This window comes from Falco cherrug, chromosome 13 (genome assembly GCF_023634085.1).
Source record: "Falco cherrug isolate bFalChe1 chromosome 13, bFalChe1.pri, whole genome shotgun sequence".
In the NCBI taxonomy this organism is placed as follows: Eukaryota; Metazoa; Chordata; class Aves; order Falconiformes; family Falconidae; genus Falco; species Falco cherrug.
Genome location: NC_073709.1, coordinates 987,864 through 1,126,973, shown reverse-complemented (window position 1 = coordinate 1,126,973; position 139,110 = coordinate 987,864). Strand labels below are relative to the sequence as shown.

Below are 139,110 nucleotides of genomic sequence, written 5' to 3'. Positions count from 1 at the left end.
GGTGTGCTTTTTTCTACACATAGCTTCAGTCCGCTTGGAAGAAAACTGGATTGGTTCAACAAGTCTTTATGTAAGGTACAAAGAGAGCCTATTTGTAGCCTAACATGAGTGTCAAATAATCAGTACCTGTTAAACAGACTGACAACCTGGCTGAAGACAATGCTACCAAAGAGGATAAGGTACAGGCTATGATGGTACAGTCTTGCTGTGAATACAACCCAGTCAAGGAAGTGTCAGGTATGTTCCTTGAAGGTTATGGGAACATTGTAGAGATGTTTGTTTTAAGAAGAGAGATGCATGCATACCTTTTCCTTTTTTTTTTTTTCTTTTTCAAAAAACTTCTAGTTACATGAAAGACCCCTGGGATCCACCTCCACCATAGTACATTTGCTTTCGTTTTGGAAAACCTGGCCACCATAAGGTTAAGTCTTAGGTTGAAGTCTCATTGTTGAGACCTAGGCATAAGTCTTGGAGCTAAGTCTTAATGTTAGAGTCTTAGGGTTAAGTCCTAAGTTTAAGTCTCAGGGTTAATTCTTAAGTTTAAGCCTTACGGATTGAGTCCTAGGGTTAAGTCTTAAGTTTAAGTCTTAAGTTTAGGTCTAAGGGTTAAGCCTTAGGGTCGAGTCTTGGGGATAAGTCTCAGGGTTATGTCTTAGAGTTAAGTCTCAGTGTTAAGTCTTATGGATAAGACTTAGGGTTAATTTGTAGGGTTAAGTTTTAGTGTTAAGCCTTAGGGTTAGATCTTATTGTTAAGCCTTAAGGTTAATTCTTAGGGTTAAGTCTCAGGGTTAAGATTTAGGGTTAAGTCTTAAAGGTTAAATCTCACGGTTAAGTCTCAAGGTTAATTCTTAAGGTTAAATCTTATGGTTAAGTCTTAGGGTTAAGTATTAAGGTTAAAACTTAAGGTTAAATCTTAGGGTTAAGTCTTAGGGATAACTGTTAGGGTTAAGTCTTAGGGCTAAGTCTTAGGGTTAACTATTAGGGTTAAGACACAGGGTTAAGTCCCATGGTTATATCTTAGTGTTAAGTCTTAGGGTTAAATCTTACCTTTAAGTCTCAGGGTTAAGTCTTAAGGTTAAATCTTAATTTAAGTCTTAGTGTAAAGTCTCAGGGTTGAGTCTTAAGGTTAAGTCATAAGGTTAAATCTTAAGGTTAAGTCTTTGGTTTAAGTTTTACGGTTAAGTCATAGGGTTAAGTCTTATACTTTAAATCTCACGGTTAATTCTCAAGGTTAACTTATAAGGTTAAGTCTTAGGGTTAATTCTTGTAGTTAAGTCTGGGGATAAGTCTAAGGGTTAAGTCTCAAGGTTAAGTCAGGTTTAAGTCTCAGTGTTAAGTCTTAGGTTTAAGTTTTAGGGTTAAATATTAAGGTGAAGTCTTAAATGTAAGTGTTAGTGTTAAGTCTAAGGGTTAAGTCTTAAGGTTAAGTTTTAAATTTAACTCTTAAGGTTAAGTCTTAAGGTTAAATCTTAAGGTTAAGTCTTAGGGTTAAGTCTCAGGGTTAAGTCTTAAGGTTAAATCTTTAAGGTTAACTATTCAGGTTAATACTTACGGTTAAATCTTAAGGTAAAATCTTAAGGACAAGTTTTAGGGTTAAATCTTAGGGTTAACTCTCAGAGTTAAGACTTAACATTAAGTCTTAAGTTTGAGCCTTATGAATAAGTCTTAGGGCTAAGTCTGAACGGTGAGCCTTAGGGTTAAGTCTTAGGGTTCAGTATTAAGATTAAGTCTGAAGGTTAAGTCTTAGGGTTCACTCTTATGGTTCAGTCTTAGGGTTAAGTCTGAAGGCAAAATCTTAAAGGTTAAATCTCAGGGTTAAGTTTTGCGGTTAAGTCATAGGATTACATCTTATGGTAAAGTCTCACGGTTAAGTCTCATGGTTAACTCTTAAGGTTAAGTTTTAGGATTAAGTCTTAGGGATAAGTCTTAGGGTTAAGTCTCAGAGTTAAGTCTCAAGGATAAGTTCCAGGGTTATGTCTTAGGGTTAAGTCTCAGGGTTAAGTCTTAAGATTAAGTCCTAGGCTTAAGTCTTAAGTTTATGTCTTAAGGTTAAGTCTTGGGTTAAGTCATAGGGTTCAGACGTAGGGTTGAGTCTTAAGTTTCATCCTTTAAGGTTAACCCTTCACCTTAATTCTTAAGGTTAAATCTTAAGGTTAAGTTTTAGGGTTAAGTCTTAGGGTTAATTCTCAGGCTTAAGTCTTAAAGTTAAGTCTTAAGGTTGAGCCATAAGTATAAATCATAGGGTTAAGTCTTAAGGTTAAGTCTATAGGGTTAAGTCTTTAGTGTATATCTTATGGATTGAGACTCAGGGTTAAGTCTTTAGGTTAAGTCTTAAGTTTAAGTCTTATGGATGAGTCTTAGGGTTAAGTCAAAAGTTTAATTCTTAAGTTTAAGTGTTAGGGTTAACTCTTAGAGTTAAGTCTTGGGGATAAGTCTTAGGGTTAAGTCTTAAAGTTAAGTCTTAAGGTTGAGTCCTAGGGTTAAAACTTAATGTTAAGTCTTGGGTTCAGTATTAGGGTTAAGTTTTATGGTTAAGTCTTAGGGTTAAGTAGTCTTAAAGGTTATATCTCAGGGTTAAGTCTTAGGGTTAAGTTTTAAGGTTAGATCTTAGGGTTAAATCTTAGGATAGAGCCTTAAGGTTGAGTCTTAAGGTTAAATCTTAAAGATAAGTCTTAGGGTTAATTCTCAGGGTTAAGTCTAAACGTTATATCTTTAAGTTTGAGCCTTAAGGTTAGGTCTTAGGGTTAAATCTTAGGTTTAAGTCTTAAAGGTTGAGTCTTAGGGTTAAGTCTTAGGCATATAGTCTTAGGTCTCAGTCTTAAGGTTAAGTCTTAAATTAAAGTCTTAAGGTTACGTCCTAGGGTTAAGTCTTAGTGTTAAGTCTTAGGGTAAAGTCTTAACATTAAGTTTTAAATTTAAGTCTTAAGGTTAAGTCTCAGGGTTAAGTCATAGGTTAATACTTAGTGGTAAGTCTTAGGGTTATGTTTTAAGGTTAAGTCTTAGGGTGAAGTCTCGGTGTTGAGTCTTAGGGTTAAGTCCTAAATTTAAGTCTTAGGGTTAAGACTTAGGGTTAAGTCTTAAGGTTGAGTCTTAGGGTTAAGTCTTAGGGTTACTATTATTACCGGGAACAGAGGTGTATTTCTCAAGTTCTTGCAACTTAGTCTTCTGCAAGATTGATCGATAGATAGTCAGACGGACAGAAAAATTACGCAAGAGCTGCCGTAAATGGTTCAGAGATTTGTTTCCATCAGGGTAGGGCGCAGAACTTCCTACAGTGGTTATCTACTTCCTCATGCGGCCAAGAACTCCATCGTGTTTGCCATCACTGCTACCAGTTGCTCTGTTCCTTGCTTCTTTGGGCAACTTTGGAGCCTTTGCTGTGGAAACAGGCTGGTGTGATGAAATTTAGCACATAGGAATACTTCATGGTTTGCTGGCTCTTCAGCAGGGGTTTCCTTCCTCCACTCCCTGCCCAGCTCCACCCCTGTTCTCTTCATTCCTCTGTCCCTCTCCTGTCCCTCTCCTGCCACCACACCGCCCCATCTCACCCCCCTCTGCTGCTCGAAATATTAAGGGAACTAGACCTGTATTGAAAAAAGTGGGGTTTCTCTTTCCTCTCCTGAGGATTTACCACCCAGAGCAGGCTCAGGTTCTGATCCTGCCAACTGCTCCCCAGCGCCTGGATGCTTGCTCTGGGAAACAAGGACAGCTGCTCTAATTCTTTTGCAGGCACAATCTTTGTTTAAATTCTAGTTGAAATGAAATAAAGAGCTGTCATCAGTCCCACCTGTGGCACAGAGAGACACCTGTGTTTCATGCACATGTCTGCACAGAAACACACACACAGGGAAAAAAGCCCAGAACCGCTTTGTGCAAGGAAGTACGTAAACTCTCCCTATCAGCATTGCTGCTTTGAGCAATTGAATTGTTCTACAGTCAACTGACAAGCCGACACGCTGCCCATCAAATGAGAACCAGAATGTATGCCATTTGCAAGATGGGGCAGCAATAAGCCTTCGACCACTTTCCAGCAAGATCATGTCAAGCAAGGCGGTGTATTCATGGATTTTCTCCTCTGCAAAGCCATGAAGAAAACATGAACCGCACTCCCCAAAGGCAAAGGAGCAAACTGAGGGAGAGCAGCTCATCGGCGCCTTTCAGAGCTTCAGCAGTCTGGGGAAATGGGAAAAAACCCCATACAAAGAGAAACAGCAGCCAAGAAGCACTTTTATAAAATGCATGCTGGGGCCTGTTCCAGACCTCAGAATGACTTTCAGTGTTGCTTTGCATGACTATTAGACCAAGGCCTAAAGTGGAGAGTGATAGCTTCTGCTTGCCGGGGCATGAGAAGATCCCTCAAATGAGCGACACAGTAACAAGTAAACACCAAAGGCAACAGCGGAGCTTACCATTTCCCTCCACTGGCGACCAGCTGTGCAGTAAACCAGCTTAACCAGCCTCCCTAAGGATGGCTCTAAAGTCACTGAAAAGGAAAAAAAGAAGGTAAGTTCCTAGCCTGGAATGCAAAGGCACCATCTTGGCTCCCAGGCAGGTGGCACTGATGGCCCAGCAGGGTCATGTCCCCACGTTCCAGGAAAGATAAAAAAAGTGCAGTGTTGCCTTCACAGGCACACGGTGACCTGGGTCAGGAACGGCACGGCGGCCGACCCCTGGCCGCGCGGTCCATTAGCTCACAGACACCAATGTGGTGGATGGCAAATGCCGTTTATTGCTGAACGGCGTGACACTATGTAGCCTAGGTTTACACTGTCACTTCCGTTTGCTTACATCATAAACTAAAGCTGTTGGCTACATGGAGGGGGGCCCTGTGTTTCCGTACAGCGCGAGATCTTCCGGTCGCCAGGCCCTACCTAGCAACAGTGCAGGACGTGTTTGTGCGGTGGGTTTGATGCATCCTTTCCGTTTGGTGAAAGCCTGAGGAAGGATGTACCCCACGGTGGGACCGGTGGCACTTTAGACCTGAGGTTAAAAAAGTGCTGCACATCAGTGACACTGCCCAAGCTGCTTTCACCACCAAACAATAAAAGATTTGCTTTCTCCAGTATGGTGGGAATGATGCCATAAAGTCGGTCATGGAGAGAAACCCTCTAAGCCTTGCTTGCAAGTTTCAGAAGGCAGGCATTCTTTATGGCAGTGCTGGGAGCACGGGGGAATGTTTCCTCTGAGCGTGCTCACCCAGTTACTCGAGGGCACGCACTATGGACAGCAGAGCACTTGCACACTCATAGCGCATTACACATGCATTTTCAGTCAGGCACAGGATGGGTTACAAGTTTCTTGCTTTAATACAAATGAGCACACACCCTCAGACAGCACTGCTGAGGTTTTTTACTAGCTCCCCATGCTCCCCAAGCGGGGCCTTGCCCTCTCTCGGGGGGCTATCTGAGTCAGAGGTCGCGATCTCCCCCCACAACAATTACCTCTGCCCGACTTCCAACCAACATTCTGCGGATCGCAGCACTCTATCGGCTTGTCTCCTCCTGTGGCCACAACGTCCTCACCCAGAGGCTCTTTCTGCATCACTGAAGAGAACGGAGATCTTTTCCCCATCCATTCTTTGTTCCCCATCCTTCCCAAGGCTGACTCCCTGGATGAGAGGTCCCTTAATTTGTCACTTCTAACAGCTTTAGAGAGTCAGCTTGGCCTAACCTTTGTGCGCAGGTGTGTTTAACGTAGAGCTAAACACCAAATCAGTGTGGTAACTGGGGAGCTCAGACATCTTGTCCCTTTGCCGAGCCAGCAGCCTTCCCTTAACAGAATCCCTGGACATAAACGTATATACAGTGGAATCTATACGGTGGCATCAAACGTCCGCCCAGACACCACATCCGTCCCTAAAATCCTTCCCCCCAAACAACCCTGAAAGACTTCCCTTGACCCCCTCCTCCACCCTGGCTGTTCCTGAAGTCATCCCCCACCTCCACCTCCCCGCCCTGTCCCTAAAACCTTTTCCCCCAGACCCTGGTCCAGCCCTCCCCCACCCTCGGTCCGTCCCTAAAATCCTTCCCCCAACCCCCCGGTTCTTCCCTAAAGGCCTCCATTAACCCCCCGTCCGTCCCTAAAACCCTTCCCCCAGGCCCCCCAATCTGTTCTCTAAATAACACACACCCTCAACCCCCCCCACGCCCCCACCCCCGGTTTATCAATACACACACACCCACCTCCCCCCACCCCCCACCCCCCCCACACCCACTCCCACAAACACACATCCTTGCCCCACCCCCACACACCCCGCTCCATCCCTAAACACCTTCATCCATTCCCACCCGTCCGTCCCTAAACCCCTTCCCCCCGCCCCCTCCCCTGCCCCCGTCCCTCTGTCCCTGGCACGGCCCAACTGCCCAGCACCACCAGACCACTCTGGCCCAAACACCATAAGGCAATGGTTCCCACCTGCCAATAGCAAGTCGAGGAACATTTTTTCTTCTTAAATAGAGTTTTACTTCATACGATGCCGACTACGCCAAATTATGTTTTGCTGACTGACTGGATACACAGCAAAGCTGAACTCTACATCAAATATAATCAAATCTATCAAATATATCAAATGATGGAATATATCAAACGCAGTTTCTTATATTACAATAAAAGAAAATAGCATGCAATATGATAAAAGGAACCAGTAGCAGTTACTGTGAGCAATATGAGAAAAGAGCAACAGAAGCGAAGCATCCAATTGTTATTCCAAAGTGTTAACATGCCTAAGGAAAGGAGACATCACCAATTCCCACCCCAATTCCCTTCGGCTGGGAGCCCCCTTGCAGCTGGTGCCAGGAGTCTCTCGGGAACTGGGAAATTCCCCTGGAGAAGGTGCCAGGAAGGAATTCTCTTGCTGCTTCCCACCGTGCATGGTAGCCATGTGAGACACAGCGCAAGGGTACTGCTCCCTGCTTTCTGTGGTGAGAAAATTGACACAGCACTTTAGAACTCATACAGAAGCAAAAAACATGGCTTGGGAAAGTGCAGGGCTGCTCCCCTGGAGAGGGTTCCAGGCAGGAATTCTCTTGCTGCTTCTCACCCTGCCCTGGCAGCCATTGAGGCACAGCACAAATGTGCTGCTCCCTGCTTTCTGTGCTGAGAAAACTGACCTCTTTTCAGTGGCAATAATGCACAGCCCAAAAAACTCACCTTGACAAAGTGCAGCAGTGCTCCCTGGAGAAGGTGCCAGGCAGGAATTCTCTTGCTGCTTCTCACCGTGCCCGGGCAGCCATGTGAGGCACAAAAGAAAATTTCTGCTCCCTGCTTTCTGTGGTCAGAAAACAGAACCATCACTTTTGAAATGGTGCAGAACCAAAAAAAAGTCACCTTGTCCAAGTGCAGCACAGCTCCCCTGGAGAAGGTGTGAGGAAGGAATTCTCTTGCTGCTTCTCACCCTGCCCTGGCAGCCATGTGAGGCACAGCACAAGAGTTCTGCTCCCTGCTTCCTGTGGTGAGAAAATCGACCAAAACCTTGTGCACTCATGCAGAACCAGAGCTCACCCTGTCAAAGTGCAGCACTGCTCCCCTGGAGAAGGTGCCATGAAGGAATTCTCTTGCTGTTTCTCACCGTGCCCGGGCAGCCATGTGAGGCGAAACACAAAAGTTTTGCTCCCTGCGTTCTGTGGTGAGAAAATGGACCTCTCACATTTGCAATCATGAAGAGCCAAAAAAACCCTCACTATGGGTAAGTGCAGCACGGCTCCCCTGGAGAAGGTGCCAGGAAGGAATTCTCTTGCTGCTTCTCGCCCTGCCCTGGCAGCCATGTGAGGCACAGCACAAATGTTCTGCTCCCTAATTTCTGTGGTGAGAAAATTAACCCCTCACCTTTTCAATCATATAGAGCCAAAAAACCCTCACCTTGACAAGTGCAGCACGGCTCCCCTGGAGAAGTGACAGGAAGGAATTCTCTTGCTGCTTCTCACCCTGCCCTGGCAGCCATGTGAGGCACAGCATAAAAGTGCTGCTCCCTAATTTCTAAAGTTAGCAAAATTGACCGTTCACAGTTGTACTCATGTTGAGACAAGACTTTCTTACTCAAAAGCAAAACCCAAGAAGCCACGTAGCCTTGGGAACCCCCTTGTCCTTTCGTGTGGCTGGTGACTTCCCATGGCTCTTCCACAAGGCAGGACAGGTAACCACGAATTTGGAAGCCCACGTAAATTCAAGTACACTTAGTCCTCTGACAGTCACTACTTATGGGCCAGCGGTCCTCTCACCCCTCCACAGATCTGCCTGTTAGTCCTCTAGCAGTGATTCTCCATGGAGGGACCACAAGTCCTCCACACCTACCCACCAGCTCACCAGAAATGAGTCAGACCACGCCAGAAGTGACACTGCCTGACCTGCAGGAGATCTATTAGACCACTAACGATGGTTTCAAGACAGAAAAAACACCACCATCCACCAGCACAGCAGAAAAACCACCAGAAGAAACTTCGTACACAAACCAAAGGCACCCATCCGTACTGTACAAAGGAAAAAAAAGCTGAAAAAGGCACTCTCCACAAAAAAAAAACCACCACACAGATCACAAGATAAGATAAAAATGCCATAACCCCAGGAACACAGGGCCAACAAACACAGATTCTGTCCATAACAGTAACACACTTTGACACTAACTCGCTTGACCTCTGACATACTTGACCTTGTTGCCCCCAAACCACAGCACATCGTACCCCTAAGGCAAGACAAAACGGAGCACAAAGTCCCTGAAGATCTCCGCCAGGGCAAAAGCAAAGCACAGAGCCACACAGGAGGGGGGGGTTGGAAGGGACCCGTGGAGGTCCTCTGGGCCAAGCCCTCTGCTCCAGCACGCTCGCCTCGAGCAGGTTGCTGAGAACTGTGTGCCCTTGGCCTTTGAAGATCCCCAAGGACAGAGACTGCACAACCTCCTTGGGCAACCTCTGCCAGCATTTGATCGCCCCGAGGGGGAAAATTTGCCATTTCAGTCTCTCCTTTCACTGTACCACATTCCAGAACAGCCATGAGATGACAAGCTCAGGCTTGAAAGCCAGTGCTGTGGCTGGCCTGAAATTCTGTCCCCCTTTTTTTCATCCACTAGTAGCTAAAGGAGGACAAAGAAGGATTTCTTTCAAAGGAGAACTTCTCTTTTCCTCTGTCCTTCTTCTCTACCAGTGATCTGGATTCTGAGTGCTGTGCCACTGTCCTAATGGCTGGGATGGGGATACTTCTTGTAGGACAGGGAGGAGGTGACAGTGGAGATGATCAGGCTGGGGAAGCTGAAGGAAAACGCAAGCAACTGGAGTTGCCTGGAGCAAGAGTGGCCAGCTTCCGAGCTAGATCACCTCGTGTCCTCAGCTCCCATGCAGGAGCTGAACCACACACATGGACTGCAAAGCAGTGTGACCCATAGAAAAAAGTTTGCTTGGCTCGGGATCGCCCAGGGGCATTTAACTGCAATTCCGCCCTTGTCAGCAGGAAGGAAACATGCCCTGCAAGCACACACTGAGGCACGACACCTTGCCCGGGGCTAAAGGGTACCTCAGGAGACCTACATGGGACCCCCCAGCACCTGGATTGCTGGCTGGAGGATGGGTAGGTCAAAGGACCCTGATGGGAGCCCTGCAGGCTCTCGTACATTGGACCAACGGGCACCTTCCCTTGTCATACAGAGCATCCTCTCGGATGCTCTGGACAGTTTCTGGTAGATCTCTGGAGAAGAGCTTCTCCCCAGGCCTCTCCCATGGGCTTGCTCACCCCCGGAGCCCTTCCCAAGCACAGCCCCAGCAGGTGGATGCAACCGGCGTTGCAGGGAAGAACAAGCAGCAGGCACCACAGTCAGCACTGCGGGAAAGCTGGGACCCCAGACACCCACCCAGGCTCTCCAATCCCAGCCTGGCCCACAAGAGTGCCTTTATCTCCCTTTCCCAGAAGTGCTGAATTCCCCTTCCAGCATTAGCCACTGGACCCACGCTGCTTCTTGCTGCAGTGTACAACAGCCACAAGAGAATTTGCTAGATGTCTCTGATTTCCTGCATTTTTCCTGAACAGGGCGGGTGTGTAACTCTCTGAATCACTTCTATTTGAAGCAAGGCATTGCTTAGGGTCAACAGTGAAACGAGACACGGGCCATCAAAAGCTGACTACTTTTCCCCTTCTTTGCCATGGTCACGGCCTACCCCACAGACTCGCCCCTGGCCGTGTCGGCCACCGGCTGGGTGAAGGTCATGGCTAACAGGGCAGGGGCTCCTGTGTGGCGCTCATCCAGCCCTGATTGCCAAGGGTGAAGCCTTAGCACCCAGGTGGAATAAAGCCTTCCCAAGCAAGGGTGGTGCTCCAGGGGCACCACAATTCCTGCCGAAGCTCACCACACATTTCATTTCCCTGTGGCGCCTGGCAGGACACGAGCGGCTCTTGACTGCTGCTAGTCCCCCCGTCTTTTGGTAAAAATGGAAGTTTTTCCTCCTGCTGGGCCTGCTCCAGTTCCAGCGCCTTGGGGCCTGAGGCCTGGCACGGCCTGTGTGCCAGAGGCCTTCCGACCGCTAGGCCGGCCTCCACCAAGAGGAGTCTGCCTCAGGCCACAACGGTCATCTCTAGGAAAAACGGCTTCTTTTATCGAGCAGGACCCTGTCCAAACCCCAGGGCAAAGCGCTGGCCGCAGGCGCAGGGAGGTGGCCCTTGCCCCCTGCCCTGTCCTGCGCGGGGCTCCCCGGGGCGAGGCAGGCCCGGCCATACTGGAGAGGGCCCCAGCCCCGCCCCGCAGGCCCCGCCCACTTTCCGTTGGGCTCAGACCGTTGGTCACGGGGAGCCCACGGCCACCACAGGCAGCAGGGCAGAGCCGTGCTGGCACGCAGCGGCGCTGGCAGGAGGCAGCCTCTGGCCCAGCAGCGCTGCCACAGCACCAGCACCCCGCTTCCCAGCCTCGCCGTCGCCGGCTGGGCCCCCTCCTCGCTGCACGGCCAGGGCCCTCCTCTCCCGGGCAGGATGGGCCAGGCCAGCTGCTGCTGCGGCTCCAGGTGGGCTCCCCCCGGGCTCGGGGACACGCGGGCACAGCTGGGCCACGCAGCACTGGCGTTGCTCACGCCCGCCGCTCTCTGCTCTGCAGGGAGGCTCTCAGCGACGCCGAGCCGGTGCTGAGCGCGGACGTGCGGCTGACGCGGGGCCGCAAGAGGAGCGAGAGGCGCCTTCTGCTCCTCCACGAGGAACTGGTGGTCGCCAAGTTGCGGTAAGACCCTCAGAGCCCAGATCCTTGCCCCCAGCCCCGGCCCAGGGACACCCTGGCACCAGCCCCAGGCCCCGGCCCCTCGGTGCTGGAGGCACCAACGTCCGTCCCAAGGGCAGGTGGGGGACAGGGCTCTGCGCGTGGGGACCCAGCCCAAGGAGCCCCCCTCCAGCTCAGTGCCCGCCTCTGCTCTCTGCAGACACGGCACCAGCCTGCGCCCACAGCTCCGCCTGGCGCTGGACCAGCTGTGGGTGCTCAGCAGCGGGAAGGAGGCTGCGGGGCAGGATGGACAGGAGGAGGAGGAAGGCACCGATGAGGACAGCACCTCTGTCATCCTCGCCTGGCCCACCGGCTCCTGCATCGCCACTTTTGGGTGAGTCGTGGTCGGGCAGCAGAGGTTCCCAGCCGTGCCCACGCCATCCCATGAACACAGGCCTCTGCCTTGCGTGCAGAGCTGGGCAGGCAGCAGGCAGCCCGGTGGCAGGGAGGGAGGGATGGGGGATGTTTCCCCATCCTGCATCCCCTGGTCACCTTTTGGTCCCCAGAAGGGAAGGGCAAATGCAGCCGCTCAGGCAGGACAGAGCGACCCAGGGCTTGGACAGCACCTCTATCCTGCCCCACAGCACAGGGCTGTGCAGGCACCCACCTTTGCCCAGGGCTGGGGGCAGCAGGGCCTGACGCTCTCTCTCCTCTCTATCTGCAGATCCCAGGCACTGAAGGAGCTGTGGGTGGCCACGCTGCTGGGGTAAGCCGGGGGGATGCTCCAGGAGAAGCTGGATGGACGGGGGAACACAGCCCCCAGCTGGGGAAGGTGCCCCCGTGGCTGCGAGCAGCTCTCGGGCACAGCTGCCTGACAAGAGACAAGAGACGGCTTGGGGCTCACCCAGCTCTCTCCCTCTCCCTTCCCGGTGCACAGGACACCAGAAGGACGCACGGGAGCCCGCGTCACCCATCTGACATCCATCAAGCTCCTGGAGAGGGAGCTGAGCCGCCGCCACGCCGTGAGTGTCTCTCTGCTCTGGGCCCTGTCCCCAAGCACTGCTCCTGCAGCCGAGCAGCAGAGCCATGGCTGCTCACCTTCTTCCCCTCCTTCTCTCCTGCCCAGTGGAGGACACTGCGCACCAGGAGCCTGGAGAGGCTGATGGAGGCACAGGCAGAGGTGAGAATGGCTGCCTTGCACCTGCCTCTGGCTGCGCCGGGGTGCGCAGGGACTGGGGTGAGCTTGTGCGGGAGGGACAGAGGGTCTGATGGTGCCACTCAGGGAGCAGAGAGTTTTGGGAAGCCAGCAGCACGCCAGCACGTTCTGACTGGTGACACTGGGAGGAACCCTGCCACATGGGGAAGAGAGCCCGGGAGGGCAGAGGGTCCCAGCTCTGCCGCGCTCAGGCTGCTGGTGGCCCTTTCTGCTGCGGGGCTGCTCTCCAAGCACAGCCCGATTCTTGGTTCTTGCAGGCTCATCCCAAGCAAGGGCCTGCGACGGCCCCATCTGCAAACGCAGGGGGACTTTGCCCCGCACCAGGTGAGTTTGGGAAAGCAAGGCAACCTCCTGCAATGCTGTGCTCACTTGTCCCGAGTGTCGCCATGCAGGTTGGGCAGCCCACGGAAGGATGTCACCTGGACGGACAAGGACAACTGCTGGGCAGTGCCTGCTGGATATGCTTCTGCGGGGACACGGAGCCTCTGCTGCTGCCCGCAGCTTGCAGGAGGGCAGGGCGAAGGCTGGCACAGGCTGACCCCATGGCACGATGGCTCTCAAGAGCCTCTAAGTCAACACCTCCGAGCCACAGCCGCGGTTCCAGCTGCTGCCTCCCTGCCCATCCTGCCGCACCACACAGCACCGTGCTGCCGGCAGGGCAGCGCAGGGCAGGGCAGGCGCTGGGACCGCTGGCCTGGGGTCTCCATTGGTGGTGTCTTACTCTGTTTTCCTCTGCAGCAGGAGGGAGCAGCAGCGGGAGCAGCACCAGCAGGAGGAGGATGGGGCTGCCCTGGCCCTTCGCCCTGCGGCGCACCCCGGCCGCTGCCCAGGCGCCAGGGCAGGCGGGCTCCAGCTGCAGCAGGGCGCTCTTTGGGCAGCCCCTGGCAGCCCTCTGTGGGGAGGACAACACGCTGCCCCGGCCCATCCAGGTAAGCCAGCCTGGACAGACGGGGTCCCCAGCCCTCCCTCCGGCTGCTCTGGAGAGGGCCTGCGTGTCCCCAGCAGCTGCGGGGACAGGGCACTGGGCTCTGCACCCCCAGAACCTGCTTCTGGTCCCAGACCCTTTGTGGCGCTTAGGCAACCACGTCTGGGGCAGAGCTCTGGTCCTTGCCACCGCTTGGTTCTTCAGCCAAGCAAGTGGCCTCCTGCCTCTCCTGCAGGAGCTGCTGGCTGTCCTGCGCCAGCAAGGACCAGCAACGGAGGGGATATTCCGCAGAGCTGCCGGTGGGACAGAACTTCGGCAGCTGCGCGAGGCCCTGGACCGCGGCAAGGACATCGACGTAGGAAGCCAGCCTGCGCTGCTGCTGGCCGTCATCTTGAAGGTGAGCACTTCTGACGTGCAGCTGGAGGAGCTCCTGGCTGGCCTGCAGCGTTCAAAGGCTCACCTGCAGCCCTTGGCATTGCAGGACTTCCTGCGAAGCATCCCCACCAAGCTCCTCGTCGTCGACCTCTACGAGGACTGGATGGCAGCCATGGAGAGGGCCAGCAAGCAGGCCAAGGTGGAGGAGCTGAAAGCGTAAGTGTGGGCAGCAGCCTGCCTGGTGAGCAGGGACCGGGAGAGTTCTGGGACCTGCCTGCAAAGGCACGGGCTCCTCAGAAAGCTGTCTTTTCGGGCAGCTGCAAAGCTGTGCAACACGGCCGCTGGCTCCCACCCGCCTGGGGCCAGCTGCGGGGACGGCTGTGGGCACCCTCTGCTTCATCAGCCTTGTCTTCCTCTTCCCTCAGGGTGGCCAACAAGTTGCCTGCGGCCAACCTCCTCCTCCTGAAGCGGCTGATGGCCCTGCTGCAGCACATCGGCCACAACGCAGCCACCAGCAGAATGAGCTGCAGCAACCTGGCCATCTGCGTCGGGCCCAACCTGCTGAGCCCACCCAACGAGGACCTGCTCCCGCTGCAGGCCATGCTGGCGGTGACCGAGAAGGTACGCCCTACCCAGCAGCCAGTGCTGCCTTCCCGGCCCATTGGAGCTTGGCTGTTGCGAGGTCCCTGGCTGCCTCCTCCCTTGGGCCAGTGCTGGTGGGCTGGGTGCCTGGAAGAGCAACCCCCAGCCGCAGCCGCCTGCGCAGGCGAAGGGTCAGCAGTGGGAAAGGCTGCTTGACACGTCTGCAGGCACCTGGCTTGAGACCAAGGCTTTGATGTCTGCAGGTGAACGTGCTGGTGGAGTTCCTCATTGAAAACTGCGGGGACATCTTTGGGGAGGAGGTGGCCGGCCTCTCCCCTCCATCAGCCGAGGAGGTGCCAGCACCCATGGACAGGGGCACAGGTAGGAGGCGGGACTGAGGCTTGTCACAGACACTGGGGCTTGGGATGCCAGAAACCTCAACGCTGACGAGACAAGTGGTGTAGGGCTCGGCTGGGCTTTGCTTAGGTGTTCTTGACTTCCAAGAAGTCGCGCTGCTGCACGTGCTTTTGCTTTCCAGAGCTGCAGTGTGAAGAGCAAAGTGGCCCTGCAGGCACAGCAGAGACCCAGCGTCCGGCAAAAGCCTTTCTGGATGCAGCCGCCTCTCTGCTGGGCATCGACAGCGGAGCTGGGGGAGACACAGGGGCAGGGCCCAAAGCGGCAGAGGTACGGCAGCTCCACAGACGCTGGGGCAACATGTCTCAGGTGGGACAGTAATTTCCCAGGAGGCCAAGCAGCCGCTGGGCCTCCTCCTGGCAGCCGCTCTCTTGTGCCTTTGGGGTCCCTCCTCTCCCCCCAGAGTGGTGCGTGCTAAGGAAAACTGGAAAGGCTGTTTCTGGAATGCACTTCATTAAGTGTGATCTGCTTCATCAAACAAAACATACCTACAAAACACCCACAAAAGGACAGAAAGGAGTAGCTGCCACCTTGAGAGGGCTTTTGCTCAAATCCTACTCCGTCGCAGCTTCATCATCTAGGCTGCGTTGGCTGGACTGTGCAAAATGTGCACGATGCAAACCAGCATCTCCTCTGTAGAGCTCATACAGCAATTTGGCAGTCAGGCCCTCACTACCCCAGGCTGTCACTTGCCACCCGTTACCTCCCAAGTTTCTGGTTTAGGCACCTCCAGATTTGCCTCCAGGCACCCCCGAGGGCACGGCAGAGTCCCTGGCACGCCTGCCACAACTGACCAGCCTGCCCCAGGAAACCAGGTAGGAAGAGCTCCCCTTGCCTGACCTGAGAGCTCGCTGCAGGGGCTTGGGGCTTTCCCCATCTCATCACGCTGTGGGATGGAAAGGTTTGCAGGCTCCCAGCAGGAGAAGGAAAAGTCAAGGAAAAGGAAGAGAAAAGAAGCCTGGGCAGAGGAGAGGGACAGCCAAGCACAAATAAAAAGGAGAAGAGAGGAAGTGATTTTGTGGACCCAAACCTGAGAAAATGCAGGAAGCTGCAGCACGTCAGGAAGGCCAGGTGCGTACCACGCGCTGCTGCCCATCTTTCCCAGCCCTGAACACGGCCCTAAGTCAGCCCAGCTGGCTGGCAAGGGCCGGCGAGGGCTGGTGCTGAGCAGGGTTTGGGATGAGCCCCACGGCAGCTCCCCGGGGGCTCCCCGTCGAGCCCCGCTGCGCGGCACAGGGGCACTGTCAGCATCCCTGCGCACGCACAGCTCCCTAGGGACATCACCCCTGGGGAGAAGGCACCGGAGCCGGCCTCGAGTGGAGGCCAGCAAGAGCTGTCCCTTCTGGGCCATGAGGAATTCCTCGGAAACAGCGTCCCCCAAAGAGGGGGGAACCAAATCCTGCCTCTTCCTGCCTCTGGGGGCTTATCAGAGCTTTCTGACTCTGTCGTTGCAGGTGCCGACTGATTTTCACCGGCTGAACAGCTGTGACTCCTGGGCCCCTGCAGCTGCTGTTGACAATAAAAGAATCTTTTCCCTCTCCTGACTGTGTCTGCCATAGGGTCTTGTGGAGTGGGGAGCGCTTGTGCTGGGGTGGACCCTCGGGGAGGAGATTGGGATGGTCCCTTGCCCCAGCACCCTTTCCAGCGGGCATTGGGGCTGAGCTGAGGGGCTTTAGGAGGAAAAGCAAAGCACAGAGCCACACAGGAGGGGGGGTTGGAAGGGACCCGTGGAGGTCCTCTGGGCCAAGCCCTCTGCTCCAGCACGCTCGCCTCGAGCAGGTTGCTGAGAACTGTGTGCCCTTGGCCTTTGAAGATCCCCAAGGACAGAGACTGCACAACCTCCTTGGGCAACCTCTGCCAGCATTTGATCGCCCCGAGGGGGAAAATTTGCCATTTCAGTCTCTCCTTTCACTGTACCACATTCCAGAACAGCCACGACATGACCAGCTCAGGCTTGAAACCAAGTGCTGTGGCCAGCCTTCAGGGCCAGCAGGGACCGGGGGCGAGGGGAAGTGTTTTAGGGACGGACCGTGGGGGCCGGAGGGAGGGATTTGAGGGACGGACGCCGAGGAAGGCCTCATCCCTGCAGCGATGGCTCAGGCCCAGGGCAGGGCTCTTCTCTGGGTGCCACGGGGTCGATTGCAAAGGACCAGGCCGCCCCACGCAGGGAGCAGGTGCGTGCCGGGGTGCAAGGGGCCCTGCCTGGCTGTTCCCAGCCCAGCCCCGGCTGGGGCCAGCCCTGCGCTGCAGCCCTGGGGCCGAGGCGCAAGGAGCCGGGCATTGCTGAGGGTGCTGCACCCTGCCGGGCCCCGCCGCCGGCTGCCGGCTGCCCTGGGCTGCCCCTCGCTCTCCCCAGCTCTGCCTGCTGCCAGCGCCGGGGGCACCGCCACGGGGCTTGCCCCCTGCCCACAGCTGCCCTGACCCACAGCTGCAGCTGTACGTGGTGCCCACATCGCACAGCTGGGGCGGGGGTGGCAGGTCTCTCTGGTGGCAGCCTGGGACTGGGGGCAAAGCCAAGCCCATCCCTCGCTTGTGATCTTTGTCCCCAGGGAGAGCCAGTGCAGACGTGTGCTGCGCTGGGGAGTGTCCCGCGGGGAGGTGACGGCCGACTGCAGAGCAGCACTGAGACCCGCGCGACAGCAACGGCAGCCGGTGGCCGCAGAGCAGCCCAGGGGAGCTGGTTCCCTCGACGGGCCCCAAAGCAGCCTTCCTCAGCCCCTGCTTTTGGTGACGTGTGGAGCAGCGCAGGGATGTCTCTCAGGCTTCCAGGCCTGAGGAGGCTTTCCTCCTCAGGGGCACTGTCAGAAATCCTGCTCCCAGGATTAAAGCACCCCTCCCCCCACGGATCCGAGGCTGTGTGTCCAGCCCCCTGGAGCTGGGTACAGGTGCCCTGAGCGGTCTCTCAGGGAGGATGGGGCCACCTGCCTGGTGGCTCTGACACAGAAATGATGAGCTGAAGCCCTGTGGTGGTGGAGGGCTGGCTCAAAGCCTCCGAGTGCCTCAGCCTCTCTGCCCAGGAGCGTTTATCTCAGGCCCTTTTCCAGGGTGTGAAGACGCATGGCGGTGTTGTCCTGGTGCCTCCATCTTGTTCTCTCTTGAAGGTTGTGATACTTGAGGTCAGGGAGCACCTGAAAGCCCTGGCGGAGATCTCCAGGGACTTTGTGTTCCATTTTGTGTTGCCTTAGGGCTACAGTGTGCTGGGGTTTGGTGGCAACAAGGTTATGGTATGCCAGAGGTCAAGCGAGTTAGTGTCAAAGTGTGTTATTGTTATGGACAGAACCTGTGTTTGTTGGCCCTGTGTTCCTGGGGTTATGGCATTTTTATCTTATCTTGTGATCTGTGTGGTGGGTTTTTTTGTGGAGAGTGCCTTTTTCAGCTTTTTTTTCCTTTGTACAGTACGGATGGGTGCCTTTGGTTTGTGTACGAAGTTTCTTCTGGTGGTTTTTCTGCTGTGCTGGTGGATGGTGGTGTTTTTTCTGTCTTGAAACCATCGTTAGTGGTCTAATAGATCTCCTGCAGGTCAGGCAGTGTCACTTCTGGCGTGGTCTGACTCATTTCTGGTGAGCTGGTGGGTAGGTGTGGAGGACTTGTGGTCCCTCCATGGGGAATGACTGCTAGAGGACTAACAGGCAGATCTGTGGAGGGGTGAGAGGACCGCTGGCCCATAAGTAGTGACTGTCAGAGGACTAAGTGTACTTGAACTAACGTGGGCTTCCAAATTCGTGGTTATCTGTCCTGCCTTGTGGAAGAGCCATGGGAAGTCACCAGCCACACGGAAGGACAAGGGGGTTCCCAGGGGTACGTGGTTTCTTGGGTTTTGCTTTTGAGTAAGAAAGTCTTATCTCTACATCAGTGCAACTGTGGACAGTCAATTTTGCTGACTTTAGAAAGCAGGGAGTAGCACTTTTGTGCTGTGCCTCACATGGCTGCCAGGGCAGGGTGAGAAGCAGCAAGAGAATTCCTGCCTGGCACCTTCTCCAGGGGAGCAGCGCTGCACTTTGCTGAGGTGAGCCCTGGTTCTGCATGAGTGCAGAAGGTTTTGGTCAATGTTCTCACCACAGAAAGCAGGGAGCAGAACTTTAGTGCTGACTCACATGGCTGCCCGGGCAGGGTGAGAAGCAGCAAGAGAATTCCTTTCTGGCATGTTCTCCAGGGGGGCAGGGCTGCACTTTCCCAAGATGATTTTTATTGGCTCTTAACGACTGCAACTCTGAAGGGTCAATGTTCTCACCACAGAAAGCAGGGAGCAGCACTTTTCTGCTGTGCCTCACATGGCTGCCCGGGCAGGGTGAGAAGCAGCAAGAGAATTCCTGCCTGACACCTTCTCCAGGGGAGCAGCGCTGCACTTTGCTGAGGTGAGCTCTGGTTCTGCATGAGTGCAAAATGCTTGGGTCAAATTTCTTACCACTGAAAGCGGGGAGCAGAACTTTTGTGCTGTGCCTCACATGGCTGCCCGGGCAGGGTGAGAAGAGCAAGAGAATTCCTGCCTGGCACCTTCTCCAGGGGAGCTGTGCTGCACTTTCCCAAGATATATTTTTTCTTTTGGCTCTGCATGAGTGCAAAAACTTTGGGTCCATTTTCTCATCACAGAAAGCAGGGAGAAGAACTTTTGTGCTGTTCCTCACATGGCTGCAAGTGCAGGGTAGAGAACAGCAAGAGAATTTTTTCCTGGTACCTTCTTTATGGGAGGAGTGCTGTACTTTCCCAAGGTGATTTTTTGGGCTTTTAACCATTGCAACTCTGAAGGATCAATTTTATCACCACAGAAAGCAGAGATCAGAACTTTTGTGCTGTGCCTCACATGGCTGCCAGGGCAGGGTGAGAAGCAGCAAGAGAATTCCTGCCTGGCATCTTCTCCAGGTAAGCAGCGCTGCGCTTTAAGGTGATTATTTTTTTTCTGTGCATGATTGCCACTGAAAAGAGGTCAGTTTTCTCACCACAGGAAGCAGGGAGCAGCACATTTGTGCTGTGCCTCACATGGCTGCCAGGGCAGGGCGAGAAGCAGCAAGAGAATTCCTGCCTGGCACCTTCTCCAGGGGGACAGTGCTGCACTTTCCCAAGATATATTTTTTTCTTTTGGCTCTACAGGAGTGCACAAACTTTGGTTCCATTTTCTCACCACAGAAAGCAGGGAGCAGAACTTTTGTGCTGTGCCTCGCATGGCTGCCAGGGCAGGGTGAGAACAGCAAGAAAATTTTGTCCTGGTACCTTCTTTATGGGAGGAGTGCTGCACTTTCCCAAGGTGCCTTTTTTGGGCTCTTAACGGTTGCAGCTTTGAAGGGTCAGTTTTGCTCACCACAGGAAGCAGGGAGCAGAACTTTTGTGCTGTGCCTCACATGGCTGCCAGGGCAGGGTGAGAAGCAGCAAAAGAATTCTTTCCCGGCACCTTCTCCAGGGGGGAACAGTGCTGCACTTACGTCAAGGTCAGCTTTGGTTCTGCATGAGTGCAAAATTTTTGGGTCAATTTTATCACCACGCAAAGCAGGGAGCAGAACTTTAGTGCTGTGCCTCACATGGCTGCCAGGGCAGGGTGAGAAGCAGCAAGAGAATTCCTGCCTGGCACCTTCTCCAGGGGGACAGTGCAGCACTTTGCCAAGGTGACTCTTTGGGGCTCTGCATGATTGCCAATGTAAAGGCGTCCAATTTCTCACCACAGAGAGAAGGGTGCCGAACTTTTCTGCTGTGCCTGACGTGGCTGCAAGGACATGGTGAGAAGATCCCAGGTAGGAATTCTCTTGCTGTTTCCCACCGTGCCCTGGCAGCCATGAGAGGAACAGCACAAAAGTTCTGCTCCATGCATTCTGTTCTGAGAAATTTGACCTCTCATACTTGGAATCATTCACAGAACAAAAAAATCACCTTGGGAAAGCGCAGCGCTGCTCCCCTGGAGAAGATGCTAGGAAGGAATTGTTTTGCTGTTTCTCACCGTGCCCTGGCAGCCATGTGAGGTACAGCACAAAAGTTCTGCTCCCTGCTTTCTGTGGTGAGAAAACAGACCCCTCACATTTGAAATCATGCAGAGCCAAAAAACCTCACCTTGGCAAAGTGCAGCGCTGCTCCCCTGGAGAAGGTGCCAGGCAGGAATTCTCTTGCTGCTTCTCACCCTGCCCTGGCAGCCATGTGAGGCACAGCACAAAAGCAGAGCAGTACATAGTAGTAGGTACTGGAGTAAAGGGAGCGTGGGGGAGGGGGCTGGAGCTTGGCACCCTGCTCTGGCACATGTGGGTTTCCTGAGACACGTCAGGAATTGTACCCCAGCCCTGGGTATATTTCCTCATTGCTTTTCTGAGGTGATGGTAGCTGTTGTGTCCTGGCGCAGCTGGTTCCCCTGCCCAGGCTTGGGGCGTTCATGCTCTGAACCCACAGTCGAGGTGCCCGAGCCGTCTGTGCCCTGAGCCTGGAGCAGAGGGGCAGTTGCAGTCTGTCCTTAATTTCTGGGGGGGGTGAAGGGCTCTCTGAGGTGGGGAAGATGGAGCTCCCCGTGCAGCAGCCAGGGGTGGTGGCTGGAGGTGGGCTGTGTTGCGGTTGCTGTTTTGTCCTGCCCCCGCAGGAGAATGTGGCTGCTTTCTTAGTTCTGCTGCTTTCCTCCTAATGCAGGAGGCTGGTCCCTGCAGGCTCCAGGGAAGTGGGGCTGTGGAAGTGCCTAACTCTGGGGCTAGAGGGTAGGGGAAGCTGCTGGACTGGTATGGGGGCATGCAGACTGGAAGCCCTCTGGAAATAACTGGTGTGGGCATGATGAGCAGGATTAGTTTCAAGTGAAGTGAAATTACAGTTAGAAAATTGAAACAAATAATCCAGTTACTCTCAAGACCCAGTAATAAAGCACTGATACCCAGATTAGTGTTGTATCATCCCCATTAGATTTCTCTCTTAACGAATAGTTATTTCTGGCTTTCAATCCGAGCTCCAGCTGCAGCATGCCCTTGTGTCCGTAGGACCGTGCTGTTCTTTCATGTTCCCGGCAAGGACAAAAGGAAATGGCAACCCTGTTGTTCCCTGAAACTATGAAGGGCCTGGTACCGTGAACATGCGCAATGCTGTAGCTGTTTCGGGAGTAATGAGCTGAAAGTATTGCCTCGTTTGCAGGATGTGGGTCAAACTTGAGGGGAAGGGAATGGTGGTCTTTGCATAGAATGGTGTCTAGCTGTGTACAGCAAGTCCACATGAAGAAAAATGATGTGGAACAGGAGGAAGCAGGAGGGGGTAGGATCTGTGATTTTTTACTTATTGTCAGGATGTAAAATAATTTTAGGGTAGAGCTGGGTTTGAGGCCACTGGTCTTTCAAGTCCCAGAAAAAAAAAGAGGCGGGGACATCCATCTGTTCCTTGGTCCAGTTAGCCAGAAAGGGAGGGGAAACGATTTCTCGTCCAAAGTAGTGCTTAGTAAATGCTGTACATACTCACCTTTGACTTTTGTCGGTGCTTGAGACCCACTTTCTGGGGGTGTTTTCTTTCCCTTTCTTGCACACCCACTTTTTGAGAGACAGATGGGGAGGTTGTCAGCAGGCTGGTGATAGAAGAAGGATGGCCCATGGACCTGTCAAGCCATGCTGCCTGCAGGATAAGGATGCTTGAGAGGAACTGCCATTAGGATAGCCTGAAGTGGCCAAGCTGTCACATCTGTTGTATTTCTATTTGAGCTAATTGCTCATGCGACTTTAATGGTTTCATGCTTTTATTTCTGCTGCTACAGCTTTTCATGCCTGTAGGGAGCCTAGAGTTTGGGTGTTAGTAAGTGAAAAAAATAAGGCCCTCATTCTCCATGGAGAAAGGCTCTTGGGCATGGTAATTTCATGCCTGGAAGGAGTCGTATTTGCTGGATAAGTTTTGTAACCTAACCAAATTAGCTTTGAGAAACCATAGTTGTTAATCAGAGTATTGAACTCTATGGTCCCTTAGTTAAAAACATCACCAACCTCCTTGCACAAAGGATGGGCGTTTGGTTTGCAAAGTAGGAGAGCAGTCTGATTTTGATGCTTGGGGCAGCAGCGATCCCTGGGTTTAAGGTTGTTCATAATAGTCTGAGCACTTAGTAGGGTCAGGCACAAAGTCACATCGGGTCAGCTGTTTTTGCAAAATGAAGCAGTGAAGTGACATTGTTCCCACCAAAAAACTTTTAAAGAGTAATAAAGGACAGTTTGGGTATTAATAGAGATTTGGATAATAATTCCAGCAAATAGTTCCAAAATACATGGAAGAGGGGGAGAAGATGAGAAGTGGCCGCAGTCTTTGATGTGTGTTTGTGGCTTGTGGGACTGCGCCCACAGCAAAAGGCTGTTTTGGAGTGTTTGTTCTGGGCTTTTACTTCTATCAGTCTTAACTCTGCCACTGAAATATGGTCTAGTTATGAAACAGGGTGGGGATGCCGGCTGCTCTCCAGTTATGAAGGAGCCACAGCCCGGAGACACAGCTGTCTCCTTTGGGTCTGCCATGGAAGGGGATGCTGGGTTTTCCAAGTCCCGTTGCTGTTCCTTGCAGGTCAACTGAGGCATGGCCACTGGAAAGCCCCGCTGGTTCACGGGGTCCTCCAGGATGGCTGGTAGATTCCCGAGCCAAGTGGTAGTGCCTCGTAAGCCGAAGCTAGCCAGAGGGACAGAGAAGCCTGCAACTGTAAGTACCTGCTGCGGCCAGGTAGGAGCTGTGTAAGGCTGGAAACTGCCCCCGCGTCCTTCCTCTACCTGCCCCTCCTGTTGTCTGGCAGCACTGTGAAGCTGGACACCACCTCCCCGTCTCTCTGCTGCCATGCTTCTGTCGGAGGTGGTGACCATGGTGCGGTAGGGGATGGACTGTGTGCTGCTTCAGGGGAAGTCCAGAGTTGTGTCTGGATGTGCCACTGGAGCCATTTAAATGAACGTACCGGGCATTGCACCGGAATAGCTGAAGCGTGAGCGTGTGCTTCTCTCCGCCCCCTTTGTGTGGGCAGTAACGTTTTGTCACCTCGGGATGCTTGCCAGCGCTGCTCTGACCATACCTGCCCTCCAGGCAGCTGGGCACGTGGTGGGCTGCTCAAACTCTGCTTGAAGGTTTCGAGAGGTATGGCTGGTCCCAGATGGAACAGGTTCCAAAACAGTTGTTCTGTCCCGTATCCCGTGTGGAGCACAGATCCAGCGCTGCAGACAGCAGCGGAGTCAGGGCAATTCCTCCTCCCCATCCTCAGACAGCCCTTCGCTGACCAGAGCTCACTTGGCTGAAGATGACCTGGTGCTGAAGCTCTGTCGAGGAGATACCTTTGCATACTTCTGTGGAGGGGTCTCGGAGGCCCAAACAGAGAAAACAAGTGCTAATTCAAAAGAGATAACTAAAACTTGGAGCCATTCCTCTCCACCTCAGTCTTGGCACAACACTGATTTTCTGCTTTCCTGACTCACCCAGCAGTGACATCTCCACATGTGTGGTGGTTGTGAGCGTTGTGCAAGGGTGGAGTTAAGGGATTTCTGGTAACTCCTCCCAACCTTTTTCAAAGGTCACTGGCTCACTCCGGCCAAACTGGAAAGGAAACAAATGCCCGAAGAGCAAAACCCCCAACATGTCACATCAAATCACGAAGGAGAAGCTAACGGGACAAAGCTACTTGTTTGGAGCATGTGTATTGCGCTCTCTATCATTAATTTACTAATGGTAAATATTTCAACAGGTAGTTATGGGACTTCCAGGACTATCCTAGCGGCTATGATCACAAATTATTCATCGGTGGCTCTTGAAGAAGAAAAGCCTTTCTGAATAAAGGCAGTTCTGTAGCTCTTGCTGGTGTTTTGCATTTCAGCTGACTCCCTCTGCCCTCCTGAAGGAGATGTCTCTTACCACCAAGCAGAGGCTGGCCAGCACTCGGGAGATGCGGCGACCCCAGATTATCCAGATTCTAGACATGAGCGAAGCCTCCCATCGTAAGGTAGCCTTTTCTTGCCCTTTTCCTTGCTGTTTGATGTGACGTTTGAAGAGAGCGCGTGCTTGTGACAGGCTTGCCTCCAGCTTATCTAAATGCCTTGGTGACTAAGTCCTGTTGTTGTTTCAGACTGCTGCTGGTGTGGAGTTCCTTCTGCTGGGGGAAAGGTAAAACATTTTTCCCCAGTGAGATGTTGAAGTCCTGACCTGCGCTAAGCCCATATAAACAACCTCTGTTGAAGTTGGTGGCTTTTGCTGGAGATGAGCTACTGCGGCTAAAGCATGATACTGGGGGAAGGCTGGGGCGGGCCACAAGGATGCAAGCTTGCAATTTCCCACCTTCCTGCTGAAATAGCCAGCCCTTGGTTTGGTGTAGTCTCTGTCGAACACTTGGGGTCATAGGATGCCCTCAGTGGTGGCAGCGTTGGCCTTTGAGGGCTGAGGGCCTACGGTAACTACTCAAGGTGTAGCTAAAGCAATTGCATGAATGCTTTGGGTTGGAACAACGAGTGGGACCCGTACAGGGTGTTAGATTTTTCAGGCTGCCAGGTACACAGGGGAATGGCCCTGGGCAGAGGGGAGTGGGTGTGCTTTATCTGGATCAATGTTTATTTACACGTGTGTTTAAAGCTGCTTTTCTTACAGATCTGCTTAGTATAACACACGTTCCAAAGGGGTAGATGACTGAGGTAGGCTGTTGAGTGGAAAACTGCCAGCGAGAGACCTGTAGCAAATTGGTTAAGGATTGCCCTAGACAGCGCGTGAGGTTGGGAACGCCTCGGACGAGTGCACACAGAACTGGCCGTGTGCTGTGGCCGCTGGCTTCAGCACGACCCTGACTCCTGTGGAGAAGCAGGAGACGTGCCTGTGTCTTGTGAGTGTGAAGAGTTCAGCTGGAAGGGGGGAGGCAGAGCAGGGAGGAGTTTTCTCAAAGTAACGCCTCGGCGCTGTAAGCATTTGCTGTTTCTGTATGTTTTCAGACCTGCTTCTGTAGTGGTATTAAAGAAAATGGCAATAATAGAATATAATGAAGCATCCATTTAAAGCTCGTGGGAAAAGGAGATGCCAAGTCCAGCTTTACTCAGATTGCCCAGTGATGCTGGGAAAGTACCTGGAACTTACCACCTCATCTGTCGCTTTCTTAACGGCGGTGTTCCTTTCTGGCCTGTCTTCTCTTCTTCCTGGTTTCTGGGCTGTGTGTCAAAAAAGAGATTTGAGGATGTGTTGGGCTCGGTCTCTGTGTCTCAATGTAAAGATGATCCCCAAATTGTTTCCCATGGGGTCTCCTGTAAATTCTTGGCTTTCCCTTGCTCCACGAGTGCTTACAGCTCTTGCAGTGAGTGCTCTGGAGCTGTGTGACCGTGTTAGCCCAGGGCTCTGCCGGAGGTAAGTGCTGCCTTGCCTGTTGGAGAAGGAGACCTGGAGAAACACCTGCCAAAAGAGCTGCTCGCTTGAGCCTGCTCTAGTGTGGCCCAGAAACTTTTGATCTGCTCAGAACACAGGTGGGTGAGCTTCTGTTCCCCTAGCGTGAGCTGGGCAGGCGTACTCACCAAGGGACTGTCCTTCGCTGGAGGCCAGTGTTGTATTCTCTCACCGATGAGTCTTTCTCCCCGCGGCTGAAACTCTCTGCTCTCTTTTGCATCTCCAGTTCTCGGCAGTTGCCCTGGAACAGAGCTTGTTCCGGCCTTTCCCATCAGAGGTGGTATTTCAGAGCTACGTCCCCGATGAGGTCTATGAAGTGCCACTGATTCTGAGGAACGTGGACAAGGTAAGTGCTGGGATGTGGAAGTTTAACCCTGTGCTGGAACTGGAGAGCAGTGTCATCCGCGCGGTGCACAGCACAGCCAGTCGCCTGCTGCAGCACAGCGCATCCAGAATAAAACGTCTCACCGCCTTTATTTTGCAAGACGGTGGAAATCTTGCCATGCTGAGGTTTCTCCCCCTGGTTTTGGCTGTGTGTTGGTGGTACCTAGCTGAAAGGAGCTTTTCTGGTCAGCACCTTTCCCCGTGGCAGCCCTGCACGGGTGGGAATGTTGGGGGCTGTACAGTTCTTCCCTGCCCTCGTGCTTTCCCTCGAGTGTGCACCGCGTCCTGGTGGCTCCGTGGTTAATCTCAGTTTCCACAGGGCACCTCTGCCTCTGGGTGAGCTGCACAGAGAGCTGAACGGGCTGTCAGAGCTCGGGGTGGGGTCTTCTCCACTTTATGCTGGAGTAAGTTATAATTAGTGGTAACAGCGCTTCAGGAAAGGTGTTTTGAAACAGCAGTGGAAGCAGGCTGATTTAGCAGCAGCAGCGGGAGGCCTTTAGGTGCCCCTTCAGGCTCCTGCTAAGCTTAATTGGGTTCTGCTCAGGTTTTCCTGAGACAACGTGATGCTCTGCTTCCCCTTTGGAGAGCCACGGCCTGTTTGGAGTAAAGTGCCCTCAAAGGTCTCCACCTTTACTTGAAAAAAACGATCATTTTGAGACTTCCCAAGAAAGTTGAGAATGGAAAAGTTGAAAAATGTCAGCAGTTTTGTTCCACTGTCAGGAGGGAAATTGGGACCTTTTGAACTTCAGCTGGGGAAACGTTTGCTGGAATGAGGCATGTGCCAAGGGCAAGCTGGTGGGAAAAGGCAGGAGGGAGGAAAGGAGCTGAGCTTGGTGTTCTCTCCCTGCGCACTTTCATACACGCAGGGGTTTCTCTTGATACATAGCAGTAAGTGCACGGGCAGTAGAGACAGGTCAGAAAGAGGGGTGTAATTAAGGATACTCTTCTGTAATGAAGAGGAAGGGGTATGCGTGAGGGCAGGGTGGGATGGGAAGATGGAAGTGTGCACAAGAGACGGTGAATTCGCCTCCTTTCCAAATTTCCCTGTTGGGGAGGGCAAACAGGTGGACAACAAAAAAAAGCTGTCGAGGCATATTGCAGGTGGAAGAACAGCAAGTCCAAGTATCTCCTGAGATAACAGGTTGTGACAGGGATATGGGTGAAAATGGAAGACCCTTTGGCAAGGAAGGATGCGGGTGTGCTCCCTCAGTTATTCCGGGAGAGTACTGCACCATTCCTGGTCTGGCATTTAACTTGGGAACATTGATAAGATGCAGCATGTGTGCCTGCACCCGGGGGATGCCACTGGTGTGATCTGCGCTGAATTTTGGGCAGTCTTTGCTGTAGGTATCCTCGTCCCTGATTAAAATGTGCCTCAGTCCTCACTTTCTCTCTTCCTACTCTCTGCTTCATTCCCACTGAGTCTTTGGCTTCACCTGCTCCATTATCCATGCAGCACTTCAAAATGTTTATCTTTGCCAAGTACCAGCCAACAGGCAAACAGTTAATTTGCTCTATTCATGCTTCCTCAAGTGGAAAAGATCATCTGCATTAACATTTCTGCCATTCCCAGTAAACGATAATAAACTTGTACTGTGTAAAGCTGCACCTTGGGATTTACGTGCCCTGTGAAGGGGGAGGCAATGTGTGAACTGTGGTTTTTTTCCCAAAACAATGTCGTTTTGAAGCTAGTTAGAGCTCAACCACTGGAGAGCATGGGTGTAAAAGTAAGATAAGCTCCAGGAAAATCTTTGGTATGTTTTAAATACAGAAAGACAGAGAGGATAATCCTGCGAGGGTGTTATATTCTAAATTGGTTGGCTTTTGGCGATGTCCTGGAGAAAAGCAACGTTGTGCTCCGTCTCAAGTTTTTCGTGCCAGTTTCCCACATTCCTCTGAATCATACTGAGTTACACTGCATGGTAGCCTGAAGTTGTCTGCCCCATAAAAATCCAGCTGACAGCAAAATATGTTCCGCATAGAGGCTCTGTAATCATGCAACTACAGAAGTGCTGTACTATATACTTCCTGCTCTTACCTGTGTTGTAAAATTGCTTTTCTATTTTCAGGCTGTTCCTCAGCACCCTCAGATGTTCTGGGTGGCTTTTGCTGAGGGTCTGAGCCACACGTGCTCCCCTTCTAAGGGACATGGTGACCAAAATGCTTGTCTGCACTGTGAAGTTGGCTCCTGGAACTCGCCGCCCCAGGACATTGCTGGGTTCCAAGGGCGTTTGGAGAGTTCAGGACTGCCTTGGCCACGGGTTACCAGGCTCGGGTGGGTGGCGCAGAATGAGCCTCCATTTTTTCCAAGCCTCATGTGGGGTTGTTGTTGATCCGTGAAGCTGCCCACCAGTCCAAATCACCTGCTTCAGACTTTGAGATTTGGCGCTCAGGGGTTGCTCTCTATGTGCTAGGAAAATGCCTGTGTGCTGTCTGTGTGCTGGTGGTGCCCCAGAGGGCAGAACCGTGCAGCAGGGTGCCTGCAGGGCCTGCTGGGGGTGGGCAGGGGTCCCCAGGGATCTGGCTTGCCCGCGCTGGCAGCTGCCTGGCTACAGTCACAGGCAGCAGGAGCCTCCGGAGAGCAGAGGTTGGCTTTTAATAATGAAACCACCACCAGGCAGTGCCAGTCATGTATCTCGGGGCAGAAAATGCCTTTGAAGCCCCTAGTTGATAGGCACAGCCTGGGGGGTCGCCTGGCTTTCCATCACTTGGCCAGGTTGCTGGCTCTCATCCTCTGCATCAGCCTCTCCTTGTAGCATATTGTGCTTCTCCCTTGCTTCTTTCCAGCTCCCTTTGGTTTTTCCCAGCCATCTCTCTGTTTCTGGGGTTGTCTCTTTGTCTTCCTGTGTTTCCTCCTTTTGCTCTTCATTTGCTGCTTTTATTCCCAGTAAGGCCACAGTATCTGTGGTCCCCTCTTGCTGGTCTGCCTACATGGCTGTAGCACTGCAGCTTGACTGCCCCGCTCAAACCCAGCACGTTAAAGTGAATTTCTTCCTTCCGCCAGGATTAACACGTACTGTTTGGCGTTCAGATAATACATGCCCCTTCTAGGGGCATGTCTGCCTGGATGTGTACGGGCAGAAGCCAGCAGATTCTCTGGGCTTATTGAATACACGGGTGACTTGATTCAGATATTATACCGCCGTGCTGCTGGTGTCTTCCCTGCTTGGCCCTTCCTTCATCGCCCTGCTGCCTCTGGCCTCGAGCTGTTTTGCCCAGGCAGAAGGGATTAATGTTCACTCTTATGTGTTACGTGTATGTACCTCCAGAGCTAAAAGTGCTTTGTGAAGGTGGTATCACCAGGCCTCTTCTCCTCCTGTTTCCACAAGCTGCAAGATCATACTTTCCTCTCTTTTCTGCAGGTTCCTGGGCTGGTGAAGGTCATCTTGGAGAGCTCACCTTATTTCAAGCTGATCAGCCACCACGCTGTGTGCCGCAAGGTACTGCCTGGCATGCTTGCGACTTTCCGCATCGTTTTCTCCCCTGATGAGAACAAGGTGAGACTGGAGGTCCCGAGAGGTGTGTGCCTTCAGTGGGAGGTGAACCTGCGGGGCTGGGTTCAGAACAGGGCATCTGCTGTGGGTTTTGAGGCACTGTCCTGGTTTCGGTGGCATTGCACTGGATCTGCAGCTGGGGGAAACTTTTCCTGTGGTGAAGATGATGCTGTCATAGGCTGGAGGCTCTTCTATGCTTCAGACTGTGATTATCCTTTGGTGCTGGAACGTTTAATGCCATGTCTGTTGGCTTCAGGGATAAGAGTGCACTGTGTGGTGGGGTGGCCTCTCATGGTGTTGGTTTCTAGTATCTGACTATTGCTGCATAATTACGGGTTTGCTCTGATAATTATAAATACAAAAGCCTGTTTGCATAAATACAAACCTGTTGTTTGGAGGACCCAAAGCTGAGCCTGATCAGAGTGAGGACCACCACCTTTGAAAACTGGAGTTGCTTCTTGAATGCATATCGTGTTGGCTGCAGTAGTGAGACGGCGGAACGTTCTGTCTGAAGCCAGCACTTTTCTTGCACACCGGTCATAGCCCATGCCGTGCTGCGAGGTTTGCTCTAGGCTGTGGTCAGGCAGCCTGCAGCTGGTCACATCCTGGCTGGCAGCACCATGCGATGCCACCGCAGCAGGGACTGACGAGCTGTGCGTTCCCTCCCTGTGCTTTCCTGGGCGTTTTCAGGGGAAGGCGCACGTGGGACAGTAGGGAAATGGCAGGGAGGGGTGCTGATAAGGTGTTTAGCCATCGCACCTCTCTACTCGATGTTAGGGGCTTAATTATGATGGAAAACGCTAGGGGAATGGCTAGATCCAGAGAGCTTTCCCCTTTCCCGTCTGGCAACCAGTTCCCTGCCTCACCCTGGGCTGGAGCGAAGGTGATGCTTTTTCATACCCTCTGTGTTCCAGCCTTGCCGCTGTGCTGCCCCTGAGGATACTTGCCCACCTGTGCTCCAGCTGTGATTCTAGGGGAGAAGATGCGCTGTGCTCGTGGCAGGGAGCCAGCCTGGCCCAGACACGCTGAGCTCCAGATGTCTTTAACCAGCAGGAGGCTGGTGTGCTGCAGAGGACTGAGGCATCTGGAGCGCACACAGGAGTGAAGGGGCAGGTAGCATCTGCAGGCAGCGTGTTAGCCTGGAGCCTTTGGGCAGTCACGCTGGTGTGGCTGTGCCTGCGTGCATGGGGCTGTGGTTGCTGTGTCAGCTGGCACCTATTCCCTGCCCCGTGTGCCATGCTTTTGCTCGGAGGTTGGAACATCGGTGCTGTGGCCCTGGCAAGTCTGGCACTGTGCCGTGATGTGAAGGGGCGGCGGTGTTACCTGGAGGCTTGTTAACGCAAAAGGGTTTAGTACCTGGCATGGAAGGGAGGAAGCCCTGCAGGGGAACACAGACAGACAGGCTGACTCTTTACACCAGCACTCTGCTGCCTCTTGGCACAGTTCTTTGCGTGACTTTGTGGGTGATGCAAGGTGAGGGGGTTGCTCTGAGCCAGCTGGTGTTTCTGTGCCAGGCCAGAGGTGCAGGCTCTCTTTGGGCACAGCTGTTCTCTCATCTTCTGTTTGCTGCTTAGATGTAGTTGAACACCCTGTCCTATCCTCAAACAGCATGGCTGTAGCAAACTAGAGAGGAAATGCCCTGTGGTGCCTGGCTCCCCATGCTTGTGAAATGATCTGTTGCTTTGCGGAGGGACTGAGAAATTGTTTTACGTCATTCGTATGGAAGGTTAAAATGATGTTGGCTTAGGGCAGTTCTCCATACTGCCCAAGTGACATAAGAGCTTAATCTCACCGAGGTAGGCTTTGCAGGGGACACTGCTTCCTTTAAAATGTGATTGACTAGTATTCATGAGCATTCATTTTTGGGATGGAAGTAAATCGGTTCCCATGAAGGGCAAAGAGCTGCTCTTCAACTACAGAGAAGCAGCAGAGCAACACATGAACATCACCCCAAATAGAAGTAGGGTGAGGTAACTCCCAGGAACACTCATGTCCAGTACTTTGTCCCTTGTCTTGCCCTTGAACTGGTGAGTGTGTGGCATTAGGGAGCTGTGCCAGCGAGGTCCTCTGCACAGCTTGAGCGACACCCTGGCGGTTTCTGCCGACCTGGGTTTTGTGCTCCTTGCAGGGCATTGGGAGAGGGATGTGGGCTGCTTGGTGAGGAGCACATGGGGACTCTACAGCAGAACCAGAATGTTGTATAAATCGAACTTTTTGTCTCGTACTTGATGGAGTGTGAGTCAGGAAAGTGCCGGAGTGCTGTCGCTCAGCTAGAAATGCATCAGTAGCATGGTCAGGATGTGCAGAGCACCTTGAAAAGCCCTTAGCCAAGAGGCAGGCTTTGGGAGATGGTTCTGTAAAGCCACCTGTGTTGGGCTTGCAGTTGCTTGCCTGCAGAGTATCTGTGTGTTAGTTGTGGAAGGCTCAGGAGTGCTGCCTTTGAATAACTCCTACATCTCTGATACTGCATGATCCACAGGGACTGTGGGTAACCCAGTGAAGTGGGGTCTGGGTCTTCCTGATGAGGAGCTGGTTTGTGTCATTCTCTTGCTTTGAATCTGTTCTTCCCTGGAGTAAGTCTGACTTCAGTGAAGTCACTCCTGATTGAAAGGAGTAAAATTGTGCCTCAGCCCTAAGTAATAGGGCCATGTGAGTTGTTAGTGGCTGAAATGCCACGTAGCCCTTTCTTGGAAAATGAGCAGTTTCCTACTGTCTCGCAGTCATTTGGGAATGTGCCACGTGGTCAGACTGTCAGAAAAGGAATAGCTGACGCGCCTCTTGGTTTATTGGCACTCGTGTTATAAATGAACTGCTAATTTTTCTGCTGGGCAACATTTCCAGTTTGTTACTCTTGCTGCTTCTGATTTGCACGTTTCTGTTTTATGGCTCCATTGTACAGCGTGGGTGTTCTCGTGCCAGCCCCTGTTCCCGTGTGTTCTTGCGTTATGGTCTGACGGCCTCTGCTGAACTGGAAACCATTGTGGCACTGACCGGCAGATAAACAACAGACAGAAATACTTCCATTTGTGCGTCCTTCAGGCTTATTAGTAGTTTATTGTAAAGGAAGAAGGAAGCAAGAAGCACATAAAAACATAGCAGAGCTTATTCTGTGTTGTCCTCTTGCTCTTTTCACTGTAGCAGTGCACTGTTTTCAGGCAGTGCAAGTTCAGTCTGTGAGGTTTGTGAAATTCATTGCTGATGCTCAGTGGAGACTGAATTAATGCACATTGATTACTCTGAAATATGACAGGACGGTGAGTTATTGCATGACTGAAATGAAGTCCTTTAAAATTCAGCCCAGCCCTGCTAGATGTTTTGTTGTGCACAGAAGCTATTCCAAGAATACTTTTAAGATGACTCTTGTGAGGAGGAAAGGGGCAGAAGACCAAGGCAAATGGCGCGGCGCCACAGGAACCTGAAGCCAAGTGACTCATTTCAAAGACTCCTGCGAACCGGCGGCTGAGGGGGGCAGGCGCAGGGGCACCCCCTCTGCTGCGAACGGATCTTCATCCTCTGGTCTCTCCTCTGTTGTCACGGCCCTTATTTTCCAGCCTTTTTTTATATCAGGGTTTCAGCAGGAGCTTTCCCTGCTTGGCTTGCTGTGTTACCTCATGCTACAAGGATCTTTTCTTTGCAAGTTGGCTGCTGCAAGGAATTCAGTGAAGCATTTGGGATAGGTTATGCAGGGAAACTGACATCTGAGTTTGGGGTTCTGGGCAGTTAGGCTTGATATTGCTGCGACAGTAATTACTGTTAGCCTGAGTTTACAAAGAGCCTGAAACAACACCCAAGACGAGCAGCTGCTTCAGTCTCAGTGGGTGCCAGTTCAGACGCCAGTGGTGATACCTGGAAGGCCAGAGCTTGTAATTTACTGCTTGTCACAGGGGAGCACGAGAAGGGGAGCCATCGTACAACTGTCTGTATCTTCCGTGAAACTGAGAGGGGAGTTGTATGCAGGATGAAGTCGTATTTTCATGAAAACCTATAGCCTGAAGCTGTGTCTAAACACAGCAAACTTTAAAGCATAGATGGGATGCAACCCCTCTGTCATCCAGGCACGTTTATTTAGAAACCTGGTCTTAAACAGTCTGCTAAGGGTTTGCAGTTGCGAAGCAGAACAACATTTTGAACTGGTCTCAACTGTGCCCCTAGGCTGCAAGCAAGTGCGTAGCAGGGTTAGTGCCCTGGTAACACGAGGCAGTGCTGAAGTAGAGACTTTGCAACCTGTTGCCCCCAAGGGAGGGCAATTCAGCTTTCAAAAGCTTAAGGGACCATGGGTTCACAGTGGCACAAACAGCCAGCTTCTGCCTAGCACCCCTCTTGCCTTGGGTTTCCCCCTGTTTGGGCTGGCGCTGCATTCAGCCTGGTGCAAGGTCCCACGTTGGTGGGGTGGTAGAGCGTGGCTGAAGGGTCAGCCCGCTCTGAAGTGCTGAGTCAAGCCTTGCACGGGATGCCATGTCCCACGGTGTCCCTGGAGAGGGGGCTTGGAGCATAATGTGCATCTGCATGAATGGCGAGAGGCATCTTTCTCTCTCAAGGTCGTGGTTGTCTCTGTGAAACCAAATCCTTGTTGCTTTAGCCTTGCCCTCAGGTCCCTGGAGAAATCCCTTGTGCATTGCTGTGCAGGTGGTCCCAGCGCCCCTCACCAGCAACGGAGCTGGGAAGGCTGCCTGTGCTTGCTTTTGGGGGGGGATTTATTTCTTGGGCTCTTAATTGCATTGCTGTTGATCCATTTGCTCCTTAGCAATGACAACACCTTGACAATTACTTCCTTTTACTTGCTCCAAGTAGCTCCAGTTGTTGAAGTTCCTTTTTTCTTTATCCTCCTGCTGATCTGAACTTGCATCCTCCTCTGCCTACCTGGCACCTGGAAGAGGGAGCTAAGTAAATATGGCATGCCAAGACTTAATAAGGCAGGTAGCTTTCAATTGGCTTTGCAATGCCTTTGTTACAGTAGTGTGGCCAAAAGAACAACAACAACAAAAGCAAATAACATTCTTCATTTGCTAATGAGTTTCTGAGGATCGAAACAGTGCAGGACGTGAAGTAGCCAGATAATAGGTGCTTTAAATTCATATGGGCTGCCCATAGCTTTTATTTTAGAGGGCTTAGGCTGCAAGATTGAGTACAAAATTGCTAACTCAGAACGACTTGCTGAAGATGAAACGCTTTCCTGAAATGCGGTATTAAATCATGCAGGTTGCTTGCTGCAGTTCCCTTCCTAGTATTTTACCTTCCAAATAGGAAAAGCAAAAGCCCTTCTGCAGTTTCTAGGGTGAATATTTGAGATGTCTAGAAAAGGAGATTATTCTTTTTGTCTTGGATGGGGCAGCATCTGTATTGACAAGCTTAAACCCCAGCTGAGCAGGTGGTAGGCGAGGTGCTGGGTGGTGGGTGAGGCGCTGGCTGTCAGCGCTTGCGTTAGAGCAATAGGTGCGTGTCTGTGCCTGGGCTGGCTGCCTTAGGGCCCTTCCAGGAGGGGATGGGGACAGGAGCAGGAAATCCCAGCTGTGGGGGAGTCTGGATCGGTTCTGCTGAAGGGAGTTTGCTGCTGTATGCAATTCCTAAATCATTAAAATCCTAAAGCGCTTGCTGCTTCAACAGTGATAAAAATATCAAATTAATTAAAAGCACTGAGGAAAAAATCAGGGCAGCCAGTGAGTGACGAGAAGCAGAGTTTTTATCAGCTCATCCATAAGAGCGCTGCTGGGGGTAATGGCTCCTGGCCCTATGGCAGCAGATTTACCACTGATTTCAGTGGGGGCAAGGTGATAGTTCCAGCGCAGCGATGCCACGCCATACATCTGGAGACTGCTCTGCTCATCTCTACAGTAACATGATTTTGGTAATTTGATTTGCCTTCCTGCTGCTAAACGCCAGACAGCCGGGGCGCGGGGGGGATTGCCTGGCTCTGTTCTGCAGAAGGCAGTGGCTGGGACTGCACAGCCGGCTTTGCTCTGGTGGGGTGTCTGAGTGTCCCCCGTGTGCAGCTCCCGATGCCGCCTGCCTGGGGTGGGTGTGCTAACCAGGCACGCCGTCACTTACTCCTCTAGAACAGACCTTACAGAGGGGTGTGATTACGGCATCAGCCAGAGCTGTCTCCTGTGCCCCCTGAGGCTGGGTGAGATGTAAAGGGAAACGGAGTTCAGACACAGGAAGAACTAACACCCTTTAATTCTAGCGCAGAGGTGGCATAGGCTGCTGAGGGCAGGGGTGGAACTGTTAGCGCTTTTAGGTACTTGTGAAACCTCTCGCAAAAACAGTTTGGGTCTGGAGCTGAGCCAGCTCTGGTGTGGGGAGATGGATCAGGTGGCTTTTGAAGGGTGCGTGTCCCCAGCCTTGGCCCTATAACGCTGTGAGAAGGGGCAGGAAATACAGCCGTACCCTGCACTGCCCTGACGCTGCCGCAATTACCGTGTCCAGCTTGTGAAGTATTTCACCGAAGACTGACCATTGACTATGCATGTGGTGAAGTCCTTTTGAAAGTGTACCTGAGCATCCCCTGCCAAGCTTCAACGAGGTCGCCGCGTTGCTGGCACTGGAGTTAGTGCTGTGGCACAGCTGGGTTCTCAGTGGTGCTTCCAATAGTCTGCAGTGGCGATCGAAGCAGGTTGCGTTAGTGCTGTGATCCCTTGCATGAAGAGACTGTTCTGGTGTCTCGGAATCAAAGCATCAGATAATTGTGGTGCTGCCAGCTTGCTGCAAAAGCAGGTGAATCAATGGGGTTGTTTCTCCTTTGCAAGTTAACGACCCTGTGCAAGTCATGCTACTGGAATGAAAGCTCATGAAGGTAAAAAGTACTGTTGCGTTACTGAGTGATACTGCTACAGCCATAGAAAACAGCAGTTTTCCTTCTGCCGTGGGGAAAGTACTAAAAGCATTGTGCTGAGGTTGTTTCTTTCCCCGCAGGATTATTTCCACGAGCTCATCTGCATCACAGAAAGGGGAGAAGTTTGTTGTGCCTCTCCGAGCTATAGGTGCCCGAGCTATCCTGGACTTCCCCGACCAGGTGAACTTCTCAGCCTGTCCAGTCAAGTACAGCACCCAGAAAACACTGCTGGTTCGCAACATCGGTAACGGGGCGGCCCGCTACTGCATCAGCCCTCAGAGGTAGGGAGCTCATCTCTTTTTGTGCAAAACACTGTTGTGTGATAATACAGTTGGTAAACAGCGACAAAAAGGAGCCAGAGCGTGTGAGCTGCTGTACTGCTGCCGTGGCTGGAAATGGGCAGGGCACGTGGGGTTTGCTGTTGATTATAGTGTTTGAAGCATGGCGCAGCCTCTGCTAAAACTCTGCAAGCTGCAGAGTGGAGTTTTATAGTGCAACGGTGTCTTCAGTGCACAGTCGTGCAAGACTGATTCTGTTAGATTGAACGAGCAAATGTAGGAAGGCAGCTGGACTGCCCTCGGGCTGTGTAAGATCCTGCGTGGCAGACGACAGCTCTAGGAGCTCAGTTCCTGAGGACCAAAGGCAGTGTTAAGAAATGGGCAAGCTCTGAGCTGGTGGAAGAGACATTTAAGAATTTATCATCAGCTTTACCAGCAGTTTGTCTATAGTAGCAAGTGCAATCAGAGATGATAGATCAAAGCAACTGGTATTGAGACCCTGACAAAAACCCTGTGGGGTCCAGAACCTGGTTTTCCAGTAGGTTTGATCTGGTCCCTGGGATCCACTGTTCTTCATTAGAATGAGCTCTTAAGTGGAGATGAGCTGGCAGCGGCTTCAAACCTGCACTTTAGCCCCAAAGCAGAATGCCGATGGGCGCACAGGCAAAAGGTGCAGCAAATGCCTGGTGCGTGGGTTGGGAGCCTTTTCTAGAGCTTTGTCTCTCTCAGATCTCCTGGAAAGTGCTCTAGCATGCTGTAGTAGCTACCAGCAACCCCCTTGATCTTCAGTACCTTCTGAAATGGTTGTGTGGCCCTATTGGCCAAATATACCCATTCCCTGGGAGGCCACAAGCACGTGGCATTTCGGCAGTCTCCTGGTCAAGCGCCTGATGTGTGCTGTGTCGTGGACAGCCTGTACTGTTCCTCTTGGTCTGAGAAGACAGTCACTGGTTTTCCAGTTTGCTGAACTGGAGAGGGTAATGCGTTTTGGAAACTGCACCTGCAAGGAAACCACTTCAGCTGGCTGGTAGTTAGCTCCGTGTTGCTTGGTCCCAGAGGTTTTGGTGTAGGAGCTGAGGTCCAGAATGCAGCAAAGACGTGCCATCTGCCTTAGTGCACCTGAGTTGCTTCGGTTTCTTCCCCAGGAAAACAGGGGTCAAGAGAAGGCTCTTTGCTCTTTCTCCTGGGAAATGCGAAGGTCCAAGAGGCTTCTACCAAAGCCTGGCAAGGCTGTTGAAGCAGGCTTCCAGGATGCTGTTCAAGCAGGCTGCTTCTTTTCACTGTGGAAATACGTAGGCAGGAACTTGTAAATCCCTGTACAGCTTCCCTCTGGGATTTCCAGATCTACTTGTCACCACCAAAACAAGTACCCAGTCGTGTGTAGCATCTCTTGGCAATGTCCTTGCCAACTGTTCTATCGCGTGATACGGCGTACGTTGAATCCTGCTTGATATGGATTTTATGCTGAACTTCACCAATTGAATGTTTCAGTCCTGACTTGCAACAAAGGGATGGGAAGCGTTACGAAAGCTTTATTTCAAACTACACAAGAAAGTACAATTCTGAATAACTGGATTGCGTGTGCGCAGAGATCAAAAGCTGGTAAGATTTCCCATGTCAGCCAAAGGCATCAGTCATCTCTTCCATTTCGTTATGAACTTTTGAAAGCCAGTCTGAAATTTCAAACTGATGATCTTTGAATATAAGCAGCGTTTTATTCTAATTAGGTCGCCCCCACTTTCATTCAGATTTCTTTTTTAAATACTCTGAGGTTCCTGTCTTTCTGCTCTTTTATTTTTTTTTGCTTTAAGTGTTCAGCGAAATGTCATAATGAATTCCTCATTGGGAACTTTCTTAAAGGTTGAGTTCCTCTAATGCCTGTGTGTCTACCATCTGCCTATATATATGCACAGATGTATAAGAAATAATATGAGAAATTTGGGGAACACGTGAAATGGAATTGGGCTGCTGGAGAAGATAAAATCCTAGAATAACTTTGGAAGAGACCTCTGGAGATCATGTGAGCAAACACAGTGCTCAAAGCAAGACCAGTGTCAAAGTTTGATCAGGTGTGCACTCAACACGAAAAGTAAGACCAAGTGATACCAGCCTTCGTCTTTCCTTCTCAAGGCTGTGCAAAGCCATTTATCCCAGCATCTCCCTGTATGTGCTGTGCTCCAGCCCCTAAGCTCCTCTTCTGTAGAAAGGCTTTCGTGCCCACCAGCCTGCACTGCCAGGGATTCTTCCATCCCAAATACAGGTTTTTGCATTTTCCATCCCTCGGCTGCATGCGGTTCTGCTGTGTCCCCTGAATAGCAGCCCAGCCCTCCAGTATCTCGACTGTACTCCCCCAAGCTTGTATCCTCCACTCAAAATCCGAGTGCTCCCCACTCTTGACCAGGTCACCACGTCCCCTTGCAGCCTGGGAGCAGAACAACCACGTTCTCCCTGTGCGATGAGGCCATGGTGTGCCAGGAGTGGTTTCTCCAGCCAGTGCTGGGGACTGCGCTGGGTGACAGTGGGTTCCCTGCTGCTTGTGCTGTGAGAAGTTGCTCAGGTGCCTGCCCCAAGGTCCCAGGTGAGCTCAGTGGCTCCAGCAGCCCCAGCAGAAAAGAACTGGCCTCCCAGCTGGCATGACAAGTTGGCTGGAGAGTCTCACCAATACACTGCTCCACAGGCGAGTAGGTCATTAGCTGTTAATTGTCTTTGAACAACTCTACTTACAGAGGCTTTCGCGGGAGAGACCGTTTTCCTCCTCATGTCAGGGGATTAATTTCCCTGCGTTAGAGGCTGTGACCAAGGCTGCATCATTATTAACGACAGGGGAAGTTTTTAGTTTAATGTCATTGCATTCTTTTGAATGACTCCCGTAATGATTGTTCAGCATCACAAACACTTAAACCTGTGCTTTGGACATTAATGCGTGATGTTTCCTGTCCTGGAGAGCTTAATGTGTAGATATGAGACGCAGTATTTAAGAGTTATGGCATAGGTGGTAGGAGTGCCAGCCTTACAGACTTACATTCAGGACTGTTTTAGTCTCTTCCTATTTAGTGGAGAACTGAAGCAGCTTTAGTGTGTGCTTAACTTTTGCTGAGTACGGATGTAGTGTTGTGTTAAAGCCAACATCAATATCACGTAATAGTTTTGTGTGCCGCTATGTGTAAGCATGCGTGCACGTGAGAGGGGGAGGAGGCTTAGTGGGGTAGAAGGGAATGAGAGATCAAAGTTTGCGGACCATCAGCTGGCCTCTGTGTCCTTCATTCTCTCTCTGCACAACTGAGACTTCTTAGTTGCTGCAACTTCTGTCTTCTGGCCTGGGCGAATTCAGGCTCTTGCCCCTTTGCAAGGCAGCTGCAGGCGCCACAGTTTCCTAGTCCAATGCGCCGCTCGTATCACTTCTCTCTGCCTCCTTTCTCAAAATTCCCTTGGCATCAAGCGTAACCTACCAGCTTTCACCTTCAGTGCATTTTTCAGCCCATCTCCAATGCTAACCTTTCCTCTCGGTCAGTACTGCGAGCTCTGCTCTTGCAGCGGGTCACTTCATAAGGACATTCCTTGCCTCTTACAACTTTATCTAAGGACTTGTATGGTGTATTTTACTCCACGGCAGAGCTCTCAAATGAATCCACGGGGCCAGTTCAGCATCCTTCTGCTGTTGCTTGTTCAGAACTCTCCCTTGCCGTGGTATCTACCAGAAAACATGGACACATTTTGACTCCTCTTTCGTAAAGGGTGTGTGTGTGTGTGTGTGTGTGGGAACCCTGACACCAAAGCACTCCCCATTATGCAGCTTGGCTCTGTGCCTGTCCTCCCCCTGCATGCCCATACCCAGCTGTTCACTGCATAGTGTAGTAATAAAAAAAAATAACAATAGTATAAATATAAAAAGTCTTTTCCTGCCGTTCTCATTGTTAAGGCTGGTTAGTGAGTTTCTTCTCCACGGCATTCACGGAGATAAATGTCATTCCAGTACATTTCAGTTGAAAATGGTGCCTGGAAGCAGATCTCAGTGCAGCACTGCCTTTTCCTGACGTTACACTGTGCTGTGCTGTGCTATGGGTTAGAGAGGATCTGTCTGAGAAGGTCCATTTAGGAATGTCCCACCAAGCTCTGGAAGCTCAGGAAATGATCCTACATGGCACAGTGCCAGGAGCCGCCTTGCATCCCTCCCTGCAGTACCCATTATACTACATGGAGGTGTGGGGCTGGAGAGTTACCATGGGATGTACAGGGATGTGACAACAGAGCCTACGTGCAGGGAAAGAGGGAAAGAGAGAGCTTGTGAGATGCTGGCTCTGTGCAGGATTTTTTCAGTATGGAGATGGAGTCTTGGATGCTTTGACCTAACAGACTGTGTTTACTGGAGTGGTTACAGTGCTCGACTTTGGCTTTTATACCATTACCAAAAAATTACGTATGCCAAGATTAAGTGATCTTTGGGTTTTTTTCCTGCGATAGGTCTTAGTTGACAGAGGGGGCAATTCAATCACCAGTAATTTTACTGTCGGTCTTGCGGTTGGAGGCAGCTTTTAATGAAATCAATTCTCACAAACTCAGATGATTTTATAATGCAAATTAAGGCACCAGAGGAGTAAAGGGGTTTTGGTTGTAGAAGAGAAACATATCATGGGACGAAGTATGTTGCAGCCTCGTTGCACGCTGCACTGACTAAACGTATGGTTCCAGGAGGAAAGGCAGCGCGGTAGTCGGGAAAGCCTGAGCCACAGAACTGTCAGCGTTGTTCACTTGTCAGTTGGTTGCTAAATTGTCAGGAGTATTTTGCCCGTGGTATCCTCATGGGATTTAACTTTTGCCCAGCTTGGGGAGCTGATGCCTGGTGAAAGCAAGCAAGATGTAAACGCCAAGGCAGATCACAATGCAATTGCTTACTAATCTGGTGTTGTTCCCTTTCTGAAGGGCAATTACGGGCAAGATCTCAGCAGGTTCTGCTGGGAAGGTCTCCCTCAGACTGGTGCGGCTAGATGAGTTTATACAAGCTGGGGATTGCAAGGCACCGTTGGGAGATCTGGACCTGTGAAAGCTTAGATGTTGTACAACAAAGCAAACGTACAAATGGACGTAGTTGAAAAGCATGTCAGAAGAAGAGCTATTAATAAACCTCCAAACCTTATCTTTCCTGTTTTGTCAGGAGCAGTAGTTATTCATTACAAGGGTAGATCTAACAGGACAAGAATTACCGTAAAGAACAGCTCACAATTAATGGCTAAAAGGCCAAAGTTGAGCCTGCCAGCTTCATCTGTTGGCAGTGGTTTTCATGTGGCTATTAGTGTGTCAGGGACGTTTCCTTAGCATCTCTTATCTGTAGGCTGCAGGGAACAGCTTAGTGATGTGGACTGAAGTTCAGAGTTCAGGTGAAGCACGGACCTTACATCCCTCTGGGTCTTGGAGAAGCAGGTCTACGTGAGGGATACCAAGCTCCTGCTACATCAGGAACCAAGTTGTCCTGTGGGTACAGCGTGGGGTGGGAGGCAGGAGGTGCGGTGTCTGACTTGTGCTCTGTTTCTCCGTCCTGAGAATGAGTCCTGACCTCGGTGGGATCCTCCTCTCTGGTAATTTGAAGATGTGAAGGTATCTACTTTCTCGGGCATCCCCTGAAGTCATCCTCAGGAGTGTCATTCCCATCCCAGCTATCTGAGGGCAGGGGTATGCAGACATGGGGATGGAGTAGGAAGGGCATGGGATGGGAGGTAGTGCTGAAGTGTGGCCCTTAACCGGCAGCTTTTCTGTTCTGGCAATGTTTCTGGTAAAAACAACAAACTAAAAGAGGTGGGGGGGAATTTTTCTGTGCCTTTCCCACAGCAGGCAGTGATCCCCGCCAAGCACCAGCAGAGCCCTGCCCAGTATAACCAGGCACAACCCCCAGCGCAGGTGCAGGGCCATGTAGAGCAGCCCGGTTCTGAGGCTGGCGGCGCCTTGGCTTTCCTCCTCCCTCTCAAAAGCCTCAGGTCCAGCACGTGAACATTGCGGGCCCAATGCTTCCCCATTAGTCACTGGCGATGTTCTTGCTAGTCGTGATGGGAGCAGGTCAGGCCTCCAATTGCATCAGTGTCTCCTTAACGAGCAGGAACTCCAGCAATTTCATCAGCTGTCACTGCTTCCATGAGCGAAGCGAAGCTTGCGCATGGCTCCATTTTTTCTCATTATTTCTGTGGGCTGCACTCCCCAATCACTGTAAAACTCTGCAGAAAATATTTTTAAGGTGACAAATTGACCACCAGCAAAGCACTAAATCCAATAACTTTTGCTTTCTAAGTGAGGCTGTACAAGAGCCGCAAAGCCCAGCTGCTGTTGTGCAGAAACATGTTGCATCTGACTTTTCCCTGAGCATTAAAGGACTGAATTATGTGTCTGTCAGCTGAGAGCTGTTTACCTGGCGACAAATCATAATTGCTCTTGTTAAATCTAAAGTACACCGACACATTTTCATACTATTTCCCACACATTGCACAGAATTTCTCTAGTAGGCCAAGCAAACAGTTACCAAGCCTGGATTACAACCCAGAGCCCCAGACTGCATTGCTTGTGAATACGCAGAAAACCTCCTGTTGAAGGTGCCTTGATATGCTCCTGCTAGCGGTGCTTCATTTAGCTAGAGATTTAATTGTTCAGGCTGTAAATGGGATACTCCTTTTGTGTCTTGTTTTCTTGTTTCTGTATCACTCTAATCTGCCTTTGCACTTGTACAGATTTTTCTTTGCTTAGAACAGCTTTCATTGAAATGCTGATAAAATGTGCCCTTTCTGAGGCAAACCCAGGATGCTTTCAAGGTAAAAAAAAAAAAAAAAGAAAGATAGATTAATTCTGCCATTAAAGTCTAATTATTCTCCGGTCATTCAAGAATAAACTTCTGTTCTCCCTGTCTGATTTCCAGGCTGTAATCTCACTGGGACAGGTATTGCCTTGACATTTGCATCTCTTGAGGTTTATAGGTGGCAGGAAAAGACGGATTCCTGAGGAACTCAGTGTCAAGTTGTGCATGCAAATAACTCTTGCCATCTCCGTGCCCTTCAAAAACCCTCCTCCGATCGTATCGCTAGCAGTCAGACTCTTGAGCCTTGCTGCAGAAAACTGGATGCAGGGTATGGGGGAGACGAGGTCATTTTATCGCTTAGGATCTTCTGAGGGCTGGAGCTCTTCAGGAGTTGGGTCGGTGGCTCAGTTCCTGGCCCTGTATGTTCTCTTTTTCTGCTGCTGACTGTGGTTTCTTGGCCCCTTGCTAATACAGGTGAGCTGGAGTGAGCTGGACGGCAGAAGGAACGTAGTCCCCAAAGGTCCCACAATAATCCTGATGTGCCTCTCCGTGTTGCAGCCCTTTCTCTGTTGATGCCTCTGCTGGGACTCTTGGGATTGGCGATGCCATGCAAGTAACGGTGGACTTCCACCCAGAGAAGACTGGTGATTATTCCAGGCCCCTGACAGTTCACTATGACACAGGTAAGGTCTGGGCACTGCATGGTGCCCAGTCTCTGCGTCCTTCAAAACAGAGACCTTTCAAAGCAGAAAAATGTTAAGCTTGCTTTGCAGACTACTTCTAAAACCTTTTCTTTCAAAACCTCTGTATGTTTCGGTGCTTAAGTGAGCAGGTAAGGGGCAAAGGCTGCGTGTGCCCTCGTTCTGTGTGGCTGTGTGCCGGTCTCTCCCTGGGGGATGCTGGTGTCGGCTGGGTGCTCTCCACCCAGCACCCCCCATGACTGCCATCTGCCATCATTCCCTGTTGTCCCGGTCACCTTAATTGCCTCTCCAGGTGTATCTCCCCTGTCCCGGCTTTGCCTCAAAGAAAAGTGACAAATAGTTGGTGTTTAGGGGGCTTTTAAAGTGCATCCCCTCAAGCAGGAATGAGGTTTTTTGGAATCGGGTTTTGCTGGGAGTTGCTGAGTCGGAGGCGGGAGGAACCTTGATTCTCCGTTACGGTGTGCATATGCACGTGTGAAGCTTCATTCCTTGGCGGTGCTCTGTTTGAAGCGCGACGTGGGAATGCGTGCCTCTGTCAGACTCGCTCCAATGCCGCTGTCTCTTACACATCTGTCCCCTGCACTGCTTCTACGTTGTTTTGCCGCAGAGCCTTGTTCTTTCTGTTTGCCTTCTCCCACAGCTCACGACATCAGGACTAATGCAGCCAGGACTTGAGGGCTCTTGGGATTTGGCAGGAAGAGCTCGCTGCCTCCCGAGATAGGTGTAACATTTATATTAGGCTAGGAGAAGCTGAGGTCAGGCCACAGAAACACCATCAGCTTTACGCTTCACTGAAGAGTAAGCGGGGAATATCTTTAGGAAAAGGCGCCATGTTAGAATGCTTCTGTCGGCCTTGGCTCAGCAGGGGTATGTTGTGGTGCCGAACGAGGCGCTTCCTCAGTTGCGTGAAGGCACTTGGCGTGTGTTTCCTCTCGCCTGAGAGGGAGGTTTGGTTTGTCCCTGTCCCTCAGCGTTGGTCCTTGGAAGTGTGGTGTCCTAACCGAGGGGATACTGTGTGCTGCTTTAGCCCGGCAAAGAGCATTTTAGTTGTCTTGGGTTTGTGGAAGTTACAAATGCTCCTGTATCTTCCAAACACTTATGTAGCCTCACGACTTATTTCAGCTTTGTCTAATGTTTTCCAGTTATTGACATATTCACGGAGAATGGTTGATGCTCACTCAGAGGAGCTTATTGTTTTGGGTAACAGTTTCTAGGACGGGTGACTGAAATATCAGCTAGGGAAGCACAAAAACGTGCCTTATTTGTATGCCTATACAGAATCTATAGGATAAAATTCAGAGGGCTAGAATTTCTCTGGGGCAGATGAGCAGTGACAGTGGAGATTAGGGCCGTAGGGTTTATACTTTGTGACGGAACAGAGTGAGCGAATAATTAGGGCCAGGATCTTCGTGGCTCGCTTTGAAAAACCTGAGAGTCTTGTTCTTACTGAAACAGCTGGTTCCCCCATAGTCAATCTTTGCAAAAGTGATTTGTGTGGGTAGGCCACGGGGATAAACTCTCTGCTGGCTCTGAGATGGGTGTTTTCCCAGGAACACGTGCAGCTCCCTGGGAGATGAACCCAGGATTTCATTCCTGCCTGCCAGTACAATGTTGCAGTTATTTTGAAATAAACTACGAATTGCGAAGGAGAGCAAGGGGATAATGAAGGGATTATCTCTCTAGCTTTGAAGCGTACAGGTAAGTGAAAGGCTGCTGAGATGAATTGCTAAAGTGAAGCAGAAACGTGTAATCAATCAGTCTTTGGAGGTGTGGTGCAGAGTTTATTGCAGGAGTAGTGCAGAGCACCAGACAGCGTTCCCTGACCTCGCGTGGCGAGCCCTGGCTAATGTGTCCGGCACCACGGCAGGCTCCCTGTGACGCGCGTACAGAAAGCAGCCGGGTTGCTCTTTCAGAGCCACCAACAGAGTGTTTATTAAGAAACAGAAGTGCTAAGAGCAAAACAGCAGTTTAAGGTGTTGGGAGGCGTTTCCCTCGCTTGGCTGTGTATCAGTACTGACTTGCTCGCAGGCAGCAGTCGTTCTCAATGGATCACACCCTTCTTAGGGTGACTTACGCAGGATCGGGTGAACATTGCTTAAATTTCTGCTGAAGCTGGGTCAGATCTGTCCCTAGCATTGCTTAAGCAAGCATGGAGCTCTTCCATGTGAACAAGTCACAATTTTTCCCTTAGCGTATGATTTGGTTGATTTAAATTGTGTGTCTTTTGGGCTGGTTAGGAGCACAGGTACTGTCCCCTGGATAGACTGTGTGTGTGGTGGCGGTTCTGTTGCTACAAATTTATGGATGAGTGTGGAGAAAATGTTTGCTGCTATGAGCGTAATGATTTACAATGAAAACTTGTCCTTCAGTGCTTTACATGCCTAAACTCCTCCTTTTCGCCTGTGTACATGTGTCTGGGTGTGAAAAATCCCAGCTCGTACTGAAATGAGGGTGACTTGGGATGTTCTGGGCTCCAGCATATCCCTGTCCAGCACCTTAACATCAGATTATGGTACTTGAAAGGGTTTCTGAAACCTGCGTGCGAAGCACTCGTACAGCTTTGGAAAAGGTTTCAATACCACTGAAAGTCCTGTCGGTCACTTGGCCTTTCCCAGATGACGTTCAGCCCACCCTGTGTGGACCGTGTGGATGTGGGAAAATAAGTTTATGGAGGTAAGTCCTAGTCTCAACCAATCCAGTATTCATAAAGTTTCGATATTCTTTCAGCTGTCAAGTCCTGCTCAAGTGAGATGATGCCCAAGCTGCTTGCCCTGAGTGCTGCTGATTGTACACCAAACCCAGTTTGCTGCAGTAACAACATTTATTGCAGCCTGGCAGCGTAGCACCAGCTTGGTGTGGGAAGGTGAGCTTTGCTCAGGGACACGTGGCTGAGGAGATGCATGACGGGTTCCCAGAGGTGTGCCAGAGGTGCAAAGCAAATCCACCAGTCCAATGCCATCCAAAACAATAACGTCTACGGCAGGTGCTCCATGCAGGTGAAGAAGGCTGCCAGAGACAGGAGGTGCCGGCGAGATGCTTGGAGTTGTGGAAGGAGAATTGCTTCTCTACTCAGAGCTCCCTAAATGCTGACTCACATTAGGCTCCTGTCTCCAACGAGTACTAGTATAGTATGATGGGTGGTCTTCAAGGTGTAGGACCAGATCCTGTGCCTGTATGTGGGTGCCTCCAGTGCCCACTGGCCCTTGTGGCAAGGCGCTACAACACGCTTCTAGCCCAGGGGATCTGTGGTGCGGTATTGAAATTCCTCTGTGCAGTTTTTCCCCATCGGTTGCTGCATCCCTTGGCATCTCTTTGTCAGCACAGAAAACTTCAGTAATTAGCAAAGCACCACTGAGCTTGTGCGTGGCCGACGGACGCTATGTATTGAGATGCTTTTATTGCTGTCAGTAATAAAAGTAGTGATGCGGATGGCTCTCTTTCAGTAGCTCTGTGAGTCTAATGCAGAAGCAAAAGCCTGGGGCAGGATCTCACCCTCTTTGAGGGGGGAGATCAGAACCCATACCCATAGGAGTATTTTAGGAGACAGCACACCCAAGAGGAGGCAGCCCTCAAGCAGAACTGCCTATTCCATTACTCTTCTGTCTCCCCTTGGTTCAGAGCCCCAAAAAGCGGTTTCCCCAGAAGAGAGGTAACGTGTGTGGCTCAGGAGTAGTTCTCGGTGGTTTTAGTCCTGCTGGAAGCCTCCAGCCTTGTGCTAAAAGCCTGCTGAGGAACCGTCTAGGTGTTTGGCAGATGAATACCCTGTTTTCCCTCAACTTCCCACACAGCTTGCAGGAGGGCTGACAGCTGCTGAGCAGGAGCTGTGCTAAAGCAAATCTTGGCTTGTTTGCTGTGGATGGCAGACCCAGGCTCAGAGCATCCTTTGTGGTTCTGCACGCCCAGGGCACAGATGGGGGAGTTCAGCCTCGGCTCCTCAATTGCTTACTTCAAGGGCAGGTAGAAAGTGCGAGCAGGGTCTGATTCTGGCTCCGTGGTTGTTAATCAGAGTGAGTTTTCCTGCGCTGGCTCAGTTCCTGTCCCCGTAGGAAGTGGGTGAAGTCATGTCTCCCCTCCTGAGCCCTGGGCAGCAAAACTTGCTCTGTGCCAGATTCAGGTTATTCCTATATGGCAGGAGGGAGCAGCTAAATAGGCTTCTTCAGTGCAGCACGCTGGGAGCTGGAGACAATGTGGAGCAGAGCTTGCCTTGCCCTGGGTCAGGGAGGGGTCTGGCTGCCTTGTTCCCCCGCCGCTGAGCTTTGCTGCCTGGCCCTGGAAGCAGGGGGTCCCCAGCACCGTTTCCTCCCCATTGCTGCTTGCTAGGCGTGGGGCAAATGCCAGCAGCCTCGTAGAATCATAGAATGATGGAGGTTGGAAAAGACCTTGAAGATGACCAAGTCCAACTTAACCCCGGATTGCCAAGCCCACCACTAAACTGTGTCCCGAAGCACCACATCTGTGTGTTTGTCAAACAGATCAGGGGTGGTGATTCCAGCCTGCAGCGTGGAGAAGCAAGCCCTGCCGGAGCCGTCTCCTCCCTGGCAGGCTCCCGCCAGCCCCCCAGTCCCGAAGGCTGGCCAGCAGCTGCTGCTTAGGCTGCCCGCACGCGGGGGGCTGCTGCAGGGGGGTTTGGTACTGAGCACCAGAGAGCTACTGGGATGTGTGGTTTGGGTTGGTCAGTAAGCGTGATGAGCTGGCCTCAGATCTTCCCCTTCCTCTAAGCCAGCACCAACACTTGCACGATAGACAAGATCTCCTTAGGGCAACGTAAGCATAAAAAATAATAACAAAAGAATTTCTTGGGTAGATCTGGAAGAACTGGCTGGGGATCACTGTATTTAGTGCGGCAGCAATGCTCAGGGTGGCAGGGGATGTCAGAAGAGGATCTGGGTCTTCTGCCCTACGCAGGACGGCCTGAGCCACTGCCCTGAGGTGCCTCTGCCCTTCTCGGTCTAACCACAGGCAGCTTCTCTGTGCTGCAGCAGCCTCTGGAGCTGTGAGTGATAACCGCCAGCTTGAGAAAGCACCGAGGTTTCATCACAAATGGGGGAAAATGAGGCATGAGATCACAGGAAAAATCAAGGCATATGAAACACGATTAATTAGGGAGCTGATGTGGAGCTCTTCAGTCACCTGTGGCACGACAGAGAGTTTGGTGTGGTGTGTTAGAGCCATTTGGGTTTGGTGAAGATGACGGTAACTACAGAACCGGGTGTGCTCGGCTGGCAGCAGGGCAAGCACAGCCTGTGCATCTCGGCCGCGGTGGGAAACTGTGGTAGGGGCTGCATCGCGTTGCAAATGGGCCGAGGGGAATTGTCAGGGGCGTTGCTGACTGCTCAGCTCCTGCACAGATCAGCATGGGGTTCCCAGCCGGGAATGTCGGTGTGTTGGGGTGCTGAATCCCTTTCTTCAGCTGAAATTGATGCTGGGCTTAGCTGGATCAGCTTACGTTGGTAAATGAGGCCACCTCTGCAAGGGCTTGGCGGTGTGTTAGTGGCCACTGTACACACGCAGGAAGCTCATTAAATCCCAGCCCTACGTGTTTATTGATGTTTGAGGCTGAACGAGTAACGGCAGCACGGATGTGCCATCACCTCTGGGCATCTCAGCTACTCGCAAGAGTAAAACATTACCTTGCTGTGATATTAGTCTGTGGTTTTGTGCAGACTTTGGAGAAGACAACCACCTCTGCATGCCTCTCTTCTCTTTCCTTTAAGAACCCCCTTTCTACCGAAGGTCCTGTCATCTTGCCAGGCTGGCACTACCATCAGTAGCTTCCAGGAACTTGTTTGAAAACAAAATGAAAATCCTATTGGCTTAGCCTCTAGATCAAGCCTTTTTCTTTGTCTTTTCTCTCTGCAAACCCACGGATGGATGTGGATAGGCAGCAGGGTTTAGCTGAGGTTCAGCCCTTGCTGTGTTGCGTTTCACGTTCCTGAGATCACTCAGGTTGCTGAGCCCTCGCGGTTTGTGCTGACTCCAGCCGGAGCGGAGGAGGCTCAGGACTTGCCTGAGCAAACCCTCTGCCTCGCTGCATCTTGACCGGAGCTGTGCCTGTGTCGTGCAGGGTACCAGGGTGGGAATGCCAAAACCATTTCTGGTTTTAACCTTGGTCTGGTGTGAGCGTTCACAGCGGCTCTGATGTCGCAGTGTGTTCGGTTCCTATCGAGCTAAATTCACGGCAACAGCCCCATAGCTTCTGGTGGCCACCGCTGTGTGCCACTGCTGGTCAGGTCTGTAGCTCTTCATCGCCGCGCAATTCTCCGATCCTTCAACACCAGGCAGGCTGGTAGTGGCTTCTTACCAGTGCTGGGAGGTGGGGAAACCTTCTGCTTCCCTAAGCAGCAGCCTCTCTTGGCTCCAAAGCTTTACTGTAGTGCGTGAACTGATGTAATTATTTCCGTTTGTGTTTAGTGCTAGCAGATGCAGACAAACTTGTTTTGTTTGGTGAGTTTTTAAAGGTCTTGTTTCCTGTGTTATCCTAAGGTGTAAGCCAGGCTCTGACGCCGTGGTTATTACAAGAGGCTGCTCCAGCTTTTCCTTGGACTGCCAGGCATTTAAGAACTTTGCAAAGGGATTTTCCTTTCTGCTTGCCTCAGGTCGTGGGTGCATGTTGTGCTTTTCTTCCTTCACTTGTGAGAATTCCCAGCAGGATTGGCTAGTTTCTGTTGGACTTTTATGTTCTTGTACGTCTGCTTCAAAGCGAGTGCAGGGTGGCATATACTGTAGGCAAAAAAAGGTGTAAATAGGAGTTTGTGCAATTATATGTTGACTTTGCATCTTAATCGTAGCAGTGCTGCAGCGGACTGAGGATTGGTAACTAATACGTTATACAAATAATTGGTTATATAGGCTTTTATGGTTCAAATCAATTAGATTGATGGGTGAGTATAATTGCTCTCCAAAGTGTTCCTTTATGTCAGATCAGCTAACAGTTAACAACTGTTTCCTGTCTTTGTTCCCCTTTTCCACAACTGCCTGTAACAATGATTTTTCTTTATATATACTGTTTTAGATAAGGTTGTTAAATTTCTTGCAAACAGAGTATGGCCTTCGCCCCTCTCTAGGGCCTTCTGTTTCAAAGCCGATGGTCTGTCGCTTTGAGGGTAGAAGAAGCGGAATTAAGTTTGTGCTTCATTTGCTTGATCGTTTTTTTTTTTGTTAGTCATGGCTTTATATCTCCCAAACTATGTAACACCCCTTCTGACAAAAAAGCTGCTAAAGCAACCCGTGGCGTTGACTGCATGAGCACGGCTTGGGGGTGGGTGCTCGGAGGGTTATTTGGAGTTAAAAGTCTCCTTTTGGCTCTTTTGTTCATCCCCAGAAGCAGACTTCCATGTGACGCCGCCTATCCCGTTCTTAGCCTGTGAAGGATTTCTGGGAGAATGTAGTTTTCATCTCTTTGCAGGGCATCCTGGACTGCAGCTTGTCTCTTCTATCATCAGTGGAAATCACTAGTATGTTCTTAGGTGCCATGAACCCTGGATGCGTTTCGGGGCAGAACTGACCATTCATTAGTCTCCTTTCCTCGTGGATCAATCAGCGTTCGCTGAGAAGCAGAAGAGTAGCTTGAAGGGTGATTGATTTATGAAGTGGCGTATTAAGCATGTCTTTGCCAGGCAATCAGAAGGAAGGTTCCTGCCCTGTCTTTCCCCGTGGGCCAAAAGCAATGTTTCAGTGATCAGCAACCCCAGCGTATCATGGCTGTAGTACCAATAATGATTATATATAGCCCACGGCATCCTGGATATGCGGCAGCGCTGTCTTGTGTTATCCAACAGTTTCATTGTCCTTTCAGTCCATTCTGCGAGGCTCCTTCACGCTGGGCAGCACAAAGGCTCTGTGCTGGCTCCCAGATATTCCTGCGCTGGAGTATTTCATCCCGTAAGAAAGCCAACAGCCCTTCCTAAGCACAGTGCGGAGGAGGTAATGGGGAATCCTTTGGGTGCTCCATTACAGGAGGATGCACAACAAGGAGCCTGGTGGAAAGCAAGGTGACTCCTAAGTGCAGGAGAGCCGTCTGAAGAGCCTGCGACCTGTCCCGTAGACGCTGTGGCTGGTCATTGCTCTCCATCTGCCTTTTCCTGCCCATCTGTTGTCTCACGGTGGCTTGCAGTGCTCTGGGGTAGCAGATCCTTTCCTTGCGATGGGCTGCATGGGCTCAGAGGGGGCTTTGCTGGGGGCTTTAGCTGTTGACAGCATCAGCTGTGGCAGCAGTGATGATTAGGGTGCCCTGAGCTTTGTTGTAGCCTGGGCAATGGTCCTGTAGAAACCCCTGTGCTGGCAGCAGTTATTTAATGGTGAGGTTTATAAACAAGCTGCTCCTAGGGCTGGAGTAACTAGCACGATGGTTTTAATGATGTCTGAAGGTAGCTCATGAGCACTGCCTCAGAGAAGCACTTAAAAATGACTGTCGCTGCCCTGTGTTTTGCTCTAGTGCTGGAAATACGAGCGTGGGGACTGACAGGTGGCCTTTGTCAGAGACCCAGCACACTTTGTAGGTGATGCCATTAGCTTCCTGACAGCAAAACAGCTCAGAGCAGCGCTCCTGACTCTGACCGAGGTAGCTCTGTGGGAGGTGCAGCCAAAAGCGTATGGTGGGGAGGGCTGGATCCAGCCGCAGGGGACTCCTCTCGCTTTCCAGAGATCGTTAGCCTGGTGAAGTGACTCCCTTCTCCGGTGGTGAAGTGGTACCAGCAGACCTTTGCATGCTGTTTGAAAAACCAGAATATGCTGGTGATGGTGAGGCAGTTGGGTATCGTGATAGTAGCAGGAGCAAAAGAACTGCTCAAAGGGTCGATGTGGAGGTACAATGACACTTCTGAGTGAAGAGCTCGGCTTTCGTTGCTTGCTTGTATTTTCAGTGAAAAAGCAGCAGGACCTGTCTCTTTTAGAAGAGGTGAGAGCCAGGCATAGTTTTCTGACAAACTGGGCAAATTAACTTAAACTTGCTTTCCCTGTTACCCAAATATTCTGAACCTGACTGTCATGCACTCCTAAAAAGGTTTAAAATCCAAATTCAGCGAGGAGGGAGTTACAGGGATAGAGGGAGAATATTACGGTGAGGACGAAAGGCAGCAGAGTGCTGTTTTGTTTCTCTTCAGTCTAATCCATCTGGCTACCAGCTTCCTAATATTTAGAGCAGTAATCGATGGAGGAAGGTACTGGCTGTTGAATGCTGGGAACGCATTCTTCATAAAACCTGAAATTTGTTTTGAAATCTTGTTCAAGGGTTTGCTTAATATTCGGAAAGATATTTTAGCTCTTCTGTAAATTCCCTCTCCTCCTGCACAACAGGCCCCCCAGAGGACGACCCAGTGCTGGGTTTCTTACTTTCAGATAGTTAGAAGTTACCATGATGTGCTGAGATACCGGTGGCCATAGCCATGCAGATGGATGCTGGAATAAAACACGGTGGTGTTCCCGCTGTCTCAGAGAGCATCGCTCAGGAGTGCACAGCCCAAAGCACCTGCTCTACTGCTGTGTAAGAAGCCTCTCTTTTAATTTCAAGTTCAGGTGTTGCTTTGTTCAGGTTGCAGAGTGAGCTGTGTCCTGCTGTCTCTGGGAAATACGTCAAAAGCATGTAAGAATGAGAGAGCTGACAGCCTGTAATAAGATCATCGTGTTGTGTAAGTAACGATAGGGCAGGTACGTCTGGATTCAGTAAATGTGCTTTCATGGCAGCAAAGCGTCCCAAAGCACAGACCCATGGACATTACCCCATCAGGTGAAATACCTAGGGCTACATTGCTGGTACAGTACAGAGATTGTTTTGTTGTTGTTTTTTTCTTTTCCTCCAGACTTATATAGTAAACCATCAAGAGTCTTAAATAAATGTCACATCTAATTTGGCACCCAGGCCGTGAAGCCTGCAGCTGCCCTGGGCCAACCCTGACAGCTCTGCTGTGTCGGTTTATCTGCCTGGCAGAAAGACCTGCTGCTCCCTCCTGACTCGCTGGCGTCTGCACGCTCTCGTCTGTACCGGGAGGTTTGTGGGTTTACACAGTCAGCACGATGCCAGATCCTTCTCTCTGTGGTAGAAGGTGCTCCGGCAAAGCCCTCCAGCCTTCAGAAGCGTCCTCGGTGCCTGCAGCCGGGAGTGTAAGTGCTCTCCAGGAGAGCAGCAGTAGGGGATGCTTAGCAAAGCATGTAGAAGCAGGCAGTGCATATGCTTTCTCCCTCGTGGGCCTTGGAGGCAGCATTTTTCTGTGCTGGAGGCTTTATTCACGTCTTTGTTTAATCGCTTCTGATGGTTTTACCTTCCAAGCCTTTGTCCAGTTGCTTTGTGGATTTATAGCGATGAGCGCCTGTAGGCACCTATGGCAGTACGTTCCAAAGGAAGGAATATTCCTAGGAAAAGTACTAGAACTACTTTTCTCTCATTTTAACTAATACCATTTCAGGCCCTCGGGTTCCTGTTTTACAACAAATTGTGACAATTTTTTCCTTGTTCACTTTTTCCCAGGCCATTCATACTTCTACAAACCTACCTATCTCCTGTGTGGTTTCTAGGTTGAGGAATCCTGTTCAGTCTTCGTATAGAAGCTGCTCTGTACTTCGGAGAAGGGCAGAAATTTCAAAGGCTTCAGCCTGGTTTTTAAGATCAGAACTATACCCATTATTTCAAGACCCACCTGGCCATGGGTTTAGACAGCGAGATCATGATAGTTTTCGTGGAGTTCATTTTGCAGTAGTTGAAGATGTCAACATCAGGCTAGACAGGAACTCCTTGACAGCTGGGAAGACCTACATCACGCTGTCAAACCACAGATCCGTGGTCATCCACAATCGGAGTAAAGTCATAGCCCACTCCAGTGGAAGGCTTTTGTTAGTCAAGAAGAGGAGGATCAGGAGAAGCTGAGGTTCGTTGGGAAGATTCATTTCAGTAAGACAGGCTGCCCAAGGGTAAAACTAACGTACGGCCTCAGAGGGATGTTGGTGCTTTTTTGAATGGCGTAGGACAAGTAAACCATCCACGACACCAGGGTGTCCCCCCCTGGGCTTCAGGGTAATGGAGCTCAGTGCTTCCCATTCCGGTTCCATCCATGTTCCAGCTCATGTTTTGGGGAGGAAAGGCTGCATTTCCTCGGAGAGCAAATTGCCATCTGTGGGAGCCCTAAGTCAGTGAGGCCAGGTCCCTGGGCTCGCAGAGGGTCTGTGAGGCTGAGGAAGGTGTCGGCACTCCTTACCTGGGACTGCGTTGAGCGGTAGCACCTAACAGCTGCAGGCAGCGTACCTGCTGTGATATTCACTGCAGTTTCTTCCCCTCCAGCTTTGATAAGATGGCAACCTTCTTCAGCCTTCTTGTCCAGTAGTGCGCAGGGCAGGGTGCTTTGCTGGCCCCGAACGTTGAGGCCATCCGGCTGTAGGATGCTGAATTGCCTTGCGCTGTCCCGGCTTCCAGCACAGCGAGGTATCCCTGCCCCTTCTCCGGGGCTCGGAGAGTTCGGAGGTGGAGGGTTCTGCGGGGAAGGCAGGGCAGCACAGGACTTGGAAGTGCCTTTGGGCGTCAGCACCTGTGTCTTCGTGGTGCTGAGAGGTGGGGCAGGCTCTCCACAGGGTGTCTCTGAAGCTTTGAAATTCCATTTGGGGCAGCAGGGAAACACTTCTAGCCCAAGGGGATGCACTGGAAAGACACTTAGAAGCTGGGGTGATTCAGGGAGTCCTTGTGTGCCTTCTCAGAGCTGAATGGCTGTAGGTGTATAGGAGTTAGTCTGAACCCAGAGCTGGTCAGGAAACTGCCTTCAGCTGGAGAACTTTTTGAGGGCTTCTGAGCAAATAAAGTTCAGTGTAATTAGGTCAGAAATGCCTTGAAGGCCAAAACTAGTTTTCCACTCTTCTCTGTTTTTAATTGCGCAGTGTGTGACTTCTGTGCAAGATCAGTGTGTTAACAGAAAAAGTCTCATGACCTTCTCTTAGTACGTCCCTGCGCCATTCTTTTAGCATCTCTTCCCACCTGCCTATCTCAGATGGGACCCTGAGTGATCCTCTCTCCCCTCAGAAGCAACCAGGTTTCCCCACAGTTAACTTCAACCCATTTTTTTCCAATGGCACTTGATCTTATGCCAGCTCGTGTTCTGTACTCTGAGCAGAGTGCTTTGTTCTTCCTTACTTGCAGTCTTAGGGGTGGTCATAGCTCCGAGGCCTCTGTGCTGCTGTAGCAGAAGCTTTTGAGATGTCAGAGCAGAGAGGACCTTTCCAATGGGAGGAGGCAGTTCAGCACCCTGCGCTTGGCTGTCACCCCAAAAGACCTGGATCATCACAAGGTCTACCCAGGGGTTTGCTCTGTCTCCCTCCTGCAGGACTTTCTGGGATTCAACAATGGAATTATTGTCTGTTGATGAAGGCTTAGTTGAGGGTTGCTCATCTCGGTGCCTGGAAGCCCCCCTCATGCACAGCGCTGTAGGTCAGCCGTGGAAAAACATTTCTCATGACACTCCACAGGGAGCAAGCCAAAGAAAGTATTTTTGGCACTGGTGACAGCATTTGCCCGAGGCTCTGTCTGCGTGCTGCTAGTAATGTCCATGGCTGTGTTTCCTTTCTAAATGCATTGGAATTTAGCTGGGTGGTGATTGCGGTCCTGTTTATACCACGTTGCCCTGATGTGCTGTGTATGGAGCCTTCCCCTCATCGCCCTTGAGTAGTCACCTGCTGGTCCTTGGTGGCCAGGGGACTGGAGCGTGAAGGGGGCACATCCACGTGCCAGCTGGGAAGCAAGTGCTCTGCAGCAGTGCTCCCTTCTCACCTCTCGGTTGCGAGCTTTAAACACTAGAATGATTGCTGCTACAACTACCGAGTGAGGGAGAGGTGACCTGTGTCAAAGCTCTGTGGAGAAGGCCAAAAAGAGAAAAATGTTGAAGTGGTTCAAGGCTGGATGTAAGGGTTTGCATTCAGAGATGCTGGTCCTGCCTTCGTTATTGGGTGATGCTAGGCAAAGTCCCTTCACCTCTCGGGGCCTCTGTCTTCATGCATATAAACCCATTAATTTCACTGAAGTGATGCAATGCCTGAAAGTCCGTGAGTTGGCTTTTCAAATGCTCTGGGATCCTCTGCTGGATGGCAGTGTAGGCAGTGGAGCAGATCTAGTTTGCTTATCCCTGCCAGTCCAAAAGGGAAGGTAAAAAAGAGTGATGCTGGTAACCTGCAGCTGAATCCCAGCTGCTCTCCCCTTGCCAGCGAAGCACTGCAGTGTGTGCTCCTTCATCTTCATCCATCTCCCCAGAGCACCTCTACGGGAGGAAAAGCCATCTGAGGGTGTTGGTGGGTTGTCCATTAGTCGTGGCAGTAGCTTTGAGCCAGGAGGCTCTCCTGAGGGCTGCTAGCTTTCAAAAACCTCCTCTTAGCTCGTGAGTGTGGCGTAAAACTACCTGCCGTGCCAGCGAACAAGTGATAACCTGATCTGCTTGGGACCCCGTGGCTTGGGGTCAGCCCCTTGCTGAGCTGCTCCTGCTGTTCCTCCCCCAGTGCGTGGCTGCTCCTGCGCTTACGCGACAGTCTCTGCAAATATGTTGTTTATTAAATGATCTGCTTGGTTTGTGTCTCCCCATGGCTGCAGGGGCTGTCTCAGGCTGCAGAAGCAGGAGGAGAATGAGAGGGATTCTTTTCTCAAGCAGCGTGCAATGGACCCCACGCTCCAAGAACGCCTTTCCCTTCTCTCCCGCGCCTTCCAGAACCAGAGGGCAAAGGTGCGAGAAGACTCTATGCTTTTCTCCAGTGATATTTTTGCCATTGAGCCGGTGGTAAGCAATAGCTGAGAACCTCTCTTCCTCCTCCTCCTCCTCCCTGAATGAGGTCACTTGGCAGATACCCGCGTCAGCGTCTTGATGTGCCGAGAGGGAAGACATGAGGTTTCTAGTGAGGCTGGGAGAGGTTGTTGCAAAAAGCGTTTCTAAACAGCGAGCTCCTGGCAGGCGGCGAGAGCCTGCCTAAAGCTGAGCTCTGCTGCAAGGGCTATAAATTAAGGGCACTTCATAAGTGTCCTTACAGTGTTCAGGGGTACTGATTATTATATATAAGGGCAGGCCTTACACGTAGCGTATGGGGATTAACCATGGGCATTAGTTCACCTATTGAAGAATGAAAAGGTCCTCTATGGAAAGGAGGCCAAGTTCAGCCCGTTTAATCACGGAAAGACCAATCCCTTCATATAATCTGGATTTATACCATGTGTGACTCTCCCTCCCAGCATCGTCTGTGAGCCTGCACGCAAGGCTGGCAGCTTTAAACGAACTTTTTGAGTTTCACTGCAGACTTGGAGAAAACTTTTTGCTTTTGTGTTTGCGCAATCAAAACCTCATGTCCTTCAACGAAACAGAGCCCTGACTGAGTATTTGCATGGTCTGAGATGAAGAATGCCTGCTGCCTGAGCAATGCAAAATCCCTTCTCATCCTGTTGCAAACGCTAGAATAATCCGAGCCTCTTCTTTCTTTTATAGTAGGTGAAACTATTATTTTTTTTTTTTAAGGAAGGGGATCTTGTTCTCTTCTTGGTTACTCCTATAGCCCGAATGAGGCTGAGAGCCCCCCATGTGAGCACAGCTGCAGTTTCACACCACTGCAGCTGAGAGCAGCATGATGGGACCAAGAGCCTGTGTCAGAGCAGCAGGGGTATTGCAGAGAGCGGGAGCCGATCGCCTGAGCTGTGCCAGCTGGTTTTGGAGCATGTCGCAGGGCTCCTGCTTCATTACAACTGGGCTAGGTCTCCATAACGAGCTTAACCTGCTCTTGGGCTCCTGAAGTGCATTAGGGTGAGGTCCAGCAGCCTGGCTGCCCGCTGAGTCCTGGTGCTCCGTGTAGCGCTGTACGGACCCAGAGTGTAGCCTGGCCTCAAGTCCTGAGTGGAAACCTTTCCTGAATGGCTGTGTTGATGTTACAGTTTGCTTAGGACTGGGTGTAAGTGGGATACTACAGGAGTCGTTCCCCTCCTGGCTGGTTCAGCATTATCAGTCTTTAGATTTCCATTAATTCCATGATTTATGGACCAATGGGTTTCACATTCATAGTTTTGCTGATGTCTGTCTTCCCCCCTGGCGTACGGGTGTCTTCACATCAAATGTTAGTCTTTTTTCCTATCAAATGTAAAATCTAAAAATCCACTGCTGCTGACTTCCACAACCTTCTCCCCGGTGAGAGTCCCGTAACTTGTAGCGTGGACAGAGACCCTTCTTGCAGCGCCGTGTAAATCTGCTGGAGGGGCCCCACCAGAGCTGGGACCTTGCTGCCTCGGACCTTCTGGCCAAAAGCGGCGGCTGCTCTTCTCACCTATCACCTGTGGTGCCTGGGAGCACCCTATAGAAAGAATCAAACCCTTGGAACAAGCGGCTGGAGGTTTCCAGAGGTTAGGAGGCCGCTGGAGGGACGATAGCCTTGGAAAGGCTCTCTGGGCAGGGTGGCTTTGCAGGGTTTGTGCAGCAGCTTTGCTGTGTAAGCGGGCCGTTAGCTGCCAGGGGTTGCTCTCAGTGGAAGCTGCAGCAGGCTGTTTTCAGCCTGTATAAGGTTAACTTGCTGATGAAAATAATAAGAGAAAAGAGGAGGAGCGGTTTTGCAGTCAGCCTGTGACCATGAACGTTTTGAGCAGCCGTCCAAGCCTGTGGGAAACAAGCTGTTCTGTAACTCTGACTTCCTGAGTGCATCTCAAAGTTGATTTATTTTTGCAAAGACACATGGTATGTCAGCAGAAGCATCTGTGGTAGAAGCCCAGGTGGCTCTCAAAGGACAAAGTCCTTGCTTTTTGCTGCACCTTCCCCACCACAGCTTAGCTGTAAGTCACAGTACAGACACGTGGGAGCTGACTCCTTGGAAATGGAAACCAGAGGAAAGGGAGGAAAAGGATTTGTAATCATTGCTCTTACCTTGACAAGTCATCACTGTCTTGTCATTGCCTGGTAGCGACTCCTCAGTGCCACGTGCCAGCTCTGAGCCGATGGAGGTGGTCTTCAAGATGTGCAGGTTACGCAAGTGCTACTGCTGTTGGTGCAGAGGTTGGGCCAGGAGATAACAGCGATATTTGTTCCTGCAAACGTCCACCTCAGCTGAGGTGCCCAGCTGGTCCCCATCCAAATGAGAGGGGACTGCAGAGCACTTTGGTTTTTGGCAGAAGGCGCCATCTCCAGTGGGAGCTATGGTCCATCCCTCCGCTCGCTGTGGGTTCGGTTATTGATGGGAAGGGGCAGATACTGGCTTTGGCGCTGCCTTTTCCCTGAGTGCCCTGAACTAACAGGATGCACTTTGGGGAGTCACTTCAGTACTTGTGTTGCCAGCTCTGCCTTTGGGGGTTTTGGTGTGCTTTGAGCAGTGATTTCCTTTCCATGGATCACCTTCTCCCTCCACCAAACAAAGCAGGCCGACAGTTGGTGGTGCCCCACTTTCCAAGACCAGCTTTTTCCTTTTCAGGCTGGTGGAGGTTGAGGAGATTCGCATTATTTAGGGGCTGAGGGAGGGGAAATAGGATCTGCATCTATTTATGGTTGGTCTCCTTATTGAGGTCACTTCTGTAGCGGTGAGTCATGGTGTGCCGTCCCCTCGGGTATCACGTCGGCATATGCTGTAGCAAAGCCAGGGCACAACAGCAGGAGTTTTTGTGCTGGATCATCATACATCCACCGTCTGTATTTTATGCCACCTGCCAGCTGCAGCCTGCCTGAGGCTGACATTAAGCCAGAAGTGTTGCAGTATCGTGTTCACAGCACTGCATAGTTGCATTTCTGTCCTGGCAAGCATCCACGGTAGTTTTCCATGATCTGACTCAACTGCCATCTTACGGAGAATATGCTAGCCGCGGCAGACCGCTGGCTCCTGCCGTGTCCTAGGGCTGGTACGCCTATGTAGCAGTAGCCCGCAAGGGTGAGTAGTGAAGTGTATCCTTTTAACCAGCAATTCTTTCTTCCCCGTGGGGTAGCAGGAATGTGAGGAACCTTTCCAACAGCCTATTTTCATTTCCCAGGAGAAATAGGTCACAATATTTTCCAGTTTTATGGTCTGACATACAGCAGTAATGAAGGGAGAAATGGCAAAGGTTTCCCAAAACAGTCATGTCCTTCACAATTTTTTTTTAGCCACAGAATAGTAGAATAATGTGTAACTGATGATTTCTTCTTGCCCTCTCCCTTTGAGTCAAACAGTCTGGCGTGCAGCTTCACTGACAATACAGGGAAGCTGATTGTGGCCGTACTGCCTGAAGTTTCTGTCCAAATACGTTGAATCCTGGAGAATGGTGATTTCATGTCAGAAGCTCAAGAGGTTTGAGTCTGTTAACTGCTGGTGCAGGTTTTCTTGGGAGTGAGGATATGAGTGCAAGGCTCCATCAATAATGCTGCGTTAGGATTGTTGCAGAGAGCTGTGCGGGTGCATATGAATGGATGGGTTGTGTTGCTCGTCCGTAGGCTTGTCTCCTCTGATGCCTTAGAGCAGTCTCATCTGACTGTGCCTTGGGATCCAGCAGCACCCTGGATGTAGGGAGATATGTCCCTTACCAGGATCTTATTGCACCACTGACTGGCTTCCTGGAGCATGGCAGGACATCTGGTGAGTTATACAGCGTACAGAGAGATGCCAGCAACACTGCAGCGATCACCGTGGTCTCGGTGGTGTTGGGCATATCATCCCGCTGGGGCCTCGGCCGCTGGGAATAACACCTGCAGGGACCCATCGCCACTCCCTCGCTGTTTGAAGATTTACGCTTGCATGGTTCTCCCAGGTTCTTGCTGAAGCTGGACTTTTTTTGTGCAGCGGAAGTTCACCATTTTGGTGTTCGGTTTGGGTTATTTTGAGCCAGGATCACATTCTAGTGTCAGAGAAATGCCACGTGGGCACTGACCCAGCTCCGGTTCCGCTTCCGACAGCAGCGGTGATGCAGGAACGGGAGGAGGCCAGGACAACTAGGGCTTTGTGTCATGGGCAATGTCTCATACCCCCTGTGGAGACCTGCAGGCAGCTGGAGCAGATTGCAAAGCCCTGATATTCCTCTTCTGCCAGTTGTTGCCTGCAAGCAGAGGGAGGCTTGGACAGTGAGCCCTGGCCGGGGTAGCCAGCCCTGACGGGACCTTGCCTTTGTTTGTGAGCTGGTTTACGGATCTCTTCTGCAATGATGAAGGCAGGCATGGTTTTCTTTCTTTCTGTCTTTGTAACTAAGAATGGAAAAATCCATTTGACTTGCTAAATCTCTTCTGATCTGAGAAGACGTGTTCACATGGCTGTAGTGACACAGGGATATAAGGGAAGGTTTGGAGGGAAACCGTATCTTTTCTTTAGGTCAGCTGGCACTTCTGAAGAGATCCTTGGTATGCCGAAGCCAGCCAGTTTAGTTCCTTTATTATAGCCCTAATTAAAAAAAAAAAAAAAAAAAGGCAAGCCTTTACCGGGTGCTAGTTAAGGTAAGGGACTTAATTTTTTTCACAGCTGCTTCCAAAGTCTTACACATTTTGTAAGTGTTGTTTGCTCCTTGCTCGTCATTGATGCTCTAAATAAAGGCTTACAGGGCTGTGGTTGAAAACAAGAAATGTAACGTTTGAAGGTAAATGGTTTGTTGTCTCCTGTCTTAGGAGGGAGATGTCTGGCCAAATTCTTCAGTTGAAATTTACGTGATCTTCAAACCCCGAGAAGCCAGAGTGTATCAACAGTCTGCTGCGACATCTCAGGTACAGCTCCTTTCTCCTCCTCCTGCTACCCACAGCAAAGGCGAGGCACAAATACTCTTCCAGCCCAGTTGGTTCCCACGGAATTCCTAGGAAGAGCCGGTGGTCAGCAGGGCAGTGCCAGCACCTTCCTGCTGTCCCCGTGGCTCCCAGCTGGTCTGTGCAGAGCCAGGGCTTAGCGCGCCTGGCTCCGACCGCTGATCCCAGAGCAGCCAAAGCAGCGAGCTTTCATACCATGCATTCGTTGTGCTGCAAGGTGTTTGTAAAGGCAGAGAGGTACACAGCAGAAGAGCTTTGGTGGACGAGCACTAAGCCCCTGTAGACCTCCAGGATGAGCCTTTATTACGTGGATGCACCATCGGGCTCCTGAGGCGGTAGGAGCTGAGTGAAACGTGCTCCCTGCCCCTGGGTCACCTCCCGCTCTCCAGGCGCTGCCAGACCGTAGTGGCTGAGCCCTGCTGAGCGCAGGGTGTCTGTGAACGTGCCACACGTGTGCTGCTGTCCCTGCGTGGGAATCGTCACCTCGTGGCTCAAGTCTATGCTTCATCTGGGTCGCGTGTTACAGGGCTCGCTGTCCTCAGCAGGGTGAGCACCCTCCCCAGAAGTCAGAGTGCGAGCAGCCTGCTAGACAAGCTTTATGCTCCTCCCGGCTGACAGAAGTGCTGTCAGGTCTTTTTCTGGGAGCGGTTATCACTGACCCACCGAGTTACGCCGCCTTTGCCCTTACAGAGGTGATGGCCTTGCTGTGCTGGCACGGGGCAGGGAATGCCTGCAGCAAGCTCCGTGGTTCAGGTTACCTTGTCCTTCCTCTCCGTCCGTGTGGTGCTGCTTGAGGTGTTTTTCAGGAGTGGGAGGTCCCTGTCAGATTTCCATCCAGGGAACGCTCTGGTTTTCCCCATCTAAGAGGAAGGAGGTGCGAGGCCCGTGGTCCCCAGCAGCCAGGCTCCCGTTCTGGAGGGTGCTGAGATCACTAACCCAGCTGCTTCGAGCCATTCCTTACTGCTCCAAGCTGACAGATACAAAGGCCATGAAACAGCTTTTTATTGATACGGTAATTGCGCAGGGTTTACTTGGCAAATGCCACCTACAGTAATTAACCAGGGCTCGTGTTAACAAACCGCCTTCCTGGCCGCCAGCTGCAGTTGTTAGAGCTGTGGAAGGAAAGGGTTGATTTAAAAAGTTGCTCCCAAGGGAATCCTGGCTCAGCGCTGTGCTCCTGGCCCTGGGATTTTTGCTGTGGTGGTGGGGCTGTCCATCACTTTGCTGCAGGGATCTCCAGGGGTTGTGCCTGGAGAGCTTTTGTTGTTGTTGTGGCAGAGAAATAGGAAAATTACTTACATGCAACCTGGGAGTTACAGGAAACAGAGCTGGGCAAGCGATCAGTGTTTAGAAAGAGGAGCCTGCTCTGGAAAAACCCTCGTGGTCCCTCAGGAGATCTGAACTCTTCCATGGGCCCCTTGGGAGAGGACCTCAAGGAGGTCACCTACCCCCCATCCCTCACAAAACAGAGCTGAGCCGCTGTATCGTCAGGGTGGAGACTGTCCCAGGGTGCAAAAAGAGTTTAAAGAAGAAACCCGTGATCTTTAACTAGGGAGTCATTAATTTTGCTTCTTGACGACTCTGAGCAGTGTGACAGCCTTCCTCGTGCATTTGCATGCCAGTCACAGATCCCTTTGGAGGACGATTTGCAGACAGCGTGTGCCCCTTGCAGGGAATATTTAGAAGCTTTGCCCTAGTGCAGCACTGTGAAATTGCAGTTGGATCTCGAGCCCCACGGGGAAGTGGCTGGCCTCCATGTGTGTTTTTGCAGTTGCCTCCATAAATTGCTTAGCCGAACGCTTCTGGATCAGGTGATTTACAGAACTCATCAGCACTGTGCAACTTGCAAAGCCAGCGGTTAAGAAGTGGTTTGAAATTTGTTTTGTTTAAGCTCAAAATGAACTTTCTTAGTTATTCATGCAAATAAAGCCATGGCTCTTGAGTGCTGGAAGGAAGCCCGTGGTGGGGGGGCTCAATCACCTAAAATTCTTTTTTTGTTGTTTTTTTCTGGATATGGAAATGTACTGGGTTACATCTGATTTCTTCCAAAACCCATTTCTAAGCCGCTTTTGCAGGGAGAAGCAAAATCCTAAGTGCTGATCCTTCCTTCACTTGCCGTGTCCTACATCGTGTAAAACTGGATCTCTGTGTTGATGTGGTTGGTTGAGAATCACGTTCAAAACCAACCTCAAAACCTGGGGACGTTCCGTGGGCAAAAAAATGAGTGCCAGAAAGCAGCAGAAGTTAGGGACTTGGGAAACAGTTCTGTGCTGTTGGGCCACCCACACCCCTGTTTCTTTGAATGCCGAGTTGTAATCCCTCCATGATGTGCCAAGGTGTTAACCCGACTGAGATCCGAATTCTCACTCCACAGAACCAGGTGTGGCTTTGGGACTGAGGACAAGGAGGCTGCGGCCCCTCCATGCCCTGGTCCATGTGCTCTGGGACATGCTGTGGTGGGGGCATCACACGGTCCCAGCCCGGGGCACCCAGGCCTTGGCCAGCGGCTGGGTGCTCCTGGAAGCCCCAGCTGCTAGCGAGGAGCGGGACATACTCTCTTTTTTCTTTCTTTTTCTCTCGGCTGTCCTGAATGGTCTGTATTTTACTCTGCTCCTCCTCCTTTCAGGAGAGCACTCTCTGAGGTTCACCTGGAAGGAGAGAGCATAAAACTCCCAGGGTTTCCTAAAGTTCCAGCATCAATGTAGGGGCAGAAGAAAGGATAGCTTCCGCAGACCTTCCAGGAGAGGCTGAGGGCCTGCTGCAGAAGGGAAAGAATGGCCACTGATTTTTTTTGATGATAGTGGCCGTGGGGCATGCCTCACCCATGATTATGGGCAAAACTTGTCCCTTGGAAATCTTTGTCATTTCCTAAGAGCTTTGATGGTTTAGAACATCAAGTTTTTAATGAAAATTAGGCCACATGTGATGCAAGATGGAAAAATCTTCTGAACAGCGAGCACCCAGTACTGCCTCTTTTCGGGTGTCTGTGCAATAGAAGTACACAGCCCTCTGATGCGTGCCTGAGCTGTGAAGTGTAACTCATCTCTGCTGTCAGCTGGGCTTCGGCTGGATCCACTGAAAAACCACTGAATTCAGCAAAAGCTCCCTAGCTCTTCCTTTCTGGCTTTGGATGTGATCAAACATCCCCGTGCCACGGTTGCAAGCCCAAAGTCAGGGATCACTGAAAAGGCTGTTCCAGGAGGGTTTTTTCCAAGTTGTGATCTAGTCACACGTGGGCTGCTCTTTGCAGTAAGAAGTTGGTTTGGACATTCTGGAATGACTAAGCAGCAGACTTTTATAAAAAAAGAAATCAACTTTCAGTCCCTAAGCTTTAGTTAATGGTGGGTGTCACACAAAAGGAGCTCAAAGGATAGAGGAATAGTTTTGCACAAAAGCCACAGTGACGGTTGTGTACAACTTCTGGGGCTATCTTCTGCTCCTTGTGCTACTCGCTTTCCGTACAAGAGTAGAATGGGATGGCAGTGTTACCAAAATCTCGGAATGAAGAACTTACCGACACCAATGTGATGTAGATAAGCAGACATTTCTTTATGGACGGCCGGGTGCGTGAGCGAGTCCCCTCACGATTGACGCACACCATGGTTCAAAATCATACACCTTGTATAGAACTCATTCATACATATTCATTAAATATCCATGCATAATCGTAAGATTTCCCATAAATCATTAACATACTCTCCTCTCGTACCCGATTCTGCGCAGTAAAGGTTAGAAAGGTCCGGAAATGGGTCTGGGGTACGATTTGGGTAGGTGGTATGTGAGTCGGTGGTCTCGATCTCCCCCTGCCGGAATTACCTGCCACTTGAGGTAACTGTTTCTTGGCCGGCAACTATGGGTTGCTTCACTCGACTCTTCCCAGTTCACATAAATTCTCATTTTGACATTTTAGTACATCCTCCTAGGTTACATATAAACAATCATCTCAAATCTTAAGTCTGTTATCTAAGTTCTAAACATTCCTAGTAGGTGATTCTGACCAATTCCTCCGGCCTTGGTACGGGGCTGTACAGAGGATTTTCTATAGCCGCTTTTTACTATAACTGTAAGTTTCATTTAAATATATTTTCTTATCCTCTTATATTTCTATTACATGATTGATTTTATAAAATCAAATAATCAATCAAATAAAGTCAATCTTAACTTATTAGCAAATCTATAACATTTCCCCATCCTCTTATATTTCTATTACATGATTGATTTTATAAAATCAAATAATCAATCAAATAAAGTCAATCAATCTTAACTTATTAGCAAATCTATAACATTTCCCCCCTTTGAAAGTGTTGAAAATCATTATTTCAATACTTTCACATTATTTACATATCATTTGTTTCAACATATTTTGGTGGTGGGCTATACCTTGGTGGACTGGTTGGTACTTCTCTCATGATCATACGATTGATTGCAATTCTATTGGTAAACTGCTTCTTCAAACATGCATATACCAACATGATCATCAAAAAGACAATCAGTAACAGAAACAAAGTTTTGATTAGGGATTGTATCCAAGAGCTCAAGTTCCTTCCTAATTTGTTAAAAATTTTCCCTAACCAGTCTTCTGACATATCTTCTTGAATTGATTCTGTTTCTTTTTCAATTTTATCTAATAAATCCAAATCATGTTCCACATCTTGTGTGACATTTGAAATGGGGATGCAACAGTGGTCCAGTTTATCTTTGAGATATCCACATACTCCATGTTCTTTAAGTAGGAGCATATCTAGTGCCATTCTATTTTGTAAAGTCATTCTAGAGGTCGCCTGTAATTGTATATTCAATTCCTTAAACCCCTTTTTGGTAACGTTTGCTAATTTTTCCACTTGACCAGTTAACTTATAAAGCCATGCTCTGTTTCTATATGATGCTATAGGATTTAAAAGTGATTCAATTGCCCAGCCAATTTTCACTCCTGTAGATGGTTCATTCCAAGTATCATCATTTGTCTCAGATCTCTTTGTTCGTTTCAGTTCTAAATTTTCTAGAGATCCTCTAAACGGTGATTTCTTCCAAATCGGACACAATGTTGGCACGCCTAAAGTTATTTGTTTCACTTTACCATCTAATGGTAGATGAGTTGTCCAGGTTCCATCACTCAATGCCCAAATTAAATGTCCTGGACTTTGAATAGTAGATTTTCTACAACTAAACATAATTCCTCTTCTGGGTATATAGGCGCTAGATAGATTGAGAGTATTCTTAAGACCTCGACAAAAACAACCATATTTTAAAGCGGCAGCCAAAGGAGGGATTCTTTGAATTATTAAGTCTGCATTGCTACAATCATACACTTTTTCACATTTCCACCATGGCACTATTTTATTCTCCTTTTCTCCCAATGAAGTTGATCTATCATTGACCCAGGGTAATACTGAAAACACTTTTCCATCCCAGGTAAAACACCAAGGAGTTTTTGCCATATACTGAAAATGGGAATATAAGGTCATAGACCAAACCAAATCCCAAACTATTTCCTTTTCCTGTAGGGTTCGATTCTTTTTCTCACATTTTGTCTCGGTTATCCATACACTGGTGTTTGTTGTAGCCATTTTAGGCTAGTAACACCATCCCTTGTTCCCTAAATCTCCATATAATCCCGGTTTAGCTACAGATCATCCTTTACATTCCCAAATGGTTGAATATACTGGTGATTCTTCCCCAACTTTAACCTTTTGCAATTCCCAAGTTTCCCTAGGTTCTTGTTTACAATCCATTGTCTCATTTTCATATTCTAATTTGGTCAGATTCATGGTTAAGATTCCCCATGGAATAGATTCACCTACTGCCCTCGGTATTGGTAAACAAGCAGTGATCTGCATAACATTTTGTAAATTGGCAAATCTTTTAATCAATCCTACCATCAAATTTTCCTCAGCCGTTTGTTTGGGAATTTCAATCACTTGTTCTGTCTCTATTTGTCTTTCATTCCTGTCCACCAAGTCAGCCCATGATCCTGCCAACACTACCAACCCAAATGGAATCCAAAGAACGATCATAACCTGATATGAAAAATTAGACATTTTTCAAAGTCAAATTTAAAGTCTTTGGGTCACGGTTGATAATCTTCCATGGAATAGGTGCTTTCTTCACTCGAGTATAATGGATCCAAGCATCCGATTCTGCTATCTTGATAGCCGTAAAAGTGGTTAACAGTACTTGGAAAAGTGCTTTCCAACGTTCCTGTAAAGGTTCAGAGGTCCAGGTCTTCACATAGACATAATCTCCTGGTTGGAAGTCATGCACTGAATTTTCCAGGGATAAAGGTCTATTCCAAATTACTGCACTCCGAATTGCAGCCGGAGTTTTTCCTAGAGAAAGCAAATAGTTATATACATCCTGCTTTCCTTTTACATGTACGTTTGGATTTGGTTCTGGAGACTCATATGGTTTTCCATATAATAATTCATAAGGACTGAGTGAGGTTCCACTCTTTGGCTGTACCCTGATACGTAATAATGCCAATGGAAGCGCCTGAGGCCACTTTAGACTGGTTTCTTGACAAATTTTACTTATTTGTGGTTTCAAAGTTTGATTCATCCTTTCCACTTTCCCACTAGATTGGGGTCTCCAAGATAAATGTAGGTCACAATTAATACCCAATACTTTGCTAACACTTTGGACTACTTCAGCAACAAAGTGTGGACCTCTGTCAGAAGAAATTCCAATAGGAACTCCAAATCTCAGAATTATTTCTTGTAATAACCACTTCACCACTTCTTTTGCTTGTGTAGTGTGACAGGGAAGGGCTTCTGGCCATCCTGTAAAAGTATCAACCCCTACCAGGATGTACCGGTACCCATTTTGTCTAGGCAGCTCTGAAAATTCTACTTGCCAATAATCTCCAGGTTCTACACCAGATTTCAGTCTACCCATTTGAACCTTTTTCTTAATCATTGGATTATTTTTCAAACATACTTCACACTTTGCAGTTACCATTTTAGCTATTCCCAACATCTTAACTGATATTACTTGTTTTCGTAAAGATGTTACTAAGGCTTCTGCTCCCCAGTGACATTCCTGATGTCTCGTTTGAATTCTCTCTCTCATCACAAGAGGTGGAATTACTAACTGTCCATTAGGAGTTACCCACCATCCCGCTAAGTTTTTCTTAGCATTTAATAACGGACTCAATTTGTCATCTTCCTCTGAATATCTCGGTTTTTCCCTAGGAAGGGTTACTGTTTTAGAAGGAATTATTGCCATTTGCAATGCTTGTTTCTTTGCTACCTTTTTTGCTGTTCTATCAGCTAAATTATTCCCAGCTATTATTTTTGTATTCCCAATCTGGTGTGCCTTACAGTGCATGATTGCTACTTGATCTGGCCTTTGAACTGCTTGCAATAATCATAAAATTTCTGTTTGATGCTTAATGTTTGATCCTTGAGAGGACAATAACCCCCTCTCTTTCCACAAAGCTCCATGGACATGCACTACCCCAAAGGCATATTTTGAATCAGTCCAGATATTTACTTTCTTGTCTTTGCTTATCTCTAAGGCTCGAATTAAAGCGATGAGTTCCGCCTTTTGGGCTGATATGGTACTCGCCAATGCTCCTGCTTCTATAACTGTAGTCTCTGTTGTTACCGCATATCCGGCGTATCGGACTCCTTGTTCCATGAAGCTGCTTCCATCACTATACAGTTCCCAGTCTGGTCGCTCCAGTGGTACATCCTTCAGATCTTCATGACTGGAATAAACATACTCGATGGCAGCCAAGCAATCATGCTCCAGTCGTCCTTCTTCCTGTATGGAACTTAAAAATACTGCAGGATTTACCAGGTTAGTTGTCTTTAGAATCACATCATCTTGTTCAGTCAATACCACCTGGTACTTCATCATTCGGCTGGGAGACAGCCAGTGTCCCCCCTTCTGTTCTAGGACAGTTATCACCATGTGTGGGACATAGACTGTTATTGTTCTTCCCAAAGTCAATTTCCGAGCTTCTTGTATGAGCATCACTGTTGCTGCCACTGCTCAAAGGCAGTTTGGCCACCCTCTACTCACTGTGTCCAGTTGTTTAGAGAAATATCCGACTGGTCGTTTCCAGCTTCCTATCCTCTGGGTTAACACGCCCAGTGCAAGGTGTTGCCTTTCATGAACAAACAACTGGAAATCTTTGGTTAGATCCGGCAGTCCCAAGGCAGGTGCAGACATTAAGGCACGTTTTAACTCTACAAAAGCCTTTTGTTGTTGTGGGCCCCATGCAAAGGGAGGGTTCTTTTGGGCCTCGTACAGCGGTTTAGCTATTAGCCCATAGTTCATGATCCAAAGGCGACACCACCCAGTCATTCCCAAAAATGCTCTGAGTTCATGAATATTTCTCGGCTCAGGTATACCACAAATAGCTTCTTTGCGATCTTTTCCTAATTGTCGTTGTCCTTTTGAAATCTCAAAGCCCAGATATATCACAGTCTGGCAGGCTGTCTGGGCTTTCTTCCTGGACACTTTGTATCCATTTAGTCCCAGGAAATTCAAGAGGTCGATAGTCACCTGTATACAGGTAAGTCTTTCTTCTGTAGCAATCAATATGTCATCCACATATTGTAAAAGTAAATGCCCAGCTCTTGATTTATCCTGTTTCCACATTTCAAGTTCCTTTGCTAATTGATTTCCAAAGATAGTTGGACTGTTTTTAAATCCTTGGGGTAATCTAGTCCATGTCAACTGCATCTTTCGCCCGGTTTGAGGATTTTCCCATTCAAAAGCAAACAGTTTTCTGCTTTCTTTTTCCAAAGGTATACAAAAGAAAGCATCTTTTAAATCAAGCACTGTAAACCATTGATAAGTGTCCCTTAATGCTGTTAACAGTGTATAAGGGTTTGCTACTACAGGATAAATGTCCTTAACTAGTTGATTTACTGCTCTCAAATCTTGTACCAGCCTATATTCACCCGAGGGTTTTCTGACTGGTAAAATAGGAGTCTTATACTCAGATTCACATTCTTCCAAAATGTTATACTCCAAAAATTTATCACTCAATTTCTTCAATTCCTGTCTCACTTCTGATTTGATTGGATATTGTTTAATTCTCACTGTTCCTGCGCCTTCCTTCAAATCTATTTTAACAGGCTCTGCTAGTTTCGATTTACCAGGAATATCTGTTTCCCATACAGTAGGGATCACTGCCAAATCCACCTCCGGTGGAATTTCTTGTTCCTTTACTCTTTCGTGTGTCATCAAGATTTCTCCCGTTTTTGACTCGGGTATTTTCAAGAAAAGTTCTCCTTCATCAAAAACAATTTGTGCATTTAATTTAGACAACAAATCTCTTCCTAACAAGGGTATCGGACATTCTGGTACATACAAAAATTCATGTGTAATTATCTTATTTCCAAATTTCAAATCTAGGTGTTGTAGGAATGGCCTGGTTCTCTTCTTTCCCTGTTGCTCCTATTATATTGGCTGGTTTTGTTCCTATTTTTCCTTTACATGTATTTAATACCAAAAATGTCGCTCCTGTATCTACTAAAAATTTAACTTCTTTATCTCCCAGCTAAATTTTAACCAGAGGTTCAGCTGGGTTCCCTCCGGTCCCCTTCAGTCGTCTAAAATCATTATCTTGGCAAGGTCGTGAGAAACACTCTTGTTTCTAGGGCAATCCTTTTTCCAGTGTCCTTCCTCTCTACACAAAGCACACTGATTTACTCCTAAGGGGGTATTAAATTTCCAATGGCCACAGTGCATACAACCTCCCCTCCCATTAAATCCTCGTCCTCTTCCTCTGCCCCTTCCTCTGTCTACCGTTCCTGTCATTACTGCCAATAAATCTGTTCTTGATTTTCTTTCTTCTCTTTCTCTGTTGTTATATACCCTCCATGCGACTTCCAGCATTGTATTCAAACTCCTTGAATTCTCTCCCTCCAGTTTCTGGAGTTTTTTCCTTATATCTGGTGCCGATTGCCCCATAAAAATCAAAGCCAGTTGCATTTGTGCTGCCTCTGTTTCCACTCTCAAATCAGTATGTTTTCTGGCAGCTTCCTTTAATCGTTCCCAAAATGCTGAGGGAGATTCATTTTTATCTTGTCTTACTTCATATAATTTAGACCAATTCAGAGATTTAGGCATGGCATGTCTAATCCCATATAAAACCCATTTCTGATACCGTCTCAGTCTTTCTCTATGTGTTACATTATTTGGATCCCACTGCGGATCCCCAGATGGAAAATTCTGTTCTATTGTTCCACCTGTAATTCCACTCATCACATCCAACTCTGCCTGAGCTTTACCAGCTTTTAATACCGTTTGCTTCTCTGTATCATCTAACACATTATCCAGGATCACCTGTAAATCATTCCAGTCTGGATTCTGTGTTCTAGTTATAGTATCTGCCACCTTGCCCACTTTTTCAGGATCTTCTCTATAATTTCCTGCTGCCTGCTTCCAAGTCATCAAATCCATAGCTGTAAAAGGTACTTTCACATAGACCGGTCCATCACTACCAACTCCCTGTCGCAGGGGAGCTATAGTCTGTGTCTGTTGCCGAGTTCTCCGTGAAACAGGAGTATGAATTACAATCTCCGATAATCTCTCTTCCACATCTCCTGTTCCACTGCTATCCGGTTCAATCGCCTGTTCTCGTGCCCTAGATTCTCGACCCTGATTCCTTTCTCTCCTAAGAGGGGATATATCTAATTCTGGTCCATCATCACTCTCAGTGACAATCTTTTTCTTTAAACAACCTTTCCCGATCTCACAAGTTGAGCAACACCTTTTTACTTTCTTGTTATCAGCAGTTACAGCCATCACAAAATTATCTCCATCAGTTAACTTGCATTCATCCTGCCAGTCTTTTCTCTGTCTCAGGTAAAAGAACAAATCCACATATGGCATTTCACTCCATTTCCCTTCCCTTTTACAGTATAACATTAACTGCAGAATAGTATTATAATTCAGTGTTCCATTTATGGGCCACTTTTCCTGATTTTCCAATGTATACAGAGGCCACCAATTATTACAATACTCAATCATCTGGCTTTTTGGCAAATCCTCATATAAATCTCCCCAATGTGCCAATAAACATCCCAATGGAGAGTTTTTCGGGATTTTATCATTTACAGCAAGATTACGCATGCTTTTACTTTTAAACAACCGAGTTAACTTAGTTGCCATGGTATAATCACTCACAGTACAATACACAATTATTCAACTCTGTCTCCCCGATCCGCGGATCCACGCTCCACACTCGCTTTCGTGCTTAATTGCACGTCTCACCCTTACAGCCACACTCACACTTTTCCACAATTGTTACTTTAAACAAAGACATAAAACACAATATTATACACTTCTTAATTTTCTTCTCGATACACAGACACAATAAACAATTCTGTATCAGAAGAAAAACCCCTCCTAACTTCTTGTTAGAGGCACTACCTTAGAGAACACTAGAGCATGTAGTTTCTCTTGTTTCCACTTTTGTCCAACCCTGCAATAGCTTTCGCTTATGTCTTACGGGCAGGCGCCTAGGCTTCCTCTTCCACAAGGATCCTTATAGTCCAACCCTGCGCAGCTCTCACCACGTCTGACAGGCAGACTTACTCAGTGAGACTCAAACCCACTGGTGGGTCTCCAACCCACTCCTTACCATACACTTATTATAGTGGGACTCCTACCCACTTACTACAATTACAAGAAGAAGTGTCTTACCAAAATCCAGGGAACGTCGCGAAGAGCCTTACGGATCGGGGATCGATGGGTATCCCCGAGAAATCCTCGGTGCCGGCTGGAACCGATCAGGTCCCCGACTCCTCCGGTCTCCTTCAGCGAGGTCCCATCTGCGTCGCCAAAACTGTTACCGAAATCTCGGAATGAAGAACTTACCGACACCAATGTGATGTAGATAAGCAGACATTTCTTTATGGACGGCCGGGTGCGTGAGTGAGTCCCCTCACGATCGACGCACACCATGGTTCAAAATCATACACCTTGTATAGAACTCATTCATACATATTCATTAAATATCCATGCATAATCGTAAGATTTCCCATAAATCATTAACATACTCTCCTCCCATATCCGATTCTGCGCAGTAAAGGTTAGAAAGGTCCGGAAATGGGTCTGGGGTACGATTTGGGTAGGTGGTATGTGAGTCGGTGGTCTCGATCTCCCCCTGCCGGAATTACCTGCCACTTGAGGTAACTGTTTCTTGGCCAGCAACTGTGGGTTGCTTCACTCGACTCTCCCCAGTTCACATAAATTCTCATTTTGACATTTTAGTACATCCTCCTAGGTTACATATAAACAATCATCTCAAATCTTAAGTCTGTTATCTAAGTTCTAAACATTCCTAGTAGGTGATTCTGACCAATTCCTCCGGCCTTGGTACGGGGCTGTACAGAGGATTTTCTATAGCTGCTTTTTACTATAAGTTTCATTAAAATATATTTTCTTATCCTCTTATATTTCTATTACATGATTGATTTTATAAAATCAAATAATCAATCAAATAAAGTCAATCAATCTTAACTTATTAGCAATTCTATAACAGCAGGGGGACCTAAGCCAAAATCTGAGCTAGAATTCAGGCACTTTAGGCTGCTCCAGTGGTTCAAGAAAGGCTTCAGACTGAAAGATCCTGCACTATGCCATCTTAGCAGACTTAAGGAAGAAACTCAGCATCCTGGAGTTCAGCTGTAAGCCTTGTGGTCTCAGTTGCCTTTGCAGCAAGGGATATGTGTGTTAGCAGTACACTTAGAGCTTATCTGGTTTCAGTAGCGAGGAGGCTGGTTTTCCGTAACTGCTCAGTATGCTTCAGGTGGGGCGTCTTTACAAAGCTGAGCTCTTGGTTTGATGGTGGGAACAGGTGAGTGCTGCTCTCTGGAGACCGTAAAGCCCCGTCTTAACAAGGCGCTGCTGCAGGCGGTGAGCCCTGGAGCACCCCGGTACGGAGCCCTACGTTAGGCGCAGGTGGTGGCTGAGATGCTCTGCCTGCTTGAGGCAGCGCTCGGGTGCGCGTGTCGCTGTCAGCAGGCTGCTGGGGTATCGCTGTCAGCAGGCTGCTCTGCCTTGCTTGGGCTCATACTTCTCAGCTCCTGTGCGGTCGTCTCCGATTGCAGCGATACAGACAGCAGATTTTTCTCTCCGGCTCTGTTTTGTGAGCTTTGTGCCTTCTCTGAATGGATTTCAAAGCTCGTTTAAGTGCATGGGAAGGAATTCAGAAATCATGTTTTATATGCAGCATCACTTTCTGAGGGTGCAAACTGATCGCTAAGTTACAAACCAGCCCAAGGGCTCCGTCAGAAGTTAGAAACCAGCCGCAAAGTTGATGTGCTGAGGGAAGAGAAGGGTCCCGTATCTTCTCGCGGAGCATCTAGTGCTGGTGCCACCCAGCCCGGAGTCGGGGTCTGGCTCTGAGGCTGCCTGGAAAATCCAGGCGAACCGAAGGAATTCTGTACTGACATGGCAACCTCTCCCCAGGCCGTGAGACCAGGCTGCCCCTGCGCATCAAAGGGAGCGGCATAGGGCCCCAGCTGCGCTTCAGCTTTGACCAGCTGGACATCGGGAAGGTTTTTGTTGCATCAGCCCCCAGCTACGAGGTGAGCAGTGGGGCTTGCTGGGGTTGGGGTGGATCCTGATGGCCCCTGGGGCAGCAGTGAGCTTTGTGCACCTGCTGGATTTCTGGCAACACAGGCAGTTATGTGCACGCATTATTTGATGTAAGTTAAATGTGGGAGTTTTTGCAGAATCTGGATAGTTTTGATGGGGTCTGAAAGGTGTGTATGTTGTCCACAAAGCCCCGATCCCTGCGTTTTGGCAACCTCCCTTTGAGACCAGCTGGGAGGCTTCATGCAGAAAATCCAGCCCTTGACACATGATAGCAACACCGGGTCAAAAAGGTCAGGATCCAGAGGCTTTTGTTTCAGCCCTAGATGCACTGCGCCCTGGTACCCTGGCGGTTAAAAAGCAGCTGGAACAAAGGTGTTGTGTTCCGACTCGAGTCCGTTGCAAACACCTTTCAGTGAAGCGCAACTTGCTGGCTCCTGGTGCCGGAGGGAAGCCGGGCAGCCTCCCCGCGCAGAGCTGCCCGCGCAGGCACCGGGAGCGCTGTCCCTGCTGAGCAGCCTCCTGCCACCCTTCAGACCTGGTGCCCCTCTGGCTCTATGAACAGAGCAGGGCAGTTCTGGAAATGAAGCAAAGGAGCTTTCTGGGTATTTGCCTCCCCCCGCCGATGGTGGCAAGTTTTCTCAAAAAAAAACCAACCAAAAAAACCCCCAAGATACAGCAACTGGAGGTGGTAGAAAATGAGGCAGTACATGGTGCCAGACACTTTCAAAAGCTTGACTGTTGCAGGGAAGGACACGTTAAGGTGTTTTCTTGCCAAAATATTGTGCACTGTATGTATGCATTTTTTAATGCTGATTCTTTATTGATTCTATATATATCAATGTGTTGGTTTCATTACTGGAGAAAATGTGAATAAGTAGATGATACTCCAAGTGCTGTATTAAGTAGCCAGACTGGAGGTAAACTTCAGTGTAGGATCCCTAAGTGCAATTTGTAATTAAGGTGTAAAACATATGAGTAGTTTCCAAGTTACCAGTGCAGAATTTGAATACAGGAATGTTTTCAACAGCAGCTGCAAAATTAAAAAAATAAGGGCTGTACCTCTGCTTCTGTCTCAGTTTTTCTGACAGGTTTTGCGAGGACAAAACTTAGGGAAAATAACTGCCAAGCAGGTAGATAAGTCCACAGAAATGGCCGGATTTCACCTGCAGCCTTCGGAAACTGTAGAGCTTTGCTTTGGGTAGGTTTGGTGACCACCAGTGTGCTGATACTCACAGGCAGGTGTGGGCATTTCTTGCTGAATCTCAGCAAATGCTGCAGGATTGTGTAGCTTGTTGGAACAGTAAATAATGGTAAATTAGTAGATGATGGCTGTGAATATTTATGAAAGAGATTCTTTAGAGCAGGTGGAGCTGCTATGCCCCTCACTCTCATCCTTTCTTGACATGTCTGGTTGAGCAAAGACAAAGAGACTCTCAGATCAAAGAAAAGAACAAAATGCGCCTCACTGACGTACCCTAGCAGAGTCGGGGAGTGCTGCTGAAGCTGGTTATGGGGCTGTCCCAAGGTATTTTCTACATCCAGTAAACTTGCTGGCTGTAACGGGAGCTGAATGTGTTTTGCCCTTGGCAGGACTGGGCTCATCTGGAGCGGGAGCAGTTAGGTGACGATTCGCTGTAATGCTGCGACCGCCCTTTGCTGCTCTTTGGGGCAGGTCTGCATCGCCTTGGTGATGCTGAGCACATCCTCAGCCCTGCAAGTCCAAGCGGACTGCTCTGTGTCAGTGGAATAAACCCAGAGTGACTCTGTTTATGTGAAGTTATCACTGGGGTTTTTTGCATGCAAAAACCCAAAGGCAGAAACTGTCCTGTTGTGTTTTCTTTGGCTTCAGCCAAGCAGCAGCACACAGCATCTTCTGCCTTTTGTAGAAGTTTAATTAGAAAACAAGTCAGCCTTCTGTAAGGAAAGAAGATTCCTCATGTATTTCCATTTTGCTTTCTTGCTGCTGCAGGTGATCCTGTTTAACAAAGGAGTCATTGATGCCCCCTCCAAGTTGGTCCTTCCGGCGACCGCTCTGGGCTCCTGCTTCTCCTTTCTCCCCCAGGAGGGCATCGTTTTACCAGATGTCCTCCAAGTCATCCAGATCTCCTTCAGTTCCACCGCCCTGGGGCAGTTCACAGAAGGATTCCGGTTCAGTGTGGATGGGTCCCCTGAGCCCGTGACCTTGACCGTCAGGTGAGGAGGGTTACAGGAGCCTGGGGGGTGCCTCCACAGTAATTCCCACTGCAGACTCCTCTCCTCGAGATGGCATCTGCCTCCTTGCTTTCTGTCTTGCCTTTGTTCCAAGGACCCCTGTCCAGCCCTTATCTCTCATTCTCCAGCCCCACAACTCAAGCTGTTTGTTTCAAATGCTTTTGAGATGCCCACCCACCGGGGCAAGCCGAGCCTCCCTCTTCAGGGGGGGTTGTGCACTGGATTTAGTTCTCCAGGGAGGGAAAAACTCCCAGTTCTTTTGAGTGGAGATGAGCTGGCTGGTGGGACATGGGGCTGCAGAGGAAGGAACAGCGGTGGGAGTGCAGGTGGTTCCTCTCCTACCTTGTGCTCCTTCCTGTTCTGCGAGGACCCCGATCTCCCTTCAGAAGCACTATTGGAAGATGTGGCTGTTGCCATAAAGACTGCCCTCTTCCCCCGTTCTCTTGCAAGCTGCGCTGTTACCGGCTGTAGCGCACAGGGCTCTGGGCTGGCTGCTTGGCCGAGCCCTCTGGGCAGTCCTTCAGGTCTGACTTCCTTGAGCACAGCTCCTGTGTGCTCAGCAGAAACGGCAGTTATTTCCCCCCTCGCTGCAAGGCTCACCCTTGGCAGTTTCCCAGTGTGAGACCCAGTTGTGGCTGGTTTGGAGGCAGTTTTCTATTGTCTTTTGGCAAGTGCTATTACGGAAAGCATGTCTGCTCCCTTTGCTCCATCCAGAGTAGGATGCTGGGGCTTGGCAGGTTAAGTCTGATTACGTGAGGTCCTTGGAGAGGGAACCTCATTGCCAGAAGGGATTTGCTACCTAACTTGTTCTCAGGAACGGATTCAGCTCCAGGAATCGAGAATTAGCATGGGATTGAAACTCCTGAAAGTCAGATTTTGAGTGCTTTTTGATTGTGCAGTCAGAAGATGCCCAAACCATAGGTGATCACTCTTTGCTTGGAAACAGACCTGACGAGGTCCTGAACGCTTGTTCTTTTGCTCTTTAGAAAGGGATGCTGGAACTGGGACACCACGGGTGAGTGCAGGTCCCTCCTGCGGGAGGCTGGGGTCTGTTCATGTGTACGAGAGACCCGGTGGCAGTCCTGTGAATAAAACTAGGAGGCACGGGTCACTGTGCTCCTTGATCTGTATTTGTTTTTTTCACCAAGAGGCAGAGCTGGCATTGATTGGCATCAACCATGAAATTAATGAATGTTGTGCAGCTTCAAGTGCTGATTTCAGTGGATGTTGGTGAGTTTGGGAGTTTGGAACCTCTCTGAATTTAGGGATGGGCGGGCTGGTGTGGTGGCTTCAGGACACTCATGTTCGGTGGTGCAAACAGTCTTGCTCTTGGATGTGTCAGCCGGTGCACTGGTGACAAGCTGATACTTTCCTCCAAGATTCCACCATCCACTGTGTAGAACTTGTGCTGCGTTTCTCAGTCGATGTCTGGGGCTCCTGTGGATTCGTGCCTCAAAATCCTGCACGCATAATGGTAGTGTGGAATAAGGTCTGAGGAAGATGTCCATATAGGCCATGGAAAGGCCAGTTCCAGCAAAGAGATACCAAAGCAGGGAACCTGTGGCTGAGAGGGCTAGTTACAATGAACCTGCTTCTGCATGGACAGCTCTGCCCGTCACACGACAGATGGGGAAACTGAGGCACAGAGCCATCACTTGTTCAGGGTCCTTCACTGGGCCAGCAGCAACCTGGGGGTGTACCCTGCCTGCCCTGGTGCCCTGAGCCACCTCAGCAGCTGCCACCTGCTGACCACGTTGCTTTGGCTGCCTCCTGTGCACAGGGATGCTGTGCCGAGCGCAGGGGTGACGGGTTGGTTTGAAACCCACCGTGCTGCTGAGACCAGCTTCTATCCGTCCCGGTGGTAACGAAAGCCGAACACTTTGCAGTTCTTTTTAACCAAGCCAGTTCCTCCTCTGCCTTTGTCCTTACAGGGGCTGTGTCATCGGACCGACTTTCCCTTTCCATGTACCTTCCCTCCATTCGGCGACGTCTCCTTTGGTGAGTGTGCCCTGGGCTTGGACCGCTGGTGGGGAGGTCTGTGCCTTACTGAAATGAAGCGCTTTGGGAGCGTCTGTCACTTGTGTTCCTCCACAGCAGCCTTCAGGGTGTTAGAACCAGGGCTGCCGCTTGCTCAGGTGGTATTTTGCTGCCGTGAGATCAAACAGGACCAAAGGAATAGAAAGTCAGGATTTTCCTGGTGCCCTCAGAGCCTGCTCAGCCCCAACCTCCCAATCCTTGGCGGCAGAATGATGGTGAAAGCCCTTGTCCCAGAAGGGCCCAGGGGATGGGGCTGCAGGAGAAGGGAGTTGGAGCCACACGCTAGCCTGTGGCTGCTCAGGGTGAACGTTCCTGTTGCAAGGCGAGGACACCACTTACCCACTTGACCTTTAGTGTGAGCTGTTAATTTGTGCTGTGAGGGCTCCTCGTTATCACCTGCCCGGTAATAAGCCCAGGCAGTAGCTCGGCATTGGTTTGGGCAGTGATGTCTCCAGAGATGTGGGCTCCTTCTCCTTCCCCAGCCGAAGCACTGCTCCACTGACGGAGCCGGTGGCTGAGCACCCAGAGCATCTCCACTGAAATGCAGATTCTGATTCTCCATCTCGAGTCTCAGAGAAAAGGCTTTGTACTGAGATGATCTAAAGTTTACATGTGAAATCAATTGGGGATTGATTGAAGGGCCATGATCATTCTGTGCCCAGGATGCCTCTGTGGTTTCATGCGGTTCGTGGACTTTCTAGGAAATCTCAGTACTTTCCCTGAGCCACTTCCCCCTCTCCCTGCATCACCACTCGGCCACTTCTCTGCTTCCTTTTGAATAAATAGACCCACAAGAAACGCACCGGCAGAAATGCGGTTGTGTAATAGGAGGTTCATCCTACTTTAATCTGATTTCATTAACAAGGCCTTTTCAGCTGAAGGCAGCTATTGTATTTTTGCTTCTTGTCACTGTGCTGCTGGCTGTTGTCTGCATCTGGTGACTTCGGTCCCATTTGGGGCTGTGCAGTGGGTCAGTCGGTGCATGTCCTTTCTGTGCCCCACCCCCGCCTCCCTGCCAGAGTAATTGCTGGCGGTGGGCAATGGTCACTGCTGCTGGGCACAGAGGAACTATCTGCTGTGTCTGCAGGTGGTTTTCCTCCCTGTCTTTATTCAAATAGCACTTGGTAAGCAGGGCATGGGAGGTGTCTTCTGGCAGAGCTGGTGTCCGCTCCAGACCAAGCTGCGGGCTGGTGTCCTGCCTCTGCAGAACAGCCACCCCCTCACCCAGTGTGGTTGTACCACTGGTTTTCCGTTGTGGAAAGCAAGTGTCAGAGCTGAAGTGATGTCAGGCTTTGTGGGCAGTAATCAAAGGCAGTGTGGATGTGATGTCCCCGTTTGTTAGGTAAGGTGAGACACAGTTCCTGCTCATTTCTAAGGAAGCATCAGGTTTGCCTGCAGTGAGGTGGGCCGAGTTGTCATGTGCTCAGTCTGGTTGCCCAGAAACAGGAGATGCCTTAAGGGTCCTGCCTAGAGAAACTGCATTAGAGTGCAATGCATCATGTTGTAGTGCCCGGTCTCATCCTTTCTTTTCCTTACATGACAATGCCCTACTTTCATATATTGAAAACTGGGGGAATGTTCATGGAGTTAATGGGGGATTTTACAGACTGAATTTTCAGAATAAATGCTCTGTCTGGGTGCACACTGATCAGTGAGAAAGAGTTGGGGCTGGTTTGGGGGCAGGTGAGAGAGCTCCTCACAGGTAGAGACAGCTCTTCAGCACCAACGGCACTGCCCATTGCCAAGGAAGCAAGCTGTGCCATCCATGGAAAAAGCAACTTCAGTCACAACTCACTCCTCCCTGAGCTTCTCCATTACCTCTCATTCACACTGAAAAGAGATAAACAACAAGCACCGGTCTATCCTAACAGGAGAGTCACACCAGGAATCACGGGATAGCCGGGGACTTAACTGATATTTGTCTCACCTTCCCAGGCTTTCCTCGCACCCTGCCATGTCGCCTCACTAACACCTCCTTGGTTCCCATGACTTTCAACCTTCGCATCCCTGGCGAAGGCTCAGGACAGCGCAGCGTCACCAGTTTTGCTCAGATATCAGACAACACTTGCCCGTCCTGGAGAAAGGGAGCCCAACATCACATCAAGCCAACTGAATTCACCATAATGCCCTGCAAGGGGACCATCCGCTCCCAAGGAGCCCTGGGTATCCAGGTATGGCACGAGCCCGGCCATACGTGCTTCAGCAGGTGGAGCTGAAGCTTCACTGGTGCGCAGGAGGGCTGTAGTGCTGCTGGCTTTGGGCATAACGCAAGTAAGAGATCGGTGTTCGTGTTAGGTTTTTGTGAGCTGGGGTACTCTGGGGCGGAGCACCGTTTTGTTTCCAAAGTTGTAAGCCAAGGATCATGTACCCTACGGTGAAGCACAGAAGCCATGCGTGTGTGTCTGAGCTGTTTAGAGCAATTTGATTTAAAGTGGGCCGAGGAAGGATGGGGACAGAAGGTGACTGTTAAAAGAAAGATGTCATTGCATAAAGCAGTTTGCTATTCTTCCCGGTCTTATCTTTCCTCTCGTGTGGAGCAGAATGGTTGCATCCACTGCAACGAGGACTGGAAAAGCTCCAGCAGCCATGAGCTGCACAGCTGCTGCTGGGCCACGTTTTGCCCTCGGCTTCCCACTGTAAAGCTGGACTCATTCTGTGAAAGTCAACAGATTTCCTCTGGATTTATGCTGTTGTAGTCGAGAGTAAAAATTGGTCCCAGTGGCAAGTAGAACATGAATTGTGCTTTAATTTAGCTTACATATGCCCTGGTATGCAAGGCGTACTTAATAAATCGGATATCGCCAGAAGAGTTTTGTTACTCGGAAAGACAGTGGTCCACACGTGGACCAGCAGGAGAACTAAGGCAAAATATCGCTCCCTTTCCTGACCGTGGGTGAGAGCCAGAGGACACCATGCGTGGCTGATGGCTTCTGGCAGTGATTAAGTATCTGACGCTCTTCTCCTCTACCAGGTCACCCTGTGTTCCAACACGGTGGGGCGATACGAGCTGGCGCTGGTGGTGGGCGTGGATGGTGTTGGCCAGGAGGTGTTGGCGTGCCTCTCACAGCCAGGTACCGGCGCTTTCCTTGCAGCTGGCCACCTTTCCCCGCGTACCCATGCCCAGCACGCTGCCTGGCGTGGGGTGTCCTGGCTTCAGCTCCAAATGAGAAATGTTGCTTAACGAGCTAGTTCTGCCCAGCTCGCTGTGAGCACAGCCGTGCTTTGAAAGCAGCCCATGTTGAGAGGCACCTGTGCTCAGTGCTCAGGGCCATGCCTCTGTCTTTTTTTTTTTGGTTTATTTTATTTTTAAGGGAGCAGTGATTATATTCACTATTGGCCTGTTGTCTGGGACGTGAGGAGTAATGAATCTCCAAAGGACTGCCCCTGCTTCTCCCTGCAAGCGGTGGGCTTGTGCTGGGTTGGCCCAAAATGCAGCATTTGTTTGGAAGGCGGCGAGCAGCCTGCTGAAAGCTGGGGTCTGGCTCAGTTAATGAAGGCGTGTGCAAATGGGAAAGGGGCTTACGGCAGGAGTGGTGAGGGGAAACTAGTCCTTGGTGTGGCAGGTGAGCTCAGGTTTCTCTGGTTCTCTTGAGCATGAACGTTCCCAGACTTAAGCCAAAAGCTGCAGCGTCGTTCAATGCCGTTGCGCCGCAGCGGGTGCCAGTTTAATGACGAGAGGGACGCAGTTGCTGGTGCTGTTCCCTCTCCCCGGCAGAGTCACCCACTGGGTGCCTGGGCTGCAATTTTGTAAAACGAGTGGGAATGGGAAGAGTCAGTGTGTGGGCTGGTGTGTGGAGGACCCAGGCAGCTGCAGGAGCTGGGAGCGGCTGGTCACCCAGCGCGAGAGGCAGGCGGTGCTGGTGCCCTCCATCGCGGGGGCAAGCGGCTGAGGTTTCAGGCAGGGCGAGAGCGGTACGGGAGAGGAGGGAGTTGCTTTTACTGAGATGCGGGAGTCTTGTTTTCCTTGAGCTTTGGGGAGCGCTGGTCCTCAGCGGGAAGGCTCCCGCAGAGCTCGTGCCTTGCTGGGACTGTGGGAGGGTCCTTGCCGGCCTCCTGGGGCAAGGGAGGGGCAAAGCTTGATGAGAGAGCACTGGGGCAGGGCACTGGGCAGCCTCTGCCACGGGAGTCTGGGGCTGCCCCTCCTTTACAAGAGGCTGTTGAGTAAGAAGAAGTTAGAGGTGATCGATTGCCGTAGAGGTAGGAAATGTCTATCTGGCAGAGACAAATGCCTTGTGTCTGTTTCATGCTGTTTGGGGAGTAAACAACTTCTACATTCTCTCAGTGTCTCTAATTCCCTTTGGTCATCTCTTCACCCGGATGTGTCGTTCCTCCACTGCCCGTGCTCAGCCCTGTTCTGACATTTGGACGGTGCTTTCTGAAGTTCCCTTGCGAGTGGATGCTGACCCTTGTGAACGACAGCGATCTTCCAGGCTGCTATGGAGTCCTTCCTCAGGCTTGGTGTCGTGTTCGCCTCCTGCCCTCAAACGTCGTTATCGAGGGGTTTATTAGGAAAAAAACGGGGTTTGGATAAGACCTTGCTGTTTTATATTCAAACCTAAAGTTTTGGAGAGAACGGGAAGCTACCTGAATATGAACTTCAGGAGCGGTTTGAACTCTTCAGAAAGCAGTTTCGGTTCTAGTCTTTGGGGTGCTTTCATGCAGGAGAACTTGGAGGGTTGTGAAAAGCTGCTGCAAGGAGGCCACCAGCACCGGAGTGGGCGTTTGCGAGTGCAGCAGCTTTTGGACCCTGTGAGGATGCTAATTAGGCCCATACAAATCTTGCTCCTTGTGTTGTGCCTTTCTGCTTTCTCCTAGGGATTTTTAAAAATGTGGGTGAATTGCCGTTGTGGTGGATGTTAAGAAGCTTGGAGTTTCCTCAGAGGTCACTCTGAAGTTGTCTTTGATTCTGTCCCTTATAGGAGCACAAGGAGGATGCTGCTGTGTGGTACTCCAGCCCTGTGCCGTGTGGGATTATCCAGCCTCACAGCTCGGTGGAGATCCCGTTGACGCTGGAAGCCCAGGCGATAGGAAGGCAGGACACTGTGGCTAGTGTCTCAGTGTTTGGGAATGAAAGATCCCCGCTGGTGAGTGCTAGGCGAGATGCGTGCCTTTGTGTGACTCATCTTGTTGGGCATAAAGTGTACAGGGGTTCTGCCAGGGAAAAGGAGAACGTGACAATACGTGGCTGGTGCGGACACGGAAAGAAGGGATTCATGGCATAAGTAGCAGCTAATGCCTAGAGAAGGGTGGTGTCCTCTTAGGTGGAAATCTAAGTGTCTGAGATGGTGTTTAATTACGGACGTGTGAGGCGGGATAACAAGCCCAGTCTGAAACCCAGAGCAATTCCTGGGTCTCTCGCTCTCCTGCGTTACGAGATGAGCAGCAACCGCTGCTTCATTAGAACTCTTGTTCGGGAGCGCACGGGGACATCGCTGAATACCCCTAAAGCAAGAGCGGTGTAAGAGACCGTGCTGAAATGATGATTTCTGTAAAGCTGGATTTAAGCTTTCCTGAAAGTCAGGTCCATCCCGCCTGAGAAATATCCATCATATCTCTTTGCCAAAAGCCCCAGCCAAAGACGCATGAGACTCCACACTGCTTGCATCTGGAGCACAAGCTTTTTTTTCTTTTCTTTTTTTTTCCCTACCAAGCTTGAAAAGGGGTGAGGCAAAGCATTCCTGGACTAAAGGCTCCTACAGGACATTTGCATTCAGGCATATACAGCAGCAACAACAAAGTGTAGGCAAGAGAACGTTGTATCTGGTGTCCTGGCTTCCACTGGCTGAAATCGAGAACAAATTCAGTTAATTAAACTTTAATTTAAAAGGATACTAACTTTTGAAGCAGCTGTTTTAAAATGTCTTGTCCTCTCTCTGAGCACGGAAGGGGATATCAGAGGATTCCCGAGAACGTGAAGCTTTCTGTAACAGAAAGGAAGGCTGACATTTTGAAAACAATTGCAGGGATATAAACTTTTTATAAACCGAATTGAAACGATGATGCCAAATCCCTTGGATGCCACTGGTCATCTCAACCCTGGCTGCTGGGGATGTGCATGTAAACCAGTCAACAGCAAGGCCAGGCAATGCAGGCTTTGCAGGGAAGTCTCACGTTTGACAAAACAGTTGCTTGCAAACAGAAGGCATGCTTCCCCGAAAGAGGAGGGTTTCTCCCCACTGGAATAACCAGTTGTTTAAATGTCAGCTGGATTTTGAACTACAGGTACCTTGAAAAGCTTTTACGCTTGGGCTAACAATTTATAAATTGAAAGTTGACCTTACCTTAATCTTTTCTGTTTGGACGTGAACGTGTCAATGTTTTGCCCAAAGGGCGAGCATTTCAGCTGGAGAAGCGTAGCTGTGCCTAAAGAAAGGACTAGCTGCGTTGCATTTTCTATAGGTCTGTCTTCTGGTTGCAGTGCAGTTCCAGTAGTTCCCTGGTAGCTGACGCACCCAAAGCTTTCTGGGCTGGCAGAAGAGCTGGCTGTCTTGTTACGTGTCCTGCGCTGGTGGCAGATCCTACCCGTACGGCTGCAAGTCTGACCTTGGGAATCGCTGCAGTGTGTTCCAGTAGAACTTCAAAGCTCGTTCTTGCCTTAGGCTGGGGTGCCCAGTGTCGATGCCTGGTCTTTACCACCGTTTCAGGCAGAACGTGGTACAGATCTTTCATCCAGGCTGTGCAGAGTCCCTCCACAGCTCCGTTGTCGGGTATTTTGTTTGCAGGTGAACGCGTGCCAGCTCCAGTCTGGCGTGTGTCATCTGCATGAAGGAGCTGGTAAATCCCAGCGCTGGCGTTACTGGTGGCAGAGCTGCCATCGCTTGTTGCTGCCTTTCCCTGTGCCATGTTGCCTGTAACGCTGTTGCATGGCATTTTCCTTGTCCCTTTTAGAACCCTGTAGATGAAGGGGTAGCGTTTCTGAAGCCCTCTCCTTGGTGGTGAGGATGCGTGGTGTTAGTACACAGGCTGACAGAAGGCAGCTCTCCTGGGCATCCTCCAGATGTTGTTCCGCTCATCCCCAAAGGGCTCTGCCCTGCCTTTGCTGCTGCTGTCCCGCTGTCACCGGGAAGCTGAGCTGGCTGGCGAGGCGCAGCTCTTCCCTGCAGCTCCTCCTTCCCGGGAGCTTTGGGCAGCATCGCCCAGACATGCATCATCGTGCATGGCTTCAGTTCCTTATTTTGGAGGCCCCAGCCTTGGTAGGTGAGGTTTTTGGCTCTTAGTTGCACGCAGCAGTGCCCTGCCAAGGGATGAGCATTTCTGGATGCTGCTGCTTCTGGCTGAGTTGGGCTGGTGATTCTGACAGCGGTCAATACCACTTCCTTGAGCCAGACATCATTAAAGGTTTTACATCGTGGAAGCTGGTTTCTTTTTCGGTTAAATCGTACTCTGTGCCCTCCAGTGAATCCTACGGCGTCTGGTCAGTGTTGGGAGTTCTATGCATTCAGATCCTGTTGAAGTGTTGAGGTGTTTGGAACCAGTGAAATCCACCGCAAGAGTGCACAAATTCTCGTTGTTTTTAATGATGTGGGAAGGTGGTTTAGCAAAGGGATCTGTGTTCCTCCTCCAGTAGTCTGTGCCAGTTCTGCAAGGAGAAAGCTTTTGGTTCTGACTGTCAAGAGAAAAAACACCACTTGAATGATGTAATGAATAATTAATGCCTGTTATTCATGCCATACCAGGAATACACATAAGCACACATCAGAGGCCATAACTTGCACGATCTCTGCTCTGAAGAGCCTGCTTCGCTTCTGGCTTGTGCTGGTTTTCAGAGGTGCATTTTTGGGAATGTCAGAGAAGTAACTGTCCAAGTGTCGCTGTGCAGCAGCAGCGGTCAGGGAGGTTTGGGGCAAGGCTGAGCGGCAGAAGGAGCGGGAGCAGGCACAAGGCAGAGAAAGGAGAGCTAACTGTGGAGGAGGTCTGGAAAGGAGAGCGTGGGACCCAGGGTTTCTCTGTCCCCTGAGAACGGGAGCTTGTGGCTTTCAGATGGGGTCACTCCCGAGCCTGCACTTGCCCCAGGCCTTCTGTTTCAGCCTTGCAACACTGAAAACTTCCAACAGCCGTACTTATCGCCCAGTCGAGGAGGACACTTAGAGCTGTCTCATATTTTTTAACTTCCCCTGCTTTTCTTTTTTCTTTCCTACCTGCTTCCTGGAGCAGAATATCTGTTTAGTGAGCATTGGAGAAGGACGGGTTGTCTACGTGCATCTGAGTGAGATAAATTCCAGCAGTATTGAAGTTCTACAAGATGCGTCCAAAACTCTCCACCTCTCCAATCAGGCTGTCATCCCTGCTTCCTTCTGTGTAGAGATGGTAAGTATCTGTGGGACTATTTCCCAATGAAAATTGACTGGTCTGTAGCAGCCTGTGGCCTGATTTTTACATGCAACGTTCCCATATTGCTGTCTCGGAGAGAAAGCAAGATATTCCGTCCCAACGCAGCGAGAGGAGCCTGGCTCTGGGGGCAGTTTTAGCTGGGGCACCCCTCAGTAAAATAGACAGCTTGCATAGATGTTTGTGCAGAAATGAGTCTGGATCATCTTTACAAGTTTTCCCTCTGTTTTCTGGGTGGTATTTAACGGAGAGTCGTGTCTTTGGAGCTCTGAGATCAAGAGGCCCCTGTGGCCCTTTGCTCCTGGACGGGCATGGATTTCCCGACGCTTTCCCCATTAGGTCTGCGTTTGCTTTGTGTCAGACTGCTGTTTGTGACAGAGTCTGGGGTGTGAAGTTTGTCCTCAGCCTGCCTGTGGTGAGGTGAGTTTCACACCTGCTGGGGGCCCAACCAGCTGTGGTGTTGCACAAACATGTAACGGTAAGGGTTGTGTAGCTACAGAGCGTGTGGGCTCCGTCGCGTTGCAGGGCATCTCCGGAGGCCAGCCGCAGGGAAAGGCCGTTGAACTGATGGAGGCTGCAGCTGACAAGCTGCGTGGCAGGTGGCAGGAGGCGGTTGGGTCGCTGCCCTGGCAGGGGGGGGCAGGGCTGGTGCAGCCAGGGAGGGCTCCTGTGCGGACGCTGGGTGGGATGTGCCGCTCACTGGAGGTGGGATCTGTGAGGGGCTTAAAAACAGGGTTGGGAGGAGGTTTGTTCTGCTCCACGCTAGGTGGGCTGGATTTGTGGAGCTGGTTCACCCAGGCCTGGCTCTGTGGGCTTGGTTGGGTCTGCGGGTAAAGCATCAGGCAGCGTGCGAGAGGCCAGGCTCAGCCTCCTGGGCCAAGGGGGAGGGGGGCGAATTTCCTCCTTGCTGCTTTTCCAGCTGTTTGGGGGACAACGGTAACCTCCAAGTGGGGGAGGGATTCCCAGGGCAGCTTTCTTTGAATCCACCATGAAAACCCGCTTTCCATCTGTGGCGAGAGCAAGCCACCAGGGATGGCTGGTACTGGTGTTGAAATGATGGGTTTGCATGCCTGTCGCAGGCAGTGACCCGCAGAGCTGTTCGGGTCCTGCTGCCCCGGTGCAATGCCTCCCTCCTCCCCGGGCAGCTCGCGGTGTAGCCGGGGGGCTTGCAGGGTACATCTGCCCCTCCGTTGCCTCAGGGCCCTAACCCATGGGACTGGGCAATAAAGCCTGTCGTGCTTCACCGCCATCTCTGCCAGTCCTGGGGCTGATCAGTCACTAGAGCAGTAATACGAGGCGGCTCAGGGACGGTTTCTTTCCCTGCAATAAAGACGGGCTCTGCTTGAGCAGTGGCTTGGACCAGATGATCTCCAGAGGTCTCGCCAGCCCCAGCCGCTCTGTGACTCTGTGTGTGTGATGATCCCCCCTGCTGACTCCACGGGGCTGAGTTCCCCCATGGTGAGCATCTCTGCTTTTCAGGGCAGCTGCTGCTCTCATGGAGACGTGCCAGGAGGCAGGTCCTGGGAACCTGCTCCGTCAGCCGCTTCACCAAAGGCTCTTCAGACAGACTCCGGGCACGGTGCTGCTGAGGCTGCCTGATGGGAGCAGCGCGGGCGTGGGCGAGATGTGCCCGAGCTGCGCCCTGGCCCTCAGCAGCTGCCTGCTCTGCCGCTCTTTTGCTGCCCCAGTTGAAGTTTTGCCCTTGGCTGCTTTACGCTGCCTGGCAGCTCCTTGACGGGAAGCAGAGGGGACTGAATAATTGTGGAGATAAAGCCTGAGATGCAGTCGGGTGTCAGGGTGACGTGCACGTGTCCACCTGAGAGCGGAGCAGGCTGCGCTGTGCCTTAGCCCAGCTGATGGGTGACACGGGCATCCTTCATTCCCCCATGTCCCTGAACCCAAGCCTTGTGTCCTCTAAAGCGCCAAAGCCGCTGCTCTGATTCCTGCTTGGAGGTTGCTGCAGGGGGGTGAGCCGTCATTTCCCTGTCTCCCATTTGTTGGCCAATCTGCAAACGGTGGCTGTGAGGCTCAGAGATCATGGTCTCCACTTGAAAGGGCGAGTTATCGACTGAAATTTTCACAGGAGCGTTGCATCGGGAATGTTATGCAGACTGACGGACAGCCTGACAAACTGAATGAGGTTAATTTAAGGGGCGGCAACAGGGCAAACGAAAGGCTGGTGTCTTGTTTGAAACAGAAAAGGAAAATGCTGTAATGCAGGTGGCCGTGCTGCCACCCCGGTGGTACTCTTAACCCTCGAGTGATAATTGCTCTTCCTGTTAAGGCAAGCTTGCTGCTGGCTTTGTGGGAGACAAGATCATTACCTGAGCAAGCCAGCATGATTTGTGGTGAACTTCACTTTGGGATAGTGACTTCAGGAATTCCTTGCAGTCCCCCTCAGGCACCAGCTTCCCTGTACCCCTCTCCTCTCTGCTGGGTGAGTTGTGTCTGTTCTATTCTCAGTTGCAGGGAGCAGCAGGGAGGGAGTATCTCTGCCACCAGAAGAAAATAAGTAAAAACCCGCCAAATCTGTGTGTTGAGACAGGGCTTTTTGGGTTGGAAGAGGGGTGTAGGGACTGCATACCTGCGTCCTCGGTTGGCTTATCCCTGCTTGCCAGGGTGTCTGCAGATCTGCGACCCTTGGGACCAGTGTGTCGTCCTGTGCTCACACTGTCAAATCCTGTGTCTGTCGGGTGTGCTTTTCCCTGTCAGATTGCTTTCCCAGCTGCCAGGCAGCCCAGCGTGTTAGGGAATCCTCTGGATCCAGCAAGGGGAGGATTTGTGTCTGTCTTGGGTAAAAAAAGACTGGAGGAATGAGTCAACATGAAGGAGCTGTTGCAGCTTAGCTGGGGGCTGATGTAACCTGCTGACAAAAGTGGCTGTTTCTCCTCCTTGCTCCATTGTCATCTTCTTTTCCTGCCTCCCTAAGTGCCTGATTTTTGCCGTATTGACAAGTGCCAAAGGCTTGTTATGGACTGATGGAAGTGTTTGCTCTCCCTGCAGAAAGGAAAAAGCATCATTCTTAGGTCATTTCCTACTTGTTCTTTGTCATGCTGTCTTCTCGGAGATGTTTTATGTGGCTGCTAAGGCTGACATCTCTTGGCATCACAGAAGGCAGCTGCATGTCACATCTCTGTGATCAGGAAAGAAGAGACAGGCCTAGGGTGTAAGTTTTCTTAATCAGTGGCAGCTTTTTTCTGCCTGCATAACCCCCGTGCTGGGTCTGTTATGTGCTGCCACAGGGCGCAAATGGTTTCCCAGCGCCTTGTAACGAGGGAGGAGGCAGAAGACCTTCCTTGGGATTTCCTCTTCTCATGACAGTCGTAATGCGGGGTCCTGTCTCCTTCAGCCTGGTCCCTGACCTCCCTGATCCAGAGCCCTGTGCTCCAGGTGAAGCTCGCTGCTGCCTGGTTTCCAGCAGCGGTCGTACAGCCAGCTGCTTCGTCTTCAGGAGGGTGCCTGGTGGCTCAGTGCAGATCCCCTTCGGCGTTCCCAGGGATGCGCTGCTGTCACATTCAACTGGAGCTGACCTTGCAGAAGAGACCAAGTTTTGTTTGTTTTTTAAAAAAAGAAAAAAAGCTGTAACTATTTGTCTTGTCACTGGGATTCACTTGCAGATAACTGATTTTTCAGGCAATGTATAAAGGCTCTTGGTCAGGTGTGGTGTAAGCAAGGGCAGAACACGCAGTTCCCATTCCCATACTGGCTTCTCCCCTCTAGCACACAATTTTTTTCATTTACTAATTTAATTGTTTATTACCTCAAGCCTTTGGCGACACTGCCTTTATTAACAAAACGGCCATATGGAGAGACAGCAAAACACGGAGGAGATAAACTTAAAAACAGTGCCGATGAGGGGATGCTGCTTTAGTGATTCTGTTCCTTGTTCTGGCTGACGGGCAATTCTGTTGCTCTCTGAGCAAACCGTGCAGGCTGGGGGCAGTGAAGGCTTTGAAGAGCATGTCAGCATTGACTGCAGTTCTCCCCAGCTGCTCTCACTGAAGTCGGAGCAGACTTGAATTGGCAAGAGGGTGGTTTTTAAATCTACTGCAAATTACCACCACCACCACCACCACCACCCCCGCCCCCCCAAAGCAGCTGAATAATTAGCCAGCGGGTCAGTGTTTGCTCCTAGTGAGACAGAGGCAGACAGTGCTGTGCCCTTCAAATGGTATCTGCAGTGCTATTTAGAAATTAGGGTTAAATTAACCTTCCAGGGTACGGGCAGCGCTAGCCCTGCATATGTGGCCTCTTCCAAGGTGAGCAGAACTTTTGAAGATGCGTAGGCTTAACTCTTTCCAGAGCTGTCCCACCAGAGCCTCATGGTGCTCCAACAGCTGACCTTTAGAATTAAACCCTTGGTTTGGGTTTAAAGGCTGTGCTGCTTATACAGCAGTACCAGTTTCTGATTTCCACCCAGTTTGGTTTTGCCAGAGCTGTAGGGAGCTTGTCATGTCGTGGCTGTTCTGGAATGTGGTACAGTGAAAGGAGAGACTGAAATGGCAAATTTTTCCCCCCAGGGCGGTCAAATGCTGGCAGAGGTTGCCCAAGGAGGTTGTGCAGTCTCTGTCCTTGGGGATCTTCAAAGGCCAAGGGCACACAGTTCTCAGCAACCTGCTCGAGGCGAGCGTGCTGGAGCAGAGGGCTTGGCCCAGAGGACCTCCACGGGTCCCTTCCAACCCCCCCTCCTGTGTGGCTCTGTGCTTTGCTTTTCCTCCTAAAGCCCCTCAGCTCAGCCCCGATGCCCGCTGGAAAGGGTGCTGGGGCAAGGGACCATCCCAATCTCCTCCCCGAGGGTCCACCCCAGCACAAGCGCTCCCCACTCCACAAGACCCTATGGCAGACACAGTCAGGAGAGGGAAAAGATTCTTTTATTGTCAACAGCAGCTGCAGGGGCCCAGGAGTCACAGCTGTTCAGCCGGTGAAAATCAGTCGGCACCTGCAACGACAGAGTCAGAAAGCTCTGATAAGCCCCCAGAGGCAGGAAGAGGCAGGATTTGGTTCCCCCCTCTTTGGGGGACGCTGTTTCCGAGGAATTCCTCATGGCCCAGAAGGGACAGCTCTTGCTGGCCTCCACTCGAGGCCGGCTCCGGTGCCTTCTCCCCAGGGGTGATGTCCCTAGGGAGCTGTGCGTGCGCAGGGATGCTGACAGTGCCCCTGTGCCGCGCAGCAGGGCTCGACGGGGAGCCCCCGGGGAGCTGCCGTGGGGCTCATCCCAAACCCTGCTCAGCACCAGCCCTCGCCGGCCCTTGCCAGCCAGCTGGGCTGACTTAGGGCCGTGTTCAGGGCTGGGAAAGATGGGCAGCAGCGCGTGGTACGCACCTGGCCTTCCTGACGTGCTGCAGCTTCCTGCATTTTCTCAGGTTTGGGTCCACAAAATCACTTCCTCTCTTCTCCGTTTTATTTGTGCTTGGCTGTCCCTCTCCTCTGCCCAGGCTTCTTTTCTCTTCCTTTTCCTTGACTTTTCCTTCTCCTGCTGGGAGCCTGCAAACCTTTCCATCCCACAGCGTGATGAGATGGGGAAAGCCCCAAGCCCCTGCAGCGAGCTCTCAGGTCAGGCAAGGGGAGCTCTTCCTACCTGGTTTCCTGGGGCAGGCTGGTCAGTTGTGGCAGGCGTGCCAGGGACTCTGCCGTGCCCTCGGGGGTGCCTGGAGGCAAATCTGGAGGTGCCTAAACCAGAAACTTGGGAGGTAACGGGTGGCAAGTGACAGCCTGGGGTAGTGAGGGCCTGACTGCCAAATTGCTGTATGAGCTCTACAGAGGAGATGCTGGTTTGCATCGTGCACATTTTGCACAGTCCAGCCAACGCAGCCTAGACTTGATGAAGCTGCGACGGAGTAGGATTTGAGCAAAAGCCCTCTCAAGGTGGCAGCTACTCCTTTCTGTCCTTTTGTGGGTGTTTTGTAGGTATGTTTTGTTTGATGAAGCAGATCACACTTAATGAAGTGCATTCCAGAAACAGCCTTTCCAGTTTTCCTTAACACGCACCACTCTGGGGGGAGAGGAGGGACCCCAAAGGCACAAGAGAGCGGCTGCCAGGAGGAGGCCCAGCGGCTGCTTGGCCTCCTGGGAAATTACTGTCCCACCTGAGACATGTTGCCCCAGCGTCTGTGGAGCTGCCGTACCTCTGCCGCTTTGGGCCCTGCCCCTGTGTCTCCCCCAGCTCCGCTGTCGATGCCCAGCAGAGAGGCGGCTGCATCCAGAAAGGCTTTTGCCGGACGCTGGGTCTCTGCTGTGCCTGCAGGGCCACTTTGCTCTTCGCACCGCAGCTCTGGAAAGGAAAAGCACGTGCAGCAGCGCGACTTCTTGGAAGTCAAGAACACCTAAGCAAAGCCCAGCCGAGCCCTACACCACTTGTCTCATCAGCGTTGAGGTTTCTGGCATCCCAAGCCCCAGGGTCTGTGACAAGCCTCAGTCCCGCCTCCTACCTGTGCCCCGGTCCATGGGTGCTGGCACCTCCTCGGCTGATGGAGGGGAGAGGCCGGCCACCTCCTCCCCAAAGATGTCCCCGCAGTTTTCAATGAGGAACTCCACCAGCACGTTCACCTGCAGACATCAAAGCCTTGGTCTCAAGCCAGGTGCCTGCAGACGTGTCAAGCAGCCTTTCCCACTGCTGACCCTTTGTCTGCGCAGGCGGCTGCGGCTGGGGGTTGCTCTTCCAGGCACCCAGCCCACCAGCACTGGCCCAAGGGAGGAGGCAGCCAGGGACCTCGCAACAGCCAAGCTCCGATGGGCCTGGAAGGCAGCACTGGCTGCTGGGTAGGGCGTACCTTCTCGGTCACCGCCAGCATGGCCTGCAGCGGGAGCAGGTCCTCGTTGGGTGGGCTCAGCAGGTTGGGCCCGACGCAGATGGCCAGGTTGCTGCAGCTCATTCTGCTGGTGGCTGCGTTGTGGCCGATGTGCTGCAGCAGGGCCATCAGCCGCTTCAGGAGCAGGAGGTTGGCCGCAGGCAACTTGTCGGCCACCCTGAGGGAAGAGGAAGACAAGGCTGATGAAGCAGAGGGTGCCCACAGCCGTCCCTGCAGCTGGCCCCAGGTGGGTGGGAGCCAGCGGCCGTGTTGCACAGCTTTGCAGCTGCCCGAAAAGACAGCTTTCTGAGGAGCCCGTGCCTTTCCAGGCAGGTCCCAGAACTCTCCCGGTCCCTGCTCACCAGGCAGGCTGCTGCCCACACTTACGCTTTCAGCTCCTCCACCTTGGCCTGCTTGCTGGCCCTCTCCATGGCTGCCATCCAGTCCTCGTAGAGGTCGACGACGAGGAGCTTGGTGGGGATGCTTCGCAGGAAGTCCTGCAATGCCAAGGGCTGCAGGTGAGCCTTTGAACGCTGCAGGCCAGCCAGGAGCTCCTCCAGCTGCACGTCAGAAGTGCTCACCTTCAAGATGACGGCCAGCAGCAGCGCAGGCTGGCTTCCTACGTCGATGTCCTTGCCGCGGTCCAGGGCCTCGCGCAGCTGCCGAAGTTCTGTCCCACCGGCAGCTCTGCGGAATATCCCCTCCGTTGCTGGTCCTTGCTGGCGCAGGACAGCCAGCAGCTCCTGCAGGAGAGGCAGGAGGCCACTTGCTTGGCTGAAGAACCAAGCGGTGGCAAGGACCAGAGCTCTGCCCCAGACGTGGTTGCCTAAGCGCCACAAAGGGTCTGGGACCAGAAGCAGGTTCTGGGGGTGCAGAGCCCAGTGCCCTGTCCCCGCAGCTGCTGGGGACACGCAGGCCCTCTCCAGAGCAGCCGGAGGGAGGGCTGGGGACCCCGTCTGTCCAGGCTGGCTTACCTGGATGGGCCGGGGCAGCGTGTTGTCCTCCCCACAGAGGGCTGCCAGGGGCTGCCCAAAGAGCGCCCTGCTGCAGCTGGAGCCCGCCTGCCCTGGCGCCTGGGCAGCGGCCGGGGTGCGCCGCAGGGCGAAGGGCCAGGGCAGCCCCATCCTCCTCCTGCTGGTGCTGCTCCCGCTGCTGCTCCCTCCTGCTGCAGAGGAAAACAGAGTAAGACACCACCAATGGAGACCCCAGGCCAGCGGTCCCAGCGCCTGCCCTGCCCTGCGCTGCCCTGCCGGCAGCACGGTGCTGTGTGGTGCGGCAGGATGGGCAGGGAGGCAGCAGCTGGAACCGCGGCTGTGGCTCGGAGGTGTTGACTTAGAGGCTCTTGAGAGCCATCGTGCCACGGGGTCAGCCTGTGCCAGCCTTCGCCCTGCCCTCCTGCAAGCTGCGGGCAGCAGCAGAGGCTCCGTGTCCCCGCAGAAGCATATCCAGCAGGCACTGCCCAGCAGTTGTCCTTGTCCGTCCAGGTGACATCCTTCCGTGGGCTGCCCAACCTGCATGGCGACACTCGGGACAAGTGAGCACAGCATTGCAGGAGGTTGCCTTGCTTTCCCAAACTCACCTGGTGCGGGGCAAAGTCCCCCTGCATTTGCAGATGGGGCCGTCGCAGGCCCTTGCTTGGGATGAGCCTGCAAGAACCAAGAATCGGGCTGTGCTTGGAGAGCAGCCCCGCAGCAGAAAGGGCCAGCAGCAGCCTGAGCGCGGCAGAGCTGGGACCCTCTGCCCTCCCGGGCTCTCTTCCCCATGTGGCAGGGTTCCTCCCAGTGTCACCAGTCAGAACGTGCTGGCGTGCTGCTGGCTTCCCAAAACTCTCTGCTCCCTGAGTGGCACCATCAGACCCTCTGTCCCTCCCGCACAAGCTCACCCCAGTCCCTGCGCATCCCGGCGCAGCCAGAGGCAGGTGCAAGGCAGCCATTCTCACCTCTGCCTGTGCCTCCATCAGCCTCTCCAGGCTCCTGGTGCGCAGTGTCCTCCACTGGGCAGGAGAGAAGGAGGGGAAGAAGGTGAGCAGCCATGGCTCTGCTGCTCGGCTGCAGGAGCAGTGCTTGGGGACAGGGCCCAGAGCAGAGAGACACTCACGGCGTGGCGGCGGCTCAGCTCCCTCTCCAGGAGCTTGATGGATGTCAGATGGGTGACGCGGGCTCCCGTGCGTCCTTCTGGTGTCCTGTGCACCAGGAAGGGAGAGGGAGAGAGCTGGGTGAGCCCCAAGCCGTCTCTTGTCTCTTGTCAGGCAGCTGTGCCCGAGAGCTGCTCCCAGCCACGGGGGCACCTTCCCCAGCTGGGGGCTGTGTTCCCCCGTCCATCCAGCTTCTCCTGGAGCATCCCCCCGGCTTACCCCAGCAGCGTGGCCACCCACAGCTCCTTCAGTGCCTGGGATCTGCAGATAGAGAGGAGAGAGAGCGTCAGGCCCTGCTGCCCCCAGCCCTGGGCAAAGGTGGGTGCCTGCACAGCCCTGTGCTGTGGGGCAGGATAGAGGTGCTGTCCAAGCCCTGGGTCGCTCTGTCCTGCCTGAGCGGCTGCATTTGCCTTTCCCTTCTGGGGACCAAAAGGTGACCAGGGGATGCAGGATGGGGAAACATCCCCCATCCCTCCCTCCCTGCCACCGGGCTGCCTGCTCCCTGCCCAGCTCTGCACGCAAGGCAGAGGCCTGTGTTCATGGGATGGCGTGGGCACGGCTGGGAACCTCTGCTGCCCGACCACGACTCACCCAAAAGTGGCGATGCAGGAGCCGGTGGGCCAGGCGAGGATGACAGAGGTGCTGTCCTCATCGGTGCCTTCCTCCTCCTCCTGTCCATCCTGCCCCGCAGCCTCCTTCCCGCTGCTGAGCACCCACAGCTGGTCCAGCGCCAGGCGGAGCTGTGGGCGCAGGCTGGTGCCATGTCTGCAGAGAGCAGAGGTGGGCACTGAGCTGGAGGGGGGCTCCTTGGGCTGGGTCCCCACGCGCAGAGCCCTGTCCCCCACCTGCCCTTGGGACGGACATTGGTGCCTCCAGCACCGAGGGGCCAGGGCCTGGGGCTGGTGCCAGGGTGTCCCTGGGCCGGGGCTGGGGGCAAGGATCTGGGCTCTGAGGGTCTTACCGCAACTTGGCGACCACCAGTTCCTCGTGGAGGAGCAGAAGGCGCCTCTCGCTCCTCTTGCGGCCCCGGGTCAGCCGCACGTCCGCGCTCAGCACCGGCTCGGCGTCGCTGAGAGCCTCCCTGCAGAGCAGAGAGCGGCGGGCGTGAGCAACGCCAGTGCTGCGTGGCCCAGCTGTGCCCGCGTGTCCCCGAGCCCTGGGGGAGCCCACCTGGAGCCGCAGCAGCAGCTGGCCTGGCCCATCCTGCCCGGGAGAGGAGGGCCCTGGCCGTGCAGCGAGGAGGGGGCCCAGCCGGCGACGGCGAGGCTGGGAAGCGGGGTGCTGGTGCTGTGGCAGCGCTGCTGGGCCAGAGGCTGCCTCCTGCCAGCGCCGCTGCGTGCCAGCACGGCTCTGCCCTGCTGCCTGTGGTGGCCGTGGGCTCCCCGTGACCAACGGTCTGAGCCCAACGGAAAGTGGGCGGGGCCTGCGGGGCGGGGCTGGGGCCCTCTCCAGTATGGCCGGGCCTGCCTCGCCCCGGGGAGCCCCGCGCAGGACAGGGCAGGGGGCAAGGGCCACCTCCCTGCGCCTGCGGCCAGCGCTTTGCCCTGGGGTTTGGACAGGGTCCTGCTCGATAAAAGAAGCCGTTTTTCCTAGAGATGACCGTTGTGGCCTGAGGCAGACTCCTCTTGGTGGAGGCCGGCCTAGCGGTCGGAAGGCCTCTGGCACACAGGCCGTGCCAGGCCTCAGGCCCCAAGGCGCTGGAACTGGAGCAGGCCCAGCAGGAGGAAAAACTTCCATTTTTACCAAAAGACGGGGGGACTAGCAGCAGTCAAGAGCCGCTCGTGTCCTGCCAGGCGCCACAGGGAAATGAAATGTGTGGTGAGCTTCGGCAGGAATTGTGGTGCCCCTGGAGCACCACCCTTGCTTGGGAAGGCTTTATTCCACCTGGGTGCTAAGGCTTCACCCTTGGCAATCAGGGCTGGATGAGCGCCACACAGGAGCCCCTGCCCTGTTAGCCATGACCTTCACCCAGCTGGTGGCCGACACGGCCAGGGGCGAGTCTGTGGGGTAGGCCGTGACCATGGCAAAGAAGGGGAAAAGTAGTCAGCTTTTGATGGCCCGTGTCTCGTTTCACTGTTGACCCTAAGCAATGCCTTGCTTCAAACAGAAGTGATTCAGAGAGTTACACACCCGCCCTGTTCAGGAAAAATGCAGGAAATCAGAGACATCTAGCAAATTCTCTTGTGGCTGTTGTACACTGCAGCAAGAAGCAGCGTGGGTCCAGTGGCTAATGCTGGAAGGGGAATTCAGCACTTCTGGGAAAGGGAGATAAAGGCACTCTTGTGGGCCAGGCTGGGATTGGAGAGCCTGGGTGGGTGTCTGGGGTCCCAGCTTTCCCGCAGTGCTGACTGTGGTGCCTGCTGCTTGTTCTTCCCTGCAACGCCGGTTGCATCCACCTGCTGGGGCTGTGCTTGGGAAGGGCTCCGGGGGTGAGCAAGCCCATGGGAGAGGCCTGGGGAGAAGCTCTTCTCCAGAGATCTACCAGAAACTGTCCAGAGCATCCGAGAGGATGCTCTGTATGACAAGGGAAGGTGCCCGTTGGTCCAATGTATGAGAGCCTGCAGGGCTCCCATCAGGGTCCTTTGACCTACCCATCCTCCAGCCAGCAATCCAGGTGCTGGGGGGTCCCATGTAGGTCTCCTGAGGTACCCTTTAGCCCCGGGCAAGGTGTCGTGCCTCAGTGTGTGCTTGCAGGGCATGTTTCCTTCCTGCTGACAAGGGCGGAATTGCAGTTAAATGCCCCTGGGCGATCCCGAGCCAAGCAAACTTTTTTCTATGGGTCACACTGCTTTGCAGTCCATGTGTGTGGTTCAGCTCCTGCATGGGAGCTGAGGACACGAGGTGACCTAGCTCGGAAGCTGGCCACTCTTGCTCCAGGCAACTCCAGTTGCTTGCGTTTTCCTTCAGCTTCCCCAGCCTGATCATCTCCACTGTCACCTCCTCCCTGTCCTACAAGAAGTGTCCCTATCCCAGCCATTAGGACAGTGGCACAGCACTCAGAATCCAGATCACTGGTAGAGAAGAAGGACAGAGGAAAAGAGACGTTCTCCTTTGAAAGAAATCCTTTTCTCTTTTTTTTTCTCTAGGTCACAGACATTAAAGATGTCCATAGATCTTTCTCAGTGAACTTTCATACATATTTGTATCTATTTCAATAGTACTGGAAATGTTCCTGGTTCTAACTCTTTCTAATGACAGTTCAAAGTTGTTGGTATTTCCTCTAAAAACAAGAGGTTTCTGTCGACCCCGTCTATTGAGTATCTGTCAGTTTTAACTACAGAAGCCTCTGGCTGAATATTCATGCCGTTCAACATCAGTCCCTGAATGTACGTGCAGGAGGGATGAATTCAGCCTTCCTATATAGATGTGAATGTAAGTTTCCATGGGGGCTGATTTGGAGACCCTGAATTAAGCTCTCACACGTTGCCCAGGGGCTTTGGAGGGGGAACAGGTTTGTGCCTCTGCTCTGAGCGGACGGTGAGCAAAGGGCTGTTTCACCCTGAAGGGTCCTGAAGTTAAGCCAAAGAATGACGACTGGGTTCAAAACTCTGCTCAAACCTGTGGTACGTCCTGGCTATGCTCGTTGGGGAAAGCAGGAGTTTGAGTCGAGCAGCCATTATGTTAGGTAAAAGGAGGGGATTAAAGGCTTTCGCTGCTTAAAATTATCTCTGAAACGTCATTTTAAGTGTGCGTCTGAAGAAGAGAGATGTCTGCATTTCTGTTCTCAACAGGACAAAAATGTGGAGCCTGTTTGCAGAATTAAAAGGAGCACCGGAATTCCAAGGAGTTTCCTGGTGGAGGTGAAGGATCCCAACACAAAAGGTGCCATGCTGACAAAGGCTGGGAAATACGCAATACCAACTATTAATGCGTAAGTATGGAATTAATCGGACCGACCAAAATGCGAATGAGAGCAACCATGCGTAAATGTCTGAGTGGCAATGCAGCCGAGGTGGCCAGCCTCTAATTACGAGGGAGGAAGCACTACCGTCGTATCTTAACCTTAAAATCTGCAATACTTTCCCATATTGAAATAGAGTAGTCCTACTGTTCATGCCCCGGGAAGCTGGCTGACCTTGGGGTATGCTAAGAACCTGTATTTCTGCAAGGCATTTCAGTAGTGTTTCCAGCTGGCATCATTCTCTCTGAATGCTCATTTTGCTTCTGGTTTATGTTTCAAAGGCTTCTTGCAAAATTTAACAAATAGCCCTTGGACTGAGATTTCCTCCTCCTCTGACTTTTAACAAATCTCATGTGTGAAACGGGCTGAAGTGTTCCTGTTGCTATAAACTAAGAAATTACTGCTGTGTGCTGACAGGAGTGGCTGTTGGAAAGTGCACTCGGTAGCACTTCCCTTTTTCTGTCATGGATCTCCTGTTGTAGAAGCTGTAGCACAGACTTCTTTCATTTACAAAATGAAATTACTTGGGGACGAACTTTACCCTGATCCAGCAATTTGCACTTACCCTCTGGCAAAGGAGAGGTGGGATTCCTTTCCCCTGCTCTCTAGCTGTCAAGCAATTATTTTTCTAGTCTGAGCTCATTTCGTAGTTGATCCAACGGATGGGAGAGTTCTGCAGAAGGAAAAATGTTCCCCCCTCCTTCTTCTTCTGATAGTGTGGCTCTAGAGAAGTCATTTAGCGTAAATGCCTACGTTGTAGAAAGCCAATGTGGAGTGAGAAGACTTCCATCTATTACCTTTGTTTGATAAAATCCAAAGCTTGGAAAATTTTTCCTTTCCCATCTTTCACTTTTTTCTTTTTCCTTCCCCACCTGCCCTCCAGGGAAGCTTATGCTAGAGAGAAAAAGGAAAAGCCACCCTTTTTACCAGAGGAGCCCTCCTCCTCCTCCGCAGACAGGCCTGTTCCAAACGAGTTGTTATGTCCCATTTGTAAAGATCCAGTGACGGATGCAGCGCTTATTCCATGCTGTGGAGCAAGTTATTGTGACGAATGTAAGTGCGTAATGTAATGTAAGGAGTAAACTCCCCTCCCGTGTTTTTTAATCCAAAACACCACATCAGATCTTCTGAAAGCAGGAATAGGAGATCACCTGTGCTACCAGGTCTATTTCATACTTCAGTACGCCCGGAGTAGGAAAGGCCTCTTCTCCGTAATGGGGGGGAAAAAAAAAAACAAACCCAAAGGCCAAAGAGCTTTTTTCCCTTTCTGTGTATCTAGTCAAATCTTCTTCACATGCGGAAGGTCGAGTACGAGAAGAGTGCATAATTGTGCAGGTGAATACAGTATTAGATATGGAATGCACGTAGTTTGTCCACAGCTCTTTCTCTCATACACAACTATAGAGCCAGCTCTGGTGACTGACTCTGGTCCGCCACAAACAGGCAGTCGGGCATTTAATCTACATTCTTTGCCACAGGAGTTGGTTAAACCTTCAAAACTCGAACCGACTCATGGCTTTTTGAGATGTGCTTTGTTCATTAGCCTTGATGTTGGTGGCTTCTTGCTGTACTCGGTAGTAGAAAAAAGACTAGTCCAAACATCAGGACACAGCCCACTCTATGGTCTTCAGCTGTTACAACAGGGAAATGTCAAAACTGTATAGCGATTTGCTGCATACTGGGCATTTTTTACACTAATGAACATTTATAGCTTCATGCTCTCCATTCAAGACCATATCCAGCCATTAATCGTCTGTGTGTTCTTATAATTGATGAGAACCCCAAAGATTTCCCTACTTTGGCTGAAACCTATTTTGACGCTTCTAATTACACACAGGTATTAGAACAGCTTTACTGGAATCGGAGGAACATACTTGCCCGGCGTGTCATCAGACAGGTGTTTCTCCTGACGCTTTAGTTGCCAACAACTTCCTGCGCCAGGTAACGTGGTGACTTTTTCATCAACTGTTTGTAAGGAAAGTCTGTTTGTAAAAAGCTGAAAGGGAGGAAATTATTGACATCTCCTTAAAGAAGGATAAACTGAATAAGGCTGCATTTACTTTTCAAATGCATTGTCTGTTGTTACAGAAGCTGACAACTCTTTAGAGATAATCAGGCAAACTCAGGTCAAACTTTTGTCTAAACATGCTTGCCTGCCTCTCAGATTCGCTGTTAACACTGAAGTCCTTTAACTACAGATACTCTGAGCTACCAGTCCTTAATAGCAGTGTTTCATGTGATGTGTTCCTATCTCTGTGTGCTGCTTTACTCTAGGCTTGATAGCATGTACAGGACTATACAAGTCATTTTACCCTGTGGAGGCTTTTCTTCATCTATTGTCATCATAATCTGACACTTTGATCTTTTTGTCCATGTTCTTCTGCCTCTAGGCTGTGAACAACTTCCACAATGGAACCGGCTACACAACAGGGCTCCATAAGGAGATTCAGCAGCAGCAGCGACAGCCGCCGTCACCGCCTGCACGACCACTTGTGACTGTGACACCTGCTGCTCAGGTGACTGCCACCAAACTTTCTAAATCTTCCTCTCTGTCAGTCAGTGGTCTGTTAAGTTTTATTTCAACATATGCTTTTGAAATACAGTATTTATTAGAGCTTATTTTCCAACTGTTTGCATTTATTCACAAGGGCTTTCCGGTTCCTGTAGCAAGACAACCGGCAGTACCATGTCTTCTGGGCCCCCAAGAGCAAAAAATACCCACACCTGGTGAGTGACCGTAACTTTAGAATTTCTTCTAAAAAAATTATCTTCAGATGAACTGAATGGGATTTATTTCTTTTTCCTCTCCCCACTCCAAAAGGTCATCCGATGAGAGCCAGTGCGGTTCGCTCAGCAGGCGGCAGACCAGGCTGGGGACTGTAAGTATTTCACAGAAATTCAGTCTCTGACGACTTGTAACCTGTTAAACCAGGCTGTAACACCTACATTACTTCTACAGTAGCTGATTTATAATGAAATGCGTATGCACAGATAGCTGTGGAGAATACAAGTGGCAATTCATTTTTAAGTGGCTCAGCTTGAGTTGGCTCTAACAAAGGGGATCTGTGCTTGCAGTAAAACGATTACAAATAAAACTCCAGTATGTGACCCAAAAGTAGACTCTGAAAAAGAAACGCTTTTGGAGGAAACCGTAAGTATATATCAAAATTAAACACAACGACAGGATGAGGTGCAAAGCCACCCTTTCGAATTACTTACTGGCTGGATAGGGCTGAAGAAACTGATTTCCCAATTGAAGTCAGCCTCCAACATTTGATTCTTAATGACTTAGTGATGGAGCAAATTGTTGGAAGAGTCAGTGCTGTTTTTTTATGACCATTTTGAATTTCTTTAGTCTAGTCATCTCAAATAGCCAAGCTGCTTTCTCTCCGTTGGAGAGAGAGGAATCTGTTTTTGCTGTTATTGCCCTACCAGTTAGTTCTTCCTTTTGGTATGTATTTGTTATGGATAGATTATAAGTGTGCATCGTGTTTATAAAATCTTAAAGATAAATCAAAAGAAAACACAGCAATCCGTCCCAGAGATACCTAAAATTCTCAGGTTCAGTAAGCAAGGAAAGAACAGTTCAGGGACAAGACCAGGCCAAACAGATCATCACGAGGCAACAACCTAGGAAGTTTGTGGGGAAGAACTGAAAGGAAGTTGGAGAGAAGCTTGGTTAATATCTGTGCAGTACTTTGAAGCTCGGAAGTGTGAAGTAGGAAGTGTATCGAGGAGTGGCAGAGGAGCCGTGGGCACCTGGCACCTGGGAGATAGGAGTCTCCTTTAAGCATGGGCAGCCTCTGCCCACAGTCACAAAGCTGAATGTAGGGGGAGAAGCCTGAGGCAACTACTTGGGGTGAGGATGTGGAAGGCAAGTGTGAGGATCCAGAAATGAGGGTAGGCTCAAATGGACAGGAAGCTGCCAGAAAAATGCTCAGGTTGAGAACAAGAAGGGCTCGCCACCATGCTCCCGCTTCATTCACATTCCTCTTTAAAATCAGGGCAGAGTGTGACAGTGACACGCGGGTTTGGGTTTCTCTGGGAGTTCAAATGGAGGACATCCACGTAGCACACGTACCCAGAGGACTCAGGCCCCGACACTGCCATCATCAACAGCAGCCTCTGTACCTGTGCCTCCACCTCCCTTGCATCCTCCCCCACCCCAGGCGCTTCCTTTCCCGCTGGCGGTACCACCACCACCACTACCTCCTCAGTTTCCACCTGGTCAGCCTCCATCTGCTGGGTATACCCCCGCCCCGCTCCAGAATATCCCCCAGCTCCTGCAAACATGTCATCAGCCAACAGCACGGCCAGCGACTCGTTCAAATACCCTCCCAGCGACACCAGCACTTTCTTTATAGAATCACAGGGTCATTTAGGTTTAGTTGGAAAAGACCTTTAAGATCATTGAGTCCAGCAGTTAACCTAAACCTACAAAGTCTGCCATTACAGCAGGTCCCTAAGCGCCACCTCTACATTTCTTTTAATACACCCAGGGATGGTGACCCAACCGCTTCCTTGGGCAGCCTGTTCCAACGCTTGACAAACCTTTTGGTGAAGGAATTTTCCCGAATATCCCATCTCAAGCTCCTGTGGCGCAACTTGAGGCCATTTCCTTTCCTCCTATCAATTGTTACCTGGGAAAAAAAGAGACCGACCCCCACCTCACTACAGCTGCCTCTCAGGTAGTTGCAGGGAGCAGTGAGGTCTCCCCTCAGCCTCCTTTTCCCCAGGTTAACCAACCCCAGTTCCCTCAGCTGCTCCTCACAGGACTTGTGCTCCAGAGCCTTCAGCAGCTTTGTTGCTCTTCTCTGGACACGCTGCAGCACCTCAGTGTCTTTCTTGTAGTGAGGGGCCCAAAACCGAACCCAGTGTTGGAGGTGCAGCCTCACCAGGGCTGAGTACAGAGGGACAATCCCTTCCCTGGTCCTGCTGGCCACCGTATTTCAGGCAGAAGCCAGGATGCCGTTGGCCTCCCTTGTCTAGGGAGGAGTTTTACGGGAACAATGGAGGCTTCAAAAGGAGTAAGTGTTTGGCTCCAGGAAGTTGCACGGGTTTGCGCTTTGGTATTTCGTTAGCACCTTGGACTGCAGTTACACTAAAGTGCATCTGGCAGAAGCAAAAATGGCATCGTGTTTTATCCAGCAGACCTTTTCATTGCAGATGGTAAATGTGCAAAACTCAAGCAAGACAAATGGAGTTGTAGAACTTTCCCTGAATCCTGGGGGAATTCTAAACTCGTTTTGCTTGACTAGGATGTTCGTGTTTGGCATTACATGCAGTAAACATTTTCTCATCTTGGCCGTGTTTTGTATTTTGGTGTCTGTTTGGAATAAATATCCAACTATAATTGTAATAATGGTCAAACTGATTTTAACAGGGAAGAGAAAAAGCCCAGACCCGAAGTGTTCACAAACACTTCTTCTATGGAATTGGTGGCACGTGAGGAGTTTCAGGAGGAGCGCAGGCATTCATTTCCCAGGTAATTGCGTTGCATGTCCCTAACGGAGATGCAGATTGTCTAGAAGAATCAGGAGGAGTTCCAGTCCACCTCTCTATCCTGAGGTGGGTTGGATGGTTCAAGGGACGAGCAGTGATGGGAGCTCCACATGTAGGTCACTAGCTCAAAGATGGCAGGGATTACAGGTGACTGATAGTTATAACTGGGCAGCAGTTGAGAAGGAACAGGTGTCTCTTTTGCCAAAGCTTCTCTGTAGTGACATCCTTCGCCTCCTGACAGCCCTGAGGAGGCTAGAAACTGGACAGGTGTGGATTCCTGTGCCTCCGTGCTCTGACTGTAACTGTTACCTCAAAGCACTTTGGAGGAGATACGTGAGAGGAATTGCCTTTGTTGCCTCTGTCGTCTAATCTCGCACAGACGGATTGCAACCTGGACTGCAAACTGGCGCCTTTTGCTCAGATTCTGCTGACATCCTTAAATTTTTCTTACAAATTAAAAGATCAGACTTGTGTAAGGAAATCTTAAGTTGGAGGAGGAATGAACATACGTGGAATAACTCGTGAAGAAAAATCTAAAGATAGCTGCTGTCTTCTGTCCTTAAAAAGCCCTTGGGCAGGAATCTGAAGAGCTCTCTGTAGTAATGCTGTCAGTATCTTTCCCAGAGTAGTGGCATTCCGTCAGCTTACTAGAGACTGAGTTTAGAAGCTTTTAGCTAGGATTTTTCTTGAAATGCAGTCACCGGCCTTGGTTGGAGCTAGAGGTATGTGCAGAATTTGGCTACCACTGGCTAGAAGTGGGGCATTTTGCATGCTGTACAAATTGCCAAATACGTAGTGAAGTTAAATAGACTAAGCTGGCATTTTCAAATGGAGCTTTACTGCCTCCAGGCTAAACCCTGCTTTCCTGACAGTTGATACTGCGCTGTAGCCATTAAGACTCACTTGTTTTGCATCTTACGGCAACAAGAGTGATTTGCCCTGCAGGTGGATGCTGGGTAGTGAGACATCTGCATGTCCATATACCAGCAGAGACCAGTAGACACCCCTGAAATCCATCCATAGCTAGGGCAGTCCATGCGATAGAAGTGAGTGGGAACAGACTTACCCTTCCTGCGTGCTTTTACACTACCACAGCAGCAGCCGTTCTGGCTCGTAAGCAGAAACCTTTACATGCCGCCATGCTCTTCAGTTTGCAGCAGCAGTATATCAGCAGCTGAAAGAAGCTTTGACATAAGCGTATGGAGAGGAAAAAACCCCAAACCCAAACAAATTTGGGAGAAAAAAAAATGGTGTGAGTGACTGTTTTGAATTAACTTCATTCATTTCCTTTGTGTTGCGTTTTGTTTTTTAAGGTCCAGGTCTCCCTATGCCAGTTCTTCTCACTCTAGAAGTTCGCATACCTACTGCAAGTCAAGATCAGGTCCTTCCCACCCTCGCTGCTGCTCTCAATCATCTAGTCATGCCCCCTCTCATTCCTACCCACGATCAGCACCATATCCAAGAAGAGGCAGAGAGAAGAGTCGGGGCTGTCATTCTAGGTCAAGGTCACGTGGTTATCCCCGCTCAAGGTCAAGGTCACATGGCTCTCCCCGCTCGTGCTAGTGGACTCACCCTTTCTCTCGTCTTCCCTTAACTGAACATTTTTGGAAAAAATACTGCAGATACAGAATTTAAATAAAAGCTATTTTATGAAGCATTACAAAAGATGACAGTGTGCACCGCGCCCGTTGCGACTGGACTGCGCCCTTTTTTCCTCTTGGCACTGGTTCTACCAGAGGAAGCCCCGTCAGACAGAGTGAATAAAAGCCAGTTACAAAAGGAACCATCATTAATACCATGGAGGAGTACAACAAGGACAACACTGCGACACCCTGAGATGTCCCCTCCCTGCGCTGTCCCTGCGGTGCAGGCAGCCAAGTGCCACTCGGCAGAGCCCCAGCATCTCCCCCAGGCTGCCTTGGGACAGGAGGGGACAGCAGGTGGGGACAGCCTGGGGGTGACAAGAGGGGACAGCTGGTAGTAACAGGCCTGGGGGGTGAAGGGAGAGACAGCTGGTGGGGACAGCCTGGTGGGTGACAGGAGGGGACAACTGTTGGGGACAGCCTGGGGGTGACAAGAGGGGACAGCTGGTAGTAACAGGCCTGGGGGGTGAAGGGAGAGACAGCTGGTGGGGACAGCCTGGTGGGTGACAGGAGGGGACAACTGTTGGGGACAACCTGGGGGTGACAGGAAGGGTCAGCGGCTGGGGACAGCCTGGGGGTGACAGGAGGGGACAGCAGGCAGTAGCAGCATGGGAGTTGACAGGAGGGGACAGCAGGCCATGACAGCCTGGGGGGTGACAGGAGGGGACAGCAGGCTTTGACAGCCTGGGGGGTGACAGGAGGGGACAGCAGGCCGTGACAGCCTGGGGGGTGACAGGAGGGGACAGCAGGCAGTGACAGCCTGGGGGGTGACAGGAGGGGACAGCAGGCCGTGACAGCCTGGGGGGTGACAGGAGGGGACAGCAGGCCATGACAGCCTGGGGGGTGACAGGAGGGGACAACAGGCCGTGACAGCCTGGGGGTTACAGGAGGGGACAGCAAGCCGTGACAGCCTGGGGGGTGACAGGGCACGGGGCGGTGATGTGCCCAGGGCTGTTGGGAGAGCCCCCACAGGCGCAAGGGCTGACAGGTGACACTGGGTGGTGAAGGCCCCAGGGGGTGACAGCAGGGACACCGCAGCCCTGGGGGGTGACAGGGCACGGGGCGGTGACAGGCTGGGGGACAGCAGGGACACCGGCGGCCCAGGCGGGGCTGATGAAGGCCCCTCCCCCAGGGGCGCTGAGTGGCCCCCTGAGCCCCTCTGTCACAATGCGGAGCCGCCTGGGTTGCCATAGCGAGCAGCTTGGCCTGGCAGCGCTGGTGCGAGGAGGGAGCGGAGGCCGAGCCAGGGCCTGTCCCCATCGTCCTCCCACCGGGGCTGCGAGGAGGAGCCGGCGGGCTCAGCCCGCGCTGCTGGCCCCAGCCCCTCGGTGGGCCCTGACCTGCTGTGGGGGCCGCGAGGCCAGCTGCTGCGTGAGGTGCCATCGCGGAGCGGGCACCGCCTGGCCCCGGCCATGTCGTGTGTCCACTACAAGTTCTCCTCCAGGCTGAACTCCGATGTGGTCACCTTTCACGGCCCCCACATCTCCCTGCGCGACCTCAGGCGCCAGATCATGGGCCGCGAGAGGCTGAAGGCGACCCACTGCGACCTGCAGGTCACCAACGCCCAGACCATGGAAGGTGCGTGGGGGCGGCGGGCGCGGGGACCGGGGACCGGCCGGCTGGCGATGGCGCAGGCGGCCAGTGAGGCGGTTGGGCCACGGCCGGCAGCGGTGACTTGTGCTGGGGCCTCAGAGCTGCTCTTCCGTGGTTGTGCGCTGGCAGCTGCCCTCAGGGCTGTGTGCGCAGCCAGGCACAGCAGCGTACGGGGTCCGTGTGCAACACCGCGCGTGGAAGAGGTTTGGTTTCTGGGAACCCTTCTAGCTAAAACGATAAGGGAATGTGGGACAATGCCTTGTCATCACAGACCTGCCAGATTTCTTTGAAAGCCGGCAGAGAAGGCTGAACATGATAGAAAAGGAGTGGGTGGCTAATTTAAAGGGGAAAAAAAAGTGGGTTTGGTGACTGAAATTTGTCTTCAGCTACTTTTACTCCACCGCGTTGGAAAAGCGGTGCTTGGCTGCTGCAGAAACTGCTCAGTAGCAACGTTTTGGATCAAGGGTGTATCTGTGAGTGAGAATCTATGCAGACCCTGGAAAGCCATCTTGCAGACGAGTGTTCTGTCTAAAGTATACTTGGCATTTCTTGCTAATACAGCTTCTTTGCTGCACCATGCTACACATTCATTCAGATGCTGTTGAGCATCATTTCTTCATTTCTTTCAAACGGTGCATTTTTGTCGTGGTACTGCGTGTTAAACGGTGTCAGGGCAGTACTGAAGTTTTATGGCAGATCAGTTACGGTGAATATACCTAGAAATGTTCTTAGAGAAACCCTAAGTTCTTTTGAATCTGAGAAATGGTGCTTGATTCTCAGAGACGGTAATGGTTTTGTATTACTGAGTGTGCTGTTTCAGTTTGGTAATCTACCGTCTGGCAAAGCTTGCATGTGATTAAAGACTTTGGAATATGACTTGTCAGAAATACAAAGACTTGGAAACCGTCTCCATTCCTTAAACATTCAAATTTTATCGGTTGGGGTTTTTTTTCTTTTTTCCTGTGGTTCTGTGACATTCCCACAACAGTCTTGTCGTTACAATGTGTACTCATAGGATTTTTTCCTCTTCCTCTTTGATGTATTAAAACTTAAACAGAATAACATGCCTGCTGCGGTAACTGTAACTTTGGCCCCAGCCTTTCAAGTGGTTGGACCTAAAGACACTGTTTACCTACAGATAGGTAAAGTAGGTTCAGGAGAGTATCTGTGAGCAGACTTAACAGCACGGTGTTAGGGGTCTTGGGGGTGTTACGGGATCGCGTGTCATATACAGCAGTAGAGACAGACACGCAGGTAGAGGCAGACGTACAGGTTGTGACACAGATGCTTACTGGAACTTTTGTAAGGGTGTTTTCCCCGTGAAAATGCAAAAAATCCCCCAGCGGTTGTCAGAGCAAAGCTAAGGAATACATTTCGGTGTCATTTATGTGTATGCCAGATTTTGGGGTTTTATACATAACCGTGACTTTCCGTTTTTATTGGACAGCATCTACGTGCTTAAAGTCACCTTCAGAAGATGAAGGAAAGAACTAGGCCTGGATGCTCTGCCTAAAGGGGGTTCTTGGAGATCCTCCCTGTGGAGATACGGTAGTGGGTTTTATAACTTTGTGCAGGAGTCCTGACTAAATGTTGGCATGATCTTGGAAAGACCCTTCAGTGAACCTTGAGTGAAGATGGCCAACTTGTTCAGAGTTTTCCGAGCCGCGTGATCACGGAAATCTCGTAATAGAAGCAATGCTAATAGAAGCTAAAAGTAAACAGGATTTTACACATCACTGGGGGGAAAAAAAAGAGATGGTGGACTCTTTTTGAAGATGGTGGGAAGGCAAAATGGATGGTTGGGATGTGTTTTAAAAGGTGGGAGGCGGGGTGGGGGTGTCCTCTTCCGTGCTCGCTATTATAGAGACATGTTCTAGGGTTTTGTAAGCTAACAGGAGCAAAAGCAATGAAAGTTAGATCAGGAAAGAGCCTCATGTTTTAGCAGACTCTGCTTTAGTGACTTTAGAGACCATTTTGCTGTTGGCATTGAAACGATTCAAAACAAATGGAAAAGATTTTGCTGCTTGTGTTTGACTATCAGACCTGAAGATTTCTGGAAAGGTACCGTGAGTGTGTGGACATGATAAAAGCATGACGCTGTGTGTAAAATGTTGCTTTTCTATCCGTAAAGGGTTCCCTGAAGTGCTATGTCATGACATATTAATATCACTCTTACGAACTGACTGATGCTTTCTCTGTATTGATGTTGTTTTCAGAATACACAGATGACAATGCCCTGATTCCAAGGCACTCATCGGTAACTGTTAGGAGAGTCCCTGTTAGAGGAGTTAAAGCTACCGGCAAGACAGACCTTGGGTAAGTAGCCATAACGCGTTGTGTTCTTTGGGAGGGGTTTCAGTGTGTTCACCTTCTTTGTGGCTGTTGGTTTACGGAGGCATTCCGGTTGTCTCTTTCTTGTTAAAGCTGCTGTTAAATTGTGTTGTGACAGGGCAGATTTGAATGTATCTGTCCCAAAGCAGACTTAGATTTTTCAGCCCGCTGGGACGTGGCATTCAAAGTCCAACAGTGGTAGCTGTTCAGACGTTTGAATTGGGTTTGTTCTTGGGGTTGGTTTTTCTGAGAGTCAAGTTCTCCATCCTGTTTCCTCTATGCAGAGAGATTCCTTATTTTATGCTTTTGCTTGTATTGCTTTTAGAGTAAACGGAGAGACACATTGCAGTGTGAACTGGTAATTGGTTCCCATCTGCCAGCAGTCCGAGTCCCAGTGTTTGACTGCTTCCTTTGTTTGGGGGCGGGGGGGCAGGGTATTCTTACACCCCAGAGGGGTGGGGGTGGCGGGGCTGCATGCTGTCTCCAGAGGAAAGACTGAGAGTGGCCAGCTGGCAAACCGTGCGAACAAGAAGTTTCATTCTTAAGTGATTCCTATTAGTTTCCTAAAGACAGTGCCTGTGTCGGGCAAGAGAAAAAGAGCAACGTCCTAAAGCGTATTGCCTTTTGTGCCAGGACGGTGAAGGAGCAGTTGATCTTTTCCAAACCTGAAGCTCAGAAAGCAGTTGGGCACATTCCCAAATGTTGGTAGTTACCTTTCTAAGTTTGATTTCACCCTAAGCTGCTCTCTGTGCTCCAGGTATTACTGCTGTATTCCTCAGATTTATGGAGGACAGAGATCTGATTACAATTGCAGATATTCAAATGTAAGCCTGACTAAAGCATTGTTGCTGTCATCGATGTATTTGTCCAGTCCAGTTCTGTATCAGCTGCGTCAGCATGGTTTGAATGGTCATGTTTTCCAGCCTTCTTCAAGACAGACCTCTCCTCCACCATTAGTAGATATTATTGACTTGTGGTTATGCCGTGTCTTTCTAATGTTAGTTCTCAATAAATAAAGTATACCGGCGAGTTTCAGCGTGTCTCAAACAAACAGTACAGCAGCATCCTATTACCCATGAAGCATCTGCAAGCAAACCCCCCTGAATTTATGTGGCTCTCCTGTAAGCTTTGGGCATATTAGTGCTTTCAGGCACTACCAAGAGTTTCTGGATGCCACAGCGCTGTGCTGCTAAGCATGGCCTTGTTTGGGGGGTTAATTTAGATCGGGATGCTTAGTGCTGTCTTGTCAATATAGCCTCCATTTCTGGTTGGATGACACCCTCTCCTGGTGTTGGAATGCTGCCCTAAAATGAGAGGCTAGGTGCCACTAGCATCAAAGATCCAAGAAGCACCTGCACGTGGGGATAAGGGATGAATGCCGCTGCTCTGCTAAAGTTGCAAATGGATCAGGCAGGTCAGCTTTCTATTCCTTCAGCTGGAACCATTGTGGAAACAACTGGTAGAGTTGTTAATGTTTGGGAATGGTGAATGCATGCTGTCATGGTGGAGAGGCCTTCAGGAATGCGTTAGTCACCTTGTAGTATCTTCCTCAAGGCAAGTGGATGAAGAAACCATGGTGTGGTAATCTAAACCTTTTCCTCGCGCTTCCTCATCTTCAGGAGGTACGTGGCTGTACTTGCGAGCCTGGTGGTGGTGTAGCAGTGGCAGGAAGTATGAGCCTTTCTATTTGTGCAGGACTTGCACAGCAGCCTTTGGGTTGCCTCTGCTCGTGGGACGCTTTGGATGAGGTATGAATTGTTTGTTAACTAGATGGGCGGTTGCATGTTTGATTCATGAGTAGCATGCAGGTACAGACCAATGAGTATGTGGAATCTCGGCAAGGGCTTGCGTGTCATAAGTGTTCCCTAAAATATTGTAGCATGTTCAAGATGATCTTAAAGGAAGTTCTGGTAATCAAGACTTTTTTTCTTATTTTTTTAACACAGGCCTCCTCGATCTCAGAAAATCCTAGGAACTGCTTTCAGGTGATGTTTCTACTGCTATTTGTAGTCACTTTAGGCTAAGTATGGTAGGTACCTGAACACAGTGCTTGGGCTTCCACCAAGAAACACTTTTCTACAGACAACTGTTCTCGTTTTGTCAGAGGAGTGTAGAAACCAAAGTGCTCTATCTGGTACCTATTTGTGGTAGTGGGGCTATACAGATTGCCTGAAGGTGCCTTCGTATTTGGATGGCTGACTATTTAAGAACAGAAAAATGTAGCACAGTCTTCACAGTTTTGGTACTTAGAGAGCAGAAAGAAAATATCTGAGGACTTCTTCTTGCACTGCTGTATTCTGTATCTTAGAGTCATTGGGGGCAAAGAAGGAATGGGATTTTGGGTTTTATTTCAATTGCACTGAATGCACCAGGAGAGCACACTTTATGTATAGAAATAAATTTCCGTATTCATAAGACTGCCAGTACACAATGTTTTGATGTTCAGGTTTTATAAACTGTTTTCCCTGCTTTATGTTGGTTACGAGTGCTTTATTTTAAGTTCTGATCATCTTTCTTTCTTCTTCTAGAAGTCGAACTGGGCCAGCGAGTAGAACATCAAAAGAGGTATGTAAAAACACAAGCTGAAACTTTTTTCTACATGCTGCACCTAAGTCTAAGAAATGTAGCCTTGTACTAATTTTTTAATATATATAAAATATATAAAATATATATGTTTTATATATAATATTTATAATATATATATCTCAAACATATTTTCCAGTGAAACATAGTGTATGCTGTAAATCCAATGTATTTGATTCAGCATAGTGAAAACTGAGCAATGCCAACATTTGCGCGGTTCTAATGTGAATAATGGTATTTGTGCCTAGTAACGCATTGCATTTCGTACTGAATAGGCTAGAATATTTCTTGTGTGACTGTGTGTTGTACCGATAATGTATGCTCATTTTTAGAGCTTGTAGGTTCAAGGTTTGCACCACTGAACTTGGTGCCACTCTTCAGTACGCCACCACTTTGAATTTACATTTGGAAAAGGGGCAGCATTTTTCTTCCGGTCAGAAAACACTGTTGTTCTGCTGCTAAGACATGAATAAGTAACTCGAGGAGACACTTGACTAGTAATGGCCTAGATCTCCACTTGGCCCTTGGGGGGTATGCTACGTGCAACGATGCATTTCAAAATAGCCCTCATAGTACAAACATTACTTTGTGGTGGTGGTTGGTTTTCATCTGTAAGTATAACTGCTTGTTCTTCACTAGAATGGAGTGAGGCATTACATGAGCTCTAGGTCACTGGATCTGATCACTTTGTAAGCTCTTAGGATAACTTAATCTAGAAATTCGTGAACTTGGGGTCTAATTAAAGTAAATGAAAGACAGCGCAAAAACTATACTGCATTCATGAATCATACTTGTGTGCATTTAGTAAATGATGAGCTATTAACTGATTAATTTATAAACTGCACTGACAATGTTTCCTGTAGTGACACTTCCTACTCAAATAAACGGAAATAATTTTTTTAGATCCTTTCGAGCTGCAAATGGACAGCTTCCTTAACCCTCCGTCTTTTAAGCAGTTGTGAGCATTTGACAAGGGTCCCCCTCTGAGGTATTCTGAGCAATAGGTTGATCTCAGGAGGGGTTGGTTGCTTTAGTTTCTTCTCATTAACAACGTAGGCATACTTAAGCTGTTTAAGGTTTGGACTTTGTTTTGAACAAGTATAAATTCCACTGGCTTGGAGGTGGCTCTTCCAGTGACACTCAGAGGATATAGCGCAGGCTTTCATACAGCAGTAGGGGTGAACTATTGCTCTGTTTTGATTGTAGAACTTGAGTATGTGTTTAATTTTTCTGAATAGATTGGCGACCCTTCCGCACCTCTTTCTCTGGCCCAGCTTATTAAGGTATGCTTAGATGTACTTGCTTGTGAAATCGTGTTAAAAAGAAAGGGGTGGGTGTGGGTGTGTATCCTTGTATTTTCAAACCTTACACTGTGCTCTCTAGCTGGATAACTGCTGTAATATGAGCAAAACATTAATTGTTAATAATTCAGAGTGTTTCTCCTAACTTTAAAATATTACTTTGATACTATCCTGTAGAGAGTAGTTCCCAGCTTGGGAAGATGGAAGGGGAGCACCTTATTGGCCTCAGTGTAATGCTGCAGTGTTACTCATCTGCAAGACACAAAGAAGCAGCACTTCAGAAGCTGTTTACCATTTTTCATACGTCCCGCTCATTGTTCATTGGAAACTAACACCATTTTTACAGCAGGATTTAATTGGCTGTAAGTCATGGACATTTCTAGGGCCTTTGCAACAGCCGGAACAGACGTGTTTCTGGAACATGGACAATTGCATGGCTGTTTTTGAATTTTTAGTCATTACAGTTACAGATCCATTCTTTGAATGGTGCGGGACTGCTTGAATTGTGGCATACAGATAGAGGACGACGCAACCTAATTTGTTTACATGCAGACTGTGAAAAGTGTGCAAGTGCACCTAATTGTTGATAGGACTGTGCCAGTGTTTATGCGAGGCACATCAGCAGACGTGACCGCCTGAAAGCATGTTTTGTAATGGAACTGCTTGTATTTTGTGCTCAGCAACGTGTAACGTTGTCTCGGGAAACACTAGTGATTGCACTTGGTGAAGAGGCGTAGTGCTAGCCACAGAAGTGATTAAAAGCATAGTCTTTAAAGTTACAAAGACTAGAGAAGGCAGGGCCTAACGCAGAGGAGCTAGTTCTTTCCTCTGAAAATGAAGGCCAGAGCTCATGTCCAAGAGAAAGAAATCCTTCCCACTGGGAACGTCTTCCCTCGCTCGCTGCATTTATTTATTTTCTTAATAAATTTAATTGTGTTAATTAACATTTTGCGGCAGGGTGGGGGTGGGGGTGGAGGTGTGTGCAGAATTAGTTTGGGAAGCAGCCACCAAAAGACATTGGTCTCCCTCAGGGCTGTCCCTTGGTTCTGTAAAGTCATGTGAAATTTACTCTAAAATGTGGAAAACTGTCCAAGCTTTTGAGAAATTCAAAGATTTCAGAAATACGGAGATAGGTAACAAAGCAGCTCCGAACTGTTACCCTAGCCTCTTTAGTGCAGGCTGGCACAGGAGGCAATGTGTAGTAAGAACTTTTCTGCTTTGTTATGACTATGTATTGAATGCCATATTTGAATGGTGGTCTGTTCCTAGAAATGTGTTGTGGGTTTTGGATGTGTTTTGTAAACCATTTGGGTTCAGACAAATCAGTCAAGTGTCTATAAAAAGTTCTCTGCAAATGTTACTGGAAATGATTTCATAGATGGAGATCTGGATTATGTTCCTGCGTATATGGAACAGCTAGATGAAATAACATGTGGAAACTAGTTGGTTGCTTTCGTGAGTGAATGCATGTAAAAAGGAAAACATGAGCAGTTGGTCTGTAGGATAGGTGCTTGAAGTTCCAAATAATTTACAGTCACCCCCTTTGACCCTGCTTGTATCTGGACTAGTGTGTAATAGAAACATTTGAAGAAGTACTGTGTAAAAAAACCCATCTGGCTTCCATAGTTCGAAGATCTAGTTCTGCGTAAGGTTTATATTACAATTTGCGTGTTAAAAGGACAGTGACAACTGGAAAAAAATTGTAGTTCAGTCACTTCCTATGAAGAAGCGAGTGGCGGTGGGGGAGGGGGCGGAACCGTGCGGTTTGGACTGCCTACAGCACATGATGGTCAGATGTCTGCTGAAAAGAATCTTTTCTCTTGCTGAGGGATTATAGAAAGCTTGATTCCTTTTAATGCTTCTGGGTCTGAAGCTGAATTTCAGCAAGCAAAACCAACTGCCACGACTCTGAAGTTGTGTGTCCTTTTGACACTGCAGAATGTAAATACTGCTACTTGCACACATCTTTCTCAGTTAAATGTACCATGGCTAGCTTCTTTGACTAGTCTGGAGCTTAAAGACCAGCTTCAAAATGCTGGCTGGTGGGCTTTTTTCTACACATAGCTTCAGTCCGCTTGGACAAAACTTGGATTGGCTTCACAAGTCTTTATGTAAGGTACAAAGAGAGCCTATTTGTAGCCTAATGTGTGTGTCAAATAACCATTACCTGTTAAACAGACTGCCAACCTGGCTGAAGCCAATGCTTCCGAAGAGGATAAGATAAAGGCGATGATGATACAGTCCTGCCATGAATACGATCCATCCAAGTAAGTATCAAATGTGACCTTCAAAGGTTATGGAAGAAGTATGGAGATGTTTCTTTTAAGAAGAGAGACACATGCATAGCTTTTCCTTTTTTTCCCCAAACCTTCTAGTTACTTGAGGGAACCCTTGGATCTGCCTCCACCATCATCCAGTTGCTTTTGCTGTGGAAAACCTGGCCACTATGCCAAGAACTGCCCGGTAAATAGGGTAAGATTGGGGCAGGCCTCTGGTGTTACCGAGCTTTTAGGGTTTTTTACCTTGGCATTTATGTGACAAAGACATGAACACTCCCAGTAAGAATTGTTTCTCTCGGGGCGAAATGTTACATGGCAATGTTGCAAAGCCCTCCCAAATTCAAGGGAAACTTGGAATTCTAAATGTGAAACTTTTTTTTTCTCTAGGTCACAGACATTAAAGATGTCCATAGATCTTTCTCAGTGAACTTTCATACATATTTGTATCTATTTCAATAGTACTGGAAATGTTCCTGGTTCTAACTCTTTCTAATGACAGTTCAAAGTTGTTGGTATTTCCTCTAAAAACAAGAGGTTTCTGTCGACCCCGTCTATTGAGTATCTGTCAGTTTTAACTACAGAAGCCTCTGGCTGAATATTCATGCCGTTTAACATCAGTCCCTGAATGTACGTGCAGGAGGGATGAATTCAGCCTTCCTATATAGATGTGAATGTAAGTTTCCATGGGGGCTGATTCGGAGCCCTGAATTAAGCTCTCACACGTTGCCCAGGGGCTTTGGAGGGGGAACAGGTTTGTGCCTCTGCTCTGAGCGGACGGTGAGCAAAGGGCTGTTTCACCCTGAAGGGTCCTGAAGTTAAGCCAAAGAATGACGACTGGGTTCAAAACTCTGCTCAAACCTGTGGTACGTCCTGGCTATGCTCGTTGGGGAAAGCAGGAGTTTGAGTCGAGCAGCCATTATGTTAGGTAAAAGGAGGGGATTAAAGGCTTTCGCTGCTTAAAATTATCTCTGAAACGTCATTTTAAGTGTGCGTCTGAAGAGGAGAGATGTCTGCATTTCTGTTCTCAACAGGACAAAAATGTGGAGCCTGTTTGCAGAATTAAAAGGAGCACCGGAATTCCAAGGAGTTTCCTGGTGGAGGTGAAGGATCCCAACACAAAAGGTGCCATGCTGACAAAGGCTGGGAAATACGCAATACCAACTATTAATGCGTAAGTATGGAATTAATCGGACCGACCAAAATGCGAATGAGAGCAACCATGCGTAAATGTCTGAGTGGCAATGCAGCCGAGGTGGCCAGCCTCTAATTACGAGGGAGGAAGCACTACCGTCGTATCTTAACCTTAAAATCTGCAATACTTTCCCATATTGAAATAGAGTAGTCCTACTGTTCATGCCCCGGGAAGCTGGCTGACCTTGGGGTATGCTAAGAACCTGTGTTTCTGCAAGGCATTTCAGTAGTGTTTCCAGCTGGCATCATTCTCTCTGAATGCTCATTTTGCTTCTGGTTTATGTTTCAAAGGCTTCTTGCAAAATTTAACAAATAGCCCTTGGACTGAGATTTCCTCCTCCTCTGACTTTTAACAAATCTCATGTGTGAAACGGGCTGAAGTGTTCCTGTTGCTATAAACTAAGAAATTACTGCTGTGTGCTGACAGGAGTGGCTGTTGGAAAGTGCACTCGGTAGCACTTCCCTTTTTCTGTCATGGATCTCCTGTTGTAGAAGCTGTAGCACAGACTTCTTTCATTTACAAAATGAAATTACTTGGGGACGAACTTTACCCTGATCCAGCAATTTGCACTTACCCTCTGGCAAAGGAGAGGTGGGATTCCTTTCCCCTGCTCTCTAGCTGTCAAGCAATTATTTTTCTAGTCTGAGCTCATTTCGTAGTTGATCCAACGGATGGGAGAGTTCTGCAGAAGGAAAAATGTTCCCCCCTCCTTCTTCTTCTGATAGTGTGGCTCTAGAGAAGTCATTTAGCGTAAATGCCTACGTTGTAGAAAGCCAATGTGGAGTGAGAAGACTTCCATCTATTACCTTTGTTTGATAAAATCCAAAGCTTGGAAAATTTTTCCTTTCCCATCTTTCACTTTTTTCTTTTTCCTTCCCCACCTGCCCTCCAGGGAAGCTTATGCTAGAGAGAAAAAGGAAAAGCCACCCTTTTTACCAGAGGAGCCCTCCTCCTCCTCCGCAGACAGGCCTGTTCCAAACGAGTTGTTATGTCCCATTTGTAAAGATCCAGTGACGGATGCAGCGCTTATTCCATGCTGTGGAGCAAGTTATTGTGACGAATGTAAGTGTGTAATGTAATGTAAGGAGTAAACTCCCCTCCCGTGTTTTTTAATCCAAAACACCACATCAGATCTTCTGAAAGCAGGAATAGGAGATCACCTGTGCTACCAGGTCTATTTCATACTTCAGTACGCCCGGAGTAGGAAAGGCCTCTTCTCCGTAATGGGGGGGAAAAAAAAAAACAAACCCAAAGGCCAAAGAGCTTTTTTCCCTTTCTGTGTATCTAGTCAAATCTTCTTCACATGCGGAAGGTCGAGTACGAGAAGAGTGCATAATTGTGCAGGTGAATACAGTATTAGATATGGAATGCACGTAGTTTGTCCACAGCTCTTTCTCTCATACACAACTATAGAGCCAGCTCTGGTGACTGACTCTGGTCCGCCACAAACAGGCAGTCGGGCATTTAATCTACATTCTTTGCCACAGGAGTTGGTTAAACCTTCAAAACTCGAACCGACTCATGGCCTTTTGAGATGTGCTTTGTTCATTAGCCTTGATGTTGGTGGCTTCTTGCTGTACTCGGTAGTAGAAAAAAGACTAGTCCAAACATCAGGACACAGCCCACTCTATGGTCTTCAGCTGTTACAACAGGGAAATGTCAAAACTGTATAGCGATTTGCTGCATACTGGGCATTTTTTACACTAATGAACATTTATAGCTTCATGCTCTCCATTCAAGACCATATCCAGCCATTAATCGTCTGTGTGTTCTTATAATTGATGAGAACCCCAAAGATTTCCCTACTTTGGCTGAAACCTATTTTGACGCTTCTAATTACACACAGGTATTAGAACAGCTTTACTGGAATCGGAGGAACATACTTGCCCGGCGTGTCATCAGACAGGTGTTTCTCCTGACGCTTTAGTTGCCAACAACTTCCTGCGCCAGGTAACGTGGTGACTTTTTCATCAACTGTTTGTAAGGAAAGTCTGTTTGTAAAAAGCTGAAAGGGAGGAAATTATTGACATCTCCTTAAAGAAGGATAAACTGAATAAGGCTGCATTTACTTTTCAAATGCATTGTCTGTTGTTACAGAAGCTGACAACTCTTTAGAGATAATCAGGCAAACTCAGGTCAAACTTTTGTCTAAACACGCTTGCCTGCCTCTCAGATTCGCTGTTAACACTGAAGTCCTTTAACTACAGATACTCTGAGCTACCAGTCCTTAATAGCAGTGTTTCATGTGATGTGTTCCTATCTCTGTGTGCTGCTTTACTCTAGGCTTGATAGCATGTACAGGACTATACAAGTCATTTTACCCTGTGGAGGCTTTTCTTCATCTATTGTCATCATAATCTGACACTTTGATCTTTTTGTCCATGTTCTTCTGCCTCTAGGCTGTGAACAACTTCCACAATGGAACCGGCTACACAACAGGGCTCCATAAGGAGATTCAGCAGCAGCAGCGACAGCCGCCGTCACCGCCTGCACGACCACTTGTGACTGTGACACCTGCTGCTCAGGTGACTGCCACCAAACTTTCTAAATCTTCCTCTCTGTCAGTCAGCGGTCTGTTAAGTTTTATTTCAACATATGCTTTTGAAATACAGTATTTATTAGAGCTTATTTTCCAACTGTTTGCATTTATTCACAAGGGCTTTCCGGTTCCTGTAGCAAGACAACCGGCAGTACCATGTCTTCTGGGCCCCCAAGAGCAAAAAATACCCACACCTGGTGAGTGACCGTAACTTTAGAATTTCTTCTAAAAAAATAATCTTCAGATGAACTGAATGGGATTTATTTCTTTTTCCTCTCCCCACTCCAAAAGGTCATCCGATGAGAGCCAGTGCGGTTCGCTCAGCAGGTGGCAGACCAGGCTGGGGACTGTAAGTATTTCACAGAAATTCAGTCTCTGACGACTTGTAACCTGTTAAACCAGGCTGTAACACCTACATTACTTCTACAGTAGCTGATTTATAATGAAATGCGTATGCACAGATAGCTGTGGAGAATACAAGTGGCAATTCATTTTTAAGTGGCTCAGCTTGAGTTGGCTCTAACAAAGGGGATCTGTGCTTGCAGTAAAACGATTACAAATAAAACTCCAGTATGTGACCCAAAAGTAGACTCTGAAAAAGAAACGCTTTTGGAGGAAACCGTAAGTATATATCAAAATTAAACATAACGACAGGATGAGGTGCAAAGCCACCCTTTCGAATTACTTACTGGCTGGATAGGGCTGAAGAAACTGATTTCCCAATTGAAGTCAGCCTCCAACATTTGATTCTTAATGACTTAGTGATGGAGCAAATTGTTGGAAGAGTCAGTGCTGTTTTTTTATGACCATTTTGAATTTCTTTAGTCTAGTCATCTCAAATAGCCAAGCTGCTTTCTCTCCGTTGGAGAGAGAGGAATCTGTTTTTGCTGTTATTGCCCTACCAGTTAGTTCTTCCTTTTGGTATGTATTTGTTATGGATAGATTATAAGTGTGCATCGTGTTTATAAAATCTTAAAGATAAATCAAAAGAAAACACAGCAATCCGTCCCAGAGATACCTAAAATTCTCAGGTTCAGTAAGCAAGGAAAGAACAGTTCAGGGACAAGACCAGGCCAAACAGATCATCACGAGGCAACAACCTAGGAAGTTTGTGGGGAAGAACTGAAAGGAAGTTGGAGAGAAGCTTGGTTAATATCTGTGCAGTACTTTGAAGCTCGGAAGTGTGAAGTAGGAAGTGTATCGAGGAGTGGCAGAGGAGCCGTGGGCACCTGGCACCTGGGAGATAGGAGTCTCCTTTAAGCATGGGCAGCCTCTGCCCACAGTCACAAAGCTGAATGTAGGGGGAGAAGCCTGAGGCAACTACTTGGGGTGAGGATGTGGAAGGCAAGTGTGAGGATCCAGAAATGAGGGTAGGCTCAAATGGACAGGAAGCTGCCAGAAAAATGCTCAGGTTGAGAACAAGAAGGGCTCGCCACCATGCTCCCGCTTCATTCACATTCCTCTTTAAAATCAGGGCAGAGTGTGACAGTGACACGCGGGTTTGGGTTTCCCTGGGAGTTCAAATGGAGGACATCCACGTAGCACACGTACCCAGAGGACTCAGGCCCCGACACTGCCATCATCAACAGCAGCCTCTGTACCTGTGCCTCCACCTCCCTTGCATCCTCCCCCACCCCAGGCGCTTCCTTTCCCGCTGGCGGTACCACCACCACCACTACCTCCTCAGTTTCCACCTGGTCAGCCTCCATCTGCTGGGTATACCCCCGCCCCGCTCCAGAATATCCCCCAGCTCCTGCAAACATGTCATCAGCCAACAGCACGGCCAGCGACTCATTCAAATACCCTCCCAGCGACACCAGCACTTTCTTTATAGAATCACAGGGTCATTTAGGTTTAGTTGGAAAAGACCTTTAAGATCATTGAGTCCAGCAGTTAACCTAAACCTACAAAGTCTGCCATTACAGCAGGTCCCTAAGCGCCACCTCTACATTTCTTTTAATACACCCAGGGATGGTGACCCAACCGCTTCCTTGGGCAGCCTGTTCCAACGCTTGACAAACCTTTTGGTGAAGGAATTTTCCCAAATATCCCATCTCAAGCTCCTGTGGCGCAACTTGAGGCCATTTCCTTTCCTCCTATCAATTGTTACCTGGGAAAAAAAAGAGACCGACCCCCACCTCACTACAGCTGCCTCTCAGGTAGTTGCAGGGAGCAGTGAGGTCTCCCCTCAGCCTCCTTTTCCCCAGGTTAACCAACCCCAGTTCCCTCAGCTGCTCCTCACAGGACTTGTGCTCCAGAGCCTTCAGCAGCTTTGTTGCTCTTCTCTGGACACGCTGCAGCACCTCAGTGTCTTTCTTGTAGTGAGGGGCCCAAAACCGAACCCAGTGTTGGAGGTGCAGCCTCACCAGGGCTGAGTACAGAGGGACAATCCCTTCCCTGGTCCTGCTGGCCACCGTATTTCAGGCAGAAGCCAGGATGCCGTTGGCCTCCCTTGTCTAGGGAGGAGTTTTACGGGAACAATGGAGACTTCAAAAGGAGTAAGTGTTTGGCTCCAGGAAGTTGCACGGGTTTGCGCTTTGGTATTTCGTTAGCACCTTGGACTGCAGTTACACTAAAGTGCATCTGGCAGAAGCAAAAATGGCATCGTGTTTTATCCAACAGACCTTTTCATTGCAGATGGTAAATGTGCAAAACTCAAGCAAGACAAATGGAGTTGTAGAACTTTCCCTGAATCCTGGGGGAATTCTAAACTCGTTTTGCTTGACTAGGATGTTCGTGTTTGGCATTACATGCAGTAAACATTTTCTCATCTTGGCCGTGTTTTGTATTTTGGTGTCTGTTTGGAATAAATATCCAACTATAATTGTAATAATGGTCAAACTGATTTTAACAGGGAAGAGAAAAAGCCCAGACCCGAAGTGTTCACAAACACTTCTTCTATGGAATTGGTGGCACGTGAGGAGTTTCAGGAGGAGCGCAGGCATTCATTTCCCAGGTAATTGCGTTGCATGTCCCTAACGGAGAAGCAGATTGTCTAGAAGAATCAGGAGGAGTTCCAGTCCACCTCTCTATCCTGAGGTGGGTTGGATGGTTCAAGGGACGAGCAGTGATGGGAGCTCCACATGTAGGTCACTAGCTCAAAGATGGCAGGGATTACAGGTGACTGATAGTTATAACTGGGCAGCAGTTGAGAAGGAACAGGTGTCTCTTTTGCCAAAGCTTCTCTGTAGTGACATCCTTCGCCTCCTGACAGCCCTGAGGAGGCTAGAAACTGGACAGGTGTGGATTCCTGTGCCTCCGTGCTCTGACTGTAACTGTTACCTCAAAGCACTTTGGAGGAGATACGTGAGAGGAATTGCCTTTGTTGCCTCTGTCGTCTAATCTCGCACAGACGGATTGCAACCTGGACTGCAAACTGGCGCCTTTTGCTCAGATTCTGCTGACATCCTTAAATTTTTCTTACAAATTAAAAGATCAGACTTGCGTAAGGAAACCTTAAGTTGGAGGAGGAATGAACATACGTGGAATAACTCGTGAAGAAAAATCTAAAGATAGCTGCTGTCTTCTGTCCTTAAAAAGCCCTTGGGCAGGAATCTGAAGAGCTCTCTGTAGTAATGCTGTCAGTATCTTTCCCAGAGTAGTGGCATTCCGTCAGCTTACTGGAGACTGAGTTTAGAAGCTTTTAGCTAGGATTTTTCTTGAAATGCAGTCACCGGCCTTGGTTGGAGCTAGAGGTATGTGCAGAATTTGGCTACCACTGGCTAGAAGTGGGGTATTTTGCATGCTGTACAAATTGCCAAATATGTAGTGAAGTTAAATAGACTAAGCTGGCATTTTCAAATGGAGCTTTACTGCCTCCAGGCTAAACCCTGCTTTCCTGACAGTTGATACTGCGCTGTAGCCATTAAGACTCACTTGTTTTGCATCTTACGGCAGCAAGAGTGATTTGCCCTGCAGGTGGATGCTGGGTAGTGAGACATCTGCATGTCCATGTACCAGCAGAGACCAGTAGACACCCCTGAAATCCATCCATAGCTAGGGCAGTCCATGCGATAGAAGTGAGTGGGAACAGACTTACCCTTCCTGCGTGTTTTTACACTACCACAGCAGCAGCCGTTCTGGCTCGTAAGCAGAAACCTTTACACGCCGCCATGCTCTTCGGTTTGCAGCAGCATTATATCAGCAGCTGAAAGAAGCTTTGACATAAGCGTATGGAGAGGAAAAAACCCCAAACCCAATGGGAGAAAAAAAAATGGTGTGAGTGACTGTTTTGAATTAACTTCCTTTCCTTTGTGTTGCGTTTTGTTTTTTAAGGTCCAGGTCTCCCTATGCCAGTTCTTCTCGCTCTAGAAGTTCGCATACCTACTGCAAGTCAAGATCAGGTCCTTCCCACCCTCGCTGCTGCTCTCAATCATCTAGTCATGCCCCCTCTCATTCCTACCCACGATCAGCACCATATCCAAGAAGAGGCAGAGAGAAGAGTCGGGGCTGTCATTCTAGGTCAAGGTCACGTGGTTATCCCCGCTCAAGGTCAAGGTCACATGGCTCTCCCCGCTCGGGCTAGTGGACTCACCCTTTCTCTCGTCTTCCTTAACTGAACATTTTTGGAAAAAATACTGCAGATACAGAATTTAAATAAAAGCTATTTTATGAAGCATTACAAAAGATGACAGTGTGCACCGCGCCCGTTGCGACTGGACTGCGCCCTTTTTTCCTCTTGGCACTGGTTCTACCAGAGGAAGCCCCGTCAGACAGAGTGAATAAAAGCCAGTTACAAAAGGAACCATCATTAATACCATGGAGGAGTACAACAAGGACAACACTGCGACACCCTGAGATGTCCCCTTCCTGCGCTGTCCCTGCGGTGCAGGCAGCCAAGTGCCACTCGGCAGAGCCCCAGCATCTCCCCCAGGCTGCCTTGGGACAGGAGGGGACAGCAGGTGGGGACAGCCTGGGGGTGACAAGAGGGGACAGCTGGTAGTAACAGGCCTGGGGGGTGAAGGGAGAGACAGCTGGTGGGGACAGCCTGGTGGGTGACAGGAGGGGACAACTGTTGGGGACAGCCTGGGGGTGACGGGAAGGGTCAGCGGCTGGGGACAGCTTGGGGGTGACAGGAGGGGACAGCAGGCAGTAGCAGCATGGGAGTTGACAGGAGGGGACAGCAGGCCATGACAGCCTGGGGGGTGACAGGAGGGGACAGCAGGCTTTGACAGCCTGGGGGGTGACAGGAGGGGACAGCAAGCCGTGACAGCCTGGGGGGTGACAGGAGGGGACAGCAGGCCATGACAGCCTGCGTGGTGACAGGAGGGGACAGCAGGCAGTGGCAGCATCGAGGGTGACAGGAGGGGACAGCAGGCCGTGACAGCCTGGGGGGTGACAGGGCACGGGGCGGTGACAGGCTGGGGGACAGCAGGGACACCGGCGGCCCAGGCGGGGCTGATGAAGGCCCCTCCCCCAGGGGCGCTGAGTGGCCCCCTGAGCCCCTCTGTCACAATGCGGAGCCGCCTGGGTTGCCATAGCGAGCAGCTTGGCCTGGCAGCGCTGGTGCGAGGAGGGAGCGGAGGCCGAGCCAGGGCCTGTCCCCATCGTCCTCCCACCGGGGCTGCGAGGAGGAGCCGGCGGGCTCAGCCCGCGCTGCTGGCCCCAGCCCCTCGGTGGGCCCTGACCTGCTGTGGGGGCCGCGAGGCCAGCTGCTGCGTGAGGTGCCATCGCGGAGCGGGCACCGCCTGGCCCCGGCCATGTCGTGTGTCCACTACAAGTTCTCCTCCAGGCTGAACTCCGATGTGGTCACCTTTCACGGCCCCCACATCTCCCTGCGCGACCTCAGGCGCCAGATCATGGGCCGCGAGAGGCTGGAGGCGACCCACTGCGACCTGCAGGTCACCAACACCCAGACCATGGAAGGTGCGTGGGGGCGGCGGGCGCGGGGACCGGGGACCGGCCGGCTGGCGGCGGCGCAGGCGGCCAGTGAGGCGGTTGGGCCACGGCCGGCAGCGGTGACTTGTGCTGGGGCCTCAGAGCTGCTCTTCCGTGGTTGTGCGCTGGCAGCTGCCCTCAGGGCTGTGTGCGCAGCCAGGCACAGCAGCGTACGGGGTCCGTGTGCGACACCGCACGTGGAAGAGGTTTGGTTTCTGGGAACCCTTCTAGGTAAAACGATAAGGGAATGTGGGACAATGCCTTGTCATCACAGACCTGCTGGATTTCTTTGAAAGCCGGCAGAGAAGGCTGAACGTGATAGAAAAGGAGTGGGTGGCTAATTTAAAGGGGAAAAAAAAGTGGGTTTGGTGACTGAAATTTGTCTGAGTTGAAACATGGAATAAGTCCCCCACCCCATCAGAACACTGCGCTCAGGAATTGTTCGTGAACGATTTGTTGTGAATCGTGGAATAGAACCATGGTACACCCCAGACTTGCGAACCCTTATTCCAGGCATGTGTCCTTGTTGGGATTTTCAGGCACCAGGGTTTAAACTGCATAACACGTTTGCAGAACAGGTTTGCAGGTTTGGAGATCCCACGTGTTATGCAAAAACTACCAATCAAGGAAACACATTGCAATATGCAGTTTTGCTTACCCACAAAACAAAATGAATTTTGTGTGAGAAGGAAAAAAAACATGCTACGACCCATCAACACACTCCACCGTTCAATATCCAGCCCCTCAGGGTCCTTTCTGAGCATGTTCAGATGGGAAGATGTACTTTGCACTAACTACTTCCTCAAAATTATTTACATATGCATAAGGCACTTGCACATGTCACTTTGTTCCTGGGGGCCTTTCTTGGGGTCTTTAGAGATTGTTGGTGGTCAACAACCTGGTGAACTTCAGCTGAACTTTCCTGGGGCACCTGTACTCTACGTGTGGTTATAGAACTTCATTTATTCTCTGTGCTGTATGGTCTTGAAGGCAACGCACCGTTACCCCACTACCCTCATCTATTGGTATAGCCCAGGTGCCTCAGAAAGCTGCCACCCCTTACTGAGCTTATTCAATAAGTCGAGTTAATCACTGCTTTAGCTGCAGCCTCTCCGAGTGATTCTTCATAACTTAATCCTGTCAGCGAGGAGAAGTGTCCAGCTCTGCCACTGAAGGCAGCAGCCTCGAGTCACCAGGCTGCTCCCTACAGGAAGCAATCCCGACTGCCTGGATCTGGCCGCTGAGAGGCTGTATTTAAAAATGAAGTGTTTTCTAGCAAGGGAAACAAGGCTGGAGCACTCATACTCTGGCTGGTGACTCTCCCAGGCAGCTGCATGTTCCCAGTCCCTCAGCAGGACAGGTGTAGCCAGAGCCCTGTCAGAGTCAGCAGAAAAACACGCTGGCCCTATTCCTGCAGGACCTACAGACGCCGGGGCGGCTCCAGGGGGCTCTGTGAGTCGGGGTGCCCGGGGCACCTGCCGGCGCCTCTTTCCCTCCTTGGCTCTCAGCTCACTCCCAGGGCTGCCCCGGCCAGGCCTGACTCCAGCTGCCCCGGGGCCTGGCACAGCAGGGGGCTGGAACCTCCCCACAGAACCCCCGGGCAGCCAGCAGGCAGCAGACACCCCTGTGCTAGCCCAAGGGGCATCCCTCGCCCCACGGCCAGCCACAGATCCCCTCAGCCGGGCCACAGCCCCAGCACAGGCTGTGCCTGCCCAGCCCAACACGGCTGCCAGGAGGGTGAGGGTGGGAAATGGCAGCTCCCAGCATGCCCCGGGAACAACCTGGCCATGGGGCGGCCCCGGGCCTACAGCTCCCAGCATGCTCTGGGAACAACCGGGCCATGGGGCGGCCCTGGGCCTACAGCTCCCAGCATGCTCTGGGAACAACCTGGCCATGGGGTGGCCCTGGGCCTACAGCTCCCAGCATGCCCCGGGAACAACCAGGCCATGGGGTGGCCCTGGGCCTACAGCTCCCAGCATGCCCCGGGACCAACCTGGCCATGGGGCAGCCCCGGGCCTACAGCTCCCAGCATGCCCCAGGACCAACCTGGCCATGGGGCGGCCCCAGGCCTACAGCTGCCAGCACACCCTGGGAACAACATGGCCATGGGGCAGCCCCGGGCCTACAGCTCCCAGCATGCCCCGGGACCAACCTGGCCATGGGGCAGCCCCGGGCCTACAGCTCCCAGCATGCCCCGGGGCACGCCTTCTCCCAGCAGGCCATGGGACATCGCTGCCCTGCAGTTGGGCCCTGGGGGGACACCAGCCCCCAGCCCGGGCCCTGTAGGCCCCATGGCCCCTTCCCAGGGCTGCCCAAGCACAGGCCCCGGCCCCGGAGCCCCCGTGGGACAGGGACGAGGGGAAGGGAGGCACCAAGCGGCAGGGAGAGGTGGGTCAAGGCGGAGGGGTGGCCGGAGAGGGACAGGAGGCGGCCAGAGGGGCAGGGGGAGCAGGAGGGGCTGGGCAGGGATGGAGAAAGGACAGGGACTGGGCAGAGGGGTGGAGCGGGACAGAGATAGAGGGGCAGGGGGTGCCGCAGAGAATGCAGGATCAGCAGCAGGAGAGAGGGCTAGGGAGTGGAGCGGAGGGGCGGGAAGGGGGACAGAGGCACAGACCAGCACAGGCAGGGCGAGGGGACAGGATGAGCAGGCTGTGGCCTTGGCAGTGGGCGGCAAAGCTGCTTCTGTGGGTCTTTCCTTTCCCCCTCTGCCCTTATCCCCTCCCCACCCTTCCCCTCGGTGAGGCTGTGTCTGTGGTGTGCCTGCTCTGGTGAAAGGAGCTCCTGCACCAGCCTGAGGGCAAAAGAAGAGGGGCAAGGAGCAAGCTGTCCCAGTCCTTAGTTTGCAGGTTTAATGTATTGGCCCTGTTCAGAAAACACAGCGTGTCTGTGTGTCAGTGGTGCCGGCAGATTTTTATTCTTTATAGCAATTTTTTTAAATACCAGGCTTCGTGCAGAAGGTTCACACGGTGCTGTGCTTGTAGTAAACGCAATTGCTTTTATGCATGCTGCATTCTGGAGGTGGCAAGTGCCAGGTTAGAGATGAAGATGGAAATGAAAGCAAGTGACGCACACGCATGGTGAGCCTGCCACAAGCATGCTGTGTATTGACCTGGGAGAACGCTGCAGGGACTCTCAGAAGTCAAGGTTTTCAGTGCTGTTTCTGTGTTTGATACCCAAGGGATGGTTTCCCTCTGCATGCGTTTCTGGGCAGGCATGTGCATGGACCATAGGTGTGTCTCTATGGTGCGGTAAGTGGGACTGCTGGTAGCTTTTCATTTCATTCCAACTCAAAAGTAAAGAAAGATTGTACCTGCAAAAGAATTCAAACGGCCGTCTTTGTTTCCCAGAGCGAGCATACAAGCATGGGGGAGCGGTTTACAGGTTCAGAACTTCAGCCAGCTCTGGATGGTAAACCCTCAGGAGAGGAAAGAGAAGCCCCACTTTTTTAACTACAGCTCTGCTTCCCTTAATGTGTCTTCTTGTTAGATTGTGTCGGTAGTCAGATTAAAAGCACATGATTAAACTGTGCTTCTTTATGAAGATATTTGAGGGTAATTTACTGTCTTCAATCCTCTTACGAGTGGGGCACTTTGTTGCCTTGTGGGCAGTACAGTGTCGTGACTGGTAATTTTCCTTTTCTTGCCTAGTGTACGGATGCATTTATGAAGGCAAGTGTTGGGTCTTATTGGCGCCGCACAAGAAACCAACGTGTGAAACCCAGACATTCACTGTTAGAAACAGGAAGAAGCTGTGGGCCCTTGCTTCAGATTCTGCAAAAGATGTACCAAGGCTGAGGAAATTGGCAAAAAGGGAAGAAATGCCGTAGCATAACTTTGGGATGGCAGGTGAGGTTTCCATCAGTCTTCCTCAAACGTAGCAGCCTCATTTGGTTTGCGGATGTGGTGTTGAACTCAAACTGCGAGACTAGTTTCCTTTATTGTGGGTGGTACTGTAGCACACGTACCTTTCATGTCCCAAGTGAAGTTGCCAAGGCTCTAGTTAAACTTCTGCAGAACCACCTCAAATTTTCCATAGTGCGTGATTTCCTTCAACAGTCAAGTCCAGGTCTGTGGCATACAATAACCCCTACCCCATTTGGGATCTGGATGTGGTTGATTTTTAATTCAGACTTATCTGCTGTTAGAGATGTTCGGGTTTTGGTCCAAATAGGGAAATGCTGATTGTTTCATTCTTTTGCTTTTTCATAGTGTTGTTCCATGTTTAGTCATTTGTTCCTTACAAAAATAATGTATGGGTGACTATGGAGCTGGAGGTGTTTACGTTCTTGTGGCTGAATGTAGCAGTGGAGCTATCTTGCTGTATTTAAATCAAGAGGAGCATAATGTAACTTCACTTAAAATCTGGTCTTGGTAGGCAGATCCTACCCTGATAAGCATTTAAAACAAAACACAAAAAAAAATCAAAAAAAATCAAATCTGTGACAAGGTATAGGTGGAGCACCTGAACGGGTGCAAGGCAGCAATTCTCTTGCTGATATCCACACATTGCAGAACTGTTGCCATCATGACCTTGAAATAGTGAGCCGTTAATGTTAACTACTAGCAGCTTGTGAACCTAACACCTAAAGGTAGAAAATAATTTCCCACTGCCACCTTTTTTTAATTTTCTTTTATGTTTTAAAGTTTCTGATTTGATACTTTCTGATGTATTTGAAACCTGTGTCATATCCTACGAAGTTTGTGACAAGTGTGTGGCAGATGGGACTTTTCTGCTTGGAGAGGTAGTGAGATGGAGAGTGGAGAATGGTTTTATGGCACAAGTGTAGAAGTATAAAAAGAGATTAAGAGGCTTGTGTACCTTGCTGCCAGTTCAGTGGCATGAGAATTCCTGTAATAACAAATTCCTTCTGGCTCTGAAGGAATGAACGTGCCAGCCTGCTGAGTTTCCAACCAGAGCAACACTAGCAACGGATGTCGTTCCCAAATGGTGAGGTGGTTGTAAGCTTCATCAGTAGTAGAAGCTGTGGAGAAAGTCACGAATCATCTGCCGTTCTGCAAGTCAAGTGCTTGGCTCTTTTGTCACTAGTGTTGATTTAAGGGTGCATTGCTTATAAATAGCACTTGACCTTTGTAATTCTTCATACTGCTAAGTTCTGGGTGCCATCAGAGAACCACTGTGCTGTGAAGGCCCTGTAAACATACGGCGATGTTTGTGTTTATCCATTTTGCCTTCCCTTAGATGATGTTATTTTGTCATTTGAAACCTTAGTGGCAGGATTTGGGGCTTTATCCTGATCAGGCATCTAAGGGCCAGCTCTCGGCTGCAGCTGCAGCATAAGTATTCAGGTGGTTTGAGCACCAAATGAAACTTCCACTTGGCTGTCATTTTGGCTTTTCCCTTCCTCTTAATTTTCATATTTTAATTAAGAGTTTTAAGTATTTGGCTTCCTTACAGAAAAAAACCCCAGTGCTATCCTTGTCCTGTTATGATAAGGCCCTAATCTGGAGGGCAGAAAGCTGAGACCACCAGGAAGATGTTGAGAGGAAGGGGAAGAATGTTAGAGCCATGAGTTGGGTGTTCTGAGATCTGAGGAGATGGAAAAGGTGCCTCCCAGGTAGCTAAAGGGAAGTACAGGAGAGCAGCTGGGAGCCAGAAGTGTGGTGTGGGCATATGGAAGTGCTACGCTGTGGTGTGTTAGGCAAATTATTTTTAGGAACCTTCACGTTTGTTGTCATTTCCCAGGCTCCTGAGGTGCAGGAATGCTGGAGGCAAGAAGCTGCCAGCATCAACTACGTGGAGAATGAACACTTCTATCTCCATTTCACTTTCCTCACTTCTGTGTTGCGGTGGCAGGGCAGTACAGACCCTGACCCGGACCCGGACCCTGACCCTGACCCTGCGAGTACGCAGGCAGCTTGTGTGGCCAGTGCCGGTGTGGTTCTGGCACAGAGGATCAAGCTCTTCATGCTTCAGAGCTTTCAGGCTGACACTCTTCAGCACTCAATGAAGCTCTAAATTACAGCTAAAGGAAGACAGAAGTTTTGCTTCAGAGCTTGATAATGTCATTCTGATCCATCCTTTTGCTTGTTCAGTGGCTACAGAAGGGAACCACTGCCTTGGTAGGAGCATCCATTGAGTTCTTCATGTGTGATATTAGAGGATCATTGTGTCTGTTTATGCATGAGACCATTACAGTAGGTGTTTTGAAGATGTTCACGTGTGGTACATAAAACCTTTGCCAGTAAAACAGTAAATTCACGCAGTGGGGTCTAAAGCACACAGATCCAGTGCGATCCTCCAAAGAGCTTTGCAAGTGTCTCCCCAAGGGTACAGACCTGGCTGTTGGTGATTCTGTTGAACTGCCTTTTATAGCAGGTTGCTTGGAGAAGTTGCTATGTCTGAAGTCATCTTCTGGGGGCCGAATGCTGCAAATGGTAGAATGTTTAAGGAAGCAAATGAATAACCTTCAGACTTGATTTTACTCTTTTAACAGATTGTACACAAATGGGAGGCCTGAGCAGGCTGCATTTAGCAGGGGGACATGACCTGACTGCACAGGAGGCAAGGAACTCTCTTCTCTCGCTGACCATGAGCCCTCAGTTTCAAGGCAGATGTGAAGAGGAATATTTGACCCGTGGGAAATGCAACTTCAGATACGTAACCCAGGTGGGACTGCCATGTGAGCCCTGTGATAGGAGCCGTGTATCCCAACCATGAACGTAGAGGTTGGGCCCAGTTTTTAGCTTGGTTCAGTATGAACTCTGCTGACTGATTCTGTGATCAAGAGCAGGCAAGTCTGCCCCCTGAGAGGATGTTGTCGTGGGTGGAAGGGTTGAAGTGCAGTGACTGAATCAACAAACAGGTGGTTTGAAAAGTCTTTTGGGCGAGGATCTGGTACGCTGGTGTAATGCCTTTTCCCTTTACAAAGGTGTCCAGTAAACACAAGTGTTCCTGCATGTGTCCAGTAGCGCAGAGACCTCTGTACTTTCTTTGAACTGATTGTTGTGTAAGATCTGGGGGTTTGGGGACAGTTCTGAAAATTGTTCAAAAGGTGTCTTGAATGTTGGGTGAAATGGGTCATCACTTCCATAAACCTCTAGCCTGTAAAGAAGAGCCATGGATGTAAGGAGATTTTCTTTTTTTCTCTTTTTATTGTTACTGGGAGGAAAAGCAGTGATTAACTATTGGCCTGTGATACCCCCAGGTGCAGACTGTGCAGTGCATTTGAGGTGGATCACTCCTGTACTGCCAGGACTGAGCCCAGACTCCTCAATGCTTTGCACACTGGCACTGGAAGTCCTTGTGCAGCTGTGGGTACTGGCTTTCTGTGCTGCAGTGTGAAAAACACAAAACACTGGGGTTAAGGTTTGCAGAGAAGTGGGAAAAAGTTGATTATTTTGTGCTAGGAAGGGAATGTCCTGTAGTTTTCAAACTTTGCACCTCTCCACTTGGCATTTAAAACTGCTTTTAACTCTGCTGCTATGTTTCAACGAGAGGGAAGGTGTCTGGTTGTCACAGATGATGTGTCCCATCAAGAAGGATCTTTCCCTTCTGAGTTGAGCTTTCTTTGCTTGACGTGGAAAGTGCCTTAACCTGAACGATTTCAGATGGCAGTGAAGGAATTACATCGACATGGGGATTTAGAGACAAATCCAAACGTATGTCGTCTTACATTTCAGTATATGATTTTTTAAAATCAGGATTTGCTGGGTTTTGAGCAGCAGACCCATTTTGCATGTGCCTACATAAACCCCATTTTTATGGATAGATGCATGCAGTATGTTTCGTGATGTGATACTTAATTACATATAAGCTGTTCTATGCTGTGCTTTTCTGGGATTGTCGTAGTCCTTTGAAACGCAGCCCTGCGCATCAAAGGGGCAAGCTGTGTCATCTGCTTTCCCCCACAACACAGAGCAATGTAACTGTCATAAATACAGGCTGAGCAAAACTAGTTGAGAGATTTGTGGGCTACTGTTAGCATCACAGTGGGCCAGGAATTAGCCCATGCTTACTAATAAGTTCCTGTATTTTAATTGTCCTATGCCACCTGAGAGGCAGGACAGTGTCAGGACACTTTCCCAGGGAATAAAACTGGACATGTTTGCTTCTCTCCGAGGGTCCCCTATGTACAAAGCATCCTTCAGCACAATCTGGGTGCTTGGTGTTCTCAAAAGGACCCAAAGGGATGAAGTTCACTCCTCCTGCCTGTGTGACAGCAGGAATTATGTCTGCAGCTGTGCTTCTGCGCACTTCGAAACTGCCTCCGTTTCTTTGCTTAGCCAACCAGAGAAAAAAGCCAAAAAACCCTAAGCTGAGTTGGCAACAGTGTCTTGCTGTCCTCTCTGAAGGAAGTAATTTACCATCATCTCGCAGCTTGTCAAACGTGCACCAAGTGTGAAGAAGAACATGACGTGCACTGTCCTAAGCTCTCAGCAGGTCAGGTTTTGCTCTCCTCTGGAAACTGTCTAGCTCCTCAGTTTTTCTCCACAAAGGACACATTGTTTGGAGTAGTGATGAAGTGGCCCCCCAGATGCCCCAGCTTTATTTCTAAGTCCTATTGAAGTATTTTGCCTCCTGAAGAGACTGTGTTCCTCATGAGGAACGGTTACTTCGAAATAAAGTGACCCCCTTTCCGTCTAAAGGGATGGAGCTTGAGACTGTGGAGGTGGAGGTGCTTGGTGAGGGAGGCAGTCAGGCAGGGCCAGTCTGGGGTGCCCAGCTGCGCAGGGCAGTGACGGCACCCGTGTGCCTGGCGAATGCTTCTCTCGCAGTGTCGCAGGGAGAAGGTGTGAGGGTGCTGGGAGAGAGCTGGCGCCCCTGGGAATGACAGCAGCTAAAGGTGAGGGCTGGCTGCGTGGGCAGCAAAGGGTGAGCCAGCCATTCCCTTTGCAAATGCAGTGGAGAGGGAGGGAGCCCCTCCATCAGCACAGCAACGTCTGCTGGGGCAGGGCCAGAGGCACCGGCACCCAGGGCAGGGCTGGCAGGGGGTCTGAGAGAGCCACTCCGCCACCGCCTTGCTTACTGACCTTGTGGGGAAATCGCTTTGGGGGCAGCGATTAAAAAGTGCGTGCAAAGTTTTTAGGTCCAATTGGAACACTGAGAAGGGGTCCGGGGCCTTTCTCAGAGCGCCGCACGTTGCATAGTCATGTGTCATACACAGGTTTGGTGGCTGGTTTCTCGCTTCTAATGCAAACGCGTACGCATCCTCAGTAGCACTGCTGAAGTGTTTTACGGACTACGCATGCTCCCCAAGTGGGATTTTGGCCTCTTTGGGGCAGAACTATTTCAGTTAGAGGTCCCCATCTCCCACTGCCACCATTATCTTTGTCCTATTTTAAACTCATTTTCTGTTGATGTCAGTGGATCCCAAGACCTGATCAGCTTGCGTTCTCTTGCAGCCAGAACTTTCCTCATTGGAAGTCTTCTTCCTGCGCAACTTAGATAATGGTGCTCTTTCCACTACCTGCTCTTTGTTTCTCACCCCTGCCAAGGCTGCCTCCCTTGATGGGAAGTCCCTTCATTTGTAAATACTTTAGAGAGTGGGTCAGCTCGGTGGAGGTGTCACCTCGACAGAGGAGAAGGTGGAGCGTCAGATCTCTGCATGTGGCAGGGGCTGCATTAACCCTCATCTCCCACTGCGTGAATGACCGCAGGCAGAGGCACTGTGCAAGGAACATCAAACCTTTAATGAATTAAGAAAGACAGATCTGGTAGAGGGCTGGGGCTGCAGTGGGTGGGTGCAGGTCACACGTCAGAGGGATCTGTGCTCCACACCTTCTCTATCAATATATCAACGGTGACTGGAGCAGCGTGGAGCACCTTGTCTCCCAGTGTTCCTCAGGGTTCTGGCTCGCTTGCTGGGCACGTAGTCGCTATTGGATGGCCTCTGCTTGCTGCTGCCCCCCTGCTCCCCACTACAGCCCACTGCCGTGGCATCCCTGTGTGGCTTCCCCTCCCAGAGGGTTTTGGAGCTTTTTGCCACCGGGCACACCACCATCTTCTTCCTCTTCTTGGGTGGCATGCTGCCCCATGGGGACATCTCTGGCATCCCGAGGGTGTCAGCCAATGTGGGGCGCTTGGCCTGTTTACCAGCAGCCTTGCCTGATCTGGGCACCACCCGGCAGGAGAAGATGCCCGGTGGTGGTGGCAAGCGGGTCAAAATGACCGGGGGCTGCCTCCGCAGCACCTCCTCCACCAGCTGGGCCATGCGGGGCGGATGATGCTGGGGTGCAGTCGGGGGG

General features: G+C 50.4%; 4 protein-coding genes, 2 long non-coding RNA genes and 1 pseudogene across 7 annotated transcripts; 6 read left to right on the top strand and 1 right to left on the bottom strand.

Moving 5' to 3' along the window:
• The first annotated feature begins 23,153 nt into the window (after positions 1-23,153).
• LOC129737285 (hydrocephalus-inducing protein homolog) lies at positions 23,154-84,512 on the top strand (annotated as a pseudogene).
• Positions 84,513-94,170: 9,658 nt separating this feature from the next.
• On the bottom strand, positions 94,171-100,186 carry LOC129737284 (T-cell activation Rho GTPase-activating protein-like). Its single transcript, XM_055725984.1, has 9 exons — positions 100,068-100,186; positions 99,126-99,245; positions 98,405-98,425; positions 98,128-98,212; positions 97,005-97,064; positions 96,612-96,773; positions 96,418-96,527; positions 96,069-96,208; positions 94,171-94,181 (listed from the first exon to the last, which is right to left on the bottom strand). Exons 1-9 carry the CDS (start codon positions 100,184-100,186, stop codon positions 94,171-94,173), a joined length of 828 nt encoding a protein of 275 aa, XP_055581959.1.
• A 1,505-nt stretch (positions 100,187-101,691) lies between these two features.
• LOC129737283 (E3 ubiquitin-protein ligase RBBP6-like) lies at positions 101,692-104,898 on the top strand. Its single transcript, XM_055725983.1, has 7 exons — positions 101,692-101,727; positions 101,896-102,035; positions 102,949-103,118; positions 103,903-104,006; positions 104,456-104,581; positions 104,733-104,792; positions 104,887-104,898. Exons 1-7 carry the CDS (start codon positions 101,692-101,694, stop codon positions 104,896-104,898), a joined length of 648 nt encoding a protein of 215 aa, XP_055581958.1.
• A 5,560-nt stretch (positions 104,899-110,458) lies between these two features.
• LOC129737259 (E3 ubiquitin-protein ligase RBBP6-like) lies at positions 110,459-115,720 on the top strand. The gene is made up of 3 exons (XM_055725679.1): positions 110,459-110,788; positions 113,020-113,119; positions 115,663-115,720. Exons 1-3 carry the CDS (start codon positions 110,623-110,625, stop codon positions 115,718-115,720), a joined length of 324 nt encoding a protein of 107 aa, XP_055581654.1. The 5' UTR covers positions 110,459-110,622.
• Positions 115,721-117,218: 1,498 nt separating this feature from the next.
• Positions 117,219-123,111, top strand: LOC129737282 (E3 ubiquitin-protein ligase RBBP6-like). Its single transcript, XM_055725982.1, has 8 exons — positions 117,219-117,248; positions 119,197-119,285; positions 119,394-119,490; positions 120,329-120,468; positions 121,382-121,551; positions 122,336-122,439; positions 122,889-123,049; positions 123,102-123,111. Exons 1-8 carry the CDS (start codon positions 117,219-117,221, stop codon positions 123,109-123,111), a joined length of 801 nt encoding a protein of 266 aa, XP_055581957.1.
• Positions 123,112-123,144: 33 nt separating this feature from the next.
• LOC129737263 (uncharacterized) lies at positions 123,145-123,381 on the top strand. 2 transcript variants are annotated; one of them, XR_008734943.1, is made up of 2 exons: positions 123,145-123,225; positions 123,335-123,381. It is a non-coding gene; the product is annotated as an uncharacterized LOC129737263 (long non-coding RNA). The 2 variants fall into 2 exon arrangements; XR_008734942.1 differs by having other exon boundaries at positions 123,320-123,381.
• A 7,753-nt stretch (positions 123,382-131,134) lies between these two features.
• On the top strand, positions 131,135-135,391 carry LOC129737262 (uncharacterized). Its single transcript, XR_008734941.1, has 3 exons — positions 131,135-131,293; positions 132,553-132,750; positions 135,360-135,391. It is a non-coding gene; the product is annotated as an uncharacterized LOC129737262 (long non-coding RNA).
• Positions 135,392-139,110: the final 3,719 nt, after the last annotated feature.

Excerpts from the sequence above, each read along its gene's own strand:
- LOC129737284 (XM_055725984.1), bottom strand. The coding sequence starts at position 100,186 with ATGGTCACGGCCTACCCCACAGACTCGCCCCTGGCCGTGTCGGCCACC. Across the intron at positions 98,213-98,404 it reads TCCCAGGCACTGAAGGAGCT|GACACCAGAAGGACGCACGG; the intron begins GTGGGTGGCCAC and ends CCTGGTGCACAG. Across the intron at positions 97,065-98,127 it reads AGCTGAGCCGCCGCCACGCC|TTTGGGCAGCCCCTGGCAGC; the intron begins GTGAGTGTCTCT and ends AGCAGGGCGCTC.
- LOC129737283 (XM_055725983.1), top strand. The coding sequence starts at position 101,692 with ATGACGACTGGGTTCAAAACTCTGCTCAAACCTGTG. Across the intron at positions 102,036-102,948 it reads GCAATACCAACTATTAATGC|GGAAGCTTATGCTAGAGAGA; the intron begins GTAAGTATGGAA and ends CCTGCCCTCCAG. Across the intron at positions 104,007-104,455 it reads CCAACAACTTCCTGCGCCAG|GCTGTGAACAACTTCCACAA; the intron begins GTAACGTGGTGA and ends TTCTGCCTCTAG.
- LOC129737259 (XM_055725679.1), top strand. The coding sequence starts at position 110,623 with ATGTCGTGTGTCCACTACAAGTTCTCCTCCAGGCTGAACTCCGATGTG. Across the intron at positions 110,789-113,019 it reads CAACGCCCAGACCATGGAAG|AATACACAGATGACAATGCC; the intron begins GTGCGTGGGGGC and ends TGTTGTTTTCAG. Across the intron at positions 113,120-115,662 it reads ACCGGCAAGACAGACCTTGG|AAGTCGAACTGGGCCAGCGA; the intron begins GTAAGTAGCCAT and ends TTCTTCTTCTAG.
- LOC129737282 (XM_055725982.1), top strand. The coding sequence starts at position 117,219 with ATGGAAGGGGAGCACCTTATTGGCCTCAGT. Across the intron at positions 119,286-119,393 it reads CATGAATACGATCCATCCAA|TTACTTGAGGGAACCCTTGG; the intron begins GTAAGTATCAAA and ends CAAACCTTCTAG. Across the intron at positions 121,552-122,335 it reads AGCAAGTTATTGTGACGAAT|GTATTAGAACAGCTTTACTG; the intron begins GTAAGTGTGTAA and ends AATTACACACAG.